Source organism: Phyllobates terribilis, unplaced genomic scaffold, assembly GCF_046119375.1.
Source record: "Phyllobates terribilis strain yellow unplaced genomic scaffold, ASM4611937v1 Scaffold_13__5_contigs__length_258822181, whole genome shotgun sequence".
In the NCBI taxonomy this organism is placed as follows: domain Eukaryota; kingdom Metazoa; phylum Chordata; class Amphibia; order Anura; family Dendrobatidae; genus Phyllobates; species Phyllobates terribilis.
The window spans coordinates 117,559,019-117,679,591 of NW_027362773.1; the positions used below are offsets into that span (position 1 = coordinate 117,559,019).

The 120,573-nt window shown below is 44.0% G+C and overlaps 1 protein-coding gene across 3 annotated transcripts; it reads left to right on the forward strand.

The window, feature by feature from the left end:
* The first annotated feature begins 23,608 nt into the window (after positions 1-23,608).
* On the forward strand, positions 23,609-100,825 carry LOC141173960 (sodium/calcium exchanger 1-like). 3 transcript variants are annotated; one of them, XM_073658510.1, is made up of 7 exons: positions 23,609-23,858; positions 39,477-41,230; positions 78,227-78,321; positions 80,222-80,340; positions 87,845-87,944; positions 88,909-89,181; positions 91,238-100,825. In XM_073658510.1, exons 1-7 carry the CDS (start codon positions 23,829-23,831, stop codon positions 91,612-91,614), a joined length of 2,748 nt encoding a protein of 915 aa, XP_073514611.1. In that variant the 5' UTR covers positions 23,609-23,828; the 3' UTR covers positions 91,615-100,825. The 3 variants fall into 3 exon arrangements, with proteins under 3 accessions (XP_073514611.1, XP_073514613.1, XP_073514612.1); XM_073658511.1 differs by lacking the exon at positions 23,609-23,858 and adding an exon at positions 23,921-24,031; XM_073658512.1 differs by lacking the exon at positions 88,909-89,181 and having other exon boundaries at positions 23,612-23,858.
* The last annotated feature ends 19,748 nt before the right edge of the window (positions 100,826-120,573 follow it).

A 120,573-nucleotide genomic window follows, 5' to 3' on the forward strand; every position in this document is an offset into this window, starting at 1 on the left:
AAGGGGTGTCCAGTCCCCACATCTTCAGGACAGTCAGCAGTTTCTTCTTCTTCTTCACCAGATCTGCTAGTCACTGACTCGCTGTGCGTTGAAGTCTCCAAAGGAAGAGATGTGTAGGCGATGTCCCCACACAGTCTCGACGATTGTACCAATGATCTGGCTTCAGGTACCGTCCCGCCTTACAGACATGTCATCTCTGAAACAAGTCTGAAGATGGTCCTAAAGCAAGGACCCTCCGTCTCTAATGAATCTGGTCTTACGTCCATCAAGGCGGTGTTTACCCCCGAGTCTCTGCACCCCTCCAACCAGGCAGAGGACCTAAAGTTGTCTCCTGAATCCTCAGGGGTGCTACCTGATAACAAAGGGAGAGAGACTTTCCTACACCCTGTACCTAGTACTTCGTCCACTTCATCCAGTATGCTTGGCAAAGTGTACTTCGAAGCAGTAATCACCCCCGAGTCTCTGCACCCCTCCCAACCAGGCGGAGGACCTCCTGTTGTATCCTGAATCCTCCGGGGTGCTACCTGATAACAAATGGAGAGAGACTTTCCTACACCCTGTACCTGGTACTTCGCCCACTTCATCCAGTAAGCCTGGCAAAGTATACTTCGAAGCAGTGATTACCCCCCGAGTCTCTGCACCCCTCCAACCAGGCGGAGGACTTCCAGTTGTCTCCTGAATTCCCCGGGGTGCTACCTGTTAAATGGAGAGAGACTTTCCTACACCCGGTACTTGGTACGCCGAGGACTTCATCCAGTAAGCTTGGCAAAGTGTATGTCAAGGCGGTGGTTACCCCCCGAGTCTCTGCACCCCTCTAACCAGGCGGAGGACCTCCAGTTGTCCCCTGAATCCTCCAGGGTGCTACCTGATAACAAATGGAGAGAGACTTTTCTGTGTGCTGTTCCTGGTACTTCACCCACTTCATCTGTTGCTGAGGATGGCTTGATAGAAGGAAGCATCCTAGTCACCAAGATGATGAGACCAGTTTCGTTTCCTCTAATGGACAAAAGAGGTAATCCTCTTGAAGAGAAGGATTGGCCTCCAAATTCTCTGCAGAAGACCCTTGCAGGCTTGAAGAAGAGGGGGCGTAAAGGGGGGGGTACTGTAACATCCCTGGTGGCGTGCTTGCATAGTGCACCACCTCCCACTATGCAAGACCGCAATCTTACCTGTCAGTCTAGCCTACAAACCTTGCTCCAGTTCATGCTGTGTGCATGTCTCTTGATTGACTGCTTAGGGCGGCGGCCCGGTTACTTCCTGATTCTTAAAGCTGCTGTGGACGCACCCCTAATGCGTCTCCAGCCTATTGCTGTGAGTCACTGGATATTTAAACCCCCTCCACCGAGAAGGAGGTGCCTGAGCAACACCTTCACTCAGTTAGTTTTTACTGCTGAATTTCCAGGTCCTGTCCTGTTTCTAGTCTGTTTCCGCCACTCTGGGGGCTGCATACCCAGACCTGTTACCCGTGACTTCTAGTCTGTTTCCGCCACTCTGGGGGCTGTATACCCTGGCCTGTTACCTGTTACTTCTAGTCTGTTTCCGCCACTCTGGGGGCTGTATACCCAGGCTCGTTCTTGTATCTCATTGCAGTAGCAGTTCCTGTCTGAACTGTATCCTAGCCTGTTACCTGTTTGTCTCTATGTCCGTACCTTCCCTTTTCCTGCAGTTTCTGAACCTGCACCCTACTCCAACTCATCTCTGTACTTCAGTTTGTGAGTTTTGTGTCCACTCGCTACTTCATAGGAAGTACCTTGTGTGTATCTGGTTCTGCTTGTCCCTTTCCCCTTCCTCCGTATATTCCTCCTGTGTTCTAGCCATCCTCCTGTATTTTCCAGTCTGTTCCATGTGAACAGAGCCCTGTCCTCTCTGCCTGCACCTTCAGCCCTGTTCGGCTCTGCTTGCCCACTGCTCCGGCGGTTTCTCTCTGCTCTGACTTGCCCACCGCTCCGGCGGCTTCCCTCTGCTCTGCCTTACCCACCGCTCCGGCGGTTTCTCTCTGCTCTGACTTGCCCACCGCTCCGGCGGCTTCTCTCTGCTCTGCCTTGCTCACCGCACCAGCGGTTTCTCTCTGCTCTGACTTACCCACCGCTCCGGCGGCTTCTCTCTGCTCTGCCTTGTCCACCGCTCCGGTGGTTCCGCTCTGCTCTGCCTTGTCCACCACACCTGCGGTTTCTCTCTGCTCTGCCTTGCCCACCGCTCCGGCGGCTTCTCTCTGCTCTGCCTTGCCCACCCCTCCGGCGGTTCCGCTCTGCTCTGCCTTGTCCATCGCACCTGCGGTTTATCTCTGCTCTGCCTTGTCCACCGCTCCGGCGGTTCCGCTCTGCTCTGCCTTGTCCACCGCACCTGTGGTTTTCGCTCCGCTCGGCTTGCTCACCGCACCAGCAGTTCCTCTCTGCTCTGCCTTTTCCTCCGCTCCGGCAATTTCGCTTTACTCTGCTTGTCTACCGCATCTGCGGCTCTGTACCTGTCTCCCAGTCTGTACTGGACCCTGTCCAGCCTGCGCTCCAACCAGCTAGTACCTCCCTGTCTGCACTCCAGCCGTGCTTGCCAGTATCTCCATGTCTGCAAACCAGCTGTGCTTGCCAGTGCCCTCCTGTCTGCATACCAGCCATACTTGCCAGTACCCACCTGTCTGCATACCAGCCGTACTTGCCAATACCCACCAGCCTGTATGCCAGTCTAACCTGCCTGTTCCTGCATTCCCCGGTGTGGGTCAACAACTGTGACCGGGGTCTGACCTGGAGTCGCACCTGGTCCCTCTGCTCGGTTCCTCCTTGGTCCACGGAGTCGACTAAGCCGCCGTGCGACCTTGGTCGGATCAGGTTGATGCTTAGTTACGCCCCTCCAGGCACTCCTCGGTTCATGGTACAGTGGGATCACTAATCACGCTCATGCTAGTCAGTCCGGGCGTGAGCTTAACAGGCTGCATCTCTGATCAGTCTTCTCCTTGTTCGAGATTAAAGTTTAGAAGGACGTCCGGGTCTTCGTAGATTTGCAGTGGTCTGATAGTCCCTCCATTTCAATATGATCGCTTGCACAGTGCTGCTTGAGATGTTTAAAACTTGGGAAATCTTTTTGTATCCAAATCTGGCTTTAAACTTCACCACAACAGTATCTCGGACCTGCCTGGTGTGTTCCTTGGTCTTCATGATGCTCTCTGCACTTGAAACAGAACCCTGAGGCTATCACAGAGCAGGTGCATTTATACGGAGACTTGATTACACACAGGTGGATTCTATTTAGCATTACCTGTCATTTAGGACAACATTGGATCATTCAGAGATCCTCACTGAACTTCTGGAGTGAGTTTGCTGCACTGAAAGTAAAGGGGACGAATAATATTGCACGCCCCACTTTTCAGTTTTTAATTTTTTTTAAAAAGTTTAAAATATCCAATAAATTTCGTTCCACTTCAGGATTGTGTCCCACTTGTTGTTGATTCTTCTCAAAAAAATTAGAATTTTATATCTTTATGTTTGAAGCCAGAAATGTGGCAAAAGGTAGAGAAGTTCAAGGGGGTCAAATACTTTCACAAGGCACTGTACATATACATATATATATGTAGGTAGATTGATAAATATTTATAAATATTTCAGGAATTGTATTGCTATTCTCCAAGGCCCATAACTTTATATTTTTCTGCAACTCTGGCATTTTGTTATTTTTTTTTGCTTTTATATTTTGATATATTGGACTTGCGGAATTGGTTTATTTCTTTTTATTTATTTCATTTTTCGTATTGGGAAACGGGGGTGCTTCAAACTTTTTTTTTAGATATTTTTTTTTTTATTCCCCTCATGGACCAGTATTGCACTATACAGTATACCATCTCCTATGTAGCCCAGCCAGTAGGCTCCTGGCTACCATGGGCATACGAATCTCCATCACGATCACGCCACTTACATGCCACTGTCAGTTATTGCCAGAAGCTTTTAAGGGGTTTGACAGCGGCATTGTGCATGGATGGGGCACATAAACTTGCATCTATCATATATGGTGGATGTTGTAAAGGTGTAAAAAAAACAAAAAACAATATAGTGCTCTTACCCTAGCTATCCCATGGTTGCCTTTCCAGTCTACAGTAATAGTGATATGTGACCGCTCTGTGGTGGTCACATGTTTTGACATGCCATCCCTTGAGGCATGTGAACAGAGTCGATGTTGCCCACATTTCTGATAAAGGCCTGTTCGATGATGTCTGCATCAAGTGAATGCCACTATAGAGCCACGTTCAGTATTTGGTCAGTATTTTACAGCAGTATTTGTAAACTAAAATCAGGATGGGGTAAAAAATTCAGAAGTGGTGACGTGTTACTTTTCCTCTGCTTGTTCCTCTCCTTATTTTGGCTACAAATACTGAGGTAACGCAACGTGTGCACGTGGCCTTCTGCAACATGAAAAATTTCACCAAAAGCTCATCGTGGGAACTTGGCCTAAGGCGACGTTCCTACAATGAGCTTTTGGTGAGTTCTCGATGTTGCAGATTTTCTGCACCTATTATGTAAATTAGGTTACTTGCATTTTTCATTGCGTTTTTATCGCTTTGTTTTTGTCTCCTCTTGGTATGTCATGTTTTAAACAAAGCCGCTTTGTTTTTCCTTTATTGATACACTTGCGTGGATTACATGAGTTTATTTTATTTACTTGCTTATTTATTTTACTCACTTATATAGCGCCATTAATTCCACAGCGCTTTACAGACATTATCATCACTGTCCCCATTGGGGCTCACAATCTAAAATCCCTATCAGTATGTCTTTGGAGTGTGGGAGGAAACCGGATAACCCAAAGGAAACCCACGCAAACACGGGGAGAACATACAAACTCTTTGCCGATGCTGTCTCTGGTGGGATTTGAACCCCAGAACTGCATTTTTGAAGCGTTTTCAATGCAGTGTGGAAACACACTAAAACCGATTGTGTTTTTTACTTGCGGATCTTCTGTATCTAATGCATGTCTGCAGGGAAAATCAGCACATAAAACTCAGCTTACCTACAAGAGAAATTGACATGTTGCAGATTTGAAACACACTGCTGCTATGTGACAGATTTTTTTGCTACGGGACAAGCTGTAGTTTTTGTAACGGGTCTGGGAGGCGGAACCTCTGAGCTACTATACAAGGGAGCGGTCCTTGTAAGGGAGCGGGTGGCGACCAGGCAGGCAGTCACAGCAGGTGACCGGGACAGTCTCTAGAAGAACGGGCAGGAGGTCACGGCAAGTGACCGGGGCAGTCTCTGGATGAACGGGCAGATGGTCACGGCAAGTGACCGGGGCAGTCTCTGGGTGAACGGGCAGATGGTCACGGCAAGTGACCGGGGCAGTCTCTGGGTGAACGGGCAGATGGTCACGGCAAGTGACCGGGGCAGTCTCTGGGTAAAGGGTTGGTACGACCTGTGGCGGCTGATGGTAGACGTGAGCTCCCAGGTGAGCAGGCGAGAGTCTCTGGATAAACGGGTGGTCACAGCATGTGACGGCGGAGCCTCCAGGAAGACCAACAGACAGGCGGCAGATGAGCGCTCCCAGGTGAGCGGGCAGAAGTCTCTGGACAGGCGGGTGGTCACAGCACGTGACGGCAGAGCCTCCAGGTAGGCTAGCAGACAGGCAGCAGATGAGCGCTCCCAGGTGAGCGGGCAGGAGTCACTGGACAGGCAGGTGGTCACAGCACGTGACGGCAGAGCCTCCAGGTAGGCTAGCAGGCAGGTAGCAGATGTGCGCTCCCAGGTGAGTGGGCAAGCTGGTCCATAGACAGACTGACAAGAGTTGGAAGGCAGACCGTCGGACCTCAGGCAAGCAGGCAGGTAGTTGATGTGCGCTCCCAGGTGAGCGGGCAAGCTGGTCCTTAGACAGACTGACAGGAGTAGTAAGGCAGACCGTCGGACCTCAGGCTAGCAGGCAGGTAGCAGAATATTAGGCAGGAATAAGACAGCAAGCTGGCAGGAATCTGGCAGGTATCTGGCAGGTAACTGGCAACGGGACCTGAGGGCTGAAGCAGAGTAGTGAACAGTGCAACAACGTTGCTCGGGCACCTCCATTTTGGAGGAGGTGCCTTATATATGGTGAAATCCTCCGGCCATTGGCCGGGGACTCCTTAGGACGGCGCGCGCGGCCCCTTTAAGAGGGAGGGAGAGCGCGCGCGCCCTAAGCACAGTGGCCGGGAAGGACCGCGCGCTGCCAGCAGAGCGGGAGGAGGACGCCGGGCACGGAGCAGAGAGGTGAGGGGAACAGCGTCCCTGCCTAGCAGAGGGCAGGGACGCCGGCGCTACAGTACCCCCCCCTTTAGGCCCCCCCTTTTTTAGGCCAGACAGAAATTTAGCAAGGATGAGCGAGGCATGGATGTTCTCCCGGGGCTCCCACGTTCTCTCCTCAGGACCAAACCCCTTCCAATCTACTAGAAAAAAGGTCTTTCCTCTTACCCTTTTGGTGGCAAGAATGTTCTCTACCTCAAACTCGTCCTCAGCAGAAACCGGAGCAGGAGGCGTACCTGTAGACTTAAGTACCACAGGTTTGAGGAGAGATACATGGAAGGAGTTAGGGATCCGTAAGTTGGCCGGGAGTTTCAATTTATAGGCCATCGGGTTGATCTGACTGATGACCTCCAGAGGACCGATGAACCGAGGCCCTAACTTGTAAGAAGGTATCTTGAGTCGGACATATTTAGATGAGAGCCAGACTTTATCTCCAGGACGAAATTGTGGAGGATCCAGGCGTTTTTTGTCAGCGTGTCTTTTCATCCGTTCGGACGACTGAAGGAGTGCGGATCGGGTACTCTCCCAAATGGAGGAAAATTTGCTAACGAGAGATTCCGCAGCCGGGTTGTCCACAGAGGTGGAGACAGGAAAAGGAATCCGAGGATGCTGACCGAAGACTACAAAAAACGGGGATTTGGAGGAGGATTCGCTCTCGTGATTGTTATAAGAGAACTCGGCCCAAGGTAGGAGATCCACCCAGTCTGAATGATGGGCATTAACGAAGTGCCGGAGGTAACTGGTCAGGTTCTGATTGATCCGCTCCACTTGACCATTGGACTGTGGGTGGTAAGCGGAAGAGAAGTCCAGGGTGACGTCTAGCAGTTTACAAGTGGCTCTCCAGAAGCGTGAGGTGAACTGTACCCCACGATCCGACACGATGTGGAGGGGCAGGCCATGAAGACGAAAGATGTGACGAATAAAGTCTTTCGCTAGCTCGGGTGCAGACGGGAGGCCTGGCAGGGGAACGAAATGAGCCATCTTGGAGAAGCGGTCAGCGACCACCCAAATGACTGTACAACCGGCAGAGACTGGGAGGTCAGTTATAAAGTCCATTGCTATATGCTGCCAGGGGGCAGCAGGTACAGAAAGCGGAAGGAGGCGACCGGCTGGCAGATGTCTCGGAACCTTGTTGCGGGCGCAGGACACACAAGAAGAAACAAAGTCTATTACGTCCTTGTGCAGGGTAGGCCACCAGTAGTGCCGGGTAATAAGCTGGAGGGTCTTTTTCTGACCGGTGTGGCCAGCCAGTTTAGACGAGTGACCCCAGTGAAGGATCTTCTCCCGATCAGGTACTGATACGAACGTCTTTCCGGGAGGGAGACGATTTAGACTCACGGGAGCCACCTGCATTACTCTGGCGGGATCGATGATGTGTTTCGGATCTTCCTCGAGATCAGACACCAGAAAGGATCGAGACAAGGCGTCCGCCTTGACGTTTTTGTCAGCCGGGCGAAAATGAAGAACAAAATCAAAGCGAGCAAAAAACAAGGACCACCGGGCTTGGCGCGGGTTAAGTCTCTGGGCATGCTGGAGGTAAGCCAAGTTCTTGTGGTCAGTGTAAATTATTACCGGGTGAAGAGCCCCCTCGAGCAGGTAACGCCACTCCTCCAATGCCAGTTTGATGGCCAATAACTCTCGGTCTCCTATGGAATAATTGCGCTCTGAGGAGGAGAAGTGTTTAGAGAAGAAGCCGCAAGTTACCATCCTCCCGGAAGATGATTTTTGAGTAAGTACCGCTCCGGCTCCAGAGGAGGAGGCGTCAACTTCCAGGAAGAACTGCTTGTTGCCGTCCGGGCGATGCAGCACCGGGGCGGAAGAGAAGGCCTGTTTTAAGGAAAGAAAGGCCTCCTCTGCTTCGGGCGGCCACTCTTTGGGATTAGTACCCTTACGGGTGAGCGCGGAAATTGGGGCAGTCCGGGAAGAGAAGTGCGGTATGAAGAGGCAGTAGTAGTTGGCGAAGCCCAGGAACCGCTGAATGGCCTTCAACCCCTCCGGTCGAGGCCATTTCTCGATGGCAGACAGTTTCTCTGGATCCATTCGTAGGCCGGTCTGAGAAATAATGTAGCCCAAAAACGGAAGCGAGGTCTGCTCAAAGAAGCACTTCTCGTATTTAGCGAAGAGGTGATTCTGCCTGAGCCTGAGCAGGACCTGACGAACGTCCCTCCGGTGAGTCTGGAGATCCGGAGAGAAGACCAAGATGTCGTCCAGGTACACCACTACGCAGGAGTAGAGAAGGTCCCGGAAGATGTCATTGACCAACTCTTGAAAGACGGCAGGAGCGTTACAGAGACCAAAGGGCATTACCAGATATTCATAGTGGCCGTCCCGGGTGTTGAATGCCGTCTTCCATTCATCCCCCTGACGGATACGAACCAGGTTGTACGCCCCACGGAGGTCCAGTTTGGTGAAGATTCTAGCCCCCCTCAGACGATCAAATAACTCCGGAATGAGCGGAAGGGGGTACTTATTCTTCACCGTGATCTGGTTAAGGCCTCTATAGTCTATACAGGGACGGAGAGAGCCGTCCTTCTTTTTGACGAAAAAGAAGCCTGCTCCCGCCGGGGAGGTAGATTTCCGGATGAATCCCCTGGCCAGATTCTCCTCAATATATTCGGACATCGACCGGGTCTCAGCAGCGGATAATGGATAAATACGCCCACGGGGAGGAGTAGTACCAGGTAACAGGTCGATAGGGCAGTCATATGGTCTATGAGGGGGTAGTGTCTCTGCCTCCTTTTTATTAAAGACATCAGCATAAGACCAATAAGGAATCGGAAGTCCAGGTAGATTAGCTGGGGTAGGAGAAGGACGGACGGGATGGACGGGAACCAGACAGGTCTTATGGCAGTCCTGTCCCCAGCGAAGGACTTCTCCGGTCTGCCAGTCAAGCACGGGTGCATGTCTCTGGAGCCAAGGTAGACCTAGCAAGAGGGCGTGAGAGAGTCCAGGCAGAACATGAAAGGAGATACTCTCAGAATGCAGCATTCCCACCTGCAGAGTAATGGATTCGGTGATGAGTTGGATGGGGCGTGGTAAGAGACCCCCATCCACGGCAGCAACAGACAAGGGTACAGCCAGAGGTTTGGTGGGGATGCGGTATTTCTCTACCAGGGACTGTGAAATAAGATTCCCGGCTGCTCCAGAGTCAAGTTGGGCTAGTTCGAAAAAACGGTTCTCCCCGCAGACAATTGAGACTGACAGCAGCAGAGATGGAGAGGATTTATTCTTGTCTAGGTCGACCTCTCTGAGCGAACCTAGACACAGGCGTTTCCCGACCTCTCCGGGCAGGCACGGATCCGGTGCTCCTTACTGCCACAGTAGAAGCAGCTCCCCTCGGCACGGCGTAAGTCCTGACGGGTTTTGACCATCTTGGTCTGGTCGACCTGCATAGGCTCAGGAGAGTGTACCTGGGGAGAGACGAATTTCTGAAAAGTAGGAGCTAGACGTGGAAACCTCCTCTCACGGGTGACCTCTTTGGCACGCTCCTGGAACCGTAGGTCAATCCGGGTGGCAAGAGTTATTAGGTCATCGAGAGTGGTAGGAATGTCCCGACTGGCAAGTTCATCTTTAATACGGCCGGACAGACCCTCCCAGAAGACGGATACCAGAGCGTCGTTATCCCAGGCCAGCTCCGAGGCAAGGGTACGGAACCGTATGGCATATTGGCCCACGGTGAGACTTCCCTGACGGAGGCGTAGCAGTGATGATGCGGATGAGGTCTTCCGTCCGGGTTCGTCGAAGACTTTCCGGAAAGCCATGAGAAAGGCAGGCAAGTCGGACACCAGGGGGTCTCCTCTCTCCCATAGAGGATTTAGCCAGGCCAGGGCCTCCCCGGTGAGATGGGACATGATGAAGGCAATTTTGGCCCGGTCGGAGTTAAACTGGTGGGACAGGAGTTCAAAGTGCAGGGTGCACTGATTTATGAAGCCCCGAGCCTGGGCGGAGTCGCCTCCGAAGCGAGGAGGTGCAGAAAGCCGGGGTCCGGGGTAGGATACCATGGTATTAGTGGACAGCGGAGCTGCCGGATTGCGAGTCATGGCACTGGCGGAGGTTGCTGGCGGAGCAGTCAGAGTGTCCAGGCGAGAATTGACATTCCGCAGGTGACCCAGGATGGACTCCTGTTGGGACCTCTGACGGGACAGTTCATGACACAGGTCCGAGAGCGAGGGAGCTTGGGTGCCACCGGGTTCCATGGCCCGAGCAAACTGTAACGGGTCTGGGAGGCGGAACCTCTGAGCTACTATACAAGGGGGCGGTCCTTGTAAGGGATCGGGTGGCGACCAGGCAGGCAGTCACAGCAGGTGACCGGGACAGTCTCTAGAAGAACGGGCAGGAGGTCACGGCAAGTGACCGGGGCAGTCTCTGGATGAACGGGCAGATGGTCACGGCAAGTGACCGGGGTAGTCTCTGGGTGAACGGGCAGATGGTCACGGCAAGTGACCGGGGCAGTCTCTGGGTGAACGGTCAGATGGTCACGGCAAGTGACCGGGGCAGTCTCTGGGTAAAGGGTTGGTACGACCTGTGGCGGCTGATGGTAGACGTGAGCTCCCAGGTGAGCAGGCGAGAGTCTCTGGACAGGCGGGTGGTCACAGCACGTGACGGCGGAGCCTCCAGGTAGGCTAGGAGACAGGCAGCAGATGAGCGCTCCCAGGTGAGCGGGAAGGAGTCACTGGACAGGCAGGTGGTCACAGCACGTGACGGCGGAGCCTCCAGGTAGGCTAGCAGGCAGGTAGCAGATGTGCGCTCCCAGGTGAGCGGGCAAGCTGGTCCATAGACAGACTGACAGGAGTTGGAAGGCAGACCGTCGGACCTCAGGCAAGCAGGCAGGTAGCTGATGTGCGCTCCCAGGTGAGCGGGCAAGCTGGTCCTTAGACAGACTGACAGGAGTTGTAAGGCAGACAGTCGGACCTCAGGCTAGCAGGCAGGTAGCAGAATATCAGGCAGGATTAAGACAGCAAGCTGGCAGGAATCTGGCAGGTATCTGGCAGGTAACTGGCAACGGGACCTGAGGGCTGAAGCAGAGTAGTGAACAGTGCAACAACATTGCTCGGGCACCTCCATTTTGGAGGAGGTGCCTTATATATTGTGAAGTCCTCCGGCCATTGGCCGGGGACTCCTTAGGACGGCGCGCGCGGCCCCTTTAAGAGGGAGGGAGAGCGCGCGCGCCCTAAGCACAGTGGCCGGGAAGGAGCGCGCGCTGCCAGCAGAGCGGGAGGAGGACGCCGGGCACGGAGCAGAGAGGTGAGGGGAACAGCGTCCCTGCCTAGCAGAGGGCAGGGACGCCGGCGCTACAGTTTTCATTAGCATCAATTTGGAGTACAGTTGACTTTATCACTTTTTATTGTTATTTTCTTTTTTTTAGAAGGCCAAATGAAAAAAAAAGCAGTTGTGAAATTGTTTTTAGTTTGCTTTTTGTTATGCAAATTATTTAAAGTACAGTATAGTTCAAGTATTAACTTTATTCTGCAAGTCAGGATGATTCTGATGATGCCTAATTTATACCGATTTTTAATCTTTTTCTTCTTATCCACAATGAAAGCAATTTTCTTGTGCTGCCATATTGTGTTGATGGTTCTGTATGTGTTCAAGTTTTATTTTCCATTAGTACCATTTTGAGGAACATATGCCTTTTTGATCACATTTAGTTTTTTGCGTGTGGAGAGGGGGGGGGTGAACAAAACCACAATTTTGGCATCGTTTCTCTTTTTTTTTCTATTATTTACTGTGAGGGATAAATAATGAGGTAGTTGTATAGTTTGGGTCATTTCGGGCACGGCATCATCAACTATTTTTAGTTTTATGGTTCGGCCAAGGCTTCATTGGCTTCTGTAGTTGACAAACCCAGTGACCACTGTTAGGCATCCAGTAGACCAAGTAAGCGCTCTCTGACGTATATAGGGTGAAAAGTTCTTAAAGGCTACAAATATATGCTATGGTAGCCTCTTCTACAATGGCAATGGGTCCTGGTCAACATCCTCCTGGCAATCTGGACTGGAAAGGGTTGTTGATGACATGGATAACCAAGAATCCTACACAATTTTGATCATTTTGGATCTTCACAAGATTGCACAATCTGTCATCTATGGGTATAATAAAATTAAAAAAGAAAATCATATTCAGCTCACCCTGATCAGCTGCTTTACCATGTGCATTAGTATTTTGATAATATGGTGCACAGATTGTTCAGTTTGGTAAACTTCAAAAGAAGATATCTTGTTGTGGCTGGATAGTATCCAGTACACGAGAAAGATAAAACCACAGTGTATTTGCTATATAGTATGCAAATTGCCTTTTCAGAGAGGAAAAGGACTAGAACTATATAGCGTCACCTGTTGGAAGCAGCGATCCTACAAGTCACTATCGACCCTTTAACGAGCCTTGCAATATGACTGAGAAGAAAAGCCAAATCAGAATCTCAGTTTGCAGACACGTTGTTTCGAGGTATTGCCCCTCATCAGTGCAAAGTATGAGATCCGATTTGGCTAAGTGAGAGGCGCTGGACTGAGATATAAAGGGTAACGTTTCTACCTGTGGAGAGTGACATACCCGCCATGGCATGTGCACCTGTGCTCCATTCAATACGGAGTGCTGTAGAGCCCCATTTTTGGGATCAATGGTGGTCCCAGTAGCCAGACTTGCTATTTTGGGAATAATTTTTTAAGTACTTTGACAATTTTAATAAGTGCATTAAGATTTCTTTAAAATTGATCTATAATAGCTGTGATCTTCTGCAATATAAGGAATAAAAATAGACATTTAGGATAAATGATTTGATAATTCTTACCGCAGCCAGGTGATGGGTTTAACATAGAAATCTTGTTACTAAGAAACAACACAGTATGTTTTATTAAAGCTCGTTTTACACAACTGACATAAAAGCTAATGCAGAAGTGGAAGCATTTCCCACCCACAAGCTAGAAATTACTTATCTTTTTTTCTTCCACAATACAAGGGCTTTGGTAGAAATCCTTGTCCTGTCTCCCCCCATTATGCGTCTTATTTATCAGTCTACTGTATCTCATAAATAGAAATATATATATATCTGCAGAGTCTACATTTACGCTTTTAGCACCAGACATCAATTACGGTTGCTTGGCCACAATGTATTAGTTTGCATGTTTAAGAGATGCCACAATATCTCTCTTATGGACAGCAAGCGGCTGTAATTTGTAGCTTGAAGATAGAAATATGTTTTCAAACACTTGGATCAATATTCTGTGAGCAGAATTATTCGGCAAGTGAGTATTTTGACCATACCGTAATTTTAATGCATATTTTCTAACTCCAAGTTGTATAAACTCAAATGCAAATTGGATGAAGCAGATCAGGTGATGTGTATTTGTGTAATGAGGGAGGCTGTGACCTAAGGATATATCACAGCCTTTATCAACGTGTGCAGAATTATTAGGCAACTTGTTTTCAAAAAATTCAAAAATTGTTAAAGTCTTATAGAGGGATGCAGAGCTCTTGAATTTGCTAAAATATTGGGGTGTGGTCACAGAATCATCAAAAGTTTTTTTGCAAATAGTCAACAGGGTCGCAAAAATGTGTTCAGAAAAAAAAGACGCACATTAACTGCCATAGGTTATAGAAGAATCAAATGTGAAGCATCCAGGAATGCATTATCCCCCAGTGCTGTCATATTCCAGAATTGCAACCTCATTGGAGTGCCCAGAAGTAAGAGGTGTTTAGTGCTCAGAGACATGGCCGGGGTAAGGCTGAAACCCGCCCACCACTGAACAAGACACCGATGGTCAAACGTCAAGAATGGGCCAAGAAATATCTGAAGACAGATTGTTCACAGGTTTTATGGACTGATGAAATGAGAGTGGCTCTTGATGGGCAAGATGGATGGGCCCGTGACTGGATCAATAATGGGTAACAGACCTTCCCTTCAATTCAGATGTCAGCAAGGTCGATGTGGGGAACTGCTATGGGCTGGTTATTAAAAATGGTCTAGTTGGACCTTTTCCGGTTCAAGTTGGACTCAAAATCAACTCCCAAACTTGCTACTAGCTTTTAGAAGACACTTTTCTTCAAGTAGTGGTACAGAAAAAAAGTCTGCAACTTTCAAGAAAACCGTGATTTTTATGGAAGACAATGCTCCATTGCAGCATCGAAGACCAAAATAGTGAACAAATAATGCTATCTTTTCTAGAAGGGACATGGCTGGGCCTTCTCAGATAGTATAGCTTAGGGTCCATTCAGATTTCAGTTATTTTCTCATACGAGAAAAACGGCCCGAGTTTCATCCGTGTTTTTGATCAGGGTTTCATCAGAGTTTGGTCCAAGTTTCATCAGTTTTGCTCAGATGGGGGAAGAAAAAAAAAGTTTATCCAGCTGCTACCAGTTTGTGAAAAACGGACAGCACATGGATGACATCTGAGTGCTGTCTGATTTTTTTTTACTAACCGTCAACTTGCATTTGCGATTTTGATACAACACTCTGATCAGTATTGGACAGGTCTCCGTGATTTTGTGCAGACCACTCAGCCCGAAGAAAAAATTGGACACGTGAACTATCCCGTAAACTATCATAGGTACCAGTGTGATCTGTGAAAACACAGATGGAACTTGTCCATGAAAACTAACGTCTGAATGAGCCCTTACTTATACAAATATGATGGGGTTTGCCTGCTGCAGGCACCGGGTCCAAAGTGTGCATCATGTTCTGCAAGTATTAAGATTCATATGAAAATTAATATACACTATATGGACGAAAATATCGGGACACACAATTTCGATTTTTAAGTCAGTCCCATTGCCACTGGTGTATCCACTAGCCATGAAGTCTGCCTTTACTAGCATTTATGAAAGAATGGGTCATCCTAAACTGTTCACTTATACCATTGTGGTCCTGTAATAGGAGCCACCACTGTAATATGTCAGTTCATGAAATTTCTTCCCTACTAAATATTTCACTATTAACTGGGAGTGGTATTATTTAAAAGTGCCAGCGTGTAGGAACCAGAGGAACTCTGCCACACAAAGTGGAGACCATGTAAAGTTGCACAGCGGAGTCACCAATTGCTGGGTCCCATAATACTGTACATAAAAGTCACCAAAGCTCTGCTGACTCCAGAGTCCAAACCTCTTCTGATATTGACATCAGCTCTTAAACTGTACACAAACCAGGAGTATCATGGCCAAGCAGTTGTATGCAGCTGTTATGCTAGAATACCAACTCACTCGGAATAATAGGTAAAGCTAAAAACTGCAACTGACATTGCCGATTCCTGTACAGACTAGAAATCCTGACCTTGCAGTCCCTAGTAGTCCCTGCGTGAGCAGATGGCAACTCAGACCGATGCTGGCTGAAAGGACGTCGAGCACTTCACGTTCCTCCTAAAGAACCAGAGGGCAGAGCAGAGTGTGAATTACCTACAAAAGGGAAAATGTGCTAAAAAAAGTAGAGATCCCAGAGTGAGTAAAGTAAACCACAAAATAAAAAATAAAATATGTACTGTTAGATAATATGCAGCCTATGCTGAAACAGAAGATAGGTGCAGAGTAAAGAACAGAAACAGCAAAGTGATAAACCATAGCTGGAATTTCACTAACTGGCTTTAACCCCTTAACCCCCGAGAGTGGTTTGCACGTTAATGACCAGGCCAATTTTTACAATTCTGACCACTGTCACTTTATGAGGTAATTACTCTGGAACGCTTCAACCGATCCCCCTGATTCTGAGAATGTTTTTTCGTGACATATTGTACTTCATGATTTTGGTAAAATTTCTTCGATATCACTTGCGTTTATTTGTGAAAAAAAACGGAAATTTGGCGAAAATTTTGAAAATTTTGCAATTTTCAAAATTTGAATTTTTATGCCCTTAAATCAGAGAGATATGTCACACAAAATACTTAATAAATAACATTTCCCACATGTGTACTTTACATCAGCACAATTTTGGAACCAAAATTTTTTTTTAGTGACGGAGCTATAAGGGTTAAAAGTTGACCAGCGATTTCTCATTTTTCCAACAAAATTTACAAAACCATTTTTTTAGGGACCACATCACATTTGAAGTCACTTTGAGAGGTCTTTATGACAGAAAATACCCAAAAGTGACACCATTCTAAAAACTGCACCCCTCAAGGTACTCAAAACCACATTCAAGAACTTTATTAACCCTTCAGGTGCTTCACAGGAATTTTTTGAATGTGGAAGAAAAAAATGAACATTTAACTTTTTTCACAAAAATGTTACTTTAAGACTCAATTTTTTTTTTATTTTCACAGGGGTAACAAGAAAAAATGGACCCCAAAATTTGTTGTGCAGATACCCCATATGTGGGGAAAAACCACTGTTTGGGCGCACGGCAGGGCTCGGAAGGGAAGGAGCGCCATTTGACTTTTTGATTGTAAAATTTGCTTGAATAATTAGCGGACACCATGTTGCATTTGGAGAGCCCCTGATGTGCCTAAACATTGGAGCTCCCCCACAAGTGACCCCATTTTGGAAACTAGACCCCCCCAAGGCACCTATCTAGATGCATAGTGAGCACTTGGAACCCCCAGGTGCTTCACAAATTGATTCGTAAAAATGAAAAAGTGTTTTTTTTTTCACTTTTACGAATCAGTTTGTGAAGCACCTGGGGGTTCCAAGTACTCACTATGCATCTAGATAGGTGCCTTTGGGGGTCTAGTTTCCAAAATGGGGTCACTTGTGGGGGTGCTCCAATGTTTAGGCACACAGGGGCTCTCCAAACGCGACATGGTTCTAATTTGTTAGCGGACACAGTCCCAGGGCACAGACGCGTATTAGTACGTCTAATGTTGTTAAGGGGTTAAAGTACAGCAGAATGGCTGAACATCCAAAAGAGACTATCACCAGCAGGAAATGCCAGTAGGGGGAAAAGAATAAAAAGCTGCACCCGAAAGGTGATAGGGCAGACAAATAAAAACACCTGTGTAATGCTTAATAGAATGCAGCCAGAATAACAGAGCGTAAACAAGTGGAGAAAAGGTGTGTCTGCTGTGGCTCGGCGCACAGAGAAGCCAATCACAAAACAAAGGCTCAAGGGTTCGAACCCAGGAGCATGACAGCAGCCTTACATTACCAAGTACAATACCGAGTGTCAGGTGGAGTGGTTTAAAGCTTGGGGCCACTGGATTCTGGAGCAGTGGAAACCTGTTGTGTGGAGAGAAAAATTACACTTCTCTATCTGATAGTATGATGGATGAGTCTCTGTTTGCAAAGAGCTAGGAGACTGTTACCTGCCTGACTGCATTGTGCCAGCTGTAAGGTTTGGTGGAGGGCTAATACTATGGGTTGTTTTTTCAGAGGTGGGCCTAGACCCCTTGGTTCCAATGAAGGGAAATCTTAATACTTCAGTATATCCAGGTATCTTAGAGAATTGTGGCTACAATCTTTGTTCTCTTAATTGTGTCATAGTGCACTAGGCAAGGTCCATAAAGGCATGGTTGGGTGAACTTGGTGTGGAGGAAAATGCCTGGCTACTCAGAGCCTGGACCTCAACCCCATCCACAACCTTTTGGATAAAGATTTTTGAGCCCATCTCTCTCCTCCAACACCAGTGTCTGACCTCACAAAAGCTCTTCTGGATGAATGGGCAAAAATTTCCCTCAGACACCCTGTAAAATATAAGACTGGAAATTGTTATATCTGCAAAGGGAGGACGAACTCCATATTGATGTCTATGGATTTAGAATGGGAGGTCATAGACTGCGCGCGCCCTTCAGTAGGGGCCATTTATTAGTAAAACTTTGGTAACCATTGATCTATAAAAACTTTCATCCAGTCTGATTTTTGAATAGTGAGGTCTTTTTTTATTGACAGAATGCATGGAATCCTGTGGCATTCTTGAATGAATGTCTTGAAACTCTGATACACCCATTGGCTCACATTAAATACTGTGATAACTATTAATGAAGATTTTGCATAGATAACTGAAGTATGACACCATCGACGTCAACATTTGTGATCAGTAGGCTATTGTGATACTGATGCTTTTCTTGGTTAACAACATAAATGTAAAAATAGTCTGCAACAATCACAATTTTCTTACAAGATTTAACTTTTGCATTTATAACAAAATGCTGTAAAATCGTTATACATGTTCTAGATATTTAGGCAGAGACAACATATTTTCTGGGTGCATTTAACTACACAGTTTAAAGGTGCAGTCAGACGGCTGTGTTACTAGTGCAAGGATCACATCGCAATCCTCGGACTGGCCGCTGGCTCTCCTGACCTGAGTGTGGCAGCATGTATTTTTATGCAACTGTCAAGCTCAGGTGAGGAGAGCCGACAGCCAATCCAAGGATTGCGATGGGATCCTTGCGCGAGTAACGCAGCCGCCTGACTGCACCCTAAAAGAGAAAAATATACCTACCTGGCAAATGGCAAAATAACACTCTGTTAGCATCCATCTGATTTATATGGGTCTACGAACCTGTTCAGCATATTTCGCTGTGTATTTCCCAATGCATATGCTGAATGGAGATGCCAAATGGGTTGTGAACGGCATGCAATGCTTAAAAAAATACCTGATTCAGATAGTATTGCCATACATGTCCTACATTATGCCACCTTAATATTTCCTAGATAACTGATTAAAAGGGAAGTCCACTATTTAGGTATTGATTGCTTATCCTTAAGACCTCCATACACATTAGACTAATGTCAGCTGAATCTGCTGATATCAATAAGTTTGGCTGGCGGTCTAATGTGTATGGGGGTGCTGGCTGACTGATGGTCAGGGGAGATGTTGATCGCGCATGTCCGATTTCGGACTGCAATCGGATTGTTCTCGTGGAAATGAGCTGCTGGCCAATGTATCAGTTGGTGGCTTTCTCATAGAGAACACAGGAGCGCTCAGCTGAACAAGCCCTGCTGTGTATGGGAGAGTCAGCTGAGATGGCTTTTTCAGACGACAGCCATCTAATGTGTACAACGGGCCTTAGGATAGGGCATCGATAACAGATCAGTCCGACACCAATCAGCTGTTACCAGCTCCAGTGGTAGCCAGTTGTTAAAAGCGTACAGAGTGGAACACCACAGCGCCACACATTGTTTAGTGGCGCTACAGGGTACTGCAGCATAGCTACTCAGTTGAATCACAGCTGCTCTGTAGTACCCACCAGTAGCAGCCATTAAACAGTGCACGTTGCAATTCTGATACGACTCTATACCCTGTTTACATCTGTCCATCACTGGAGGTGATAACAGCTGATTGGTGGGGTGATCTAATATTGATGACCTATCCTAAGGGTAGGTCATCAATATTTAAGTAATGGACACCCCCTTCAATTTGTTATATTGGGCAGAACAATTTGTTTCATATAAAAGAAAGATCTATGCAGCGGAGTGAAGTTATTTCTAATAAAATGTGTCTGGATTTATATGCCTTTCATTCATAAGAAAATGTGAGAACACTTCATAGATCTGGGAAAATCTCCTTCTCAATGCTTAAGCAGACTAGACACCCTTTCCGACTACAGAGAACTGTGCACCTATCAAAGGACTCTAGAGTTATTTTTCCCCCTGCCTCACACTTATTACTTATCATCCCCTTTGTTGAGCTGACTGGTATATATGTAGCTTACCACGGGCCTGGGTGGTCTGGAGTTGGGACCCGGTCCTATTTGTCTACCCTTTTATATGCATTGCTTCAACTTTGATATACAGTAAGGTTTTTAATATAGGCAGTATAGGTACCGTCCCAATTTAGGGTCACCTTGCCGCTGGTGGGACGGCTTGTATACTTTTTTTGATCAAAAATAGTTCACTAAGTACCCTATATTTATTATGCAACTTTGCTTTACATTTATATATAATGATGGTAGGGTATGAGATATATTTTTGTCTTTTGTCTTTTGTAGGTTTTGTTTCTTTTTTGCTAGTGTGAACATGCTCCTATTTCTTGCATGTCTACCATCTTAGACCTCAGTTCACATTGCCTGGTTTTTTGTCTTGTTTGCATTCTGTGCAATTTAAGGGTGTGGCATCCCCTTTGTTGAGCTGACTGGTATATATGTAGCTTACCACGGGCCTGGGTGGTCTGGAGTTGGGACCCGGTCCTATTTGTCTACCCTTTTATATGCATTGCTTCAACTTTGATATACAGTAAGGTTTTTAATATAGGCAGTATAGGTACCGTCCCAATTTAGGGTCACCTTGCCGCTGGTGGGACGGCTTGTATACTTTTTTTGATCAAAAATAGTTCACTAAGTACCCTATATTTATTATGCAACTTTGCTTTACATTTATATATAATGATGGTAGGGTATGAGATATATTTTTGTCTTTTGTCTTTTGTAGGTTTTGTTTCTTTTTTGCTAGTGTGAACATGCTCCTATTTCTTGCATGTCTACCATCTTAGACCTCAGTTCACATTGCCTGGTTTTTTGTCTTGTTTGCATTCTGTGCAATTTAAGGGTGTGGCATCCCCTTTGTTGAGCTGACTGGTATATATGTAGCTTACCACGGGCCTGGGTGGTCTGGAGTTGGGACCCGGTCCTATTTGTCTACCCTTTTATATGCATTGCTTCAACTTTGATATACAGTAAGGTTTTTAATATAGGCAGTATAGGTACCGTCCCAATTTAGGGTCACCTTGCCGCTGGTGGGACGGCTTGTATACTTTTTTTGATCAAAAATAGTTCACTAAGTACCCTATATTTATTATGCAACTTTGCTTTACATTTATATATAATGATGGTAGGGTATGAGATATATTTTTGTCTTTTGTCTTTTGTAGGTTTTGTTTCTTTTTTGCTAGTGTGAACATGCTCCTATTTCTTGCATGTCTACCATCTTAGACCTCAGTTCACATTGCCTGGTTTTTTGTCTTGTTTGCATTCTGTGCAATTTAAGGGTGTGGCATCCCCTTTGTTGAGCTGACTGGTATATATGTAGCTTACCACGGGCCTGGGTGGTCTGGAGTTGGGACCCGGTCCTATTTGTCAACCCTTTTATATGCATTGCTTCAACTTTGATATACAGTAAGGTTTTTAATATAGGCAGTATAGGTACCGTCCCAATTTAGGGTCACCTTGCCGCTGGTGGGACGGCTTGTATACTTTTTTTGATCAAAAATAGTTCACTAAGTACCCTATATTTATTATGCAACTTTGCTTTACATTTATATATAATGATGGTAGGGTATGAGATATATTTTTGTCTTTTGTCTTTTGTAGGTTTTGTTTACACTTATTACTGTGTTTGCTGCAGAAAGGAGAAGCCGATTGACATCTGACAGTAATCCACTGAACATTAGATATGTCACAATTAACCTTTTCAACACTCCAGACCACCAGAGATATCGCCATTAACCACCTTCATCTTCCTACATCTGCAGGCAGTTTCCATTGGCATTAAAGGGGTGCTTTTCTACTTACTCACAATACCAAGCACCCCCATCAATCAGCATTGATTCCCCTTGGAAATTAAAAGTATACCACAATGTTTACTGTTTGGTTGAATTGTATGCAATTGAAAAGCAACTCTAATGATCTTATAGTGAACTAGAGTTTTAGTTCTAGATAATTCCTTTAATGTTATTAGAAGAGTTGATGTAGCTTGCAGAGTAGGAAAACTATTTTTATCATGCTTTCAACAGCAGATATAAATAAAATGTTGCCAAGCAAAACCTTGAGTGATTTCTCCTGTGCTGCACCTGAACTCTGGAATGCTCTTCAGTCTAACTTTCCAACACCCAGGGCACTGTTGATTATTGCATTTGTACCTCTTTTTTGGTGAGATTGGGTTCTGCGCCTCTTTTTTTTTTTTGTATACAGCTTATTTATCTCTCCATTTCTGACTTTTTTAAAAGTCACTTTTTTATGTGTTTGTTTTGGAAGTTCGACACTGTGGGCGAAGTTTAAGGTTTGCAGATATTTTCGCCTGATTTATCATTTGCAACTTCGAAAAGTCACAAATTGTGTTGCAAATGTATTCCATTCGCCTCCTGTTATGATTTTATGTATACCTGAATCTTTGGCGTAAATTTTGAGACATTTTAGCAGAACATGCAACTTTTTTTATTTTTTTATTTTGTGCAAAAATTCATCAACCCCGTGTGCTATTTAAGTGGGGCCTGATTCATCAATTGCAATTTTTTTAAAATAATATTTCTTTTTTTATGTCTTGGGGTATTCGAGGATATTTTTCATATCAGCGAATACCATAAGAAAAAAAAAGATACATTACTTAAATTTTTTTTTGCAGAGGATGAATCAGGCTCCACTTAAATGTATCTACTTTTTTTTCTTTAGCGATTCTACATTATACATCCTAACTATTATACTACGAAGTGTCAGAGTATCAGAAGAGTGTGATCCAATTCTCTCAGATGAGAAAATCAGAGCATACAGAGGAGAAGATGGAGAACCAAATTTCTCCATCTTCTTCATTGTGTCAGTGCACGGAAATCAGATTGCTCTAGGGTGTCATCCGAATGCAGTCCGATGATTTCTACGCACTCATTGACTTGCATGGCTGAGTGAGAACCAAATATCGGATCAAACCCATATATGCAGCTAAAGTATCGGACATTTGCACAACCCCATAAACTAAAATTAGTCTGAGTGTGATCTGATGTTTTGTCGGATTGCACTCAGACCGATCCGGCCGACTGCTCCTGATCTAATACTTCTTAATATCCATACTCAACTGCTTATCTGCTGCATCCTCCTGTCCTCCTTTATCCCCTACTCCTCATTTACTTGCACAAGTCACAGCTGGAACAAATGACACATTCATCATTATTATTCACTTACTATCTAGCTGGTCCCCAGTACTACTACTTTCTGTATCACAACTCTCATCCTCCTAAATTTCTAGGCTTTAATGACTTTATTGGTTTTAAAGATGATTGTATTTGATAATCCTCATGGTGAAAAGCTATAAACACAAGCTAATAACGATGATGACGATGGGCTTATTAGACATCGGCGAAATCTTGCTGGGTGGAAAATGAGAGCTGGAAATCTTGTTCTGGCAGGTGAGAGGTTAAGTGATAGCACGGGATTAATGTCTGATATAAATCCCGTCACTCTTTTTACAGTCTCTGTCATTGGAAAATGTTCTCATTTGTAATTTGTGGACATCTGCACAATAAAGGATATATGAGCGTGCATATGTTTAGCGTTAGGTGTGTGCTGCATATCCTTCTTGGCGTTACACGTGAAGCATTGCACAACATGCATGTAAAATGACATATGCACATGTGAGTGTCTGTACGTTATGGTGTGGGTGGATTAGATAAGATATCCATACAGTGTTACTCTTTTTTCCCACGCTCGGCTATTTTTCTCGTGTATCTAGTCTCCTTTCTCACTCCCCCCTTCTTTTTCACACACACATATATTCTGCCTCTTTCGTTGCCTCTCTACACTCCTCTATCTCACACATTCTCCCCCTCCTCCTCTCTCGCTCCCATCACAGTGCAGTGTGTATACGCTCATAGCTGCAGTATACAGGGACATAGAGATTTTTTTTTTTCCGTGCAAGCATTGACACAGACGCGCATACACTCATGCCTGTTCACATGCCAGCAGACTTATGTTTTCACACATGCGTGTTCTCACACACGCCAGCTCGCCGCGCAGCTGAATGGGAGATGCACAACGGTGGATTCACAAGGTGACGACTCTTTGCAAATTTGGGGGGAGAGGGAAGCTCGGAAAGGGTAGGGAGGAGGTCTGCAGTAGAACGAGTGGAGAGGGGAAAGTGAATCAATAAGCCCCCGGTATTATGGGAATTACAGAGGGAGAAAGGCAGGTGCACATCCACGGCTCGAGATGGAAAGAAAAAAGGTGAGAGAGGGCAATTGACTATTATACGCGAAACCTTGGAAGCAAATGGGTTGAGGGAGACGAGTGGAAAACACAACGGGGCTTTTACCGGGGAGTATGAGACCCAGCGAAAGATGATGGGCTCAGACATACAGGAAAAAAATCAACTAAGGAGAATGGAAAGGAGGAAAGAAGGGACGGAAGGAAACAACTTATAGCAGAGAGAAGGAGATTCTGAGCGAAATAGGACACAGCGGAATGAGGGGATTACAGGATTTATTCTTATTATTCAGAGGAAGAATATGAGCAGACACGGAAAAAGGCCTTAAGTGAATAATAATGCGAAAAACCCGAAGTTGGAAATTTGCGGAGAGATTTATGCCATAAATTATTATTGCGGAGGGGGAATAACTGGGAGGATTCCAGATTCCTCCGTATCTAGGAGAGAGAATTGTTTCAGAACATCAGGTACAGTGACAGGTGTCAATCAATATGTCCGTGTCGCAGATGAGTATTAGAAATGGGATTGTCGTGCATGAATGATTCCTAAAAAGATTTGGGATCCCTTGGTGTATCGGTATGAGTATATAGAAATGGGCTGAATGAATGTGTCAGTGACATGTCTTGGAAAATGACACTTACTTTCTTATCCAAAGTGATTTCCTCGGGTGTAATGTCAAAGCTTCTTCCACGTCTATACTAAATCACTAGGTAATTGCATAAGCCGCAGTTACCTAATAAACTTATATTATCAGAATTGCTCTTATGCACAAGCTTCTCTGTAATAAGCCATTAGGGCTGCGGGAAAATCCAAAGTCGTCAGTGGTCGCTTGTGGATTCATCTGCTCAGTGTTTATGAAGCAGTAAATCTGGGGTTGTTGTGAATATGTCGGGTTTTATTATTGGATATTTCATGACAATTTTCCATTACTGGGTACATATTGGGGATTTGTTTTTTTTATGCAATAATATATTTAAGTGGATTCACCAAAAGTAGACATGGAGTTCAGGTAGGCAATGGGGCATCTGGTAGTGGTAGAATTGGTGATATGTCAATGCCAGGCTTTATTCATATGTCGCCCACCAGGAATCCAGTAGGGACATATTAGGTCACTGTGCACTCTTGGCAATGGGATCCCCTCATTGCACTGATGCTAGTTCAATCGTATGCTACAGACATTGGGTGGGCTAGCATGTAGGCCCTTATTGTATTGTTAAAGGCAACCTGATAAGTGGCATATGCAGTCCAATATGTGTACAGTACGGTATAGAGAAGCTGAGCAGAATGATATATAGATAGGAAAATATTCAGTAGAATCTTTTTATTCATTGAAATCCCTGGTGTAGGAGTCCAGTGGGCGGTCCTACTCAGTGAAGACTGTCAATCATTGAATAGGACCGCCCACTGGACTCCTATGCTTACAAACAGCTAAGATTTCTCGGAATAAAATAACAGTTTTACTGAAAAAAAACGTCTATCAATCTGATCAGCTCCTCTTACTCTATAACATCCCGCCTGCAGATCAGAAAACATTTTCAACAAGTTATTTTTAAAGATTGAAAAATTCTGCAATTTTTTATTTAATCTTGTTTAGTTTAGCTTTCTATCAGATAGATGTTTTTTTCTTGGTAGCTTCCCTATTGTTATGACTGTATATTTTCATTTGCTCCAGGGGTTGTCCACTATTCAGGCAATTATTTCTAAAATGCTATACTCCCCCAAGAAAATAAAAAAAAAAGCTTATACTGATCTCCGTTGGTGGCATTTCACCCATGTTGGCACCGGGTCTCTGGGCACTTGCGTGACAGAGAAGCCGCTCATTATCGGCTACTGATTGGCTGCAGCGCTCACGTGGCATAACATAGTTACATGAGCGCTGGGAGACCTCGCTGGAACAGCACAGATGTTGCTGGAACAGCGTCAGTGCGAAGGTGAATATAATATTAATTTAATTTGGGGGCCTACAGCATTTAAGAAGGGGTTGTCCAAGTAGTGGAGAACCAATTCAATATACTTTGCAGATGCAGCATACATTGTTGTCAGAGCAAATCGATCCTGAAAAGACAGGGAAGTTTGTATTTACATGTCTTTAATATATGAAGAAGCACCCTGAGTGTACTTACTAGGCCTTGTATAGATAATTGGCAGATTAGCCACCAGTCTAATGCAGACATTAAAGTGATTTCATACCCTATTAGGGAATTGTGCATTTATAGAGGCAAAAAACTACTACTAGGGACTACAAAAATCTGACCAGCACCTCCAAACAGAATAAAGCAGGTGTGAAGAGATGCAAGCTGCTATGACTGCATAGTATACAAGCAAAAGAATACAGCAGCATCCTAAGTTGTAAGCGCTAAGGTGAATGCAAACACTGAATGTTTGGACTGCATTATTGCTATATAGAGAATACTTAGAAAAGTTAAGCTACTTAGCCTATAAATTGACCAATTTGTGAGAGCCCAACAGCCATGACAAGGCGTACCTTTCTTTGATGGGACCCTAACCTAATTTTTATCAAACAAGCCTCTCCCTGGGCTAAAAGCCTACAAATTTAAAGGCAGGGTAGGATCCAGCACTAAGTAAAAATGGAGTGCTCAGCCAGATACGAAGGCAGTTACCACCTCCAATACTACAAAAACTGAAACCAGGGACTAGGTGACACTATATGCACATGGGTAAGAAACTGGTTAAGGGACAGGAAAGGAAGAGTCAGCAATGGGTACCACAAAGATCTGTATTAGGCCCAATTCTTCTTAATATCTTTATTAATGACCTTGTGAATGGTATGGAAAGTAAAATGTCAGTTTTTGCTGATGAAATAAAACTTTTTAGGGTAAATAAAAAGTCAGCTGCAGTGCATAATATTACAGAGGGATATAAGTAAGCTTGTTGCATGGGCAAAAATATGGCAGATGAAGTTTAAAGGGAACCTGTCACGTCAGGCAATGCTATTAATCTGCAGATATGGGATTAAACTGCAGGTTAAGAGCATTAGGAAGGTTCCCGGCGACCATATTGAAAGTGCGGCTCCCAGGAGAAAATAAACTTTATTCCTCCTGGGAGCCACCAGATTTCAGTCATACACAGGCTTCACAGCACTGAAAGCTGGGACTTTGACTGACAGCCGGCTTTGCAGTGCATCAGTGCAGAGAGAGCTGTCAGTCAAACCGCTGGGCCATGCTTACTGCTCCAGCAAGCAGGGCTGTAAGCACGGCCCAGCGGTTTGACTGACAGCTCTTGAGTGATGACTGTAGCCGTGCCGACACACCTGCATGACTGAAAGCCGTTGGCTCCCTGGAGGAATGAAGTTCATTTTCTCCTGGGAGCCACGCTTTCAGTACAGCAGCCGCGCATCTTTCTAACGTTATTATTCTGTAGATTGACCCCACATCTGCAGGTTAATTGCATTATCCAACTTGACAGGTTCCCTTTAACGATGATAAATGTAAAGTAAAAAATGGAAATCTGCTATACAGAACAGAAGGAGTTTGAGATTCTGGTTACAAGTAAGCTGAGCAGCTGTACTCAATGTCAGGCAGCAGCAGCAAAAGCAAATAAGATTTTAGGGTGTATAAAAAAGAGATAAAATCCTGTGATCACAAAATATTATTACCCCTCTATAAATCACTTGTAAGGTCACATCTTGAATATGGATCCAGTTTTTGGGCTCCACATTTTAAAAATTATATTGGAAAGCTAGAGTGAGCTCAAAGGCGGGCAACTAGGTTATAAGATAGGAAGGAAGGCCTCTCTTATAGACGCTAGAAAAGTTTTACTTGGTTAGCTTAGAAAATGACACTTCAGAGACAATCTCAGATAGGGTAGAAAAACCTGGTGACAGATTTCCTTTAAGAATAGTTACTTATAGTGGAGAGTAGCAAAGTATTAGCTGGGCCTTCCTTCACTCGGGGCAAGGGTTCAGTGTTAATGGCCGAAACTGAGAAATTGTCTGTTGTGACCAACATTGACCTCATATCTATGGCCAATTTACAGTAAAATGGGTATTTTGTGGGTTTTACTGCCTCGTGCAGGTGAAGGTCTACCCAACTGTGACCAACATCGGTCAGAGGTAACATCTGATGGACATTTTCAGTGCCTAGTATATTAAGTGCACAGTAATCTGGCATTGATAAGCACATTGCAGCTTCGTTGCCAGCTTCTGTCACATTATAGTGAAGAGATTTAGCGCACGCCAGTTCTGTACGTTAGCATTAAATATACAGCTGCACAAAAGCTCCCTCCATACAAATGAATGGCAAACTGCTGGGAAGTGACAGGGATGCAGCAAAAGGAAAGAGCAGCTTTTTAAATCATGCAGCATCTGGGAAGAGCAGAAAAAGGACTTACGTGAAAACCTTCTCCACAGGACTCAATGTTATCTCAGCTCGCCGTGTCACATAGAGCTTAATCGCTCTCGCTGGCTGTTTTTTTTCTGAATCATGTGAACTGTCAAAGCATAAAGAACAGCAACTGCTAAAACAATGCCGTAGTACAAGAATAAAAAAAAAACATTACCTTGTGAATTGATGTCTATATACACATTCAGTTTGCAATTGTTATTTCAAAAATTTTAACAAAAATTTTGGACAGATCAAATTTTGGCAAAAATTTTGGACAGATTACATTTTGGCAAAAGTTTTGGACAGATCCAATTTTGACAAAAATTTTGGACAGATCCAATTTTGGCAAAAATTTTGGACAGATTAAATTTTGGCAAAAGTTTTGGACATTAAATTTTGGCAAAAGTTTTGGAGAGATCAAATTTTTGCCAAAAATTTTGGACAGATCAAATTTTGGCATGCTGACGAATGATGATATAGCTCTATTATCATCCGTCAAAAATAGTTGAACAGCCAACATCAGTCAGCTTCGTGCAATGTGCCATGTTATAGCAGCCTGCTAATGAATAAGTGATGCGTTTTATCGGAGCCACTTTACCTAATACGTTGGCTAATCTGTAATGTATACCATTTATACTAATCTCCTGTGTAGTAGAGGAGCATTAACCAGACGCTATTTTACATAAGTATTATTTGATTATATTTCTTGGCAAACATGGATGAGGATACCATCGTAGCAGGAAAACCTTTCCACTAATGGGATCTGCTCCAGAAGACGGGTGTCATAAACTTGCCGACCATCCCAAGAGAGAAGCCTAGGAAGAATAACATTCTGTAGATAAAGGCTTTTCCAAGTTTATAGCTATTCCGATAATACAGCAGGGATCAGGGTAATTTAAAGGGGAATTCAGCACAAATGCGATCTAGCAAAATGTTGGAGAGAGATGTCAAGAAATCACATTGGTGAAGTCTTTAAACATCAGTATCTTTCAGTTTCCAGGGCCAAGCCCCTTTAGCAGTGCATATAGATTTACAATGTATCATTAACAAAGGTCTCTATTCCAATCATTAGCGAGATTCCTAACAGGGCCGGCTCAGGTTTATGTGAGTCCCTCTTCACTTTTGATCTTTTCCTCCTCGCCTTCCAAGAGCTATAACTTTTTTCTTTTCTGGTCAAGAGATCTGTTAGGGTTTGATTATTGCAGAATCACCATTTTGGGGTCCATATGACTTTTCGATCTCTTTTTATTCCACTTTTTTTGGATTCAAAGTCACCATAAAACATATTCTGATAATATTTTTTGGGATTTTTGTGTTCACAATATAAAACACATATGATAGTTTGAACAGTTAATTATAGGTAAAACCAAAGATATAAATTTTGGTTTATTCTACAGATTTAATTTTTGGAAAAAAAAAATATATATATACAGTATATATATATTTTTTAGATATTTTATTGGTCTCCTTTGTGGACTTGAACTTGTGTTTACTTGATTGTTTGTATAATACACTGCAATATTATAATATTGCAGTGTATTGTAAAATTACCTTTAGTGGATACCCATGCCGCTGGATGGAGCTCACAGGTATACAAATATGGCAGACACATGGACCATTGGCACCCCTCAATCATACTATGAAGGGGGGCTAGAGGCAATGGACATCGGAAGGGATACTTCCCCCGGTATACAAGTATGGCAGACACATGGACCATTAGCACCCCTCAATTGTACTGTGAAGGAGGGCTAGAGGCAATGGATATCGGAAGGGACACTTTCCCACATATAAAAGTATAGCAGACACATGGACCATTGGCACCCCCCAATCATACTGTGAAGGAAGGCTAGAGGCAATGGACATTGGAAGGAACACTTCCCCCTGTATACAAGTATGGCAGACACATGGACCATTGGCACCCCCAATCATACTGTGAAGGAGGGCTAGAGGCAATGGACATCGGAAGGGATTCTTCCCCCGGTGTATACAAGTATGGAAGACACATCGACCATTGGCAACCCTCAATCATACTGTGAAGGAGGCAATGGACATTGTAAGGGATACTTCCCCCGGTATACAAGTATGGCAGACACGTGGACCATTGGCACCCCTCAATAATACTATGAAGGGGGGCTAGAGGCAATGGACATCGGAAGGGATACTTCCCCCGGTATACAAGTATGGCAGACACATGGACCATTGGCACCCCTCAATTGTACTGTGAAGGAGGGCTAGAGTCAATGGACATCGGAAGAGACACTTTCCCACATATAAAAGTATAGCAGACACATGGACCATTGGCACACCCCAATCATACTGTGAAGGAAGGCTAGAGGCAATGGACATTGGAAGGAACACTTCCCCCTGTATACAAGTATGGCAGACACATGGACCATTGGCACCCCCAATCATACTGTGAAGGAGGGCTAGAGGCAATGGACATCGGAAGGGATTCTTCCCCCCGTGTATACAAGTATGGAAGCCACATCGACCATTGGCAACCCTTAATCATACTGTGAAGGAGGGCTAGATGCAATGGACATTGTAAGGGATACTTCCCCCTGTATACAAGTATGGCAGACACATGGACCATTGGCACCCCCAATCATACTGTGAAGGAGGGCTAGAGGCAATGGACATCGGAAGGGATTCTTCCCCCGGTGTATACAAGTATGGAAGACACATCGACCATTGGCAACCCTCAATCATACTGTGAAGGAGGGCTAGATGCAATGGACATTGTAAGGGATACTTCCCCCGGTATACAAGTATGGCAGACACATGGACCATTGGCACCCCCCAATCATACTGCAAAGGAGGGCTAGAGGCAATGGACATTGGAAGGGATACTTCCCCCTGTATACAAGTATGGCAGACACATGGACCATTGGCACCCCCCAATCATACTGTGAAGGGGGGCTGGAGGCAATGGACATCAGAAGGGATACTTCCCCTGTATACAAGTATGGCAGACACATGGACCATTGGCACCCCCCAATCATACTGTGAAGGAGGGCTAGAGGCAATGGACATTGGAAGGGACACTTCCCCCTGTATACAAGTATGGCAGACACATGGACCATTGGCACCCCCCAATCATACTGTGAAGGGGGGCTAGAGGCAATGGACATCGGAAGGGACACTTTCCCACATATAAAAGTATGGGAGACACATGGACCATTGGCACCCCCCAATCATACTGTGAAGGAGGGCTAGAGGCAATGGACATCAGAAGAGATTCTTCCCCCGGTGTATACAAGTATGGAAGACACATCGACCATTGGCAACCCTCAATCATACTGTGAAGGAGGGCTAGAGGCAATGGACATTGTAAGGGATACTTCCCCCGGTATACAAGTATGGCAGACACATGGACCATTGGCACCCCTCTATAATACTGTGAAGAGGAGCTAGAGGCAATGGACATCAGAAGGGATACTTCCCCCGTATACAAGTATCGAAGACACATGGACCATTGGCACCCCTTAATCATACTGTGAAGGGGGGCTAAAGGCAATAGACATCGGAAGGGATACTTCCCTTCAAGTATGATAGACACATGGACCATTGGCACCCCTCAATTGTACTGTGAAGGAGGGCTAGAGGCAATGGACATCGGAAGGGACACTTTTCCACATATAAAAGTATGGCAGACACATGGACCATTGGCACCCCCCAATCATACTGTGAAGGAGGGCTAGAGGCAATGGACATCGGAAGAGATTCTTCCCCCGGTGTATACAAGTATGGAAGACACATCGACGATTGGCAACCCTCAATCATACTGTGAAGGAGGGCTAGAGGCAATGGACATTGTAAGGGATACTTCCCCCGGTATACAAGTCTGGCAGACACATGGACCATTGGCACCCCTCAATCATACTGTGAAGGGGAGTTAGAGTCAATGGACATCAGAAGGGATACTTCCCCCGGTATACAAGTATCAAAGACACATGGACCATTGGCACCCCTCAATCATACTGTGAAGGGGGGCTAGAGGCAATGGACATCGTAAGGGATACTTCCTCCGGTATACAAGTATGGCAGACACATGGACCATTGGCACTCCTCAATCATAATGTGAAGGGGGGCTTCAGGCAATGGACATCGGAAGACTTACTTCCCCCGGTATACAAGTATGGCAGACACGTGGACCATTGGCACCCCTCAATCATAATGTGAAAGGCGCTTGAAGCAATGTACATCGTAAGGGACACATCACCCCATATATACAAGTATGGCAGACACATGGACCATTGGCACCCCTCAATCATACTGTGAAGGGGGCTAGAGGTGATGATATCGGAAAGGACACTTTCCCCTCATTTCTAGCTACGTAAAGGCCACTGACACGATTCACAGTGACATCTAAGCCAGCATCGATCGCAGCAGTTAGACTCCGGTGCAAGGTGTAAAACTAACCAGAACCTACACTATAAATGCATGCATAATACATGTGTGTCAGCAAACATGTATGGAAAGTGTTTCAAATTGAATCCTAGACAGAGTGGATCCCACAGACACTATGGGACCTTGGACTTGGTCAGGTTAGTCATCCCTGATTCCTACTAATGAGATGAACATCAACCCCTTCAAAACCTTGGGATTTTCCATTTTTGCGTTTTCGCTTTTTGCTCCCCTTCTTCCCAGAGCCATAACTTTTTTATTTTTCCGTCAATATGGCCGTACGAGGGCTTGTTTTTTTGCAGGGCAAGTTGTACTTTTGAACAACACCATTGATTTTACCATATCGTGTACTGGAAAACGGGAAAAAAATTCCAAGGGCTGTGAAATTGCAAAAAAAGTGCAATTCCACAAGGTTTTGTTTTTACAGTGTTCACTAAATGATTAAACTGACCAGCCGTTATGATTCTCCAGGTCATTGCGAGTTCATAGATACCAAACATGTATAGGTTCTTTTTTATTTACGTGGTGAAAAAAAATCCAAAATGGGGCCGGGTGAGGGTTTATTTTTTGAGCGCCAAGCTGGCGTTTTTATTGATACCAATTTGGGGTAGATACAATGTTTTGTTCGCCCGTTATTGCACTTTATTGCAATGTTGCGGCGACCAAAAGAAACGTAATTCTGGCTTTTTGATTTTTTTTTCGTTACACCGTTTACCGATCAGATTAATATTAAAATTAATTAAAATATTAAATATTAAAATTAATATTTTCATGGATCAGGCAATTCTGAACACAGCGATGCCAAACGTGTATTTTTTTTTTATTATTGATTTGTTTTGAATGGGGCAAAAGGGGTGACTTGAACTTTTCCATTTTTTTTATATTTTTAAAAACATTTTTTTTCTACTTTTTTACTTGTTTCAATAGTTTCCATGGGAGACTAAAAGCTGCGATCATCTGATCGCTTGTGCTACACATAGCAGGGCTTCATCCATGCTATGTGTAGCAAAAATCATCATCTTCTATGAAAGCCAGCCATGGGCCAGCGTTCAAAGCAGATCGGCAATGACAAGCACGAGGGTCTTCTGCAGACCCTTGTTTGCCCAACCAACCCATCAGCGCCCCGCGATCATGTGACAGGGGTGCCGATGTGCCGCATTTGTAACACGCTTCCAGTGCAATCATGTTAAATGCCGCTGTCGGAGATTGACAGCGGCGTTTAATATGTTAACAGTATCGATGAGCGAGCATGAATTGTTAACCCTTTCGGCGAGCACGCTTGGGTGCTCGCCAAGTATTTGCTGCGTGCTCGGCATCAATGTTAGTGTCACCGTGGCGGCATGTTTCACGACTGTTAGACAGCTGTGACTCATGCAGGGATTGCCTGTCAAACAGATCAGCTGTCATGTGCAGGGAAAGATGCGGGCTCAACACCAGAGCCTGCGCCAAATACAGAGACACAACCTATGATGTATCTACAGGTCGTGATGGGGTTAAGACTCTCCCAGTCCGAGTGCGATCCGACAAAACATCGGATCGCTCTCGGACCAATGATATTCTATGGGGCCAGGGCACATGTCCTATTTTTTTTCTCGAACAGAGTCATAGCATGCCTGAGTTTGATTTGTTATTCAGATTGCACTCAATCATGCAAGTCAATGAGCCCTTGGAAAACCTCGGACTGCACTCGGGTGACACCTGAGTGCAGTCCAATTTCCACGGACAGACGCAATAGAGAAGATGGAGAAATTTTTTTCTCCTTCTTCTCCTCATCCCAGAGAATCGGATCACACTACACTCACACTCTGACTCTTGCCTTACACCCAGTCATTAATATATAAATTGCCATTAAATGAAATAAAAGCGAATCTATTCTAGAATCTCAGATTTCTGTTCTTATAGTAAAAGAGGTGAATTAATATAAGGTTGAGCAGGGTGTCTTCTTTATATTTCAGTTGCAGAATAAGCAGACGTTAAAAGCTCGAATTTTGTATGGCACCCGAATCTAGGAAACTGTGAGAACATTTCAGCCCAATACCCCTGTGTGCATCCAGAATATATTATACAACTCTTATGTGAGGACCAGCCAGATTCCCTGTGCCGAGGGATTATGTTTGCATACTAAGTGGAAACATGGTGCTCTATATAAAATGCAAGTATTAGTGGAGTAACTGGTCATCATGACAGGCTCCGCATAGATTTGGGCACCAATTACCTGCTAAATGGGTCCCAGTGTGAATAAAGGAAGAAGGAAATTTGTGTAACACCCTCCAGCGCCTTATAAACACAGACAGAGAAGTATTTGTCATGACCCCTTTTGGCTCTTCTACTTGATGAGGGGGAATTGCATATTGAAAATCAATTTTTCATTGAGACAGCACTTCTGGATGGTGTGGAGGAGATTGGTTAGTGGTCACATCACCCTCTAGTTCAACATTATTAAAGCATGTAATAATCCTGTCCTGGTAATAGGTTCCCTTTATAGAGTGATTGTTACCATTTCTGCAATTTCTGTATGTTCTCTAGTTTAGACAATACTAATAGTTACTGTTTTGTGGGTCAACGGTGGCAGCAAACTTTTAGAAATCTTTACCGCTACCTATGCAAATTAGGCTTGCAGAAGTCCCTGACTCTACTTGACATGCATAGCGTGTCATGTTGGTGGCTTTTTGCATATTTTGTTTCCCAGAAAGCACAGCATGGTCTATAAGTCTCCCTACGCCAGCCTCCCCATCTACTCCCCATCTAAGGCCTCTCAATCAGCCACCCAGTCTCCTACTTTGCACACAGAAAGGGCAAGAACTAAGAAATAGCAGAAACAGTAGTCTAGTAGGTTTGCAGTTGTGCCGTACTCCTTGCATTTTTTGATGATGGATTGAACAGTGATCTGTGAGATGTTCAGAGCTTGGGCTATTTTTTTATAACCTAACCTTGCTTTACTGTTCTCTACAACTTTATCCCTGACCTGTCTGGTGTGTTCCTTGGTTTTCATGATGCTGTTTGATCTATAATGTTCTCAAACAAACCTCTGAGGTCTTCATAGAACATCTGTAGTTATATTAAGAATAAATTACACACAGGTGGACTCATTTAACTAATTATGTGACTTCTGGAGGCGATTGGTCACTCGGGATTTTATTTAGGGGTATCAGACTACAGGGGGCTGAATACAAATGCACACCACAATTTATTATTATTATTATTATTATTATTATTTATTATTATAGCGCCATTTATTCCATGGTGCTTTACATGTGAAACAGGGGTATAAATACATGAACTATTACATAAGATCTTTAACAAAACGTGACGATGACTGGTACAGGAGGAGCGAGGACCCTGCCCGCGAGGGCTCACAATCTACAAGTTTTCAGATTTATATTTTTAAAATATTAAGAATACCATGTATCATTACCTTAACACTTCACAAATACTTGCTACTTTGTGTTGGCAGATCACTTAAAATCCCAATAAAATACATTTAAGTTTGTGGATGTAATGTGAAAAAATATGGAAAAGTTCACAGGATATGAAAACTTTTTCAATGCACTGTAGGTGGCATGAAAACTTTTTGCAAACTATTTGCCCCTATAAGCCAACCGAAAAAGCTAACTTTTAGTTTTGCTTACAGAACTGAGGCACTTTTCATGTTCATTTTATAGGCAAGAACATGGTGACGGACTCTCTTAGGCACCATTGGCAATCAGCTGAATTGTGATGGAACACATTTAGAGAGTGGTTATGAACAACGTTAGCAAAATAGAGGTTAATGAAGTAGTTTATATAGATGAGTTGGGAGCTAATGACCTGCGTGAGCTTTACTTTTAATGTATTCAGGCTCAGCCTGACTTGATGATGGTGAGATAATTAAATTGGTTGGCCTTGTGCACCACAGATATAGAGCGCTTCTAGATGTTCTGCTTATGTCAAGAACTTCCTATCAGTTTAACTATGTATGTAGAAGTGCCAGGATGTCTGCAGTATACCAGCCAAGGATAGAATGTTGTGTGTCCTTACTTTAAGGGTATGTGCACACATCGTCTTTTTCAGGTGAGTTCTCTCTGAAACCCTCCTGAAAAAAGTGTCCTAAATCTGGTCAAAAGATTGAGCATCTGCATTTTTACATCAAAACGACTCGCTGTTCATATGTTCAGTCTTTTGATCGTCAGGTTTCAAAAGACTTGAAGCGGTTAAAAGATGTGACTGGGCTATTCTTCAGGAGCTGAAATAATATGTAAATAGCAGCCATTCACCAATTCAGAAACATCAATTCAAGAGTCAACATTCAGACAATAGTCTATGTTTCTTGACCCACTGAAGAAAAACACGTCAATTCAAGAGTCAACTTTCAGACTCAAGTGAACAATAGTCAATGTCTCCTGGCTTACTGATAATATATGTCTGACATAATTAAGATTAAATGCTGTGTTGTCACATCCTCCACTTGGAAACCGCAACAAACTAAATAAAAAGTCTATAAAGAGGTCAAAAAGACAGATGCCTGGCGTCTTTTGTAATGTTCTTCAAAAAATCAGCAAAAAATGCCAACGTTTCCTGAAGCGGGTTTTGCTCTAAAAAATTTTGTGGGGTCACTTTTGTGTGCACATACCCTAACTGTATTATCTCGTGCCTACTTTATTTGTGGTGGATCTCCGCCAGGGTGCTCTGATCCGTAATGTGTTCATATAATTAGTATTTTCTGATGTTGCCTAAACTTTGAGCTAAAAAAGAACAGAATATTGATTCAGAATATTGGATTATTCTTTGACATCCACTTCACATTCTTGACTGCGAAAGCCTTAGCGGAATCTAAATGCAATTTGCGGCTGTAAAATATCCTGTATTATTCCACATATACACCCGCTGTAACTGCAGCTAGGGGATTCCGCAAATATGTCATTGTCAGAAATAAGATGTCAGATATATTGCCGCTCTGAGATGAGGGATTTTCTCCATCTGTCATTGTTACAGCCTGGACAGTGTCGATCTCCCCGAGAACAGCCTGTCCGTACATAGATGTAGACATGCATTATTCAGAGTGTACCCCACATAGTAAGTGTTAGAGGTGCAATGTTTCTCCTTCCAATTGTCAGGGATTACACGCGATATAAAATGTCAGTGACAACTAATCGTGTAACACTTTCCCTTTTTTATTGTCAACTCGAAACATGTGCCAAAGCCAATTTGCTAAAAAGGAAAAGCAAAAGTGGAGCTCAACGATTGAATTTTAATACGTGTCTGTTAATAGCTATGGATACCCCAACAAATACATCATAAACGAAAGGCTATTTTCCTGCAGGTAAATAGCGGTTACATCATATTTTACTGGAAGTGCGGCTACAGGGAGAAAATGAAGTTTTATTCTACCTGCAGCTGCCTGCTTCTAGTCACCAGGGTGGCACCGGGAGCGTAACCGTCACTGCTCATTACACAGTGAGTGCACAATTGTCACTCCCCTTGCACTTTGATTGACAGACAGCTCTGCAGCATGTGTGTGCACAGCCGGCTGTCAGTCAAGGTGCAAGGGAGTGATTCTAACACGCTGACTGTAGTGAGCGGTGACTATAACAGTTCCCTAATTGCGAGATTAATGCCAAGTATGTTGGTTATGACCTTGGACTATTTAGTTTTTAATATTTCTTCTAATAAACTAATTGTTTTTATACTATCCGGATGCTGGATTTTCTCCTTCCTTCCCCGAGTTTCCTGCACTGCCCTGATAACTGGAAGCAAGAAGCTGAAGGAAGAATGTAACTTTGTTTTCTCCCTTTAGCCATGCTTCCAGTAAATGGAGTAAAACACTATTTTCCTGCAGATTACCACTATATGACAGCCTAAGATGTGATAATGCATCTCATGGTATGCTGTGCTCACCCTTTGTTCTGATGTTTGGAATAATGAACGATTTTTTCCCCAATATGTGGCAATTGACATCCCCCCTCTTAGTCTTTTTTCCTTTCCTTTGGAAAAACGCTAGGAATGTAGGCTGGACCAAATGGACTTGTGTCTTTTCTAGCCTTATCAACTATGTAACTATAGAACCCAAAATAAAATCATCAATAATTGTTTTGTCCATTATAACATTATAGTTGAATACTATTACAGTAACACCTCTCCAAAAGACTATCTCATGAGATAGTAGAACATATTTCCTGTGATGGATTTTTTGTTCCATCCTATTTTATGTACATCAGCCATCTTTTTTTTTAGAGGATCATCCACCTAGAAGAGTTTTATGATGTAATCTTGAGTAGGTTTCTCGAAGAGATTTTGCCATATATGCAACCATTTCAGTCGTCAGGAGCATTTCGTGAACTATTTTTATCATGTCGATTGATTATAAAAGAAATTGTATGGTTATAAAAACATGGCTGCTGCTTCCTTATAGGAATAGGACTACACCTATCAATGGGCTACGTCCAATTTTGCACGTCACCTCTATATACTGGAATGTAGATGAGCATTCGGGTTGTGGTAGTCCCTGATGGTAGGACTTATTTTTGAGCTGGCCATGGACTCAATTGGAGATATTTCTGTATGGAAGTAACCACATTTTTTATCCCATAGAACACATAGTTATACAACTCATAGATGATTGACAAATATAGGATAGAGAAATAAATTATAGATAGATGAATAGATATTGATAGATGATGATTACGAATATTTTCTTGGTCTGTCGCTATAACAAATATTTTTATGTTTTTTTTTATAGGTGATCCAGCTTTCCCTTGGCCCTCTCTTCCCTTCTTTCTCCACCATGTATTTAGTCCTTTTTTCCCTGTTGCTCTTCCCTTCGATACTTGGTGCTTCTACTCCTTCTCCAAATGATTCTACCTGTGCACCAACCCAAAATGAAGTGTGCACAGATGGCGTCTTACTGCCTGCATGGCTACCACATCCTCCATCCACCGGGGATCGCGCAGCACGTGCCATTGTCTACTTTGTGGCACTTGTCTACATGTTCTTGGGAATGTCCATCATAGCTGACCGGTTTATGGCATCCATTGAGGTCATCACTTCTCAAGAGCGTCGAATTACATTTCGAAGGCCAAATGGAGAGGTGACAGTGACAAGTGTGCGCCTGTGGAATGAAACCGTTTCAAACCTTACACTGATGGCACTGGGCTCATCGGCTCCTGAAATTTTGCTTTCCATCATTGAGGTAGTGGGAAGAGGCTTTGAAGCAGGTGACATGGGCCCCAGCACTATCGTTGGCTCTGCTGCTTTTAACATGTTTGTGATTATCGGTATTTGTGTTGCGGTAGTCCCTGATGGCGAGACTCGCCGCATCCGGCACCCACGTGTCTTTGCCGTGACTGCCTTTTGGAGTGTCTTTGCTTATGTTTGGCTTTTCCTAATTTTATCCTGGTCCTCTCCTGGAGAAGTGGAGGTGTGGGAAGCACTACTGACATTTTTCTTTTTCCCGGTGTGCGTTCTACAGGCTTGGATTGCAGACAGACGTTTGTTGTTTTACCGTTACGCAGGACGAGGTAAAGGTCGAGCAAAGTATAGAGCTGGCAAAAGCCGAGGTGTTTTGGTTGGTGCAGAAGATGCAGGTGGACAAGAAGATGGAGGAGAAATGAGGATGGCTAGTGGTGAAAGAGGTGAAGATTTTGAAGAAGAAGAGGAAGAAGAACGAAGAGATATGGCCAGAGTATTTAAAGATATGCGCCAACGTTATCCTGGAAAAGACATGGAACAACTGATGGAGTTAGCAAATTACCAGGCCCTTGTGCAGCAGCAAAAAAGCCGAGCATTTTATAGGATCCAGGCTACTAGGATGATGATTGGAGCTGGGAATGTACTAAAGAAACATGCAGCAGATCAGGCAAGAAGGGCGTTGACAGATGATGGTAACAAAGACGGAGAGGGGGGAGGTAGAGGAGAGGAAGAGGAACCTTGGACGGAAGTAGAATTTGAACACACCCACTACCAATGCTTTGAAAATTGTGGAACCGTTAGTGTGTGGCTATTGTGTAAGAGGGCAGATGGCGAAGGAGCAGTCCAGGTAGACTATAGGACTGAGGATGGAACTGCCAATGCTGGGTCAGACTATGAGCTGGCAGAAGGATCTCTTATTTTCCAGGCTGGAGAAGGCAAGAAGGAGCTTCGGCTCGGCATAATTGATGATGATGTTTTTGAGGAAGACGAACATTTCTATGTGCAATTAAGCAACCCACGCAGAGCGCGAGGTGTAAGGGATGGACCTGGGCGCGTAAGGCTGGGGACAGGGAGAAGAGCCACTGTGACTATATTTGATGATGATCATGCAGGGATCTTTAGCTTCGAGTCAGGCAGCATGAGAGTGAGCGAAAGTGTAGGTACTATGAGGGCAAAAGTGGTAAGGGGGTCTGGTGCAAGGGGAAAAGTCGTAATACCTTATAGAACCAGTGAGGGAACTGCAAAAGCTGGAGAAGACTACCTAGAAGTTGCTGGCAAAGTGGAGTTCCAGAATGACGAGACCTCGTGAGTATTGAAAAGTCTATATTATCTAAATATAAGTTCTGAATTTGCTACATAAAATGGCACGTTGCAGAAAATTGTGGAAAATTAGTTGAGTCAGGCAATGCACTCCTGGCAATACATCCAAACATTGGAGCCCATTCTTCTCAGTTTTCATTCAGTATAAATAAAATGAATGTATTAATGTGTATGGTGAGCTACATTATCAGACTATCAGAAAACCTGTTGTCTATCAAGCTTGCTGGAACTAAGATTAGAATTGTGTATTTAAAGGGAATCTGTCAGCAGTTTTTTTCTATCTCATCTGAGAGCAGCATAATGTAGGGAAAGAGACCCTGATTCCAGCGATGTATCACTTAGTTTACTGGGTGCCACACTGGTGATACAATCACAGTTTTTTCTGCTGTAGATCTAGCAGTGCTCTGAATGCTGAGCTCTGTACAACCCCACCAACACCACTGATTGGCTGCTTTCTATGTACATTGTATATTGATGATAAGATGCGAATCAGTGCTGGGGGCATAGTTGGACCAGGATTTGTGAGTTCAGTTAATCCGGCAGTGATAATCTCCTGCTGATAAAACTCTCATTGTATTGAAACAACAGCACACAGCATAATAAGCGACACATCGCTGAAATCAGTATCTCAACCCCTACCTGGGTATTTTCTGTCACATAGGCCCCTCAAAGTCACTTCAAATGTGATGTGGTCCCTAAAAAAATTGGTTTTGTAAATTTTGTTTAAAAAATTTTGCTGATGTAACGTAGACATGTGGGAAATGTTATTTATTAACTATTTTGTGTGATATAACTATCTGGTTTAAGGACATAAAAATTAAAAGTTTGAAAATTGCAAAATTTTCACAATTTTTGCCAAAATTCCTATATATTCACATTTAAACGCAAAAAATATCGACCTAAAATTATCATTAACACAAAGTACAATGTGTCACGAAAAAACGGTCTCAGAATCACTGGATTGCATTGAATCGTTCCAGAGTTATTACCGCATAAAGTGACAGAATTGTAAGATTTAGCCTGGTCGGGAAGGTGAAAATTTTTGCTTGCCTGTTTGTTACGGATCATGTGTGTAATGATGGTAATAACATACTCAACGGTCAGTATTCTCCAGTGTCACGTCACCACTAGTGATGAGCGAGCATACTCGTTACTCGAGATTTACGAGCATGCTCAGGTGTTTCCCGAGTGCCTTAAGCGTGCTCGGGTGTTATGTTTGAGTCGCGCTGTGTGCATGACTGTTTGACAGCTTTAATACATGTGAGGAATGCTTGTTTCTTAGGCATTCCTCATATGTATTAAAGCTGTAAAACAGTCGCAAATCATGCACACAGCGCGACTAAAACATAACACCCGAGCACGCTTAAGATACTCGGCGAGCACCCGAGCATGCTCGTAAATCTCGAGTAACGAGCATGCTCGCTCATCACTAGTCACCACACCTGTAATCTGCCGGCTCACTGTGTGGCGCTGTGGTCACTTTCCCAGTGTAAGTCTATGAGACTCAGAACATGGCTAGTCTCAAGGCGAGTCTCATTGATTTGCATTGAGAAAATTCAAAAAGTGACCCCCGCTCCACACAGTAACCACTGTGTGATTCGACAGGTAACAAATGCAGTCATGTGACCCTGCAGTGCCGCTGAAAACGTCCGAAGATGCCGATGAGTGATTACACCCCCACACATATGATCCCTAACAAACGGGAAAATAAAAAAAATCACCAGAGTGGGGCTTTAAAAAGCACAATGCTCAGGGCTACTTATACTTCATTGAGTTATGTTTTCCTCTGAATCATTTGGGATTTTACAAGTTTAAATGTTTCCATCATTTTTGAAATTTTTTTTTCAACTCAGTATATAACTAAATAACAAGTGGTAACTAATCGTAAGGCTACAAATGTCAAAGCAAAGTTCTATTTTTAAAAATTATAGACATTTTTATTTCTACATGCTGCCCAATCCGTGGGCAGCAACAATTGCAGCATTTCAGAGGAAACATACTTGAAAGGTTCAGCCGTGAACTATAGCCAGTGCTTGACACGTCTTTCCCTAGGTACCCGCAAGGGAAGAGACCTGTCAATCAAATGCTGCTGCTCTGTGAAAAGACAGAGGGGGGAACCAGACTATTTTCGTCCCTGGTTATGGGATCCTCAAAGTATATTTTGTCTGAAATTCCGCCAAGAATAATATACCTGGCTGCAATCCTGCAATTCATGCCGTCCGCGGTTTAGGCAGCATCTTTCGCATGACAGTTTTCCTTTAAATGCATGTATTTGGTTGAAAAAAATTCTTTCAATGAGTTTCATTAAAAATTTTCCTGTGTGCCTTTTAAAGTCTCTTGTTTTGTACTCTCTGATGCTGGCTGCAGAACGAGTTAACTGAGAATCTGTCAGTGAGATTGTTCTGACAGGAGAATTTATAACTTTTTTATTTTCCTTCTGAGCTCCTCTCATTAGGCTAAACTTTATAGTCATAAATCAGTTGAGGAGCTCAGATAAGAGATTTTTATGCAAAAATACCTACTTTTAAGTTAAGAAAAATGACCCCCAAAGCGTCTATATCCTTTAACTGTAATTGAAATTGCTTTTTATTAGCATAGGGAATCATTTCTAAAGTAAAAAATATTTCACTTCATAAATTATCCCTTATGCCGCTAAAAAGGCTGCTGTAAGATGATTAAAAGTGACAATAATTCTGTATGCAAAAGAAAAGTAATTGCCAAACTTTAGTTACTTTTCTAACTTCTTATTTACTAATATCAATATTAGATGAAAATCCTGTAGAAAAAGCTGCAGGAAAACCAAATGTGTTTAATATACATTTTTGCCCAATTCTGTAGACTAGTTTCCTGCTGCACACTACTAACCCATATGTATTATAGTTCTGTATCATTAATGTCCACCACTTTCTGCCATTACTATATTATCATATTTCCTGCCATTAATATGAAGCTTCATCTTTGGATATATAGTCAACAATGGAAGTATTCAGCGTGTAATTTATCTTCTTTAAAGGCAGTGTACACCTATGCATAGAATTTTTGTACATTTTAGGTAAAGATCCAGCAGCATGGAAAGAGGGAAAGTATCTACAGTCTCAGGGAGGGCAAAGAAAACAGGCTATATACAAAGTACAAAGAAAATAATTACTGGATAGTGTAACACCTGTGTCGAGTTCTGCTTTGTCTGTTAGGCGGCGCCGCGCCTTTTTTGCAGGTGATGTTTGGCAGCATCAATCCTATTTTATTCCTGAGACTTGTGGCTCTGCCAGTCTAGAAGTTATAGAATGAATCATATTTGGGTTTCTTCCTGCTGTCAGCACTGGGTGGGGTTGTTCACTATATAAACCCCTGAGATCCAGTTCCCACTGCCAGTCAATATTTGTGCTACCTGGTTTTACCTGTGTTTGTGCATCTGTTGGTTCATCCTGATTTATCCTGTTCCTTGACCTTGACTACTAGTTTATTGACATTTCTCCGATTTTGTGCCTCCTGGATCTAACCCGGCTACGTGACTATTCTGTTTGCCAGCTTGCACCATTGAACAGTTGCCGCCTCTGTGGCTCTAGCCCAGGTACCCCTGTTTAAGTTCAGATCACTGTAAAGGGGTTACAGGGAGAAGGCCAGGGCAACTCCTGGGTTCTGTGAAATGGAGTACCTTGTGCCAAGCCTGTTCGTGGTATCCATTTTGGATCTGCCAGGTGACCAAATACAGTGCCTACGTGAAAGATAGAAACTGTGCTGATATGTGAGAAGTGAAAACAGCAGGACCCTGGATACACACAGAGCTGACATCCAGCCTGTATTACTGGGGTCGAAAAATAAATGAAGATGTCAAGCAAGGTGTGGGAAAGACTAAGTGCAACACGAAGGGAAGGGGGAAGGGAGACCAGACACTAGGGAAAGGGGGAGTGGAGACCTCCTAGGCTGATCTGATATCACCCTGTTTTCCCTATTGTCCCTATATTGGTTCCTCATCAATCGCCGAACAGGAACCTAAACCCTGTATTTCCCTAGAGCTTGTCCCTGGATAGGGAAGAGGGGGATGAGCACTAGTCAGTCCCCACTAACAACTAAAGACAACAAGGGAGACAAACACGGGGGAAAGTAACTTAGCTTGAGCAGACTTCAGAGAGATTACACCACACGTCCTCCTAGCACCTGATAGGAAGTAAGCAGACTACAACAGCTCCAAGCCTTCACAAGGGAACATGTCAATATCACCGGCACCTCTCTGTAGCAAACAGAAAGTATTTAAACACCCAGGCCTGGGTGTCAATTAGCAGGAGGGATGTAGCCGCTGGGTCCTAGAGTGAGACATCTAAGAAGGTGTCTGTAATGCCAAATGAAGAGATCTTCTGCAACCAACTGCAGGGCGACTGTCTGTCACATCTGACACATTCGTGACAGAAGATTGCAGAATGAAGCTTAGTTCAGTTTTATTAAGTAAAGTTAAATCATTATTCCTTGTCAAAGTTGTTCATAGCCTTTAAACTTTTACATTTTTTATTTATATTTTTTTTATTCTATAGATCCGAAAAAAAAGTTCTTTTTAACTTTTTGAAAACCATCAACAAGCAGGCTTACTATGGGTGCTGAATCTTATGGCTTTGATTCTAATTATTGCTTTAATGGATGCCCATGGCATCAATACTCAATTCTCATATTTACAAAGGAAATGAAAGATATTTTTTAAACAAGATGACAAAGAAATATCAACTTTTAAGAGTTGGTTAAGTTACAAATAGGGAATCACTGGGAGCTTTTCATGATTGAACAGATGAAGATTGCATGCAGATAGATTTGATCATGCAGTGTGTAAGCGATGGAGGGTATTGAGTGAATGGCTCAAGGTGAGAAAATATTAATTGTACGCCTTTATAAATGAATTTGCTGTCTGCACGCATGAATACAATGCTAAACACCAATGCAGTTAATGAGATCTACCAAACAGAATGTGCAATGAGGGCATTCATGAACCCAAAGCAATGCTTCAGGCAGCCGGGCATATGAAGGTCTGCTGGATCATGAGACCCAACAATCTGATAGAGGGAAGGGAGGAGGACGGGGGGGATAATGTAATCATAAATGTCAAATATGAGGACACACTTAGCAGTCTGCTGTAAACGACCTAAGGGATTTGTACTATAAAAGGGTTAATTGAGCCGCACAAACGTATGATAACGCTGAGCATGCCCGCTCCAAAACCCTATTCCTGGAATCGTGCTCATTGCAAATCTATATTCATAATTAAAGGGATTAAATAATTTAATTAAATGAAGTGCGGATGCAAACATGCTTATCTTCTTATTCTTCCTATTTCTTTCAAAAGACTTATCTCAGAGAAGACTAATTATTTACTTCAAAGGTGCAACTGCAAGTGACAATGTTGGACATCCCCTTTAAATTCATTTGCTGGCTTTTTATATGGATTAAAAGCTTTTTACAGCCTTCTGTATAATTTTCCTCTAAATTATTCATACCATACTAAAAGAGCTAGATATGCGCTTCATAGACCATACTGCAATACTCGAGTCGCGGTGGGTGTTGCTTGAGGCGTGTAACTGGACTGGAAAATTTTCCATTGATTTAGACAAAAATCCAAATATGTCTCTGAAAATACCTACAGTGATGCCACTGTGCAGAAATAATTCTTACATAATCCACACAATGATTCCTAACTGCAAGGCTGATAGATGTAGTGGTGTGACATTAAAGGAGCTGCAGCCTAATCTTTCTTGAGCAGTGCTCCTCTCCTCTGCCTTCCTACTACTACTGAGGGGGCAGTGCGCTCCTGAAGACTGACATTTGGGCCGGCGGCATGGCTGAGGCGCTGGTCCGAATCTTGCACTCCTATATGCATCTGCAGCATAGGATGAGCGCAGAGGAACTGCTGCTGTCCGAATCTATCCAGCTGGTAACAGTAAGCTTCAGAGTAGTGCTTGCAAGCTCTAAAGCGCGCACGTTCCTTGCCTAGGAAACCGACCACCTTTGATAGATCGCGAAGGTGTCCGGAAACCTAGACAATGAGCTGTGCACTATAGAATCGAAAATTCTTCTGTTCTTGAGAACGGAGGGAATTTTTAACAAGAGGTAAATTGCAAAATTGCTTGGTTTTAACAAACACTTTGCAATTTTGCCTATTGAAGACGATGAGACAACCCCTTTAAACACAGCAATGTCAAGTAAGATGGATGACATAACACAGAGATAATTAATAGATAATGCAGAACATGGATAAAAAACATAGTGATGTCATAATTCAGAGGTCCAAAAAGTGATATCTGAGGTCACAGCACAAAATTAAAGAGGTTGTCCACTTATGGGGGATATATATATTTTTTGTTGAATAAGTTATCTGAGACTCCATCAGTGAGCTCGCCCTGAGCTTTTTCTGAGCTCCTTTCAGTTGATTGTGACCACATCAAAGTTGAATAGTTAAGGAAACAAATAGCTTAAAAAGCTAAATAGAGCAAAATGTGCAATAAAGTCCAATTGGCAAAAAATTATTTTTAGCCCCAAATACATGTATTAACAGGGTAAGCAGAATAAGGTAAGGAGCAGTAGCATGCACACAGTAGAGGTAGCGAGGTGCTAGCGGAAAGAGGTGCGAACCCCTAGTATATGTAGATAGGAATTTCACAACACACTCTTATTTCAATAATGATCATTTTTTATTTCCACGTGTAAACAATAATCAGACATGTATTTAGACTTTAAAGGTGCAGGGAAGTGAGCAACATATTTTTACGTTTCGACCCTATCCCGGGGTTTTCATCACAAAGTCGGTGTGTGATAAGTGAAGCAGGGCTCTCCCACGCCTAAGTCTTGTCCATCATGACACAGGGTAAGGATATTGCACACAGTGATGTCACAGTTTATGAATTATAAACATTATGAGATCATGGGAAAGGATTACAGTGATGTCACAGTATGAGAATATTGTACATAGTAATTTCACAGTACAGGGATAATATAATCAGCCAGGAACATTAAAGGGAGTCGACCAGTAAGATCAACCCTACTGAGCCGTCTATATGGCCATATAGGTCATAGGAAGCTGAATACAATGGTGCCCTGATATATGTGATCTGATGTCTTATTCCAGAGAAATCCACGTTTTCTTAATATGTAAATGAGCTGTTAAGATCTATGGGTGGGACATAGATCTCCTTGAGAATCTGCTTCCAAAGCTTATTGTAAATGACTGACAGTCTGCTCTCCTGATATACATGTCTCACACTGGTAACGCCTCCTTTCATTACATCTATGGAGGCAGAGTCTCAGGAAGATTTATGTCCGGCCCATAGATCTTAACAGTTCATTAACATATTAAGAAACACATGGATTTCTCTGGAATAAGACATCGGATCGCAGATATCAAGGTATCATTTTATTAAACTTTCTATGACCTGCTTGCCCCTACAGACGGCTTTGGAGGGCTGATCCTACTGACAGATTCCCTTTAAACCTAGTAATTCAGTTATATCTAGTGGATAGGGACCACAGTGATTTTACAGCTGAGAGGTAATAAAAGCAGCATCATAATACATTATTGATTCTCGTACCTTTTTCCCAGGATGTTTTCATTGATTTGAAGTTTTCTTCTTACCATCCCCCAGCTGATACTTTCCAATAAAGTTGTCATGGAGGGATGGAGAGTGTTTTATGTTGCGGCTTTGGCCATTAACATTTAGACTTTGGAGGTACAGGCACATATATAACTCAGTTATTAATAATTACATTTACATGATTTTGTTTTTACTGACAGCTCAGATGATGATTTAGTAGTAGCTTATTAACTGGGGATACATTTTCTTTTGACCTAAGGCGATTGGCCCGGAACATTAAACCTTGTTTCATTGGATTTCAACTATAATTTAATAAATCTTACAGATATAGTTTAATCATGACTGTTCCCCCAAGCGAAGCAGCGGTCCTCGGGTCAGGAAGCTTCACTTCCACGTTCGTTCTTACACAGGAGCGAGCATTCTCCCCTTTCTCATTGTCGGTGATGTGTATGAAGGGGCTGTAAGTCTTCCTCCATTCAATGGATAAAGCTGGAAATACTCGAGATAAATGAACACCGAATGTTCGTTCTCCCGACTCCCCTATACACATGAAAGCTGGGTTTGGCCAACCACTTGTGTTTTCTATGGGGAGAGAGGAGAAATCCGCATCCAGACCCATTTACAAGCTGCTCATCTCCACCGAAAAAAAAGGATCAGACTTGAAATTCCAACTTTTGGAATCTTTCTAGGGCAGAGTCGCGACCCGGTACTCATCAGACAATCGTCCGATCTCGCAATATTGGCAGGTTCAGCCAATTTTCTTCTCATGTGTATGGGGTCCTTAAGACACAGAGTACAGAATAGTTCATCAATATGAGATTGGTGGTGGTCCAACACAGTGATCAGCTGGAAACTGATCCAGCATCAGCCATAACTAAGCAATATATGGAGCAGTCAAAAGAGGAGAACACAGAGTATACGATGTAGAAAACACATATATAATTTTTTATTAAATCTAATAACAAGAGTAACATATATAGAAAAAAGTTTATTTAAAACAGGACATACTAGAGGGCATTAAGGACCCTGTATATTTTACAAAGCAACATACCACCAAGTAACAAGTATGACATAATTTCCCCAGAAGGATTAAAAGGGAAAATAGCACCTAAAAAGATATGTGTGTTACAAGTAACAGCAGGTAGAGGAAGCACAGACTGTTAATATAGATGTCTATATAAAGTTACTGCCAAATGGCTAAAAAGGAGGTAACAACAGCTGGGCAGCTCTTACCAGGAAATGTACAGGGGTAGTCAGGGAAAAAACGGATGAAGAAAAAGTAATCACAGAGCCCCCGACGCGCGTTTTGCATGTTGTACCCTTAGCTTTCTCAACGGGAGGGTACTATATATATATGGAGCAGTATAGTGGCTACTTCCAAGTACTGAACTTTATCTCACATTCTATTGAAGGGGGCTGGCTGTCAAGCTCACTTAATTAGTTCAAGGGGTTGTCCAGGACGACCCCTGCTGTTTAATTCCCATTCAAGAGAAAATAAAGTGCAATACTAGGCAGCCACTAAGGTATGCTGCCGTACATCTCTAAGTTCTGTTCGCTGTCAGAGCAGATTTCAGCTGACCGGTGAGAGTGTTGAGTACCCCCACCTATTTCATATTGATGACCATCAATAGTTATGTCTTGAACAACCCCATTAATGGGAATCTGTCAGTATGACCAACCTCCTCACCAATCTCATATACAGGCATGCAGGTCTTTGAAATCTAAATCCATCAACACTTTTATGTCTACCATGTGTTCATGCAGCTTCATTCTCGAGTAATTAGCATTTTCATTCATATGCAAATAAGCTGTTAAGTGCTCTGGATGTGACAGAGCACTTAAAGAGTTACCGCTGTTTAAATTTTTATTTCATAAATCAATAGTACCCATGAAAATAAGCAACTCTGTTATAAATCTTATCAGAGACATCCGCTTTTTTTCTCCTCCAGGATTGATCATTCATTCTCAAAATTCTCAATTCTTGAGTGAAATCTGTATTCGGTGAAGACAGATTGTTACATTACTGAGACAGGATATAGCAGTTGTTACTGATAAGATTTTAGGTAGATAGTAAGTGGAGGAGGGAGAAGCTCTGACTTTCATTCCTTCCCCCCCCCCTCACCTTCTCTTGTCTACATAGAATCTCGTCAGAGGCAGCTGCCATCTCCTATCTCAGTAATGTAACAATCTGTCTTCACTGAATATAGATTTTACCCAAGAATTAACAATTTTGAGAATGAACGATCAGTCCTGGAAGAGAAAGAAGCAGATTTCTCTGATGGAGATATATTACAAAGTTTCTTATTTTCATGTGTACTATTGATTTCTAAAATAAAAATGATAATGACGGTTACTCTTTAAGGAGTCACTGCCTTCAGAGCTTGTTACCACTGCCTGCACTGGCCTCTTTAGCTTGACTGATAGTTCACTGTCTGATTTGCTTGGCTGGCTTCTGATGTCACACAGGCTGTGAGCTATCAATCAAGCTAAAAAGGCTGGTGCTAGGCAGAGACTTGTTAGGTGCTTTGCCACACCCAGAGTACTTAATGCCTTATTCTCATATGTATGAGAACGCTAATTACCCGTTAATGCATCAATCTATAGAATATATAAAGGTGTTAATAGATTTACATTTAAAGATCTCCATGCCCATATATGCTGATTGGGGGTAATGATTTTGCTGACAGATTCCCTTTGACTAATGAACTGAGCCTGACAGCCAGCCCCCTTCATACGTGTCACTAACATACATGTTATCTGAGTCAACATAAAAAAGTCTAAAAGAGGTAATAATTTTTATAGGTACTGTATGGGAGGTTCTGTTCTTGGGTTCTCTCTGTAAGGTTTGCTGCTTATAGGGATGAGCGGACGCGTGGAAGTTCAGGTTCTGGTACCCAACCCAAACTTTATTCCAAAGATCAGTTTGGGTACGTGAACTTGAACCAGACCCCGAATCCCATTGAAAACAATGGGGACTCGAACTCTGGAGCTGGAAAAAAATTTCTTTGTTTTTTCCTCTGGAACTCCGAACATTGCAACGGACTTCCGGGAAAAGTCTGTGCTCGGCGTTTAGCACCGGAGAGTAACTGTCCGCAACGAACGCCGAACTTGTATGTTTGGGTTCGCTCATCTCTAGCTACCTACATTATAAAATGACTGTTTGATTTATATAGATGTTGAGGCCCTAGCAATGAACTAGAAGAATTACTGATCTTTGGATGGGAGCACGGGCACCCCACTAATAGCACTTATTCTTCGGAGCTCCGTCACACCCTGGGTGATTTCCCAAACCTGCAATTTTTCCTTAGGCTTGGATTTGAGAGATGATTGACTGTTCCCAGCAGTAGATGCTCCACTGCAGCATAGTGAGCTAAATGTACTTCTACAATTGACTATCCTGCAGAGAATCAATTTTCGTAATGAACAACCCCCTTCAGGTGTAGAAAACTGTGGGTTGAAGTATTAAAGTGCCGCAATAATGAGAGAAGGGCTTAAAAGAGCGAATAAAAAGCTATAAGGGCAGAGAATCCCGAGAAGCTCAGATGACTGTAAATCTCTAACAAGAGAGCAAACTTCAAAGGGGTTCACAGGGAATTAAGAGGAGAGCGCTCTGTGGGTAATAGGAGTCTTTGCTGCAGTTTTCAATTGTATATTTTCTAGCACAAGGGCAAGGTAGATGCTATGAATACACCCACATAGCGGGGATGGAAATGAGGTGTTTAGTGAGTCTCTTGGCGTGGATAAGCACTTCTCATATTGTGGTACCTCTTGAGATCAGCTGGATAATCACCTATCAGCCATATGCGAAATGAGAGCTGGGATGTTTGGAGCGCTCTAATTTTTGCATGCTTCAGATTTATATTCTTCATCTCTCCTGATATGTACTTTTTAGTAAATACTTGTCTTCCTCATGAAATAGGAATTCCGGAGCATCTTTTCTTAGGGTGCTTTCACACTGTGCTTCGTCCCACGTTCAATGATCCCATCGGGGATTGCGTCCAATCTTCCCCGCAAAACGGGATTCGGGCGTACGTGCCAATGGGGCCATTGAGTGTAATGGTGCCGACAGAGTCAACGTGTACTGCGTCTGAGTGTCCGCCTCCTGTAGGGGTATACGCTCGAAAATGATACACAACAGAGCGCATGTTGATTCTGTCGGCACCATTATAGTCAATGACCATTTTGGCGCATACGCTCGAATCTGGTTTTGCAGGGAGTTCAGACGTAAGCCCCGACCGCAAGGAACGCAATGTGAAAGGACCCTTAGATCTGTTCCCCTGTTATACATGAATAAATTGACAACTGGGTGTTACTAGTAGGGGATGTGTCCTTCACAGACTGTCACGACTGTCAGAGGCCACAGACTCCAAAATGCTGCCTCGGACAGACTTGGCACAAGCCACTCCATCTGGCAGATTCGAGGGGAAACCCGACCTTCACCCCTTAAGCCCTGTACAGGGAATCTGGTCTTACAAAGGGATCCAGTGGCTTACTTCCATGGAAGGTCTGCTGTCCAGAGGAGCGAACCAGAGGCAGGAATGGTCGCCAAGCATGGTCAGAGCACAGAGGTCATGTCAGGAACAGAATCGTAAAACAAGGGTATGGTCAAAATTCATACCGAGGTCAGAAAACAGGAGGAATCAGGAAAACACCACAAGCAAAGACTAGAGCACAAATCGGGTAGTAAACACTAATTGACTAGCAGTGGAAGTCAGAGACCCAGGGGCTTAAATAGCAGGTAGACCCACTCAAGGCTCTCAGAAAGGAGTAATCCAAAACCAGACATAGCTCCCTGATCTAGTGGCATCAAAAGTTCTAGGAATTAAACCAGACTGATGCTGTCACGCATCACCCACAACAAAGCTGCGGCGCCACCTAGAGGCCGAAGCAGTAGCTGAAGGGACAGGAACTCACACAGAAGTTACACACACTGATACTCTCATATCAGAGTTGATCGTGTCAGACAGTATAGGGATACACCCATTTGACTAGAGGAATATCTACACCTTGTTGTCAGTTTATTCATGATTATTCAGGATGAATTACAGAAGAACAACGCAAAGTTCCGAGAAATGACAATCCAGGATTTACCAAAACAGACAGGTCAGGAGTGGTGACGCGTCCTAAGGAGAAAGAGATTTTTAAAAATCAATATCATGATGTCTCCCACTTATTGCTGCAGGTGGTCTCAAAAAATCTGAGAAATATACTATAAACTGCAGTTGCATCCCCCTTCTTACAGTCCGCAATATACTATACTATTATAAGCATATTTAGGGAACTGAGAGTTTCTAGGCAGTTGTAGAAAGTTTGCATTAGGGCTCGTGCACATGACCGTATTTTCGGTCAGAGTGGGATCCGACAAAACATCTGATTGCACTTGGACTAATGTTATGCTATGGGGCTGTGCACATGTCAGATTTTTTTCCTTGCAGCATGCCCGAGTTGGATCCGATTATCGGATCGCTCTCGGCCATACAAATCAATGAGTCTGTGGAAAAAATCAGACAGCACTCGGATGACATCTGAGTGCAGTTTGGTTTTCATGGACTGACAGAATGGAGATAAAAAAAAATTCCATCTTCTCATCCGAGAAAATCGGATCACACTGTACAAGCAAATGGAAAATTTCATGATACTGCTGTATATTTCAAAATCTGCAGCATGCACGTAATTTGCACACATTCTGCACAGAAAGATAAATGATTAGTCCCACTGAAAGTCAAGCAATGTATTATATATATAGTGCCAGGAGATACATTTTTTGGCAATGTTTTTTTTTTCCTTATCACAATCTTTATTGAAGATAAGAAAAAATAGAAATCTTGCAAATTTCATATTGACCACTGGAGTTTTGTTTTAGACTCTTATCTTCCTGTTGTTTCAGTAAATCCATGTGTACATTAGCCACAATGAACAGATTCCTCCCCTATCTTTTGTATTGAAGCTTCTAAAGAGTGTGTGCAAAGGTCATTGTGAAGAGAGGGGGAGCAGGGGAGCTGTGACATCTCCTATTGTGATTGCTGGATCCTGTGTTATTACCTGTAATTGTAATTCTGCCTCTGATGATAATGAGACTGCTGAAAACTCTTCCTAAAAGGGCAGGAAGAAGGAGTCTAAAAAAAGCTCCAGTGGACAGTGTGAAAATTGCAAAATTGCAATAGTGATATGATAAAATACATGAAACATGAAAATCTGCCATAAACAATAGGTCATTCTCTGATGACACATTCTCTTAAAACCTGTGCCCTTGTGGTGAAAGGTAGCAGTGCTCACCCATGAGCCACTTTGGTACTCTGATTTTTTTTTTGCCTATTATAACTGATGTATATTTTATATTGAAATGTATTATGTTTATGAACCTATCCCAGAATCTCAGCCGTGAAACTAAAAGCCCATGTTGCAGTATTTAGAAAGTGAAAAGACTGGTAAGCAAAAGAAGCAGTAAAACTTCAGAACCTAAAAGGAAGCTGAATTTATAGTGGATGAAGAAGAAAGAAAAGAGAAAAAAAAAAGGAGGAGGAGGTGTGAAGGATAAACATATTAATATAATTGGGTATAATGAGGGAAAGAAGTAACAATGATAGAAGAAGAAATTGCACAAAGGCAGACCGGGGGGGGGTTGATGTTGTCACTGTGTCTTGGTCAGTGGGCTCGGGAGGGGGGTGGAAGCTCTTAAGAGGCGCCGCACGTATATTGTTCGCCTGGAGATGGTGCTCAGTATTCAGGAGATGTGCACAAGAAGAAAGGAGGGGGGGAATCGAGGTGAGATTGGATGAGGGATGGAGAGCCGATGACACAGACAAAAAAGCATAGGATAAATGAAGGAAACGAAGTTAAGAAGCAGTGCTCCTACTGAGGTCAGCGATCAATAATTTATAGGGTAAAGACTCATTATTCTTTAGAGAGTTTCCCCTGGACAGATATTCAATCACTGCTGATATTCAATCTCTTGTGTTATTGGTACGATTTTTATATTTTCACATATATGACCTTCATCATAATTGTGGAAATGTTAGAAAAGGTCATGCATTCATGTGATTCATCTGATCATACACGCAGTATGGCTTGTTCTTATTTTAGGTATTTTTTTTTATCCTGACGTCACGAATGAAAACTATGACGCTGTGACGGAACAGTAGCACGATGGATCCAAACAAACACTAAAGAGGTTGTCCACTACTTTAACATTGATGGCCTGTTCTTAGGATATAGGTCATCCATGTCTGACCACCCAGTGCTCCCACCGATCAGCTGTTCCCAGGAAGTTGTAAAAAAAAAAAAAAGGAAAGTAGTTAGTGTAGTTAGGGAAGGATAGGGAGTTTTTTAATTAAAGTGTATTAGAAAATAGATTAGATTATGGCATTAAATAAATAAAGATTTAGGATGAAAATTAATTTGAATTTTGGATCCCTCTTTAAACTCTTGGAACCTGTTGACCTCTACGCTTTCTCCTGATACATACAGATGACTGCTGTAGCCATTCACTTTTTTGGCAAAGTCTAATCTGGCCTTTCGATTTTTAAGGCTGATTAATGGTTTGTACCCTGGCGTGAACTCTCTGTATTTTCTCTCATTAAGTCTCCTCTTTATGGTAGACTTAGATTCTGAAACGCCTACTTCCTGGAGAATGTTCTTCACTTGGGTGGATATTGTGAAAGGGGTTTTCCTTCACTATGGAAAGGAGTCTGCGATCATCCACCGCTGTTGTCTCCCGTGGACGTCCAGGTCTTTTTGAGTTCCCAAGATCAGCAGTGCTCTGTTTTTTTTTTGCAGAATGTACCAAACTATTGATTTGGACACTCCTCATATTTCTTCTGGCTCTGTGATGGATTTCTTATTTTTTTTCAACCTAATGATGGTCTGTTTCTCTTCCATTGAGAGCTTCTTTGACTGCATGTTGTGGGTTCACAGCAACATCATCCAAATGCAAATGCCACACCTGGAATCAGCTCAAAACATTTTACCTGCTTAACTAATAATGGATTAATGAGGAAATAGCCCATGCAAACCATTAAAGAGCTTTTCAGCTAATTGTTCAATTACTTTTGGTCCCTTTAAAAAAAGGCAGCTACCTATTAAAGAACTGCAATTCCTAAACCTTTACTCCAATTAGGATGTGAATACCCCCAAATTCAAGACTGCACTTTAAGCCCATATTGATATATTACTGTATCTTGAATATGTTTTGGTAAACAGCTAAAATGCCCAAATTATTGTCACTGTACAAGTGTTTCTGGACCTAACTGTAGTTATTACGATATCTATCATAATATAAAAATGAACATATGAGTGTTGAATGAGTCTTGAGAAAAGAGGCAGCTAAGAAAATAGGATGTATTCTATATCAGTGTCTAATGGCAGCAAGAAATGTAAATATATCCCTGGGAAGAAGTGGATTGATACATATAAGAGCTGGGAAATGAGTGGTCTATGAAAAAGAAATGAAGATGGAGTAGTTTGGCATATATGAAGCCTGGGAAATAGTTATTATGACACTTAGGAGAGCGGGGGAAAAAAAGTTTCCTATAAGAGCTAGGAAAGGATTAGACTGACACCAAGATCGTAGAGTATTCTGACATCTAGAGATGATGAAGTAGTGGCCTGGCACATAGGAAGGATATGACCTGGGAAAAGAGTAGTCTATCACCTAGATATAGCAAAGAAATTGCCTGACACCTATGAGAACTACGGAAAGAGATATAAATGAGCCAATCGATTTGACATGAATCAAATGTGTCGCATTTTTAGAAATTTTCTAAATCCCTGTGAATTTGAACAATTTGCAATTAACTTTGTGCTAATCGCCAAAAGTGGCTGCAGAGGATTACAATTACATCAGCCAGATAAGACTCACATGACCGCATAGCCAGGTGGGCTACCTCATAATGTCTTGCAGCTATCACATCACGTGGTATAACACAGCAAATTAAGAAGGACTATCATAGCCTCTATAAAAGCCGAGAAAAGAAATGCAGAAGCCATTTTAAGGTGAATCTGGATTGTGACAGGACGTCACTGCTTAGCAATAGAGAAAGGGAGGAAAAGCTGTAAAACAATTCTACAGATAGTGTGTGGCAGCACAGAAGTGAATTTCGATTACCATCCTTTTACCTATAGCCATATACAGTATGTTGAGAACACTTTGATGCTGTCTTTCAGTGAAAGTACTTTAAAAGGGTTGTATGAAGCCCCGGTAGACCTTAGAGTGTTATAAACATCTTTTCAGAGCAATTTGAGTACTTGCAATTCACAGCTTTAGAAAAATTCAGCGAAGATGGTGAATTTGCATTTCGAAAGATTCGCTCATCTCTAGTAAGATTAGTTTGACACCTAGAGCTCACACGTTGGAGGGCAGAGGAAAATACCATGTTTCCCTGAAAATAAGACCGGATCTTATATTAATTTTTGCTCCAAAAGATGGGTTAGGGCTTATTTTCAGGGGATGTCTTATTATTTTTCCATGAACAACAATCCACATTTATTCTTGAACAAAAAAAATCTAAATTTATTCAAATATGATCATTGTCATTACACACTCACTGCACATGTATATACACACACTGCACATACATAAACATGTATATACACACACTGCACATACATAAACATGTATATACACACACTGCACATACATACACATGTATATACACACACTGCACATACATAAACATGTATATACATACACACAGCACATACATACACATGTATATACACACACTGCGCATACATAAACATGTATATACATACACACACAGCACATACATACACATGTATATACATACACACACTGCACATACATACACATGTATATACACACACTGCACATACAATACGTACCAGCCTAATTCCTCTAGACTCTCGCAGTTAAAAGACCTTTGCTGACATCATGGTCACATGATCGTGATGTCACTAAAAGTCATTAAGCAGTCTTAACCTTGGAATAGAAATCCTGGGGGTCCCTAAGAGAGTGGGGGCCCGGGTTTCCCCCTAATGCTGGCCCTGCATACCAGCCTGTCTCCTTTTAAGTTAATTTACCCTCCCGTAGTTAAAGTACCTTTGGTGACACCATGGTCAAATGACCGTGATTTCACCAGAGGTCCTTAAGCAGTCTTAACATTGGAATAGACATTCTGGAGGCCTCTAAGAGAGTTGGGGCCCTGGGCAATTGTCCAGTTTGCCTCCCCTTAATGCCGGCACTGACTGTAACTAAGGCTTATTTTTGGAGTAAGGCTCATATTTCAAGCATGATCCACAAATCCTGTAAAATCATGCTAGGGCTTATTTTCGGAGTAGGACTTATTTTCTGGGAAACACAGTAGTAGTTGGGCAGGGAATGGAGCACTAGAAAAGAATTAATTTGACCCAAAACTGGGCATATTGTCTAACACATAGGTTATGATTGCTCATTTAAGGCTAAAAGCACAAAGAAATAATCATACTGTGCTGCTTGTAGTGGAAAAATCACTTTATATTACATTTTATCCAGCAGGAGAACAATGTGCTTTTGATCTGCTTTTAGCCACAAACCAGTCGTCTCAGTAGTTAATTACCTGTAATTTCTGTATTTCTGTATTGTTGCACACGGGGCATCTATGTTGCTATAAATATGAGATTTTAGACATACAATGGAGTTATAATATACTTAGGCTTTAAACAACGTCAATACGATCTAAATTTGGCACATTTTCACTACTTGCTCCATTTAATTCTAGAACTGACTCATGCCATCATGTCTCTTAACAATGAAATCGGATTCTTTCTTGCAATTTATAACTTACTCAGGCACCTTCATTAAAGTACAGAGTGGGTAGACTTCTAAGGCATGAGTAGCATATAATAAAAGAATAAAAATAGGGTATGGCTGGCTGTCACCTCTATAAAACAGTCTGCTAAATTAAACTACGTTAGACCAAGTATAGGTTAAAATAATTTACTATGTATTAAAGGGTTTGATTCAGGACATACATCGATAGTATATAGGGAATACCATCAAAGTCTGATTGGGAGGGTCTCCGAAAATGGGACCCATGCTGACAAAGTACAAAGGACAATGTGGCAACAGTTTTTGAAAAGTATCATATCAGTTTGGCTCCTATGGAGCTCTCCCTGTTCTTTCTCAGTTTGGCTCCTCTGGAGCTCTCCCTGTTCTTTCTCAGTTTGCTTTCTCTGTTCTTTCCCATTTTGGCTCATGTGGAGCTCTCTCTGTTCTTTCTCAGTTTGGCTCCTCTGGAGCTTACTCTGTTCTTTCTCAGTTTGGCTCCTCTGGAGCTTACTCTGCTCTTTCTCAGTTTGGCTCTTGTGGAGGTTACTCTCTTGTTTCTTAGTTTGACTCCTCCGGAGCTTTCTCTGTTCTTCCTCAGTTTGACTCCACTGGAGCTTACTCTGTTCTTTCTTTCTAAGTTTGACTCCTATGAATCTTACTTTGTTCTTTCTCAGTTTGGCTCCTCTGGAGATTTCTCCATTCTTTCTCAGTTTGGCTCCTCTGGAGATATCTGTTTTTTTTTCCCCGCTTTGGCAGCTCTGGAGCTTTTTCTGTTCTTCATCAATTTGCCACCTCTGGAGTTCTCTCTGTTATTTCTCAGTTTGGCTCCTCTGGAGCTTTGTCTGTTCTTCTTCATTTTAGCTCCTCTGGAGCTTTCTCCGTTCTTTCTCTGTTTGGTTCCTCTTGAGCTTTCTCTGTTCTTTCTCAGTTTGGCTCTGCTGGAGCTTACTCTGTTATTTCTCAGGTTGGCTCCTCTGGAGCTTTCTCTGTTCTTTCTCTGTTTGGTTCCTCTGGAGCTTACTTTGTTCTTTCTCAGGTTGGCTCTTCTGGGGCTTACTCTCTTCACTCTCAGTTTAGCTCCTCTGGAGCATTCTGTGTTCTTTCTCAGTTTGACTCTTTTGGGTTTCTCTGGTAGCAGCATGGTTGGCTCATTACTATCAATGGCAAATCATGCAGCCTCTGTCATTAACCAGTGACAAACCATTGGGGTTCCACTCCTCCATACACATTATACAAACGGCAACAAAAGCCGCCGATATTGGAATTTCGACCAACAGTCTAACGTGTATTTGGGCCTCCCAACTCTCCCCTGATAAATGATGTAAGGGAAGACATGGATCCGTCATGTCTGATTTCGGCCTGTCGATCTTTTTGTTCTCCATGAGACAAGCTGCCACCAGAGAAGTATGGCAGTGGCTCTCTTGTAGAGAACTCAAGAGTGTTCTGCAGAGTGAGCGCTCCTGTGTATGGAGGAATAGGAAGAGATAGCTTTGACTCATCGGTCAAACCATCGTTCAGCTGACATCAATCTATTGTGTTTGTGGGTAAGTGGGTTCTTCTAGCAATTGGAGTAGAACTTCCCTAAAAATGGTTGATGTCCATAAAGCACTATATTGTGGACTACTATGAAACCTCTCAGAGACATCTACACAAAATGAAAAAGTGGTCTTCTGGGTGGGCTTCTCAAAGAATTTTGCCAATATCAATAAGATAGAGTGAAACCAAAATTCGATGACAGGATGTCTTGTCTGGGTAAGGCATGGTCTTCTCTAAGAGGAGGTCTTTTAGAGAGTTTCTCTGATGGGCTGTGATGTTCTCATTTTCTTCAAAGAATTGCAGAGGAACGTGACTCCATAAAGATTATGGCCCTGTCTCAGTTTCTAATGAGGCAACATTTTCTTATAAGAAGTGACTTTACTGTGGAGCCTTGGTTCTCAGCTTGTAATACATGTACTCTAGAGATAAATAGCATATCTCAAGGGCAGCGTGCCCCAGTCTGAGGGCCTCCAGCTCTGGAATTTCAATTCCCATAATGGTCTGACGGCTGCAGTCTCCCAGTACAAAATAGAGAATACCGTTTTGTAATATCTGGGGCGCAGGCTGGGAAACACCATTCCCTGGGGTACTCACACTGTGCCTCTAATATTTTATGGTCATAGGCCAGGGGGACATTGGTGTAATTTATTTAAGTGGGGTGTACATGAAATAGACTAATTGGTGTGTTGCTCATTACAGTAGCTTTATCAGAATTGAGCAAAGCACCTCACATGACCAGGACATATTTATAAGTAAACTGTGAAGGTTTTTGAATGACAGCAAGTAGATACATATAAGAATTAATTGCTTTAAACTGCAATACCCTTGCATCAGGCAGGCTGATTTCAGTGACATGTTACTTAGGAGTTAGGCCAGGTGCAGACGACCATATTTTCGGTCCGATTGCAATCCAAAAAAAACATCGGATCTCACCCAGATCACGGTTAGTCTATGGGACCAAGCACATGTCAGATTTTTTTCTCGGACCAGGTGTATTGTAGTGCGCATGCGCCGGCGCTCTGTGGCCTTTCCCTGCGCATGCGCATTACAGTACTTTGATCTGCCCTCGGCAGGACAGAGAAGTGCGCCTGCGCAGTAGCACGATGCTGAGGACAATGTGTGGATGATGTAGAACAAGAAGCAACAGAGAGGAGGCGCCAGATCAAGACCAGCAACGCTCATCTGACCTAACCGCCCCATAGGTGAGTATAATAAAAGATATTTTTTGTTTTATGGAGAGCTCATTGGGAAAATATAGACAGTAGTGATGAGCGAGCATGCTCGTTACTCGAGATTTACGAGCATGCTCTCGTGTTTTCCAAGTATCTTCAGTTTACTCGAGTGTTATTTTTTAGTCACTCCGTGCTCATGATTTGCAATTGTTTGACAGCGTTAATACATGTGAGGAATGCCTGTTTCTTAGGCATTCCTCACATGTATTAAAGCTGTCAAACAGTCGCAAATCATGAGCACTGAGTGACTAAAACATAACACCCAAGCACGCTGAAGATACTTGGCGAGCACCCAAGCATGCTTGCCGAAAGGGTTAACAGAACATGTTCGCTCATCACTAATAGACTGCATTCTAGAATGCTGTCACACGGGGCTTACAGGTACTGGCCCCACTTTATATGGGAGACACCTGGTAATGGGTTCCCTTTAAAATACCGTATGTATATTTCAACAGCCAAGTGTCTGATGCCCTGAAGTTCCTGGGGAAAAATTTCAAATCTGTAACACAATGCCCCCAATTACCATGTGTCATTTAGAATACAAGTAGTTTGGGTTTTTTTTTGGCAGAAGGGTCTTCAAGAAATCCTAAGGGACCAACTGCTAAATCTGTCCCCTTATAACTGCACCCCTACTAGATTCATCATTTGCTTCGAGAAGATGGAACTAGTAAAGCATTTCATTTTCTGAAAACAGAAATATCTCTTTAAATATAAATGTCCTACAATGTGACATTATTATGTCTATTCGTAAAAGGGGAGAGCAAATAACACAAGGATGTTGTAACACTTGTGAATTTATTGCTAAAGGATTTAAAATCAGGCTCTCATTATCAGACAGATAGAGGACAGAGGTGTGAGATTAATGCCTTTATTTCAAGGCGTATAGGTAGTGTTGGCTGAAAAAGCTTCTCTGGCTGCCAGTCTAATCATTAAGTCCATCACTCTTGTTCTATAGAGAAAGAAGATTTTTTTTTTTATTTCAAAGGCATGGAAACAATCTATTAAAAACTTCCTTTGAAAAGACCCATTGGGAGGCGTTACCACTATATTTGTTATCCTTCAACTACCAATGCGAGGTATGGACAAATGGATGAGACCTTAGTAGTAGGACCAGTACAAAGATCACAGCCATAACCTCAGCTTCTTTAAGTCTTAGGCTATGTTCACACATCATGGGTTTTTTTTCATCACAAATCTGCAGTAAAACCTGATCTCTGGCAGGAAAGAAACTGAGTCAAAAACGCAGGTTTTGCTGTGTTTTTTGGTGTACTTTTCGTGCGTTTTTTTATGTGTTTTTTTGCAGAAAAAATCTCATTCTGGTTTTGGTATAACAGTGGGGGAGGTGAATTATTCAGGAATAGTTTAACTAACAAACCCAATGTACTGCCAGTGTGTATGACACTATTTACTTTCACACTCTGGGGTCTGCCATTCAATTGCTCAGGGCATTGTTCAATTTCACACCTCCCTGGGCCACAGGTATTGTTCATTCACACACAGCTCAGCCAATGATTACAATGTACACATCACTAATTTAATTAAACTCTCCCAATAAAAACATCTCAATGACCAAGACAAGATGGTAAAATCACAAAAATAAATGTGTTTCACATACTGCTGTACTTGCTTATTTTCACTAAAAACGCAGCAAAACCTGTTCACACATTATGGTTTCTTCAGCGTTTTTCACTATCCATTACTTTCTATGGGTGAAATACGCTGACAAAACGCTGAAAGAAGTGACATGCTCTATTTTCCAAAAAACGCTGCAAGGCACAAAATACGCAACAACAAAAAAAACGTGATGTGTGAACAGAAAATTCTGGTTTCTCATAAACTTTGCTGGTACTGCAAAAGGCAGCTGAAAAATTGCATAAAAATCTGCAGCAAAAAAATGCTGAAAAAAACATGATGGGTGAACATAGCCCTAGTGTCATGTTTCTGCCTATGCCAATTACTTGTTTTCAGTTGTAAGATGATCTAAGTTAAAAAGGACCTACCACCTTCTACAAAACTTCATGAACTAAGATGTAGTAACTTTCTCAAATATGTGTAATTAGGAAAAGTAAAAAAGTCATGTCTAAGTTATTGATAAAAACTAAAGTGAGAAGATGAAGTGGGGCTCTCCACTGTCTTACTATTTTGACTGCTGTGTGAGACTTACTTCTTTTTGGAGATAGCACTGTATGTAGTGGGAGACAGGGGTATTCAGCATGGAAACACAGTGAAGATGTGTGCTGCTGAATTACCGCATTCTTTTATTTTATGCCTAATATTATTATAAAGAGGCAATGTATGATGGATTCCTATGTATTATGGAGAATCAGTATGAGGCTAAAAACGACAACTATACTAAACCTTGTCACTGACCTCTCCTGTGCTCAGCTTAAAGGGGTTGTCCACTTTTAGGGCAGCCACTTCTTGATGTGGCTAGACGCTCACTTCCTCTTGATTACTTATACGTCCATAGGCGGGGACAGTGATGCCTGTGCTGGTTGGGCGCAGGTCTCACGTGTCATAACAACCGCACGTGAGCCCTCGTTAACGCGAGTGCCAACACGGCTGGAATGGCGCCAGCATGGGAGGTGAGTATAAACTTTTTGTAAGACTGAAAGAAATCAGTAATTGCTTAATTATATGTATTTAGGAAAAAGTTTTATAATTTAATCTACTGTTACTTTTTATGTTTTTTCGCCGTAACTGATAGGCCATCTTTAACCCTCAACAGTGTCTGCTATACATTCATGGCAGTGTCAGTGTGCTATCTCTCTGTATGGAGCGGGCTCAGGAGCTGAACTTGCTGCATGCAGTGTTGGTGCCGGCTCATTTACACAGCCGGCACCCAACAGTAACTGATCCTATCAGAGGTAGTTGCAAACAGATAAGTTAAAGTGTGATAGCTATGACGCGCCCCCTGGGCCGTGGGGCACCCGGAGCCGGGCCTTGTGGATGCTGGGGGTTGTAGTCACCGTGGCGGTGACCCGGTCCATGACTCAGGGCGGTCAAACCAGGGTAGTCTATGTGTCTCTGTTATATATAGTCCAACTACGCCACCTGTGGGATGCGGTTATTGGGAACCGCCGCTGCAGAGCAGTCCACTGAAGCTGATGGTGTGTGCAGCAAGATGATGTGACTCCCCACAGGAAGAGTGGAGCTTCAGGTCAGTGTGTATGGATGATGGTGGTTATGGTGCAGGTAGTCAGTAATGACACGGAGTCAGATAGTGCAGTCCCAGGTCTTTTACTGGTGGCAATTATATAGGCCCCAACGGGAGTACTTGCTAGGGATGAGGGCCTGGTCAGTCTGGGAGCAATCCTAGAATCCTCCTGGCCAGGTGGAGTTGTAGGCCTGCCGTTCTGACTGTACTCTTTGGCTATCCCGCTTATAGTCGTGTTGTAGCCCACGTCCCTGAGTGTAACGTGCGGTGCTCACCCGTATGGCTGGCGACTTGGATCCCGTGTATTCCTCGCTCCTCTGTGGCGGCACTGATCCTCTCGTGTGGCTGAGCCTCCGGGCTTCTGATGGGCCAGGAGACCTACAATCTCCTGCCGTGCGGTTTCTGCTGCTGGATATACAATCCCCACAGCCTCGGACTCCGGTGTCCTGTTCTCTGTATGTGCTCCAGCTAGGACGAGCTCTGCCAGCTCCAGTCCTCAGCTCCTTGCTCCTTCGTGTCCTACTTGACTCTAGACTCTGACTCTAGACTGACTAACCTAACCCCGCCTCCAGACCCAGTTATAAAGGGCAGGATCCTCCCCTTTCTGGTCTGGAGCAGGAGGTGTTGCATGTAATGTCTTCCTGGCCAGGAAACCCCTGTTTTGCTCCCAGACATGGTATTACTACCACTGTGGCAACCAGACCCTCTGGGGTGCCACATTCCCCCCTAGTAAATTTCAGTACTCCGGGACTGAACACATTTTTGCAAAATAACAGGTAACAATAAACAAGGTACATCAGGAATATTTACAAGTATTACAGTCTTTATAGGTCACAGTATAGTCCGTAACCAGGTGTAGTTTGAGGGACCCGTCCAAAACCCTCCACGGAGGCCCTGGGGTGGCTGCAGGGCATTGATGATCCGGATGCTGGACCACGTCTTCAGCCACCTCCACAAGTTTTTGTTCTGTGGTCTGGCACAAAAGGGGGCACTGTACAGGTGCAGCTATTTTACAGCAAAGTTTTTGGTTATCCATTGTCCATAACCTGAAAGTCTTTTTGGACCCTGTCGGGTAACTGGAAAAACATATTTAGTACACACATACTAACATTTCAGTTATATTTTACATTTCAAATTCTCCATCGAGCAGGGATCTGACCTCTGGTAATTCTGGTAGACCTACGTAACACACTGTCTGTCTGTGTTCTACCTTGGTCCCCTGTATCTACCCCTGGCGTGGCGGGTTCAGCGTGCACTGCGCTACAGGTACTTTGAGGTGACACTGGTAGGTTGGGCAATTTCCTACGGATTCTTTGGCTTACCGTGGGTACGGCAGGTTCGCTACTAGCAGAGGGTGGATTCTCCTGGTCTGCTGATGAGGAATCTTCTGCCTCCGGGGCCAATGGTTCTTCCAACTCTACTGAGATTTCCGTAGCTTCTTGAGGGGCTGGTCGGAGAAATGTAAGGACTGGCACAACTATTGCATTATTTACTTGTGTCCACGACCGGGGAAATTCTCCGAGTACTGTTTTGACCATTTCTTCCACTTCCTCTGCTAGTTGAGGGATATCTTGGTCTTCTTTAGCGTGTTGCAGCTGCTCGGGACATTTCTTCAGGTGGTCTCTGGAAACTGTTGCTGTTGTCTCACCTCCGTCCTTACTTATGAGGCACACCTTGGTGTTATCATGGTTTGAGGGTAGAACGGTGTACGGCTCTTCCTCCCACTGATCATCCAGCTTGTTGAGTCGCCTTTTCCTCTTTAGGACTCGCTCTCCAGGTGACAGGGGAATAGCAGGTGCATGTTGGTTGTAAGTCTTCTCTTGCCTTTCTCTTGCTTGGGACAGACTTCTTTCAACACTTTCCTGTACCTTGCGGTATTGCTGCTGCCGCTCAGTATCCCAATCTGCATCTGGTGAAGCGTCCTCTGGCGTCAGAACTCCCATATCCAGGTCGATGGGCAGCTTACCAGGTCTTGCTCTCATCAGGTAAGCAGGTGTGCAGTTGGTGGAATTCACTGATATGATTGTAGAGGTTCACCAGGTCTGGCAAGTTTTCTGGCCACAGACTGCGTTCCTCCAGGGGCAATGTCTTCAGTAGGTCTATCACCACCTGGTTCATCTTTTCACACATCCCGTTGGTCTGGGGGTGATAAGGCGTTGTCCGGATCTTCTTGCAGCCATACAGGTTGCAGAATTCCTGGAATACCTCCGCTTCGAAGGCCGGACCTTGGTCAGTCAGCACACGTTCTGGGTAACCATGCGGGTGGCAGAAGTGTTGTTGGAAACCTCTGGCTGCTGTCTGAGCCATTTGGTCCTTGACTGGCGCTACTACCAGAAACCGGGAGTAGTGGTCTATGATGGTGAGGGCAAAAAACCAAGCAATGTGAACTGAGGTCTAAGATGGTAGACATGCAAGAAATAGGAGCATGTTCACACTAGCAAAAAGAAGCAAAACCTACAAAAGACAAAAATATATCTCATACCCTACCATCATGATATATAAATGTAAAGCAAAGTTGCATAATAAATATAGGGTACTTAGTGAACTATTTTTGATCAAAACAAGTATACAAGCCGTCCCACCAGCGGCAAGGTGACCCTAAATTGGGACGGTACCTATACTGCCTATATTAAAAACCTTACTGTATATCAAAGTTGAAGTAATGCATATAAAAGGGTAGACAAATAGGACCGGGTCCCAACTCCAGACCATCCAGGCCCGTGGTAAGCTACATATATACCAATCAGCTCAACAAAGGGGGTTGGGTATGAGATGTATTTTTGTCTTTGGTGAGGGCGAGACATAGCCTGACCTGCTTGGGGATAGCTTCACATGGTCCAGGGCTACCAGTTAGAGTGGCTGCTTGGTGATGATGGGCTGCAGGGGAGCCCTCTGGCTGTCACGGTCTTTTCTTCTCAGGTTGCATGGTCTGCATTCTCGACACCACCTCTCGATTGCTTTCCTCATGCCAGCTCAATAGAACTGTTCACGTAGCAGGACTTCCAGCTTCTTCCATCCGAAGTGTCCTGCTCCATTGTGGTACGCTTCCAAGACCATTGACGCATCCCGCCTCGGGACTACCACCTGCCAGACCAACTCATGTGTCTGGGAGTTGATGGCTCTTCGACACAGCTTCCCTTCATAGATGAACAGCTTGCCTTTTTCTTTCCACAGCTGCTTGGTCTCCTCAGGAGCATCTGGATCAGGGTGCGCGTCAGCTCGTGTCAGCAACTCTTTGACTAAGCGGACAGCCGGGTCACTGTCTTGTGTTTCTGCCCATCCATGGTGGGGCAATGGATTAAATGTGGCCTCTCTGTTGGCAGTGCACCTGTTCTTCACACAATGGGAGCACTGCTTTATCCCATGGCGGTGGAAAGCGAGGATCTCTATCTCTTCCAGCTCCTCTGGGTCTTCTCCCCCGTCTGGCAAGTTGGGCATTCTGGACAGCGCATCTGCGTTTGCATTCTTGTGCCCAGCCCGGTACTTGATGGTGAATTCATAATTAGACAGTCGGGCCATCCATCTTTGTTCCAGGGCACCAAGTTTTGCAGTGTCCAGGTGTGTCAGCGGGTTATTATCCATGAAGACTGTGAATTTGGAGGAGGCGAGATAATGCTTGAAGCGCTCTGTCACGGCCCAGACTACGGCGAGGAACTCCAACTTGAAGGAGCTGTAGTTTTCTGGGTTCCTTTCTGTGGGCCGGAGCTTCCTGCTGGCGTAGGCTATTACCCTTTCTCTGCCTTGTTGGATCTGGGACAGCACCGCTCCCAGTCCCACGTTGCTCGCATCCGTGTGAAGGATGAAGGGCTGTCCATAATCAGGGTAGGCCAGGACCTCGTCTCCTGTGAGAGCCATCTTCAGCCTGGTGAAGGACTTATCTTCCAGCTTGTCCCATTTGAATGGTGGTTTCTGGTTCTTGGCCTTTCTGGACTGGCCTATCAGGAGGTCCTGCATAGGTGCCGCCATCTTGGTGAAGCCTGGTATAAACCTTCGGTAGTAGCCTACCAACCCGAGGAACTGCCGCACTTCTTTAATGGTGGAAGGTCTCGGCCAGTACTTGATTACGGTGATCTTGTCGGGGTCTGGTGCTACACCGTCAGCGCTTACCACATGTCCTAAGTACTGTACTTTGGGCTTCAGCAGGTGGCATTTTGATGGCTTTACCTTCAGGCCAAAGCCAGCCAGGGCTTCAAACACTTCTGCCAGGTGCTCCAGATGATCCTCATATGTCTTGGAGTATATGACGTCATCCAGGTACAGGAGGACTGTCTCGAAATTCTTATGTCCTAGACAGCACTCCATCAACCGCTGGAAGGTTCCTGGGGCGTTGCAGAGCCCGAATGGCATGCAGTTGAACTCGCTGAGGCCCGTCAGGGTGGTGAATGCGGTCTTTTCCTTATCCGCCTCTGCTACAGGAACCTGCCAATACCCACTAGTAAGATCCAAAGTAGAGAAATAATTAGCAGATTTTAATGCAGCTAGTGACTCCTCTATCCTGGGTAGCGGGTATGCATCTTTATGAGTTATGCGGTTGATTTGCCTGTAGTCTGCACACATTCTCATTGTGCCATCCTTTTTCTTTACAAGAACTAAGGGAGCTGCCCAGGGGCTACAACTGTCTCTTATTACCCCAGCCTCCTTCATCTCTCGTAACATCCCTTTAGCATTTTGGTAGTGTGCTGGCGGTACAGGCCGGTACCTTTCTTTAATGGGTGGATGGTCTCCCGTGGGGATATGGTGTTGAACACCCTTTACCTGCCCGAAGTCGAGTGGGTGTTTACTGAAGACCCTTTCATACTCCTGGAGCACCCGGTATACTTCTTGTTTTTGATGTGGAGGGGTGGAGTCAGTGCCCACATGCAGCTTCTGACACCAGTCCTCCATCTGTCCCTTGGAGCCGTTATCCTCCGCCTGTTTGGATGGAGGTAAGGGTTCCACTGTCTTTATAGAATTTTGATTGACGGTGAATAGCTTGGCTAGGGTGGCATACCGGGGCATATGGACTTCTTTTTCCCCAATGTTCAGGATGCGGACTGGCACTCTCCCATGGCGGACATCAACCACCCCCCTGGCTGTCAAAATGGTGGGCCTACTGTCAGAGTAGACGGGCTCTACCAGGGCCTGGTAATCTCTACCCCTTAGACCGATGGCTGCCCGGCTCCATATCAGCATTTCACTTCATGGGGGCATGGCAATAGGGAATGGGTCACTCATCCTAACACTGCCAATCTCACCACCAGACAGTTCTACCTGTTGTCATCTCATCAGGGCTCTGATCTCTCTTTGTAGAACCCGCTGCTGGCTGGAACTGGCGGTCTCCGCAACCTGCTGTAATAAGACAATTATTTCTGCAAGACAATTTTCAATGTCATTAGTGCCTAAAGTTATCATAGGATGACTTTCTCGGCGATCAATGTCGACAATAATCAGTCCTTGTGCTGGCAGTTCGACTTTGCCAACCTTTATGGTCACTTCTTTGAACCCCACCTGAGGTACGGGTTGGCCATTGCTGGCATAAATGCTCAAATGTTCATCAGGACGGCGGGTAATGTCAGAGTCAGTCCAGTACCGTTTGAAAAGAATGTAGGGGATGGTGGTCACCTGGGATCCAGTGTCCAGCAACGCGCTCATTGGAAAGCCGTCCAGCACGACAGGTAGGACCGGTCGTCCTCCCACATATTTGTCTCACCAGCTTGATGGGCCTGGTGGTCTTATGCCTGGGGGTTGGCCCTCTGCCCCAGGTTTTGCTCGTTTAAATGACAGTGCCTTGCATAATGTCCTGGCTGGTTGCAGCGGCGGCCGATGGGTTGTCCGTCCTGGTCGTAGCGGTCGCTGTTCCTCCCTCTGGATGGTGGAATCCTCGTCTGTCGGCGCCACGGGACGTCCTCCGGACTAGAAGCCAGCTGGATCTTTCCTTTGGGAGATACCTGCAAGGACTGCACAGTTTTGGTTAGTGCAGCTACACTTTTAGTTAGCTCTTGGACCTGATGGTGCAGGTCTGTTGACGGGGCACTGTCCAGAGTTTGTGCATCAGCTCCTACAGGCTCCGGGGAAAAGGGTGCCACCTCCTGGTGGTAGGTGATAGCTGGGCAGCGGTGAGCTGTAGCGCCACCTGGTGCTGGTTCTCGTAGCACCCGGATGGCCCTGTCCTTAAATTGAGAAATGTCCAAATCAGGGTCTTGCAGAGCCATTATGCACAGCTGTGTCCGGTGGGCGCTGGACAGTAGACCCTCAATAAATTGCTCAGTTAATAGTCTGTTTTCATCACGCACACTGTCAGGGTCTACCTGTTTGATGGCCCTCAGTGCCTCCTGCAGGTTTAAAGCATAGTCCCGTACACTGTCCTGTGCCCGTTGTTTGCATCCATAAAACTTCATCTTTATCCCTGCTGTAGTACGGGTGTCAAAAGTGTCCTTTAGGCGGGCCAGTATCTCTTTTACAGTCCCTTTCTCCCTGGTTGACCAGGACTTTACTTCTCTCTGGGCTGCACCAATCAACTGGCCTATAAGGATGCTCACTTTCTGCTCCTCGGACAGGGGGTATACTTTAAATAAACTGCTTAGTCTCTCCTTGAAGTCACTCAGGGTGTGCGACTCTCCTGAGTACTGTGGCAACCACGCTGCCCCCGGTATATAAGGCATGGTGAATGGCATTACCGCGGCAGCGGCCGCGCCGGTGGTTGAAGTTCCCTCTATATCGGGTGTCTTCCTCCCCCTAGTGAACCGTGGCCTACCTTCCATCTCTTTTCTTCCGTAGGCCGCAGTTCCGCAGGTGAGGGTCTCCGTCGACGATCTGGCGTCGCACGCGTCTGACATCAGCGTTTGCGGTGGCTCCTTCCTGGACCTGGCTCTGCGTCAGTGCGTGGGGCGGGTCTTTGGACTTCGCGCGTTTTCAGCGATCACGCCCCTCTTCTTCCCGCGCAGCGACCCGAAAATGGCGGACAATGGCGGGAAAACGGCAGCCGATGGCGGGAAATCTTCACCACGGTATGCGACACAGTCTGTGAAGGCGCGCAGTACCCGGTGGTCGCGGGCACGAAATCCTGCCGACTACGCCAAAGTTGACGCGCCCCCTGGGCCGTGGGATACCCGGAGCCGGGCCTTGTGGATGCTGGGGGTTGTAGTCACCGTGGCGGTGACCCGGTCCGTGACTCAGGGCGGTCAAACCAGGGTAGTCTATGTGTCTCTGTTATATAAAGTCCGACTACGCCTCCTGTGGGATGCGGTTATTGGGAACCGCCGCTGCGGAGCAGTCCACTGAAGCTGATGGTGTGTGCAGCAAGGTGATGTGACTCCCCACAGGAAGAGTGGAGCTTCAGGGCAGCGTGTATGGATGATGGTGGTTATGGTGCAGGTAGTCCGTAATGACACGGAGTCAGATAGTGCAGTCCCAGGTCTTTTACTGGTGGCAATTATATAGGCCCCAATGGGAGTACTTGCTAGGGATGAGGGCCTGGTCAGTCTGGGAGCAATCCTAGAATCCTCCTGGCCAGGTGGAGTTGTAGGCCTGCCGTTCTGACTGTACTCTTTGGCTATCCCGCTTATAGTCGTATTGTAGCCCACATCCCTGAGTGTAACGTGCGGTGCTCACGCGTATGGCTGGCGACTCGGATCCCGTGTATTCCTCGCTCCTCTGTGGCGGCACTGATCCTCTCGTGTGGCTGAGCCTCCGGGCTTCTGATGGGCCAGGAGACCTACAATCTCCTGCCGTGCGGTTTCTGCTGCTGGATATACAATCCCCACAGCCTCGGACTCCGGTGTCCAGTTCTCTGTATGTGCTCCGGCTAGGACGAGCTCTGCCAGCTCCAGTCCTCAGCTCCTGGCTCCTTCGTGTCCTACTTGACTCTAGACTCTGACTCTAGACTGACTAACCTAACCCCGCCTCCAGACCCAGTTATAAAGGGCAGGATCCTCCCCTTTCTGGTCTGGGGCAGGAGGTATTGCTGTAATGTCTTCCTGGCCAGGAAACCCCTGTTTTGCTCCCAGACATGGTATTACTACCACTGTGGCAACCAGACCCTCTGGGGTGCCACAGCTACATTTAAGAGACTTCAACATGGTGAGTGTCACTTGCGACGGTCATTGGCACCTGGCGCAAAGTAATTGCGGGGTGCCGATGGTCTGCCATAGCAGCCAGGACCTTCTGAAGGACTCTGTGCCTGCCATGTGATATCTCCTATGAAGCCCAGCCTGTGACTCAACCTTATACCAGTCCAGTGATTACAAGGACCAGTGACTTCACAATACACTGCAATACATGCAACATATATGGTCGATCAAGTGATCGCAGGTTCATACCCCCGAGCGAACTAATTAAAGGGAATCTGTCACCAACCATCATACAGTTATGTTGACGGAAAAAATCAAAATGCTCTAAACATAAATGAGCTCTTGGAAGGAGATAAAAAAGCGTAAGCGCAAAAATGGCAATAAGAGCCCATTTAATCAAGAGGGAGAGTTCCTAGGAACGCTCATTTCCCGATTATCAGCTTGTCTAAACATGAAGCAAAACCGAAAGAAATGAACTGGAGTATAAGTTGGTATACAAGAAATGTGTAGTAGCATGTTCACGCTGGCCACAAAACAGAACAAAACCTAAGATAGAAACAAAATTAACATATACCCCGCTATAAGTAAAAAGCAATAGTGCATATAAATAACATAGAGGACTTCGTAAACACCGTTTTTTATTTTTAAAAAATGCATAAAAGCCGTCCCACCAGTGCTAAGGTGTACCCAAATCGGGACGGTCCTAACTTTTAGTATTAAAACTTTATCATGTGTCAAAAAATTACCTTAATGTGAATAAGGGCCGAGCAGGACCGAGGCCCAACTATGGTATAGTAGCCATCCCCACACCCTTCTAACAATTGCAATACTGAGTCACCAATTGCGCCTTGTTCTCTCCTCTCTTTACAACTACGGTATATAACAGCTATATAAACGTAATGTCAAGCTTGTCTAAACATGAGCAAAATGTTCATTTATAGGGTGAAATGAGTTTAGAGCAAGGTTATAAATCATTGTTCTCTGCAGCACATCGTGTATGTAAGGACGTGTGCTGCTAAAAACATGAAGTTCTGTGTGCGCAGAACCATATTATTATTGATCATTCGTTGTGCATTGGAATTGTCCAAACAGGCCATTAAACGTCCGCCGATCAGCATGCATGCATCTGATTGGCGGTCACTTATCGGCCGCTGTCAGCCTGTGTAAAGCTGCAATAAATACTGCTCTGAGTTTTAGCAAATAGTTTTATGCAAAGGAACTTTTCTATCAGCTAAACAGAACCAAAAATCTAAAAAAAAAATTGAATGTTAAAAACCAGGTGTCACGGGTGTGTCAGGTGTGACAGGTGTGACAGACAGTCGCTCTGGATCCAGCTGTAGAAGGTTGCTGTGCTTGGCATTGCAGATGCCTTCTTGATCCTCTCATCTCTGTAGTATAGTGATATCCTTCTCCCTTTAGGACTCAGCAGCGACCTCCACCTTCTGCTGCTGATTGACACACCCATGCTTGGTAGTGAAAAACCCTCAGTTTCTTCAGAGAGTCGCCGGTGATAGTTCTATGTACCTCTGCGCAGGCTTGGAGTACTAGCAGTCGGCTAGTCTAGTCTTTGGTGCCCTTAGAGGACAATTGGCGTTATCTCTCTGGTGTCTGCTCAAGCTAAGTGTATCCCCTTTGTTTGTTTACCTTGGTGTCTTTAGTTTGTAGTGGGACCTGACTAGTGCTCACCCCATCCCCTCCCTATCTAGGGCTAAGCTCTAGGGACATTCAGGGTTTAGGTTCCTGCTCGGCAATAGGTGCAGAACCTATATAGGGACGGTAGGGTAGGCAGTGTGATATTAGCTCTGCCTAGGGGTCTCCACTCTCCTTTTCCCTAGTTGTTTGGCTCCCTTCCCCCTCTTCCTGTCGTTGTACACTTATTCCTTTCTTCTCCTTGTGTGACACCAAGCAATCAATGTAGGATAAACTAAAGTTAAAAAAAAAATCATAATATGAAGTTCAAGCATCATTTGCCAGAAATAATGAGATTCTCACAGACCTTGACATTGTTCACAAAGAACAGGAATTGGTACATTGTATGCTTATATCAGCAAACACAGCATCTGCCATTAATTAACCAACATAGGATATAAAAAGAACAATCCATAGAAAAAAAAGACCTAAGGGAGGACTATTAATGTACATAGCAGAACAATAATAGGGAACCATATTAGCATCTTAAAGAGAACTGTCAGCTCTGGTAGAATTTTGGACCATCTCTTTTTGGAACTCTGTTGTGTTTTTCCTCTGCTATTACGGCTGTAAATGTTTAAATAAATTGACAGCTGGACGTTACCATTAATCTAATCAATGGGGCATGTCCTTACAGAGTATGAGTCTGGCCGATTTGTGCTGACTGTGTCTGATTTTGTAGAGACTCATCCTATTGGCAAGAAGAATTGTAGCATACAGATGTCAATGTATCCCTAGAGGAGCGGCACAATGCAGAGCTCCAAGAAAAGATTGGTGATTTTCCATTGTTATGAAACAAAACGCTGACAACAATAAAACTAAAGAAACTACAAAAATGATAAATAGACTAGATACTTTGGTTTGGTGCAACAAGCTCTATATTATGTAATCACTTGCTGTCTATTACTGTACATTAGTGACAATTTTCCCTCCACTCTTTGAACACAATGAACATACATGGACAAAAGTATCAGATTAAAGGTTTTCTGACCTCCAAATCTAAATCCATAGACATTAATATGAAGTTGGTCCTACCTTTGCAGATATAACAGCTTCCAATCTTCTGGGAAGGATCTACAAGATTTTGGAGGTGTCTGTAGGACTTTTTGCACCATCATCCAGAAGAGCATTTGTGAGGTCAGATATTGATGATGGGAAGAGGACCGGGGTCACAATCTTTATTCTAGTTCATACCAAAGGTGTTGGATAGGGTTTAGGTCTGGACTCTGTGCGGCCGGTCATGTTCTTCCAGAACTAACTCCCCAACCATGTCTTTATGGATCTTGTTTTCGTGGGAAATAGAAAAGGGCCTTCCCCAAACTGTTTCCAGAAAGTTAAAAGCTATAATCGTCCAAAATGTTTTGTGCTGAAGTAATACGATTTCCTTACACTAGAACTAAGGGATTTAGGCTGACCCCTGAAAAACAAGCCATAGCATTATCCCTCCTCCACCAAACTTTACAGCGAGCACAATGCTGTCAGGAAGGTAACGTTCTCCTGGCTTTCACCAAACCCAGGTTCATCCATTAGACAACAGAGAGAGAAGTGTGATCTGTCACTGCAGAGAACAGGTTTCCACTGCTCCACAGTCCAATGGTGGTGGCTTTACACCGCTCCATCTGACGCTCAGCATTGTGCTTGGTGATGTACGGCTGCATGCAGCGGCTAGGCTATGAAGCTCCCGGCGGGCGTGCAGTGTTTGTGCTGATGTTAATACCAGAGGCCAGGACTCTGCAGTTATGGAGTCAGCAGAGTGGTGGTGACTTTCCTGGATCTGGTCCTCGGTCCCCCGCTCTGTAATGTTATGAGGTCTCCACTTTGTGGCTGAGTTGCTGCGGCTCCTTCCACTTCTCAATAATATCACTCACAAGTGATGGGGGAGTATATGAATGGACTTGTCACCCCAATAGATCCTACTACAGGACCACAATGCTATCAGGAAGCTCTACACCACCGGCCGTTCTGTTACATGGTAGTAAAAGCAGACGGGATGGCGAGGAGACGGATGTTATACACTGGGAGGGGGAGAGATGGGCCAGATACTATACACAGGGGGCAATGGGACTAAAAGAAAGGTACGTAAACAATTAATAGATGCGTCCCAATACTTTTGTGCATATAGTATATGTGTTTTTTTCCACTATACTATGTAATTTAAAGGGGGTTTAGAACTGTTGATTATTTAAGAAAAAAAACGCAATAAGCTTTTTCACCTTTAAATTCTTTATAAAAAAAAAGTAATACAGCAGACCTTAGAAATTACTTTAAAAAAGCATAGTCTCCTAATTGATTCCTCTTCCATCACTTCTCTTCTAATGTTGCTCCAGTCCCCTACCGGTCTCTATAATCCCTTTCCCAGCACAATTGGCCATGTGAATGCTACCGGGCCGGACGATCTTTCACTGCTATATCCAGTGCTTGTAAAAAAATTTATTTTTGGCATAATTTTTTTTCATCTTTTTAAGAAATGCAATGGTCTGTAGACACATATATACCGGAGCATTAAGGTTTGTGTGATGGGTAGAAACGCTGAGTTTTCCCTCATTACATACCATCTCTTTTATTGTTGTGCTGCCTACTAGGCAATAATTGTTTTCTATTCCCATTGTCACACTCTGCTGCTCGGCACCGATGAAGGATTCTCAGTTATATTATATTCATCGTATTGTTGCGGTTGGGACTGGTTGATTCTTCATCATTCTTGTGCGATAGCTTTACCGATGAAGAACAATAAGCTAAATGATATTAGACCTTAATCTGTATCTGTTATCATATCTGCCTCCGCTTACATTAGGGACCTGTATGGTTCCTCGTAGTGAACAGTGGTGATCACTATTGTTTCACCCCAGGGGTAATTGTGCTGAACTTTAGAATCCAATGTCCTATTGTTATAAAAGCTTCATATGTTGAATTCCTAATGCATGAAGTGAATGGATATGATTTATGGTCCATGTGCTCAATACACTGACCACGTATCTTCTTCCAGGAGGTATATTGAGATACAGATCATTGATGATGAGGAATATGAAAAAAACAAGAACTTCTTCATTGAACTTGGAGAACCGGAAATGCAGAGAGGAGGTAAAGTCAGAAGGGTAATTAATAAATTAGTGGGAATTGAATCGTGATTTAGGTGGAGGAAGAAACACTATTGATGAGAGACCAAGTCGATCTGTGAAATATGGAGCATGTTTGGATTGACCTGACCACCAGGTCTCCCAACCCAAGTTGACCTTCTTCGTAGGCATTGGGTCAGTTCAAAAGACCCATTGGTCAAGGTCAGGTCTTCTGATCCGATCAGTCTGTATTTCATGGATGTGTGAAACTGGCCTTATGCTTAACATAATCAAGTTGTAGGGAGCCATCATGGCTCACTCACAGAGTATTGAGGGCCTCTACATTTCCCCATATGCCGCCCATTTTAAACAGAGGTGGACAAAGTTTTTTTACTGAAGCATTCTTTCTGAATGAAAACTTTTGCCATTGTTACATCTTTGCACCTGCACCAACGACGTCTCCTTTTGCCCGCCAGGCACATTGGTATTCACTTTGCAGGTGCTGTTGGTGATGGAGGAGGACATGTCATGGCCAATATTACTAGATAGCACAGCTGCCGTCCAGCCAGGGATATTGTGTAGCTGGTACTTGTGGTAGCATTCAGTCAGACAGAATGGGTGTGTGCTTCCAACACTTCAACAAGATTAGGCAGCTCCCTGTTGTGGCCAATTGGGCAGTACCACAATCTGTTTAACCTGCCAATTATTGTGCTTTGTTTACTCCCCATACTCTGATGCTCCTCTTCTGTTGTACTGACCCTTTTCTTAATCCGGCTTGTGACCCTGACTACATCTTCGTGACCCCCCCCATCCCGATCTGACCTTAGCTTATCTCACCTTGCTTTTGACTGTCCCCCTGATATCCGATCCTGGCTATTCCCTTGAGTACGTTGTGTCCTTCTGATTTCGTCCCTTCTTTTACAATCCTGCTAGTTTGACTATCCTTGTCTAAAGCTGGCTCATCCATCCAGCAGCTACTCCGTGGATGTAACCCCAGGGACCCCATTGTAAAATCTCTTTATACAAAGGTAAAGGGTTAAGGCCAAGGTTCCTCTGGAACCTTCTAGATGGAGTTCCTAGCCCCAAGGTAGCCTTATTGAGCTGCCAGCCTCAGAAAGACTTTAGAGCAATCGTCTTTATGACACCATATTACAGAATTATTCTTTCCTAAACGACTCTGTGTGCCACCACACAACCACCCACATACAGCAGTGCCATGTGCATGAGGCCGAACGGAGGCTACAAATATGATGATTGTTATTATGCCATTTTTTATATGAACTACACTTTTTTAATATCACTAATGGCAAAATTGCAATATTAAACATCCCTCTTTACCGTTCTTGGTAGCTAGAGACGAGTTCTCCAAGAAGATCAGTTTTGTTACTCTGTCGGATGATGTTTATGCTGTATGTGCATATAGGAGAATGGATTATATTTATATTGTGAGAAATCGGAGTCATTAAAGGAATAGAGAATGAGTGGAGTATAGTGCTCGTTACTGGAGTTTGTCTAGGGTTTTCGGGCATGCACCGAGTATCGCGGGTGCTCGAGTGACATGTTCGAGTCCCCACAGCCGCATGTTTCGCAGCAGGTAGACAGCCACAAAACATGTGAGAATTACCTGATAACCACGGGCAATCCCCGCATGTTTTGTGGCTAACAGTCATGAAACATGCGGCCGCGGGGAGTTGAACATGTCACTCGAGCACCCGCGATACTCAGTGCATACCCGAGCACTCTAGACAAACTCGAGAAACGAGCACTTGAGCTTATCACTATTCACCACCGCTCCGTTGAAAATACCCCCATAAGTTTATGGTTGCAAAGCAATGACTTGCACAGCATGTATTCCCGTGCAGTAACTCTGTTTATCAGCTCCAATAACATTTATCGTGATTTAACCTGTGATGTTTTCCACGTAGGTGAGACAGGTGGAAAATGGGTGGTGTGTACCAAGAGCGGTGAGGAGATTGCAGGAAGCCCCAGTCTGGGAGAACATCGCAAGACGGAAATTATAATAGAAGAATCATACGAATTCAAGGTGCGATGGAGAAGAAAAGAAAAGAGTGCACCCTAAGGATAGAATGGACGGTGACATTAGATAATTGCTGATAGCAGAAGTCAACAACTTAATGTCAGACAGGGCACACATGGCTCCATATTTCTTCTGGATATGACAACTGGACTGAGAGTTGAGCCTTTACCCCCCACAGAACATGCAAATCTCACTTTGAAGAAGACCTGTCACTTGCTATTGATATGTAATTGTTTTACATGGTGTAAATGCCGCTTTTCTCCTGAATCCAACGTTATTTTTCTTTTGTTCCTGTGCCTCTCCAGTCCTGAGATATGGCCTCCTCTTCCCTGTATATAAATCTAGTCTTGTTACTAAGGGAGTGTGATCTTCTTAAAGACTACACAGAGAAGAGTTGAAAACTACACCCTCTTGGTTAGCAAGACTAGATTTATATACAGGAAAGAAGGGGGCATATCTGAGGAACGGAGAGGCACAGGAACAAAAGAAAAATAACACCGGATTCAGGAGAACAGCGGCATTCACACCAGGTAAAGATCCTCTTTAAATTTCATTATAATCATTATACTTGCACACGTAGATCAATAAATATAATAATAATCAGCCTTTAACATATAGAGCCTAATGTTTAGCAATAGTCTCCAAAGTCTTAGGGGGTTGTCTTCAGCTATATTTTTGTGGGCCATTATTATGCCCTAGAAGATCCTTTGGTACTTTGACAGACCAGTGTAACTTTAAGGAGGACCCGTCACTAGGTCAAAAATGGCCAGTTTTTGCTCTTAATTTATTCCCATTACATTCCTGATTATTAAGTTTTTTTGTCTTTAAAAAAATCTGCCAAACGATATGGGTTTTTTTATTTAGTGCTATTATTTATGGTCCTTACCAAGGGGCAATAGTATACCTGCCCAGATCGCAAAAACTCATGCACCAACAGGATGTAGCAATCCCCCCTCTGATAAAGGTGGAGGCAACGCAGGTGGAAAATACTGATGAGACAACCACTCATCGTATTGAAATTGCACACAATTAATGTCACTGTTAGGACCCTCCTGTTTGTTTTTTTCCATCTTGTGTTTTGCGGTCACATGACCATCTGCCTTTATATTTCAGCTCCGCCCTTTTGGCTGTGCTGGACTTCAGTGTTTGACTATTTTTCTAGCCAGGTGCTTCGGTGCCTATCTCTGTCAGTTCGCTTGGTCCTTCTGGGACCTCTAGTACCTTTTTGTCAGTTTGTCTTTTTGTGTTCTGCAACAACTTCTCTGTTTAGGTGGTGTCCCATTTTTGTCCCAGTCCTTAGTTCTTTTAGGGACCCATCCCCTTATGCAATAGGTCTTCGTTCAGACTAGCCGAGGACTAAGGCGGGTCTGTTCACTAGGAACCGGCAGCCCGCTACATCGTAGGGATTCAGCTTAGTCTTACTGTAGGGACAGCTTTCCCCTATCTTTCCTTAGTACTTGTTGCAGATCATAACAGTAATTCCAGCCCAAAAAACTAAAAGGAAAGAAATTCGGGGATCAGTATGGTTTCCGTCCAGGATTTGGCTCAATGCTTGTAGAGATTGTCTCTGGAGGTGGCCAAGCTACAGCAACACGTGAGTAGCTGTTCTGGAGCGCATTTTGTGGAACCCAAGGTAGGACTGCCTGATATTTTTTATGGTAAACAGCAAGAGTTTTTTTCCTTTAAAAATGCTTGGATGTTATATTTTCGTTTGAGACCAAGGTCCTCTGGGAATGAATCACAGTGCATTGGTTTTATTATGTCACTTTTGAGCAATGAACCACAGGGTTGGGCCTTTTCTCTCCAACCTAATGATCCATGCTTAGGGTCTGTAGAAGAATTCTTTTCTGCTATGGGTCTATTATATGACAAGCCTGATAGAATCTCATCTGCTAAGGCAGAACTCAGGCGTTTGAATCAGGGGTCAGGTGATGCTGAAAATTATTGCACACACTTCAGAAGATGGGCTTCAGAAGTCTTATGGAATGATCCTGCTCCGAAATGTTTATTTCTTGCTGGTCTGAGTGAAAGGGTTAAGGATCTGCTAATTGCATTCCCTGCACCTGAGACTATGCAGGATGCCATGCAATTAGCTGTTCATGTGGACAGGAGGCTGAGGTTCAGGCTGAATGAGGTAAAGACTCCTGTAATGTCAGGTCCTAGTCCCCAGAAAATCTGCTCAGACGGCGGACAACCGAGGGAGGTTGGGGCGATGTGACTCCGCTCTCAGGAAAGAGACCGGAGGTTCGCTGAGGGATTGTGTCTTTATTGTGGTAAAGCTGACCATTTGATTAAGTATTGTGAGCGTCGTTTAAGTAAAGAAAAAAAAAAGGTCAAGTATGCCCGTATTGCTTGTTTACGCTCTGCAAGAGTATTTCTTTCAGGGAGTACTACTCTGCAGGGAGATTTGATTGAATTTCAGGTATTTGTGGATTGTGGTTCAACACTTAATGTGATTGATAAGGGGTTTTTGGAAATACTTAAATTGAAATCCAAACCTTTGTTATCACCTATTTCTGTGGTTGCAATTGATAACACTCCCTTGAAATGTATTACTCACAAAACTGCTGCATTTCCTCTCACTATCAATGGAGTTCACCAAGAAATTTTGGACTTGGTTGTTTTGGATAATTTACCCTCTCCGGTCGTTCTAGGTTTGCCTTGGTTAAAACTGCACAATCCTTTACTGGACTGGTCTACTAATGTGATTAAGTCTTGGAGTCCGAAGTGCTATGATAAATGTTGTAATGGTCGTATTGCGGCTGTGGAAAAAGTGGAATTACCGGTACCTATTCAAGATGTTTGGAGGGTTTTTTCGGAGGAGGAGTCGCAAGTTTTACCTCCTCATAGGGATTATGATTGCGCCATTGAGTTTGTTTTCCGGGAGCTACTCTTCCCCAGAGTCGCTTGTTTAATCTGACTATCCCTGAAAGAAAGGCCTTGGAGGAATACATACAGACTAGCCTGGCTGCTGGTCACATTAGACCTTCTAAGTCACCTGTGGCAGTTGGATTTTTCTTTGTTAAAAAAAAGGACGGGGGTTTACGTCCATGTCTGGATTTTCATGAAATTAATAAAATTACCGTACGCAATTCCTACCCATTGCCGTTAATTCCTGACTTGTTTAACCAGTTAGTGGGAGCCAAGTGGTTCTCTAAAATTGATCTCCGGGGGGCATACAATTTGTTACGAGTGAAGGAGGGTGATGAATGGAAAACTTCTTTTAACACTCCGGTAGGTCATTTTGAGAATCTGGTGATGCCTTTTGGTCTTACCAATGCACCTGCATTTTTTCAGAACCTTATTAATGACATCCTGAGACCTTTGATTGGTAAGAATGTGGTTGTGTATTTGGATGACATTTTGATTTATTCACCAGATCTGGAGTCCCATTGGCAGAGTGTACGTGAAGTTTTGCAGTTATTGAGTGATGATTCACTCTTTGCTAAGCTGATGAAATGTGAGTTCGCTGTGTAGAAAATTAGTTTTTTGGGCTACATTGTCTCCAGCGAGGGCTTTGAGAAGGTTCAGGCTGTGCAGGAATGGCCTAGGCCTATTGGTTTGAAATCTATACAGAGATTTTTGGGTTTTGCCAATTATTACAGGAAATTCATTAAGAATTTTTCTGTAATTGTTAAACCTCTAACCGATCTCACCAGGAAAGGTGCGAATACGGCCCAGTGGACTACTGAGGCCATTGAAGCGTTTAAGTATCTCAAAGAGAGGTTCAGTTCTGCCCCTATCCTTATGCAGCCTGATGAGACCAAGCCTTTTTTGGTCGAGGTTGATGCTTCATCGGTGGGGGTCGGAGCAGTTTTGTCTCAGGAGAACAAGGGTGGAGTACATCCTTGTGCCTTCTTTTCGAAAAAAATTTTGGAAACCGAACTGAATTATGATGTTGGAAATAGGGAGTTGCTGACTATTAAACTCGCGTTTGAACACTGGCGTCATTTTTTGGAAGGCGCTAGATTTCCTATTCAGGTTTTCACAGATCATAAGAATTTGATCTATCTGGATGCTGCCAAGCGCTTGAATGCCCGTCAAGCTAGGTGGGCACTTTTTTTTTCTCGGTTTCATTTTTCTGTTACCTATATCCCTGGTACTAAGAATGTTAAAGCCGATGCTTTATCTCGCAGCTTCTCTCCTACGGTCGGTGCCGAGGAGGAGGAGAGCATTTTACAGAAAGGAGTTGTGGTGGCGGCATTGGACTCCATTTTGGAGGATGGGATTCTGAAAGCTAAAGATGATGCTCCATCTAACACTCCCCATGGGAGGTTGTTCGTGCCTAGAGTCTTTAGGAGAGATTTGTTTGTGGAGTGTCATGAGTCTCAGTTGGCAGGTCATCCAGGAATTTCTGAGACTAAGAGACTTATCAGTCGCAGTTTTTGGTGGCCTGGATGGCAGAAAGAAGTCATCAAGTGGGTGCGTCAATGTACTGTGTGTGCTAGGTCAAAGGCTTCACATACTCCTGCTGCGGAGTTGCTTTGCCCTCTGAAGGTTCCTAGTGCTCCTTGGACGCATCTCACAATGGATTTTATTACTGATCTTCCTGTGTCTGAGGGTTTTACTGTCATCTGGGTGGTCGTGGACCGTTTTAGTAAGATGTGTCATTTGGTTCCATTCATTAAGTTGCCCTGCGCCAAGACACTCGCTAAGGCATTTGTTAAGTAGATTGTCAAGCTCCATGGCGTTCCCACGGATATTGTTTCTGATAGAGGACCTCAGTTTGTGGCTCGCTTTTGGCATGCTTTTTGTGACAGGTTGGGAGTCCATTTGTCATTTTCGTCTGAGTATCATCCTGAGTCTAATGGACAGAATGAAAGAAAGAACCAGGATGTAGAACAGTTTTTGCGTTGTTTTGTGGCGGACAATCAAGAGGTGTGGTCTGAGTTTCTGCCTCTCACGGAATTTGCTCTGAACAATCATACATCCTCCTCTGCTGGGTGGTCTCCTTTTTTTGGTTGTACTGGGAGACATCCATCTTTTGGTTCGTTCTCCAAATTGGGGTCGGCGGTGCCGGAGGAGGAGAATTTTTCCGGTGATTTGGAGAGAGTTTGGACTAATGTACGTTGCAACCTTCAAGAGGCTAACAAGAAGTCCAAGAAGTATTTTGACAGGAAACGTAAGGAGGATTTGTTTACTGTGGGTGACATGGTTTGGTTGTCCTCAAAGAACCTGCGGTTGAGGATTCCCTCTAAAAAATCGGGTCCTAAGTTTGTGGGTCCATTTAAAGTGCTTCAGGTTGTTAACCCGTCTGCTGTTAGGTTGGATGTCCCTACTTCCTGGAAGATTAATCCTGTGTTTCATGTTTCCTTGTTGAAAAAGGCTGATGTGTCAGATAGGGATTCCACTGTCACAGTTCCTCCTGTGGTGGAAGATGGCGAATATGAAATTTCTTGTATCTTGAATTCTAGATGGCATAGAGGGAGATTACAGTATCTTGTCTCCTGGAAGGGTTTCGGTCCCGAAGACAACTCCTGGGTAAGGACGGATGATGTCTCTGCTCCTAGGCTTGTTAAAGCTTTCCACAAGAGTCTTCCGGATAGGCCTGGGCCTGGAGGATCTGGAGGATCCTCATAAAAGAGGGGGTACTGTTAGAATCTTGCGTTTTGCCGTGACGTGACCATCTGCCTTTATATTCCAGCTCCGCCCTTTTGGCTGTGCTGGACCTCAGTGTTTGACTGTTTCTGTAACCAGGTGCTTCGGTGCCTTTCTCTGTCAGTTCGCTTGGTCCTTCTGGGGCCTCTATTACCTTTTTGTCAGTTTGTCTTTTTATGTTCTGCAACAACTTCTCTGTTTAGGAGGTGTCCCATTTTTGTCCCAGTCATTAGTTCTTTTAGGGACCCCTCCCCTTATGCTATAGGTCTTCGTTCAGACTAGCCGAGGACTAAGGCGGGTCTGTTCGCTAGGAACAGGCAGCCTGCTACATCGTAGGAATTCAGCTTAGTCTTACTGTAGGGACAGCTTTCCCCTATCTTTCCTTAGTACTTGTTGCAGATCATAACAGTCACGGCTGTGTCAAAGGTGACAGACAGTCGCCCTGCAGTGGTTTGCAGGAGTTCTCCACATTTGGCAATGCAGACATATGCCTAGATAGGAGGCTGTGTTTAGGACCCAGCGACTACCTCCTTTTAGTTTGGGTGTATATATACCTGGTGTGTTTAGGTGTGCGTCACTATATTCATTCCTACTTAGAACTTGGCTGAAGCAGCATCACGTCCTCTTAGGAGTCTTGAGGCCGTGTGCCCTGTTGGAGCTCTTCTAAAGCTAAGTTATTATTTCCCTGTGTGGTCTTCCCCTTTTGTCTTTAGAGTGCTAGTGGAGGTTGACTAGTGCTCATCTCCTTCCACCCCCAGCTTTAGCCTTACGCCAGGGATAGTAGGGCAAGGCACCTGATCGGCGACAGCTGCGGAGCCTCTATAGGGACGTTAGGGGGAGACAGGGTGACGCTAGTCCAGATTAGGAGGTCACCTCTGCCCCTTTCCCTAGTGTCTGGGCTCCCTTTCCCTTTCCCCTGTGTTTCACTCACAGCTGGCGTGACAATTAAGGCTTGTATATGGCGCTGGTCACACAGCCAAGCCCATCTATGTTGGCCTTGTAAACTAGGGTGTCTGTCCTGGTGGAGTGCACTTATATAGTGTGGGGCAGCCTGACTAATCTAATAGTATGGGCGCCATATACAAGCCTTATTTGTGTGCAGTTTCAATACTAAGCAATCACCCCCTCCATGCATCGGTAGGCTGTGAGTGGTTGTCTCATCAGAAGTTTGCACTTGTGTTGCCTCCACCTTTATCAAGGGAGGCTTGCTGCATCCTGTTAGTGCATGCGTTTTTGTGATCTAGGCAGGTAAATTCTTTGCAGCTTTGCTTCTAATCTTTTTACAAGGGGGCGTGGCTCACAAGTTAATTCAGAGCAACCTAAAGACACACCCATGAGGATCCTCACAGCCACGCCCCTTTGTAAAGACTCCAAATGACAAGGCCCATATATCTGGGACTGTATGGCCAATTTAAAAAATACAAAAAAATGAAATACTCAAAGGAATATAATAAAAGGAAAAACTGGCCACTTTTGACCTAGTAACTGGTCCTGTTTAAGACATATAGATTTATTCAGCATCTTATCTATACAGATCAATGCAAATCTTTTCTTGGAAATACTGTAAGGTAAAAGTCAATGTATGTTCAGTGATTAGGAAATGTTCCCATGATAAAAAGCGCTGTAACGTTTGTAAATGTGGACATCTAGTTTTACTCGTCACTTATCGCTCTATTTCTTCATCCCTCCCTCGCTCTTCGAGCATGACCCGGGTCTCCGTTCTCTGCTCGTCTTCTATATTTCAGTGCCGCCAACCTTATCTTATGTTATCCCTTCTCCCCATGTTCTTCAATCTGCCTCAATTTTCTCAGCATGTCCTTTTCTTATGGTTTCCTTTCCTGCGGTGTCGACATCTTCATCCTTACAGCCTGGTGGTTCGTCAACCCCCGTCCTCTTTTCGTTTTATATATAGAGCACTGTGGACAAGCTGATCAAAAAAGCAAACTTGGCTTTGGTGGTCGGGAGCAGCAGTTGGAGGGAGCAGTTTGTGAGCGCCGTCACGGTCAGCGCAGGTGAGGTGGTCACATCCCGCACATGATCACCCTCCGCACAATCATCTCCAGTGTCCATAGCTTTCCCAAAACACAGTAAGGCTATGTTCACACACGTTGGGTTTTTCATCGTTTTTTGCTGCAGATTTTTATGCAAATTTTCAGCTGTGTTTTGCAGTACCAGCAAAGTCTATGAAAAAAACAGAATTCTCTGTTCACACATCATGGTTTTTTTTTGTTGTTGCGTATTTTGTGCCTTGGTTGGGTTTTCAGAACATAGAGCAGGTCACTTCTTTCAGCGTTTTTTTCACCCATAGGAAGTAATGGGTCATGAAAAAGAGTTGAAAAAGCGCATCAAAATTTGCATCAGCGTTTTTTCAACGTTTTTGATGGCAAAATTAGAATGGGGTTCTTTTTTTTCCACAGAATTTTATGTACATTGCAGAAATAGAGACAGAAGGACAGTGAAAAAAAATGCTGAAAAAACGCATCAAAAAACGCAGCAAAACCTGCGTTTTTGACGCAGCTGATTTCCTGTTTTGCTGAAGATTTGTTATGTAAAAAAAAAATCCAGCATGTGTGAACATAGCCTAAGGCTTTACATTTAGTCTCATGCTTACGCCAGCACACTTATAGTTATATATATCACACACTAACCCCAAACTGCTCACTACTTTTTGCACACATACTTTACATGCAGAATTGCTTTTGCACATTTCTCCACACCACTAACACTGCATCCCCCCTCTCCCCACATGTCCTCTCTGCTGGCATGTTACCATATCCCACAATTTTTTTCGTTTTTTTATCTATTCTTCAACCTGATATTCCTCCTATTATCATTCTATCACTACCCCCTTCTCTTTATCCAATCTGTCCATAAATCTTTTTGCTCATTTTGCCTCTGTTCCTTTGCTTTGGCGCTGCCCTCTTCTTCCAACCTTTCCCTCCCCGAAACCCTTTCTGCATGTCCCATCTTGGGCAGGAGATGATGATGATGAGGAGAGCAGTGAGGAAGGGCTACCCAGTTGCTGTGACTACATCATGCATTTCCTGACCGTCTTCTGGAAGGTGCTCTTTGCCTTTGTGCCCCCCACTGAGTACTGGGGCGGCTGGGCCTGCTTTCTGGTCTCCATCTGCATCATTGGAATCCTCACTGCTGTCACTGGTGACCTGGCTGCACACTTTGGCTGCACAGTTGGCCTCAAAGACTCCGTCACTGCTGTGGTCTTTGTAGCCTTGGGTACATCTGTACCAGGTATGGACTGCTCTGTAAAGTAGGTTATATTATTTTTCTGTGTCTTTCTTTTTTTTTTTTTGGGTGGGGATGCCATTTATAGTCATAATATGAATGAATATCTCTCGTATAACATTGTATTTATGGCCAAATTCGCACAGCATCAAAGGGCTGCAATTGATTTGTCTCCTTTGTTGCTGCTCCTACACGGTCATAGCAGGCGGCTTAGGGTCTGTTCTAATATTTCCACATCTCCGTTTTGATATAGGAACAGAAATACGGTGATAACGACACTACCGCATCACTCACATGTCAGAAACGTCTCCCGATGGACCCCATTGACTATAATGAGTTCCATCGGTTTACGTTGTGATGTCCAATATTTTACCAGACAGTAATAAAATGATGAACACTATAAACTTTGCAATGGAAGCTCCTATAGCGTGGCCGTGGCCCAACTTGTTCCAATTTTCAAAATTTAATTTGTAGACCTGTTTCTTGTTCTGAATATAATCACAATAAAGTTCTTTCTTACTTTTTTTTTTAAAGAAGCACTCCTCCTCCTTTCAAAAATGTTATCCTCTTAATATATTGCAGTTATCATATTATACAGCACTGTGTACTTACAATTGCTCATTTTGCCTTTCTACCCAGTTAATTCTTCTCTTTTCCATTACGTCTATGACATCACGTGATTAAAAACTGATTGGCCGAATCCTTCTAAGCTCTATGTAGAAACAGAAGGTCAATTTTACCTGTATGAGTCATAAGTCTCTGCATAAGTGCCTGGCAGGGGAGGAGGGAGCAGCTGTGTCAGGAGTTGAAGAAGGGGATGATAAATGCAGGGACAAGAGACTTCCTGTTTCAACATAGAGCAAAGAGAAAAGAGAAAAATTAGTTGGGTAGAAAGGGAAAATGAGCAATTGTAAGTACACAGTGCTATATAATATGATGACTTGAAGATTTTAAAGGATAAAAACTTTGATGAGAGGAGGAGTGCTTCTTTAATGTATTTACTAACTTGAAGGCTTTGTAAAATATTCCTTGAATGTATCTAGTTTCACCAGCTAAACTTACTAGAAACTCCCAAGTTCCAAGCCAAAATATATAACAGGGTCCCCACCTATCATGTGCCACTTAAAGTGGTTGTCTGTTCTTAGGCTACAAGTCTGCAGTCACACTATGTGTCTGCAGACTTGTGAATCCTCACTGTGCGTTGTCAGAATTCTCCGGTGCCGGCAAGTGCATGACCATAAGTATGAGATTTGCATACATGCAGTCATGTGCCGACTAGACTTGCGCGGCCTCGCTCAATGCTAGTGTATTGTGCGAGGCCGGACACGTCTAGTCGATATGTGGCCAGAAGTATGACAATTACATGCTTGCATTCACATGTCTGCCCGCTGCCAGGTCCGGCATCGGAGAAACTTCATACGTGAGGATTCACAAGTCTGCAGTCACAGCTACTGCGGACTTTTAGCCTAAAGCCAAACAACTCATTTAAGGCCCCCATACAAATTAAATAGGAATTGATTGATCATTTGGCTGACAGCTGTCTCTCCCAACTCCCCCATCCACAGGCATTCCCAACACAGAAAGCTACTGCCAGACCCCTCTGGCAGAGGCTTATTTGCCTGCAGAATAAAAGGATCAATTCTTGTAATTCCAACATGTCAAACCTTCTCTCTCCCAACATCATCTGTCAGGCGGCCCCCTTACACATTAGGCTGTTGGGCAATCTAATGTGTATAATACTGAAGCCTAATTATGTGGATAAAAGCCCCCTAGGCCACTTCAGACACGAGGGCCTGGGTACAACTGCAACCTCTGCACCCCTTTGACCCCCAACCTAGATAATAAATATGGACCTATGTCTTTATTAATAGATTACTTTACCTTTATTCTGTTATGATAAATGTAGTTAAAATCGACAAATAATTTATAACTTGGAAAACTTTTTTACGTATAGATATAAAATTAGAAAGATGCTAATTAAAATAACATGCATGTAAACTTTATCCGGTGTTCGCCTAGTGCATTCACGTCTTTCTATCTTCTATTTTTTTTTTCCCTTTAGACACATTTGCAAGTAAAGTGGCAGCAGTCCAAGACCCTCATGCCGATGCCTCCATTGGTAATGTGACAGGTAGCAATGCAGTCAATGTCTTCTTGGGCTTAGGTGTTGCGTGGAGCATTGCTTCTATATTTTGGGCCGGAAAGGGCAAAACTTTCCATGTAGCCCCCGGTAGCCTTGCTTTTTCTGTCACCTTATTCACCGGCCTCTCTATTGTCTGCCTCTGTGCTCTCCTCTACCGCAGACGGCCACCAGTAGGAGGAGAACTCGGGGGTCCACGGCTACCCAAAATCCTGACTTCCCTTATATTTGTAGGGTTGTGGTTGGTCTACATCTTACTGGCATCACTGGAAGCCTATTGCCACATACCTGGTTTTTAAAGACTGTTCGTCCTTCTTCGAGGTTTGTCTTCCCTGGATCTTTTTTGGTCAATTTCTATACAGCTTTTTAAACTTCTCACACATCTCAAAAAATAAATTGCACAAGTGAGACGACGGATAACTCTATTAGCCTTCAGCGACATATCATTGCTCTTGACTATGTTGTCTTCCCAGGTTTTCCATCTCACCCTAGGACAATTTTGTCAATTGAACCTCTGAGGGTAAAAAAAACAACATGTAATTGTTCTGCCATGTCAACAACCACACAATTTTTGGAGAGCACTGTTATTTTCTTGGACGGTTTGGACAACTATTACTGTTTCTGGATTGTTCTGACTGTGTGAGACAATAAATAAAGAACTATCTCATCGGAATATATACTGCCACATCTAGAAATGTTATTCCACTGCCAGGAGCAGTTGACGAAGAGATTACTCTCTCAAAGACAGTGAAGCGTCCGTGTTTTCTGTTTCTTGGCTATTGAATTGACACAAAATGAACAAAAAAAAAACAAATAACGACCACATCCAGGGCTTCCATTGTCCACTCCAGACGAAATGGGGTCTTCCTTTGTAAGGAAGTGCCATGGAATCAGAGTAATGTTGGACCAAGTAACGGGGAATTACAATTTTGCGTCCAGGTTTCTACAACCTTCTGAAGAGTCAATGACTCCCTTAAAAGGCAACTTAGTTAAAACTCTTTTAGATTGGCTGATGATCAGCAAAATGGACATTCATGGGGACGTTTGCTGAGAACTACAGTATTTCCCCATGTAACTACGCTCAGCGATCTGCTGACAAACGAGCTTGTTTGTTGGCTGATCCCAACATGATGGGGTCAAACGATCAATACTATTGTTACGACTGTTCGTCCCCATACATTTTGCTCGGCGTCAACTAGCTGTGTAGTCGATGGGCGCTCATTTCGGGTAGAAAATCTGCCCATCTTAAAAGACCCTTAGAAATGATATTACTGATAATGGAAATTAAATTAGGAGTATCCAAACAATCTCAGGTTAAAGTAACTATTTTTAAGAACATATCATGTTTTTGTGCTAAATGTATTTTTAAAACATTTTTGTCATTTTTATTTCATATCATAATCTATATTAAAGGGACTCTGTCACCTTGGAAAATCTGCAGGCAAATAGTGGTGTAAGGGGTGCACATCATTCCGTATCTGTGGGTGCACAGGAAGGGAACCACCCCTGTGTCGGCCGAGCATGCCTGTCTCACAAAGCGCTTGATCTGTACTCTCTCTCTTTGCCTTCTATATGGCAATCTGTCTGATGAAGGTCTAAAGTAGGCCAAAATATTATTTTTCTGAAATTCACCATTAAAGATTGTTTTCTCCTGCAGGAAAATAGTCTAACCATTCTGCCCGGCCGTCTGACTGCCATCTGGAGAAAATTAACTTATTTCCTTGCAGGAGCCGGCCGCCGGCTTTCAGTGATACAGGCGTGCATGCACCAGCTACAATCTGTACTCTCTTTCCCTTCTATATGGTAATACATCTGATGAAGGTCTAAAGTAGACCGAAACGTTATTTTTCTGAATTGCACGATTAAAGATTGTTTTCTCCTTCAGGAAAATAGGGTTACAATGCTTCCCGGGTGACTGACTGCCATGTGGAGAAAATTAACTTATTTCCTCCCAGGAGCCGCCCGCTTTCAGTGATAGAGATGTGCACGCACCAGCTTCAATCACTGCTCACAGCACCTTTAACTTTACACACACATTTGCTTAATAGCTCGCTTTGCGCTGCACATTGAGCTGTCAATCAAAGTGTTGGTGGCTCAGTAAGCAGGGCTTCAGTTAACCACATATCTGCAGGTAAAAAGCATTTTCCAAGATGATAAGTTCCTTTTAAAAATAAAAATCATTGGAAATCTTGCAATTTTTTACACTGGCCACTGGAGTTAGTTGAGACTCATACTTCCTGTTCTTAACATAAGACTTTTCAGAAGTCTCATTATTGGCGCAGACAGAATTACAATGACAGATACAATTTCTATATACAGCTGATAACACTGCTTACCATGCATCCCCTCCCTTCACAATGACCTTTGCACACACTCATTAGATGCTTCAATGTAAAAGATAGGGGCGGAGTCAGTCTATTGCTGCTAATGTACATGTGTATTTCCTAAAATAACACGAAGAATGAGTCTAGAATAGCTCCAGTGTCCGGTGTGAATCCTGCCAGATTTTTTATTTTAATATAGATTGTGATATGAAAAATAAAAATATCCAAAAATTATAAATACATTTTCAATAAAAACCTGATTTAGGCAGTAGGTCATTTTCTGATGACACATTCCCTTTCAAAATGTATGCTTTTCTGTTGAAGAATTTTCATATGTGCAGTAAGCATCGGAAACGTCGAAACTTTGACATAAAAAAAAATTATAAATTTCTATTGCAATAGCTAAATTTGCACTAAATTGTATGGAGATGGACTAAAAGGTTGTAATATACTGTATGATTGGGCAGCAGAATTATTGATGGAAGGGAGTATTAGGAGGCGATGAAGACGTTGCGGGAATATTTGGCACTGTGTCAATATGATTGTCCTCCGTGAGTTCTTTGCACGTAAACTCACTGTATAACCTTTATAAACAATGTGTATGTGTGTTCGGTACGTTACGATGTACATACAACACGTATGTGACATGTTTAATGGTGCTGTGTAGGGTGCGTCGTTTCTCAAGGGTATTGTGTTTGATTTCCAGGATATGAGTGTAGAATAAAAGTCCACACTTAGAGACGTCTAGAATCAGTGGAGAGTGCGGTCTAATTGTTGATATTTGTGGTGCTACACTACGGTATATGTGTCACATGTGATTACCCGTGTGTGGAGTAGGGGCTACACAGCTCATCTGTGCAATACATTTCTTTGGAAAACTCTAACAATTGAATGTATATTTGCTTTGTGTATTCCCGAAATGGTCCAGAAACTACCTAATCATCAACTCCCGACCCCCCGGTAAAATGAAATATCTGCCCCCTGGAAAGGGGGTATCACAAGAATAATGGGCACTGCAATAGTGCTGGGGATGATGCTCCATGCCTTTCTTTATGGTATGATTTTTTTTAAATGATTTTAGCAGTGCAGATAAATAATTTTTTTTAGTTGTTGAAATCATTTTTGCGGGGTCCTTTACTTGATGCAGATGTATAGGACTGTGGGCAATCGTCCGCCTGGTGTGTAAGGTTATGTGCGCACGATCAGGATTTTCTTGCAGAAATTTCTGCAGCGTTTCTGCAAGGTTCTGCACCTCTTAGCAGCAAAAATGCTGCGGAAAATCCACAGCGTTTTTTATGTGTTTTGATGCGTTTTTTTCCAATGCATTGTATAGGAAAAACGCACAAAGAATGGACATGCTGCTTCTTTTAACGCACATGAAATTCTGTAAGGAAAAATCCTGATCTTGTGCACAGATCTTGCAAAATCTCATAGAAAATGCTGGGAGAAGGTTTGCAATGCGTTTTTGGGGCCAATTCCACGCGGATTTACCCCATCAAAAATGCACCGTGTGCACATAGCCTTACACTGCTTTAGTGCCTCTCATTGTCATGACCGCTATAGTGTCGTGTGCACAGCGAAGGTTGGTAATTGGCTGCAGTGGTCACCTGAGTGATGAACGGAATCTCATCACTGCAGTACCAGTAGAGATCACTGGGGGCAGTAATGTATTTTGATTTCTCTATTTTGTAACATTCCGTACTATTTGTACAATCCCATTTAAGGGATTTTTCATCAAAGATAGTATTCTGCAGTGAACAGTTTGTCCTCAGCTGATTTTGTATTGTCAAGCCAGAAATGTAATATTTATATGCTAGCTTATATAGCACCATTGTCATCACTGTCCCCATTGGGGCTCACAATCTAAATTGCCTATCATTATGTTTTTGGAAACCAGAGGGAACCCACACAAACACTGAGAGAACATACAAACTCCTTGCAGATGTTTTACTTTGTGGGATTTTAACCCAGGACCCCAGAGCTGCAAAGCAACAGAGCTAACCTCTGAGCTTTTGTGCTGCCCAGTATTACATGTGTCAAAGTAATTAATTTGGGAGCAACTGAATGCTTCAACACATGCATTAATATAAATTACTGTTAAGCCCCACATATAAATTAGACTATTGTCGGCTGAACCCGCCAATATCACCGGGGTTGGCCAACTGTTTAATGCTTATGGGGGCGCCAGCCAATTAATCATCCAAAGAGATGTCGATGGGACGTGTCCGATTTTGGACTGCCGATTGCATTGTTCTTCTGGAGATAAGCCACCGGCTTAGCCTTGTGGAGTGGCTTTCCATTTTGGCTTACAGCAGCCCTACAAAAAAGGGATTGTTCCAGCTTTTGGGTAAAAATTCTACTTTGTCTGAATATTTTAAAATTAATTTAAAAAACAGCATGGCGGAGAGAAAAGAAAAACTACGCGCTTCAAACGCTATCCACTATATGGGATAGCGTTCGAAAAACTTAGCTTTTCTTTCTGCCATGCGGTTTTTGAAATGTATTTTAAAATTTTCAAATAAAGTAGAATTCTTACCCAGGAGCTGGAACAATCCCTTTTTTTTTGCATTGCATCTCTTCACGTCTGGTCAGATTGTGGTTCCGGGCATACTGGACTTCATTCGTCTTCTGTGTTGAGCTGGCAAACAATTTTCTCTCTCTTATAGGAGCCCCCTTCTATATTGTAGCAGCCGTCGTCCATACCCAACTGCACCCGTGTCATTTATACAGTCATCACTAAGATGACGTTCACAGTCAAGTGCCAACTGACTGCCGTTCTGTTTAGCAAATATTTCATAAAATGTCCATTAGAGATAATTATGTGATATCTAATTAAAAATCAAATGAAATACACTGTAACTATAGATCAATATATTCATTCTGCAAGAGCTATGATCATTAATTCTTTACAGGATGTCATCAATGTAACCACCATGTGAAAACCTGGGGCAACGCTCTATGGCACAAAACTCATGTAGCCCCCCATTGTCATCTGAGGGTTCGGTACTGACCTAATGTCTGTATCTATCCCCTCTTAAGACCCTGTGATATCCCCATGTGGATTGTTTTATGCTTTCCCCATCCTATTGGTTGACCCTCAGTGTTGGCCATTGTCTGCGCCTCTAAGGATTGATGTAGGGTAACGTGGCACCAGTGTTGGAAACAGCTCCTTGAGAGACCATGAAATTGATGTCACAACATGTATGGGTAAAGGAGAACTCCTCCAGATTGTTGGGTAGGCTCTGGGCACCTGCTTAGGGTAGCATTGAGGAGCTAATGCATGGGGAGAGGGGAAAACCTGCAAGATTTTGCACGTCTGGCTGCCAATACTTGTGGAGAGATTATGCTACAGGTAGGTCAACAACGGTCCTCATGTGGTGCAGTGGATCCCAGTTTTGCCAGGTACTGATGTTGGCCTTGGTTATTCGTATTGATGTCATCACAATCTTCATCTGGTTCCATTCGTCATAAGAATGGGGTACATCCACTTTCCCATATTATCAGCTATAAAAAAAACTGGAGGGCTCAGAAAAATTCTAGACAACTGAATCTAAATTCTTTGAAGGACCCGGTGGCTCCAGGATCTTCATAGTCACGCTCTGTGCTTGATGACTTCACCACGTTAGGCTTTTGCTCCATGGCCGGGATCATATTTGACATAAGTCAGTGCACCCTTATTCTAGGAGTTGTGCATTGTGCATTTATATTCCCTGACTTTGCGTTTATCCTCAATAAATAAAAGCCAGTCTATTATGTAACCTGGATTTTCTGGAATCAGCAGGGGGCCTTGTTACCGATATGTCAGAAGAACCCCTGCAAAAAAGGATAGCAGGAGACAGTAAATTCTGTCCCTTTCATGCTCCGGAGGAGCTGGGTGCCCGCACTAATTCTTTGTAAATTGTATTATATTGGAAATGATTAATCCTCAGAGAGCCCTAATCCGTCACTTTTTGCTGTGCCTTTTGTTACAGTCTTTGGTGCGCTGTGTGCATGCTAAAACCTAAATTGGATAGAAATATATAGTCAAAAAAGAGTCTGGAGGACATTAACAGCATTAGAAAATGGCAAGCGTTAATCTTTCTCCGTAACCCACTTTACACAGTATCTCTCCAGACTTGTTTGGCTCAGCATGCAAAGCTCGAAAGCCTCGGGGCAACAGATACGAGTCCTTTGATTAAGACTTGGACTGACTGACAAAATGTAGCGCCAGATAAATTCCTCCGAGTGCTCCGTCGCTATCTCTAACCACCTCCAGCACATACATACTGAAAATCTATAGACGCCCATGTGAACTTAGATGACCCTTTGACCAATTAAATATCTTGTTTTATATACTTTAGAGAAATCTTTTTGATTAATTTGGGATGTTTCACTAAGGAGAATTTGTGAACTTGACGGTTATTTAAATATTTCGGTATATACTATGATAACCATGGTTAAAAGGGAGTTGGGTGAGAATTGGACACTAGCCTAAACTAGCAGATACCTACTTTAGGGATCTGTCAAATGCAGTATTATGGACTGTAGGTAAATCAACTCCATTCATATAAAACCTCATCATGACATCTGATAATATGCTCTCCGATATCTGTGGTTGATTGGAATAAAGGTTTAATCCCCAACGATCCCAAGATCAGCCCAGTCCTGAATGGAGCAAATGTGCTAATCCTCGACCTCTGCTTCATTCATGGTCTATGGGACTGCCGGAAATAGCTGAGCGCTATATCGGCTACCCCATAAACAAGTCAATACAGCGTGGGCCGAGCATGTGCACCTTCGTTCCAATCAAGACGTTGCTGCAGAATCCTGTTCCAGAGCCTCGATCTTGGGATCGTTTGGGTACTCAACAGTCGGATCCCCAACGATCAGCAACGGTAACTTGATTTTTTGGGTATAACCTTTTTTTGGTGCATATAGAGGGCCTGATGTTCTAATACTGTCTTAAATTTAGACAGCGGAAAAGTAGACTAGATGAGCCCAATTTATCATAGTGGTTATTGCTGGATGATAAATTGGCTCATTTTTAGACACTTTACCACCTCTTGCTCTAGGCCACTCTTGACCAGTATTTTAAGCCAAACCCCTATTCCCACATTTCAGACGAGGTGCAAAAGTATCTAAAACACCTAATAAATGTTCTGCATGGCATGCGCATCTGAATTCTATCTCTAAAGGAGACAGAATTTTTGTGCACTTTAAAGAGTAAATCTGACCCATTGCACTTATTCAAAGACAAATGAAAGTGATGGATGATCAATTAATCTCATGATCAGTGCAAATGAGAAGTGGTACAGAGAATTTTGGATGGGGGTTCCCAGACACACAGGTAGGTTTGTGCAAATACAGACACACATGCTCATATGCTTTCCATATACAGTGCTCCCATTACATTCCATTGATCATTGGTGGATCCCAGTGAAAACTATATTTCTGGTCCTTGAGTTTGTCCATAAGTTTTGCAGTATATACAGTATAAGGCCTCATTCACGCGTCAGTTTTTTTCATGGACTGAGTTTCATCCATTTTATCAGAGTTTAGTACAAGTTTCATCATCCTTTCTAGTGCGTGAAAAAGAAAAAAGTTTCTCCACCTTCTCCTATTTAAGAGTCCGTGAAAATCGGACCACACTCGGATGTCATCTGCTTGCTGCCCGATTTTTTCGCGAAGCCATAGACTTGGATTGCCGATTTTAATCCGAATCGAACATGTCTCTACATTGTTGTGCTGCCCTCTTGGATCGTCAAAAATCATGAACATGTGAATGATGCTAGTCCCTATTATACAGTAGGTGAAAAATATGGATAGCACTCGTACGCAAAAAAATGGACATCTGAATGAGGCCTTAGAGGTATAGGAAAGTAGCAACTCTGAGCCAACTACAAAATCATCACACTACTGTGGGGGGAACATGGAGAAGACTTACTGCACCCGGGTCACCAGGCAGAATTTTCAATATTAACATATATTTTTTTTTATACTTGGCAAATATTTTCCTGAACAATAACAGAAACCCCCTTTAGGCTGGTGCTTTGTGGCCCGGTTGTTACATTACTACATCACAGCCTAATCCAAGTGAATGGGGCCACATGTCGACAGTCAAAGTACCGCGATGAACAGGCAGAAAAAAGTAGGAATCATTTGGCTTTTTGTGACTTGTTTTTGCGGGCAAAGTACCTTAATGGTCGCGATTCACTTGCATTATGCTTTGCCAAGGATTACTGCGATCATTCACCTGTACTTCAGCCAAAGTCGAAATGTAGCCGCAGCTTTAGGCGCTTAGTGTTCCAATTGTTCTATCAAGCTGGCCATAGATGGAAAAAATTCAGCATCTACCACCACTCTGAGTGTTTATGGGGTAAAACACCCTAATAATTTGCCCTATTTTTCCGTGACGTTTGGCGTTTTCACCCACCATGAATCAATTCTGGGAATTATACCTATTGTCATGCACTTGCGCTGTGCTGGAAAGCGTAGTCTCAATAAAGTGGCCCTTGTGTTTTTCAGCAGCGCCCAATGGTTCTTTGTTTTTCTTCTACACCACGCATTCACTGATAATTTTCCAGGTGGGTGATATAAGTGGTCCAACCCTACATACTCAAGAGTAAAAGAAAAAAGTTGAAATCATAAAAAAACCCTCTGCTTGTGTATGTTTGTCTTATGGTAAAAATGCGTGAAAACGGTACAAATCTTGACTCACGACAAATTGGTAGAATGTCGTTATGTATTACTTCTAAAATATTTTGCCTTTTTTATGCCGGTGTCCTGATGGTTGAGGTATCGTTGTTTGGTTTCAGAAGTATAATTCTTTTAAGTTTTACAGACCCATTACCACTTTGTGCACTACTGTTTGCGTGGACGTTTTCACAAATGTCTTGCACATCATGACGCGTTACGTTATTTGTCCCAAAAGCTGGACCATGTTCTGGTGACTCGTCTTGGTTAATGTTCTGAGTGTGTGGCATCCAACTTTGTACTTCAAGTCCCAAGAAATGTGTGTGTTCCTAAAACTGTCGGTCGGGTCCAGATGTGAGTGGGTTGATGTCACAGCCCTCCGTTATAAAGTGTCTTTGTTATAAAACTTTGTAAATGTGTTGGACCTGGATGTGATGTCACATTCTTGTTGTATCAATGGAGAGGTTTGACCTTGTCTAGCCAATAAAACAGGAAACCTGAGTCGTCACTGTCATGTCTGATGTCTTGGTCATTTTTATGTCACCGCCACATTAATGTAGGTGAATGAAACAAATATTTCATGTGACCATAATACATGAGATAAATCTAAACTAACTTACTGATTTTGGCAGCATCAGTCAACGATCGAAAGATCTAAAGCGTTTAGGGATCTACTGGGTCCAGTGTCAGACTGAAGAACATTGGGCCCACCAGAGGATTTGATTCTAAGGGCAAACTTTTCTCTCCCACTCAAGAGCCCCCATAGCAGCTGCAAGGTTTGCACTGTAAACTCTCCTGAAGGAGAAGCCAGGGCCCATTGGAGGATTCTCCGGTTCTCTGGTGGGCCAGTCCAACCTTGCCTGAGTCCTTTAATTTTCAGCATGCTTAACCTTTTGTTTCCGCAAGACATAAGTCATTCCCAGGCGGGTGTGGGTGGGACAGAGCCAATTCACCTCTTACCAAACCAGAATCGCGGGAGCTTAATGGACAATTGACTTGAGATCATATTTATACAGCCCGTTGATATTGATGCAGAGATCGGTTACATGAAAATGGGGATCTACAGTTATGTACACAGAGGAACTCAAATGTAATGTTCCCTTCATAGGGCCTAATTGCTTTTGTAGGATAACCAGTGGGCCAAGAATTGAGAGATTTTGTGAGATCTTGAATGTTACTATTAGGGACGCCCCTAAAAATCAGACTGAGATTGGGACGCAGTGCACGGACTGGCCGGCGGCTCTCCCCACCTGAGCGTGACAGCTCTATATTTCTATGCAGCTGTCACACTCGGGTGGGTAGAGCCGCCGGCCAGTCTGCATTGCAATCTGATCTCGGTCCAATTTATACAGCCTTAATGTTTATTTGACTTTCAACCTTTGACAAAAGATCGAAAGGATCAGTAAATAAATAATTGAAAATCACTTCCAACCTGTCATTTACACCAAAGGAAAAAAAAAATGAAAAAAGCAAAACATAAAATAAACACATTAATTAGAATATATATTAAAAATCATCCAATGACGTCATCATATTCTCCACAAATACAATAATATTGCCTGTATAAAAAACAGTTATCTTGTAGAATTAAAGGGTATCTGTCAACAGGTTTTTGCTAACCCATCTGAAAGTAGTATGATTTAGGAGCAGAGACCCTAATTCCAGTGATGTGTCACTTACTGGGCTGCTTCTTGTTGCTGCAGATCTAACAGTTCTCTGAATGCTGAGCTCTGTGTAACCCCGCCCACACTACTACTGGTTGGCAGTTTTTGTGTACACTGTGCATAGGCAGAAAGCTGCCAATCAGTGGTGGGGGCGGGGTTGGACTACCAGGCAGCAGGTTTACTAGTCCTCTAGTGATAATCTCCTGCTGACAAAACAGTGATTTTATCAAAACTACAGCAAGCAGCCCAGTAAGTGATACATCGCTGGAATCAAGGTTTCTGCGCCTACATTATGCTGCTATCAGATTACAAGGCAAAAACCTAGTGATGGATTCCCTTTAAGGACAAAGAAAGAGGCCAAAAATGGCCAGTTCTCGAGGAAAAAAACAGGAACAATGTTTCAACAGAATGCATGTATAAGCAGCACCATATGTAACATATATAAATGTAACACCACAAAATATACCGTAAACATTATATACTAAATACATTGTAACCATGAGCAAAAAAAAAAAGGGGGACAGTCGCTGGAGGGAAAGAAAGGAGGCTAATACTGACCATGCTAAATACACTAGCAGAGATGGCCCTGTCTTGCCATGGAGGTTGGCACCATATGGCGCCTCCACTCAGTATAGACTGTACCTTTAAGGCAATGAATCGCCAAAGGGCTAGAGTGGAAAGATGTAGAAATGAAAGATGAAAAATAATTGCACACACAGAAAAAACTCCAATAAGGTTCAGTATATACAAAAAAAACCTTAGAACCAATGGTCCCACTGGCCCCATGTTTGATCCATTCTACCAGGTAAAGGTCATATTTCTCAACTGTGTTCTCAATGGGAAGAAGGGAATAATCCTCATACATGTAGGGCAGATCAGGAATGTTAGATGTTTCCCTCTTCCTTCCCCCAGATCTGACATTGAGGAAGACATACACATGAGACAGTCAGCCGGTTCCACCAACATTTTGGCCAACATTTGTGCAAGACCACCTTCATTCAGTTCCTCCTTATCTCCTCGTAAGATCACAACTTCCAGAGAACAAAAAATATCTAGGGAGGGTTTGTCTCTCTGGCGAGTAAATATGCCTCTTCAGAGGTGAAGAGGACTTGAACTCTATAGCGCCACCTATTGGAAGTAGCAATCCTACAAGTCACTATTGGCCCTTTAATGAGCCTTGTAATATGACTTAGGATAAAAGCCAAATCAGAATCCCAGTTTGCAGATCTGGTGTTTCGATGTATTGCCCCTCGTCAGTGCAAAGTATGAGCACTGTTTGGGTAGGTGAGAGGCTTAAGACTGAGGTCTAAGGGGTAACGTTTCTCCTTGTGGAGATTGACCAGTAAATGTAATTCTCAGCTCAGATTGCATTCAAGTCTACAATTGGAGAATTTCCCATCTGTACAAGAATACATCACCCATACAATTCCATGCCAAAAATAAAAAAAAAAGAAATGCAGGAACAAATAAGCTTTTCCTTACAGAAATACTAGCCGGGCACGTTCACTGCCTGCATAGGGAGCCAACCTTTCACATGCCCAAGTTTCAATCCATAGTGCCTGGAGATGGTGTGAACACCGGACGTGTCGCCTCCGCAGCTCTGCTTCCAGATACGTGCCTTCTCGATCCAGCAGAACCATCCTTCAGCTCTCGGAGGCTTCACATCTGTCCATCTTTATCTATCCAGCTGAGATTACTGCGCTGACAGAAATAGGGTGACAGATTTCTGTTACTTTTCTCTGTGTATATTAGTGAAGTAGACTAAAGAGGAGCAAAAGCTAAGTGATGTGTGGAGCCTCGGAGAATTTACTTCTTATGGCTGTCAGTTAGTGGATGTATATTGTGCAGCAGGGTAAGGAAACTTACTCACTGATCCGGTGATTAATGGAAAAGTGGGTAACCAGAGTAGTCTGAAAAGTGTGAGGAAGGAAGAAACCTCTCTATTTTGTTCTGGCACAATGGGGACGACTATGAGACACCGGCACGTTAGATACTAACTAATATGACTGTTGCTACATACTTGAGACTATGACCAAGAAGGCTTAGGACTATGGCCAAGAAGGCTTAGGACTATGTGCAAGAAAGCTTAGGACTATGAGCAAGAAGGCTTACGGCTACGACCAAGAAGGCTTAGGGCTACGACCAAGAAGGCTTAGGGCTATGACCAAGAAGGCTCAGGGCTACGACCAAGAAGGCTTAGGACTACGACCAAGAAGGCTTAGGACTATGACCAAGAAGGCTTAGGACTATGTGCAAGAAAGCTTAGGACTATGTGCAAGAAAGCTTAGGACTATGAGCAAGAAGGCTTAGGGCTACGACCAAGAAGGCTTAGGGCTACGACCAAGAAGGCTTAGGGCTACGACCAAGAAGGCTTAGGGCTACGACCAAGAAGGAATAGGGCTACGACCAAGAAGGCTCAGGACTATGACCAAGAAGGCTTAGGACTATGTGCAAGAAAGCTTAGGACTATGAGCAAAAAGGCTACGACCAAGAAGGCTTACGGCTACGACCAAGAAGGCTTAGGTCTACGACCAAGAAGGAATAGGGCTACGACCAAGAAGGCTCAGGGCTGCGACCAAGAAGGCTCAGGCTATAACTAAGAAGGCTTAGGACTATGACCAAGAAGGCTTAGGATATGTTCACACTGGTTTTGTTTTTGAGTCGTTCAAAATTGACGTTCACTTCAGGAAATGCTCTTTATTTTGGAAGAGTTTTTCAATTCCTTAATGGATTCCTGAAGCTGTTTTTAGAGAATGTGCACATGATGGTTTTTTTTTTCAACCGGAATCCGCAAAAAATGAGCATAATGCAAAGAAATGTAAAAACAAGAAGTGCAGTTTTATCTTACATGTTCATTCTTCATGTGAGTTTATTTGGAAGCCGCCCGCTCTTTATAGTTGAAAGTCAAAAATCTTGGCAAAAAGACCTCCGGCTTTTATCTAAAGTGGAATCGCTTAGGAAAACCTCGGTGGCTCCGCGGTCTGAATTGAGACTTCGTGTGCACATACCCTTGATGAGGTTTTTTCTGGAGAGTTTTTTTTCCCAGAGTTTTGATTGGACAATCTAGTTTGTAGCAGGATTTGCTTCAAAGAATTGTTATGCACATTTTTTTTACTCACCAGGTGTTCGACAAAATCTCTTCATGGATAAAAAATAATAAAAAAAAAACAATAAAGAAACTTTTCATATGAACAGCCAGGTGAATTTCCAGTAGAAATTAATACGGAGAGTTTTCCAGGCGTTTATGAGGTTTCTGAAGCTGATTTGAGTGTGAACGAAGCCTTCGGAGGTGTCGACAGGTTATTCCGTCGTGGAAGGGTTTTCCCATTGAACAACAATGATATATTCCTTTGGGAATATCTCTTTAGCTATGTTCACTCTGACGAGTGAAATAGTTTCAGGAAACACTCCTTTTTTTCGGGAGGCAGGGGTATTTTGAGAAGGTTTTTTTTTTCAAAAGCAGTTTTGAAAGAATTGGTTTTCCTGAAGTATTTTGTAGCCTTTTTATATGGCAGTGCCTTGATTGAACCGGATTCCATCAGGATTAGCCTTAAGGGCTCATTCAGACATCCATGCACATGGATCCGATCTCAGACTGCAATGCTGGGACTGTCCGGAGCATAACGGCTTCATATATTTCTATGAGGCTGGGACTATCGGGTCCGGAGAACAGCAGCCAGTCCAAGATTGGACCGATTTGCACAGACGTCTGCATGAGCCCTGCATCAATGCTATTAAAGACTTTCGCTCCAGGTTTTTGTGGGCCCCGGGCGAAAGAGTCTCAGTGGGCCCCTTTAACACATACCACGATTCATGACACACAGATACGGCAGAGAAATATAGGTATAGTATAATGCCGAAGATTTCACTTCTTACATTACATGAACGATATCTATTGTAAATTCCACAATAGCTCAGAAACCGGCGAATCGCTCCACACAGTATATTGGCCCCCATAAAATGCTCCATACAGGATACTGGCCCCCATATAATGCTCCATACAGGATACTGGCCCCCATATAACGCTCCATACAGAATACTGGCCCCCATATAACGCTCCATGCAGGCTGTGCCCCCACATAATGCTCCATGCAGGATGTCACCCCCCCTTATAATGCCCTATGCAGGATGTCATCCCCTTATAATGCCCTATGCAGGATGTCACTTTCCCTCCCTTATAATGCACCATGCAGGATGTCACTCCCCCCTTATAATGCCCCATGCAGGATGTCACCCCCCCTTATAATTCCCCATGAAGGATGTCACTTCCCCCCCCTTTAAATGCCCCATGCAGGATGTCACCCCCTCCCATATAATGCCCCCCTTTTAATGCCCCATGCAGGATATCACCCCCTCCCATATAATGCCCCCCTTTTAATGCCCCATGCAGGATGTCACTCCCCCCCTTTTAATGCCCCATGCAGGATGTCACCCCCCCCCTTTTTAATGCCCCATGCAGGATGTCAGCCCCCCCCCCTTTTAATGCCCCATGCAGGATGTCACCACCCCCCCTTTATAATGCCCCGTGCAGGATGTCATTTGTCCCCCCCCCTTTATAATGCCCCATGCTGGATGTCACTCCCCCTCCCCTTTATAATGCCCCCATACATGAAAAAAGAAAAATCAAATACTCACCTCACTTCTCTCCTGCTGCCACTGCTAAGGACTTCTCAGCGTCGTCGCCGTCTTCCCGCTCTGCGCTGCCTGTGACGGCTCAGTAGAGAGCGCGGTGGAAAGACGTCACTGCGCCCTCTGACCTGAGACATCACAGTGCAGCAGCCGCGGAAGACACCGGAGCTGCTGCGGAGGCACGGGGAGAGGTAAGTATTGTGGCGGCTGCCGGGGCCCTGAGCAAGTGGGGGGGGGCGCTGACACCTCTCTCCTCCGCTTATGGGTCCCATAGCGCGACGGAGTACCCGACGGCGAGTGGGCCCCCCCATCTGCTCAGGGCCCCGGCACTTGACTGGGTGCTGGCACTGGGCCTGCTTGGGGGCCCCATTGGAGTTTTTGCATTGGGCCCCATGAGCTCTAGTGACGCCCCTGTGTGCAAGTTGGGTGGTTTCCACAGCCCTGTCTGACCATAGACTTCGGTTGATTTCCTTCCAATCCTACAAAGACATCAAAATGTGCAAAACATGCAGAAAATCTCACCTGACCTTTTGTAATGCATCCCTATGGGATTAGTTGGGGCTAAACCGAGAGCGGAGACACACTCGTAGATCTTTCCAATTTGCAAACACTGACATCTGCACAGCTTCGGTAGTGGCCAACGGGAAATCATCCATTTGTGGGAATATGAATAGGTAATCAATCATCTTTTGTCCGTTTTTAGCTTTTCAAACCCATATAATACATCGTGATTAAGAAAAACTGCCCTTGATTTCTTGGTAAACCAGTATCACCTAAAGGAACGCGATCACTCTGTGACTTACGGGGGTTATTCCCATCTTCAGAGATGGATATTGTCTGATAGTGCTCGGAAAAATAAGCACTTTTGCATTTTACTGCTGATTAAAATTCTTAAGATATTAAAGGGGTTGTCCAGTACCGTTATACTGATGGTCTATTCTTAGGAAAGGTCATCAATACCAGATCGGTGGGGGTGCAACATCCGAGCCCCCGATGATCAGCTGTTCCCGGTGCAAGTGGATGTCGGCTGTGCTCAGTTACTGAGCAAAAAAGCACAGCTCAAACTACACAGTGGCTGTAGCGGAGTACTGCAGAGCCACCCCTATTCATTCAATTATGCGCAGTACCCATCCGCGGCCACTATACAGTTGATGGAGCTGTGCTGCTCCGCAACTGATCACAGCTGATCGGTCACACGCCCATCGATCTGATATTGATACCGGACTAATCCTTTAATACTTTTTTTTGTTTACAATATATTGCCTAGGAGACCGACCACCACTGCTGTTTAGATTGTAAGCACTGCACTAAAGCTGGCCAGGATTAGGAGGTAAAAGCGCACTTCAGCGATCCTGGCCAGCTGCTTCAAAATAGAACAGAGCTTGTAAGCGCTGCATATATTTTGCTGTCAGGCAGCAGTGGTCGGTCTCCAAGGCAGCAACCTGTAAACAGTAGAAAAGTGTTAATACTGCAAGAACACCTTTTTTTGTGTTTAGGCATTGTTCACACCTCTCAACCATTGTGAAAAGTGTCGAGGAAAAGGTGCACTGTGCATGCAGTCAGCAGGCAGCCCGGGAGATCTACCAGGTACAGTATCAACCAATAGCTGCAGAGCAGGAAGTGATGTCAGAGAAGAGGCAAGTTCTGGAAACTTCCTGCCCATTCAGCGGTTTTGTCATTTCCTGTGGTTTTAAGGACCTTTATTGTACGGAGCTCCTTGGAATGCTACATTTGAGGGACCAGAATATGTTGCATGGCCCTAATAGGTCTAGTTTAATAGTTGCAAATATTTGTCTGGAGTTCCACTTTAAAAGCTACTTGATCAAGCAAAACACACTTATGATACTAAGTTTATGCTTCAGATATCTCATATTACATTGTGCAACCCATCACCATTTACAAATAAATTTTTGGTGACTGAGAAGGTTCCAAAATATTTTCAGAGAACCTACAGACAGGAAAAGGGGATACAAAAGCTGTTGGAAGATGGAAGATGTGGAGGATACCCCCTTAGAAGATATATTACAAAGTCAATGGCGGATTCGGTAGACCACAGGACCTGTGTTACCAAACCAACTCAGATCCCTAAACAATTGCAGACCCTAGAAGAAATGCAAGCGACAGAAAAAATACAGACTAATGTATAAGCGCATATCCCCCAGGCCACCTAAATGCAGACCTTGAAATGAATAGAGATTTCCTATATAAATACCAAACCCCCTGACCGGACTGTTTAAACCAATACATCAATTAATGCTTATTGGTCCCAGTATTACTAAAGTAATGGTACAAATAGTAATTCCAAACTTTCCCGACCAAAAAAAAAAAAAATTTCATTTCCACAATACAGGAATATAAAACTTAACATTTTGGCTCTTTTAACCCCTTAGTGACCAATAGACGTCTTTTTACTGACCTGTGATATAAGAGACTAGCGTTCCCTGACAGGTGACAATCCACCAGCTGTACATTATAGCTGACAACTTGCTGCATCAGCCACGATCACTGTTGGCACCGACCATGGACGTTTAACCCCTTAGATTCCCATAAGTGTGTTTTTTTTTGTATGTGTGCAGCGTGAAAGGGGTGAGGGGGCCACACATACCAGGATTGGGGGATGTGGGGTACCATGCATATCAGGATTGAGGGGTGAGGGGTACCATGCATACTAGGATTGGGGGATGAGGGGTACCATGCATACCAGGATTGGGGGGTGAGGGAACTATGCAAACCAGGATTGGGGATGAGGGGTGCCATGCATACCAGGATTGGGGTGTGAGGGGGCCACACATACCAGGATTGGGGTGTGAGGGGGCCACACATACCAGGATTGGGGTGTGAGGGGGCCACACATACCAGGATTGGGGTGTGAGGGGGCCACACATACCAGGATTGGGGTGTGAGGGGGCCACACATACCAGGATTGGGGAGTGAGGGGGCCACACATACCAGAATTGGGGAGTGAGGGGGCCACACATACCAGGATTGGGGGGTGAGGGGGCCACACATACCAGGATTGGGGGGTGAGGGGGCCACACATACCAGGATTGGGGGGTAAGGGGGCCAAACATACCAGGATTGGGGGTGAGGGGGCCACACATACCAGGATTGGGGGTTGAGGGGGCCACACATAACAGGATTGGGTGATGAGGGGGCCACACATACCAGGATTGAGAGATGATGGGGACACACATACCAGGATTGGGGGATGAGGGGGCCACACATACCAGGATTGGGTAATGAGGGGGCTACACATACCAGGATTGGGGGATGAGGAGGCCACACATACCAGCATTGGGGGATGAGGGGTACTATGCATACCAGGATTGAGGGGTGAGGGGTACCATGCATACCAGGATTGAGGGGTGAGGGGTACCATGCATACCAGGATTGGGGGATGAGGGGTGCCATGCATACCATGATTGGGGGATGAGGGGTACCAAGTATACCAGGACTGGGGGTTGAGGGGGCCACGCATACCAGGATTGGGGGGAGCTGTCAATAGTGACTACAGAATCTAAATAGTTAACGGAGTGTGGGGGCTCCCTCTTTAACCTCATCGGCACCCTGAAATCTTGATTGTGTGGTCCTGATTAGTGTTGAGCGAGTATGTTCTATTAACCCTTTAGCCGAGTATGCTCGGGCCGAGCTCCGAGTATTTATAGTTGCTTCGGTGATGAGGTTAAATCGCTCCTGTGCATGATTTGCGACTGTTTGACAGCTTTATTACATGGGAGGAATGTGTAAGAAATAGACATTCCTCACATGTAATAAAACTGTCAAACAGTTGCAAATCATGCACACGGGAGCGATTCAACCATATAACCGAGCAGCTGTAAATACTCGGAGCTCGGCCCGAGCATACTCGGACTGAACATACTCGCTCAACCCTAGTCCTGATGTTTGCCATGGTAGTTCATAGCCAAATAATGGCCTTAGAGCCTGTCGGCTATAGCAGCCTGTTCAGAAGTTATCAAAATTTAGGTGGTAAAAATAAACTTTTTCATTCTTGTCATTCCACTTTCCATTACTTTCTGAAAAGAACCAAAAGGGTTAATGAACTACCTGAAAGCAATTTTAAATACATTGAGGGGTGCAGTTTTTAAAATGGTATCACTTTTGGTTGGTTTCCAATATATAGGACCCACAAAGTCACTTCAAAACTGAACAAGTCCCCATAAAAATAAGTTTTGTACATTTTCTTGAAAAAATGAAAAATTACTGCTACATTTTTAAACCTTCTAAAATGCTAACAACATAAAACAACATTTTACAAATGGTACTGATATAAGGCAGACATGAGGGAAAAGTTATTCATTAATGTTTTTGTGTGGTGTGACTATTGGGATTAGAGGGAGAGTCATTCAAAGTTTTAAAATTGCAATTTTTAAAACATTTTTGTCAAATTTCTAATATTTTTATAAACGCAAAACATGTCAACCTAAATTTACCATTATTATAAAGTGTCATGTGTCACAGAAAAAAAACAGTCTTAAAATCAATGGGATATGTTGAAGCGTTTCAGAGTTATTACCACATAAAGTGACACTGGTCAGATTTAAAAAAATTGCTCCGGTCACTAACGGAGATCGATTGTTGCTACAATAATAAAAAAAGTGAATAGCAGCTTTACCAATACTGGAATGTAAATTAAATCTTATTTACATCAAAACATTGTAGTTGAACGTATTCATGTGATTTTTTTATAGTGATTGGAAATAATTAAATTAATGCAAAGCAAAACATGACAAAATAAAGTGCATCAAATCTTTGGAAACTTTGGGTGAACATGAGGCCTCGGGGGGCCGCTCTAACCTCCCATATTATATTAAACTACTGTAATCACATGTAAATTCTAATAAAGTGAAAAGACCAGATGAAAAGACGTTCAAGTCAAAATGGAATGAGGCAATGGATCCAATGAGTACAGATAAAAAATACACTTTTATGTGGAGGAAGGTTAAAGTTGATGGACATAGTTACATAGGTTGAAAAAAGACCTGTTTTAAAACCCCACACGTTTCGGCTGTTTCCAGCCTTCCTCAGGTGTAACCAGTCTTCCACAGATACACCTGAGGAAGGCTGAATACAGCTGAAACTCATAGTGTTTTTAAATAAAAGTTTATTTTTTATATAACTTTTGTTTTATCTGTACCCTTTGGATCCATTGTCTCATTCCATTTTGATGGGAACTCCTTTCATCTGGTCTTTTCACGCTCTGCTGGAACTCCCTATGGAGGAAATTCCCACAGTATACCAGGTTGGCTGCACCCACTGGAATCCATTATTGTGCAATCTGGAGTTGTGCGTACAGCACGACCCTGCCAGGCGAGAACATTCCTTACAATTGGTTTTATATTTTTAACCTAAAGCGGTCCTTTCACTCCTTTTTTCCAAGAACAAAATTTCATATACTGTATTTGTATATGTAAATTCTAAAGATGGGTATGTGTTAACATGACGTAGAGATAAAAAGTCATCATCCAGTCACTCTTCCCTTTTACCAGATTGCAGCCTTAAAAATGTTCCTGAAATGGTTCCCGTATGTATATGAATATTGGCACACAGCCCCATAACTGTGAGGTACATGTGTGACATGCAATGTCGGACTGGGTTGGCAAAAGCCCACCAGTAACATTGATTCTTTGGCCCACTGTTCAGCTACAAAAATAACCTGACCCTAGTAAACAAATTTACTTTTGCTTCTATGTAATATTAACTTGGCTAGCTTGTTTAATGAATGATTAAATTATAGGGCGGCCTACCAGAGGATTTTCCTGTTCCCCAATGGGTCAGTCCGAGCCTAGTGACATGTTCAACTCCACATTTACTCCAAATACCGTATGCTCCATTCTTTATGTACAGTAAAGGACTTCAGATTAACAAAGATCATTCATCAAATTTTCCATGTTAAACTGGACATACAATATAATAGTGGCTGCAGAGCGGAATATAACTATTTTTTTTTTATTTTGCCTCTCCATTGCGGAGATATTAGCAATTAAATATTGGTATCTAATGAGTTAACTTTAATTAAAATACAAAAAAAACACGTTTTATTACACTTCGAAGCCACAATTACGTGGTCTGTCGACTTCAACATGAAAAATTTGGGGAAAGGTCCTCTTTAACACCCATTTTTCTATGGTAACCAGCAGATGGGGTCGCTTTCACATAGCACAGCACCATCTGGCATCACTGGATAAACCTTGTGATGCTTTATGAAACCATAAAATACATATATCTACCATCCATTGCTTTTTACTGCTAGTTCAGATGCATCTTATGTCTTTGTGTTGTCAGTAAAGGAATAATAAAAGGTGGCATAAAACAATCACATTACTGGACATCGGCCAGTTTATTCCAGAAGCAATTAAAATCCTGATTCCAATCATCTTTGGTCATCTTTCATGGTTGGTGGAACAACATACACAATCAATTCCAACCACTTAGGATTATGACAGCCAAAGAGACTGATGAAATTTTGTCTGCAGACAGATTTATTTCTCCACACAAATGAATTTGATGAGAAGCGGTAATATAACGTTCAATGTCTGACTGTGTCAAAAAAGTATATACATTAAAAAAAACTTATGTATCATTGTCACTGGAAGGACAACCAGAAGAACGCCTGACATAAATCAACAGTAAGTAGTCCAGGGGATGGTTCGCCATTCGGAAATCATAGGGCTCCAGTAAGAAAATGCAAAATGGCCCCCAAATGTCAAGCAAGGTAAGGGAAGGACCAAGTGCACAACGATGAGAAGAGGGGGAGGAAGCCCAAACACTAGGGAAAGGGGGAGTGGAGATCCCTAGGCAGATCTGACAACACCCTGTCTCCCCTAACGTCCCTAAATAGGTTCCGCACCTATCGCCGAGCAGGATACCTAATCCTTGACTGCCCCTAGAGCTAGGCCCTAGATAGGGAGGGGATGGGGTGAGCACTACTCAGCCCCACTGCAACTAAAGACGAACAGGTAAACAGACAAGGGAATACACTTGGCTTGAGAAGACACCAGAGAGATCACGCCAACTATCCTCCAAGGCAACTCCAAGAAGAAACTAGCCGACTACTAGTACTTCAGACCTGGACAGAGGAAAATAGAGCTATCACCGGCGACTCTCTGGAGAAACTGAGGGTATTTAAACATCCAGCAAGGGTATGTCAATTAGCAGCAGAAGGTGGAGGTCACTGCTAGGTCCTAGAGGGAGGAGGATATCACTACACTACAGAGATGAAAAGGTCAAGAAGGCGTCTGCAAAGCCAAGCGCAATGACCTTCTACAGCTGAATCCAGAACGACTATCTGTCACACTTGATACACCCGTGACACCAACCTCCATTGAGAGCTTCTACTATACCATTACTATATATCGGGCTGGTTTGATAAAAAATGGAACCTTGGATAATAGCTGATTAGGAAATGGGGGCTTGGTCAATTCTTTAGTTGGCCTTCCCCTAAAACTGGCCCTTAATAAATTATATATTTGTATCAGCAAAAAGGCAAAACAATGGGGAGCGGATTACAGATCCACCCGGATGACTGAGCCAGCGTCACTCTCACCTGCATCGCCGATACAGAGAAAGCCTATACAGTAGTTGAGCACTGAGCCAAGGGAAACCTACTCTACTACTTCTTGTAGGCCTTAGGTCACTTTAGGCCTTAGGTCTACAGAATGGTGAGGGTGCGCACAGGACTTCAGCGTCACCGTGCAGGCGATACAATCAGGGGTGGATTAAGAGTAGCAAGGACCCCAGGCAGTTTAGAAGGCGCTCCCCCCCCCCCCACACACACACACACCTGATGTATCACATGTCACATGATCCCCTGTGATAGATCATGTGATAGTTCACGTGAAATTAATTTGGCACAATATTAATATATTAATTATAATATTTTTTTTTAGGCTGTGTGCCCACTATGCGTTTTTTAAGTGTTTCCACAGCGGCAATTCCACTGTAGAAACGCTTAAAAAATGCATGGTAGAAGGTCTGCCATGTTCCCCAATGATAATCCTCATGTGCTGTACACATGCTGTGGAAATTTCCACTGCGGATTATCATTGCGGAAAAACCCGCAGCACAACCAATTATTTTGCGGAAGCTTGGCGTTTTCGCCGCCATTGACTTGCATTGGAACGCATAATATCCACATCACTACATGTGCACATGCGGATATCATGCGGTTCAATGTGCGGATGGTACCCGGGTGTGGAGGAGAGGAGACTCTCCTCCGGACCCGAGTACCATAGTACCTGTAAAAAAAAGAATAAAATAAAAAATAAATATTATACTTACCTTCTGATGGCCCCCGGTGTCTTTATCTGATGCATCCTGGCTTGCCGGTTGCTCGTGGTAGACTAAAGGACCTGCCGTGACATCATTTAGTCACGCGACTGCTGACGTCGCCAGGCTATCAGAAGGTAAGTATGTATTTATTTTTTACCATTCTTTTACGGTCACACTATATAAATCCATGCCGGTTGCATAGATTTATATACAGTAGTGTGACCAAGTTGTCAAGCACTTTCCAAATGATGCTAAAATCACTTGGAAAGCGCTTGTCAACCCGCATGCAGAAATGCATGTGAAGAACGCTTCACATCCGCATGTCCCTGGCAGGAAAAACGCATGTACAATCCGCATGTACAATCCGCATGTGTTTTTTCTGCCAGGGAGATGCAGAAATGCTCAAAAAAATTCTGGAGCATTTCTGCATCGTGGGCACATAGCCTTATATTAATTGCATGACTCAATATTGAGCACACGTAGCCATCTATACACAGCAGGAGGCCGCACATAGCCATCTATACACAGCAGGAGGCCGCATGGCGCCATCTATACACAGCAGGGGGCCACACGGCGCCATCTATACACAGCGGGAGGCCGCACGTAGCCATCTATACACAGCAGGAGGCCGCACGTAGCCATCTATGCACAGCAGGAGGCCGCATGGCGCCATCTATACACAGCGTGAGGCCGCACGTAGCCATCTATACACAGCGTGAGGCCGCACGTAGCCATCTATACACAGCAGGAGGCCACACGTAGTCTTCTATACACAGCGGGAGGCCGCACGTAGCCATCTATACACAGCGTGAGGCCGCACGTAGCCATCTATACACAGCAGGAGGCCACACGTAGTCTTCTATACACAGCAGGAGGCCGCACGTAGCCATCTATACACAGCGGGAGGCCGCACGTAGCCATCTATACACAGCGGGAGGCTGCACGTAGCCATCTATACACAGCGGGAGGCCGCACATAGCCATCTATACACAGCAGGAGGCCGCTCATAGCCATCTATAAACAGCAGGAGGCCGCACGGCGCAGTCTATACAGGGCAGGAGGCCACACGGTGCCATCTATACACAGCAGGAGGTGGCACGGCGCCATCTATACACAGCAGGAGGCGGCACGGCGCCATCTATACACAGCAGGGAGCCACATGGCGCAGTCTATACACAGCGGGAAGCCGCACGTAGCTATCTATACACAGCAGGAGGCCGCACGTAGCCATCTATGCACAGCAGGAGGCCGCATGGCGCCATCTATACACAGCGTGAGGCCGCACGTAGCCATCTATACACAGCGTGAGGCTGCACGTAGCCATCTATATACAACAGGAGGCCACACGTAGTCTTCTATACACAGCGGGAGGCCGCACGTAGCCATCTATACACAGCGGGAGGCCGCACGTAGCCAACTATACACAGTGGGAGGCCACACGTAGCCATCTATACACAGGAGGAGGCCGCACATAGCCATCTATACACAGCAGGAGGCCTCACGGCGCAGTCTATACACAGCAGGAAGCCGCACGGCGCCATCTATACACAGCAGGAGGCCGCACTGCGCCATCTATACACAGCAGGAGGCCACACAGCACCATCTATACACAGCAGGAGGCAGCACGGCGCCCCCCCAGAGACAGTGGGAGGCCGCACGCAGTCACGCACACACACAAACATATACAGACATATACATACACGCATAAACACATTTGAGACACAAAAATACATATAAACAGACATCACACAAAGATATCTGCCTGCACACACACACACACACACTCACTCACTCAATCACTCACACACACTCTCACCATCCCCCGGCTCCGCTCCAGTCGTCCAGCTTCTCTCCGGAGCAACAGTGCAGATCGGGCTCGCACTGCATGACGTCACACTAGCAGACACGGCCGCACACAGGGCCGTGTCTCCTAGCTGTGACGCGGTCGGGCCAGCACACAGGGAAGTTAACAGGTGCAGTGCTGGCCTGGCCGAAGAAGAAGCAGCGGCTTTGCGCCGCTGCTGGAGGAGCGGTCTGGGGGCCCCCCGCCTCTGACTGCCGGTATGTGCCGTGGTGCTGCACATATTATAATGAGGGCAATCTGGCCATGGACCCCCCAGAGCCCCGGGGCCCTGGGCAGTAGCCCAGATTGCCCTCATTATAATCCACCTATGGTACAATAATGTCGCAGCTTTGATCCGTCGGTGTTTGAATGCCAAGAAAAGGAGCAGACTCGGCTGTTGGCCTCACCGGGGACTTGGTACAGAGCACCTTGGAATCCTACATTTGAAGGACCAGAATGTGTCATATGACCCTAAAGGATCTAGTTTACTACTTGCAAACATTTCTCTGGCGTTCTACTATAAAGGTACCCATCGAAGCAAAACGCACATATGATACTCAGTTTATGCTTCGGACATCTCATCTTACATCATGCAAGCTTTCTCCCTTTAGAAATAGGTTGTAGGTAGTTGAGGAGCTACATATACAGGCAGGAAAAGGGGGATACAAAGGCTGCTGGAAGAGAAGGCCGGTGGGCTCATTGTGGACTTGAGGTGAGTATAAAAAAATATTTCTGGGACATTATTATATTTTTGCATGCACTCAGATGGCATTATTAACTGGTAAGAGGTTACTCAAGGTATTATTTGTTTTTGGGAGCACTCAGGGGGCATTATTAGTTCTTACAGGGCAATTGTGACAATAGTACTTGATAAGGGAGCAGTTTAGGAGTTGTTATCACTTGTTAAGGGGTCACTTACAGGGCATTAATACTTTATAAGGATACACTAGGGGAAGGGTGGGCAATTTATTTTCCTGTGGGGCCACATGAGAGACTGTGACTGTTGTGGAGGGCCAAACCAATAGGCCCTCCACATTAAAATTAATTGCAATTATTTTATATTAATATTAATTGTATCACTTAATATTGAGCAGAATTATCCCAATATGTAGTAAGTGTAATAACAATAATATTACAAAATACCTCCAATTAGAAATGTAGTATAGTTCTTCTGATTTTCTATCGCTTACCATATGTGCGGGGCATTGCAGTAACTTAGGTATCCATGTTTATGACTTCTAACAGCTGTCACCATATGTGTGATCGTAACCATGGATACCTAAGGTACTGCAATGCCCTGCACATGAGGTAATCAACATAGCGAATCAGAAGAACTATACTACATTTCCAATTGGAGGTATTTACTAATATTATTATTACACCTACTACATATTGGAATAGGATATTGGTAATTGGCATACCCCTTTAAGTATGCTGACATATACTGTTTAACCTCACACACATTCCTCCCTATATGCCATATGAGCCTGCACACAGTCCCTTTATATACCGTAAGAGCCCACACATAGCCCCCTACATGCTGTATGAGCCTCCACATCTGCCCTCTATATACAGTATTAGCCCCACATAGCCCCCTGTATACAGTGTTAACACCCACATAGCCCCCTGTATGCAGTGGCGCACCCACATAGCCTCTCAATATACAGTATGAGATCACACATAACTCCCTATATACAGTATGAGCCCCAACATAGCCTCTGTATACACAATATGAGCCCTCACAAAGCCCCTGAATACAGTACAAGCACCTACAGAGCCTCCTATATACAATATGAGCCTCCACATAGCCCCCTATACAGTATGAGCCCCCACATAGCTCCCTATATACAGTTTGAGCCCCCACTTAGCCCCCTATATACAGTATGAACCCCTACATAGTGTTACGCTCGCGCCCGGACTGACTGGCGTGAGAGTGATTAGTGATCCCACTGTACCATGAAACGAGGAGTGCCTGAAAGGGCGTAACTAAGTATCAACCCGATCCGACCAAGGTCACACGGCGGCTCAGTCGACTCCGTGAACCAGGGAGGAACCGAGCAGAGGGACCAGATGCCACTCCAGGTCAGACCACGGTCACAGCTGTTGACCCACACCGGGGAATGCAGGAACAGGCAGGTTAGCTGGTATGCAGACAGGTGGGCACTGGCAGGCACGGCTGGTATGAAGGCAGGTGGGTAGTAGCAGGCACGGCTGGTATGAAGGCAGGCGGGTGCTGACAGGCACGGCTGGAATGCAGACAGGCAGATACTGGCAGGTATGAACGCAGGCTGGATAGGGACCAGTACAGACTGGGATACAGGAACACAGCCACAGGTGCGGTGGACTAGCAGAGCAAAACTGCAGGAGCAGTGAACAAGCAGAGCGGAGCAAAACCGCAGGTGCGGTGAACAAGCAGAGCGGAGCAAAACAGCAGGTGCGGTGAACAAGCAGAGCGGAGCAAAACCGCAGGTGCGGTGAACAAGTGGAGCAGTGCGGAACCGCCGGAGCGGTGAACAAGCAGAGCAGAGCGGAACCGCAGGTGCGGTAAACAAGCAGAGCAGAGCGGAACCGCAGGTGCAGTAAACAAGCAGAACAGAGCGGAACCGCAGGTGCGGTAAACAAGCAGAGCAGAGCGGAACCACAGGTGCGGTAAACAAGCAGAGCAGAGTGGAACCGCAGGTGCGGTAAACAAGCAGAGCGGAACCGCAGGTGCGGTAAACAAGCAGAGTGGAACCGCAGGTGCGGTAAATAAGCAGAGCAGAGCGGAACCGCAGGTGCGGTAAACAAGCAGAGCAGAGCGGAACCGCAGGTGCGGTAAACGAGCAGAGCGGAACCGCAGGTGCGGTAAACAAGCAGAGCAGAACAAAGCGGAAGGTGAAGGCAGACAGGACAGGGCTCTGTTCACATGGAACAGACTGGAAGATACAGGAAGACAGCTAGAACACAGGAGGTAAATACGGAGGCAGGGAAACAGAACGAGCAGAACCAGATACACATAAGGTACTTACAATGAAGTAGCGAGTGGACAAAAAACTCACAAACAGAAGTACAGAGACAACGAGTTGGAGTTAGGTGCAGGTTCAGACACTGCAGGAGAAGGGAAGGTACAAACATGGAAACAAACAAGAAATGGGCTAGGACACTGTTCAGACAGGAACTGAAACAGAAACAAGATACAGAAATGAGCCTGGGAACTCAGCCCCCAGGGTGGCTCAAACAGACAGGTAACAGGCCTGGGTATACAGCCCCCAGGGTGGCAGAACAGACAGGTAACAGGCTTGGGTATACAGCCCCCAGGGTGGCGGAACAGACTAGATACAGGACAGGACCTGGCAATTCAGTTGCAAGGACAAACTGAGAGAAAGAGTTGCTCAGGCACCTCCTACTGGGTGGAGGGGGTTTAAGTATCCAGTGACTCACAGCAATAGGCTGGGGACGCATCAGGACTGTGCACACAGTAGCTATAAGAAACAAGCAGAAAGCCGCGCCGATGCCCTAAGCAATCAGACAAGAGACATGGACAGAGAAGGTACTGGTGGAAAGAATGCAGCATGGACTGACAGGTAAGATTGCGGTCTTGCATGGTGGGAGGTGGTGCACCATGCAAGCACGCCGACAGGGATGTTACACATAGCCTCCTAAATACAATATGAACCTCCACGTAGCATCTTATATACAGTATGAGCCCTCTGTATACAGAATGAGCCCCCACATAGCCCCCTGTATACAGTATGAGCACCCACATAGCCCCCGGTAAACAGTATGAGCCCCCACATAGCCCCCTGTATACAGTATGAGCCCCCACATAGCCTCCCTATGTACAGTATGAGCCACCAC

Coding starts and splice junctions, on each gene's coding strand:
- LOC141173960 (XM_073658510.1), top strand. CDS start 23,829: ATGGGAGATGCACAACGGTGGATTCACAAG. Junction 41,231..78,226: donor TTCCAGAATGACGAGACCTC/GTGAGTATTGAA, acceptor ATCTTCTTCCAG/GAGGTATATTGAGATACAGA. Junction 80,341..87,844: donor AAGAATCATACGAATTCAAG/GTGCGATGGAGA, acceptor TTTTATATATAG/AGCACTGTGGACAAGCTGAT.